This window comes from Toxorhynchites rutilus, chromosome 3, assembly GCF_029784135.1.
Source record: "Toxorhynchites rutilus septentrionalis strain SRP chromosome 3, ASM2978413v1, whole genome shotgun sequence".
NCBI classification, from domain to species: domain Eukaryota; kingdom Metazoa; phylum Arthropoda; class Insecta; order Diptera; family Culicidae; genus Toxorhynchites; species Toxorhynchites rutilus.
This window is the reverse complement of record NC_073746.1, coordinates 277,176,328-277,319,348: the sequence shown is the minus strand read 5'-3', so window position 1 is coordinate 277,319,348 and position 143,021 is coordinate 277,176,328. Positions and strand designations below refer to the sequence as shown.

General features: G+C 39.9%; 11 protein-coding genes, 2 long non-coding RNA genes and 1 pseudogene across 19 annotated transcripts; 6 read left to right on the top strand and 8 right to left on the bottom strand.

The window, feature by feature from the left end:
- Positions 1–32,385: 32,385 nt before the first annotated feature.
- On the bottom strand, positions 32,386–33,951 carry LOC129779092 (uncharacterized). The gene is made up of 3 exons (XR_008743564.1): positions 33,162–33,951; positions 32,702–33,018; positions 32,386–32,638 (listed from the first exon to the last, which is right to left on the bottom strand). It is a non-coding gene; the product is annotated as an uncharacterized LOC129779092 (long non-coding RNA).
- Positions 33,952–35,211: 1,260 nt separating this feature from the next.
- LOC129778611 (uncharacterized) lies at positions 35,212–42,588 on the bottom strand. Its single transcript, XM_055785626.1, has 2 exons — positions 40,017–42,588; positions 35,212–39,962 (listed from the first exon to the last, which is right to left on the bottom strand). The coding sequence occupies exon 2, from the start codon at positions 38,312–38,314 to the stop codon at positions 36,062–36,064; it is 2,253 nt and encodes a 750-aa protein (XP_055641601.1). The 5' UTR covers positions 38,315–39,962; positions 40,017–42,588; the 3' UTR covers positions 35,212–36,061.
- Positions 42,589–42,723: 135 nt separating this feature from the next.
- LOC129778612 (O-phosphoseryl-tRNA(Sec) selenium transferase) lies at positions 42,724–44,646 on the bottom strand. Of its 2 annotated transcripts, none has more exons than XM_055785629.1 (3): positions 44,284–44,646; positions 44,102–44,226; positions 42,724–44,043 (listed from the first exon to the last, which is right to left on the bottom strand). In XM_055785629.1, exons 2-3 carry the CDS (start codon positions 44,163–44,165, stop codon positions 42,881–42,883), a joined length of 1,227 nt encoding a protein of 408 aa, XP_055641604.1. In that variant the 5' UTR covers positions 44,166–44,226; positions 44,284–44,646; the 3' UTR covers positions 42,724–42,880. The 2 variants fall into 2 exon arrangements, with proteins under 2 accessions (XP_055641604.1, XP_055641602.1); XM_055785627.1 differs by having other exon boundaries at positions 44,102–44,231; positions 44,284–44,642.
- Positions 44,647–46,753: 2,107 nt separating this feature from the next.
- LOC129780403 (uncharacterized) lies at positions 46,754–47,950 on the top strand. Its single transcript, XR_008743911.1, has 3 exons — positions 46,754–47,220; positions 47,279–47,529; positions 47,585–47,950. It is a non-coding gene; the product is annotated as an uncharacterized LOC129780403 (long non-coding RNA).
- Positions 47,951–48,249: 299 nt separating this feature from the next.
- LOC129777315 (zinc finger protein ZFP2-like) lies at positions 48,250–63,170 on the top strand. Of its 2 annotated transcripts, none has more exons than XM_055783542.1 (17): positions 48,250–48,762; positions 49,003–49,526; positions 49,604–49,687; positions 49,745–49,828; positions 49,885–49,968; positions 50,027–50,110; positions 50,167–50,331; positions 50,400–50,483; positions 50,539–50,622; positions 50,678–50,761; positions 50,818–50,901; positions 61,200–61,367; positions 61,476–61,559; positions 61,614–61,697; positions 61,752–61,835; positions 62,804–62,887; positions 62,944–63,170. In XM_055783542.1, the coding sequence occupies exons 1-17, from the start codon at positions 48,740–48,742 to the stop codon at positions 63,105–63,107; spliced, it is 2,052 nt and encodes a 683-aa protein (XP_055639517.1). In that variant the 5' UTR covers positions 48,250–48,739; the 3' UTR covers positions 63,108–63,170. The 2 variants fall into 2 exon arrangements, with proteins under 2 accessions (XP_055639517.1, XP_055639516.1); XM_055783541.1 differs by having other exon boundaries at positions 48,251–48,762; positions 61,200–61,424.
- A 6,434-nt stretch (positions 63,171–69,604) lies between these two features.
- Positions 69,605–70,239, bottom strand: LOC129776093 (sex-regulated protein janus-A-like). Of its 2 annotated transcripts, none has more exons than XM_055781495.1 (2): positions 70,124–70,239; positions 69,605–70,054 (listed from the first exon to the last, which is right to left on the bottom strand). In XM_055781495.1, exons 1-2 carry the CDS (start codon positions 70,176–70,178, stop codon positions 69,663–69,665), a joined length of 447 nt encoding a protein of 148 aa, XP_055637470.1. In that variant the 5' UTR covers positions 70,179–70,239; the 3' UTR covers positions 69,605–69,662. The 2 variants fall into 2 exon arrangements, with proteins under 2 accessions (XP_055637470.1, XP_055637471.1); XM_055781496.1 differs by having other exon boundaries at positions 70,113–70,214.
- A 739-nt stretch (positions 70,240–70,978) lies between these two features.
- On the top strand, positions 70,979–72,090 carry LOC129774258 (DNA damage-binding protein 1-like; annotated as a pseudogene).
- Positions 72,091–77,351: 5,261 nt separating this feature from the next.
- On the top strand, positions 77,352–78,952 carry LOC129772826 (pseudouridylate synthase TRUB2, mitochondrial). Of its 2 annotated transcripts, none has more exons than XM_055776326.1 (5): positions 77,352–77,441; positions 77,518–77,669; positions 77,740–77,931; positions 77,985–78,338; positions 78,398–78,952. In XM_055776326.1, the coding sequence occupies exons 2-5, from the start codon at positions 77,540–77,542 to the stop codon at positions 78,661–78,663; spliced, it is 942 nt and encodes a 313-aa protein (XP_055632301.1). In that variant the 5' UTR covers positions 77,352–77,441; positions 77,518–77,539; the 3' UTR covers positions 78,664–78,952. The 2 variants fall into 2 exon arrangements, with proteins under 2 accessions (XP_055632301.1, XP_055632300.1); XM_055776325.1 differs by having other exon boundaries at positions 77,357–77,478; positions 77,534–77,669; positions 78,398–78,951.
- Positions 78,953–82,267: 3,315 nt separating this feature from the next.
- LOC129772824 (heat shock 70 kDa protein cognate 4) lies at positions 82,268–85,728 on the bottom strand. The gene is made up of 2 exons (XM_055776321.1): positions 85,541–85,728; positions 82,268–84,455 (listed from the first exon to the last, which is right to left on the bottom strand). Exon 2 carries the CDS (start codon positions 84,453–84,455, stop codon positions 82,491–82,493), a length of 1,965 nt encoding a protein of 654 aa, XP_055632296.1. The 5' UTR covers positions 85,541–85,728; the 3' UTR covers positions 82,268–82,490.
- A 9,483-nt stretch (positions 85,729–95,211) lies between these two features.
- Positions 95,212–97,288, top strand: LOC129772825 (transmembrane protein 185B). Of its 2 annotated transcripts, XM_055776324.1 has the most exons (7): positions 95,236–95,340; positions 95,460–95,473; positions 95,653–95,728; positions 95,785–95,890; positions 95,968–96,175; positions 96,237–96,621; positions 96,683–97,288. In XM_055776324.1, the coding sequence occupies exons 4-7, from the start codon at positions 95,841–95,843 to the stop codon at positions 96,919–96,921; spliced, it is 882 nt and encodes a 293-aa protein (XP_055632299.1). In that variant the 5' UTR covers positions 95,236–95,340; positions 95,460–95,473; positions 95,653–95,728; positions 95,785–95,840; the 3' UTR covers positions 96,922–97,288. The 2 variants fall into 2 exon arrangements, with proteins under 2 accessions (XP_055632298.1, XP_055632299.1); XM_055776323.1 differs by having other exon boundaries at positions 95,212–95,473; positions 95,653–95,723.
- Positions 97,289–107,346: 10,058 nt separating this feature from the next.
- Positions 107,347–110,396, top strand: LOC129776064 (pre-mRNA-splicing factor 38). Its single transcript, XM_055781447.1, has 2 exons — positions 107,347–108,217; positions 108,274–110,396. Exons 1-2 carry the CDS (start codon positions 107,418–107,420, stop codon positions 108,491–108,493), a joined length of 1,020 nt encoding a protein of 339 aa, XP_055637422.1. The 5' UTR covers positions 107,347–107,417; the 3' UTR covers positions 108,494–110,396.
- Positions 110,397–113,760: 3,364 nt separating this feature from the next.
- LOC129774257 (uncharacterized) lies at positions 113,761–114,732 on the bottom strand. The gene has a single exon (XM_055777976.1). The coding sequence runs from the start codon at positions 114,730–114,732 to the stop codon at positions 113,761–113,763; it is 972 nt and encodes a 323-aa protein (XP_055633951.1).
- Positions 114,733–125,869: 11,137 nt separating this feature from the next.
- LOC129775718 (WD repeat-containing protein 3) lies at positions 125,870–128,879 on the bottom strand. The gene is made up of 3 exons (XM_055780754.1): positions 128,686–128,879; positions 127,217–128,624; positions 125,870–127,161 (listed from the first exon to the last, which is right to left on the bottom strand). The coding sequence occupies exons 1-3, from the start codon at positions 128,841–128,843 to the stop codon at positions 125,968–125,970; spliced, it is 2,760 nt and encodes a 919-aa protein (XP_055636729.1). The 5' UTR covers positions 128,844–128,879; the 3' UTR covers positions 125,870–125,967.
- A 645-nt stretch (positions 128,880–129,524) lies between these two features.
- LOC129775719 (uncharacterized) lies at positions 129,525–130,344 on the bottom strand. 2 transcript variants are annotated; one of them, XM_055780755.1, is made up of 2 exons: positions 130,003–130,331; positions 129,525–129,948 (listed from the first exon to the last, which is right to left on the bottom strand). In XM_055780755.1, the coding sequence occupies exons 1-2, from the start codon at positions 130,043–130,045 to the stop codon at positions 129,671–129,673; spliced, it is 321 nt and encodes a 106-aa protein (XP_055636730.1). In that variant the 5' UTR covers positions 130,046–130,331; the 3' UTR covers positions 129,525–129,670. The 2 variants fall into 2 exon arrangements, with proteins under 2 accessions (XP_055636730.1, XP_055636732.1); XM_055780757.1 differs by having other exon boundaries at positions 129,661–129,945; positions 130,003–130,344.
- Positions 130,345–143,021: the final 12,677 nt, after the last annotated feature.

Here is a 143,021-nt window from a genome sequence, read left to right as displayed (position 1 = left end):
TTCCCTATGGCCAAACGCTCAATTCGGACCTGTACTGCCAACAACTGGACCGCTTGAAGGTAGCACTCATGAAGAAGAGGCCATCTTTGATAAACAGAGGCCGCATTGTCTTCCATCAGGACAACGCCAGGCCACACACTTCTTTGATGACGCGCCAGAAGCTCCGGGAGCTCGGATGGGAGGTTCTTTTGCATCCGCCATATAGTCCGGATCTTGCACCAAGTGACTACCACCTGTTTTTGTCCATGGCGAACGAGCTAGGTAGTCAGAAGTTAGCCACAAAAGAGGCCTATGAAAATTGGCTATCCGAGTTTTTTGCCAATAAGGAAGCGAGCTTCTATAACAGGGGTATTATGAAGTTGGCATCTCGTTGGAAACAAGGCATCGAACAAAACGGCGCATATTTGACTTAAAACAGATGATTGTAACTAATTTTATGAACAAATGAAAATTCAAAAAAAATACCGCAGGACTTTTTTGACAGCCTAATATATTGGAGTATATAAATACACTGTTATGTCAAAACGTTTCGATTCAATCGCAATCACGATCCTTATATTTGATGGTCATTGAACTCTGAGTGGTACCCCCCACTGGCGAAGTTCGCTGGAGTTTATATTTCAGCTTCTTGCATTAGTGATTACAGCGAAAGACTCTTCTCAGAAGGTTGTCTGGTGTACGAAGCAAAGCATAATTGCTTGCTCCCATCAACTGCTGATAAATTGATTATTTATTTATTATAATTTACTAATGGTCAGTTTTGAGTTATGTAATAAATTAATAATAAAAATAATACTGTTAATCAATTAATGTTACGAGTTAATATGAAAATAATTTTGAACCAAAATTCTTGCAGTATAATCAAACCTTATTCTGAATTAACGGGTGTTAAATAAAAAATGAGAATTTTTTCAATACCTTTCAGTAATTCAAATAAAGAGCGTAAAATTTTCTTTCTCCAAGAAAATTGCTCTTTGGGCTCCCTAGAAACAGTAGGCGTGTTTGGTTTTGCTAGTTTGAATTTAGTCAAAGCAAAGGCGTCGAAACTGCACGTGCTCCGCGAACGCATTGTACGGTTCTACGAAACGCATTTCCAGCAAGGAAAAAAGTTCACGGTGGCACATTTTAAGGAAGAAAATGTACCTGTCAGTACGGTATATCGTATCCTGGGTTCCCTGAACGTAGAGCGGAAGGTCGGAAGTGGTCGTCCGGTGACGTTAATGACGAAGCAGAGGAAGACATCGTTAAAGAAGCTGTTTGACAACAAGGACGCAACCAGCCTGCGTGACGCCGGTCTGAAATATGGCTGCTCCCACGTATTGATCCATCGGACCCTCAAGATGGAAGGAATCGTCTGCAGGAAGAAGACGAGGTCGCTGGAGTACACGGAGGAGCAGATTGAGACGGTTAAATCACAGTGTCGGTGAATGACCAAAAAATACCGCGGGACGTCTTTCGTTCTGGACGACGAAAGCTATTTTCCGCGGTCCAAAACGCATATTCCAGGAAATGATAATTACTACTCCAGCGACAAGTCATCCACACCGCCTGAAGTGAAATACAAGTTCAAGCACAAGTTTGAAAAAAGGTTATGTTGTACATCTCCATTTCCGACCGGGGCATTTCAAAGCCTTGGTTTAAGCCGAGCAGTCTGGCAATCAACCAACAAATCTATCGAGAAGATTGCCTCGATAAAATCCTGCTGCGGTTCCTGAACGAGCATCACGCGGATGGGAAGTACGTCTTCTGGCCGGACAAGGCGTCTTCCTATTACGCCAAGAAGACGCTGGCATATCTTGAGGAGAAAAAGATACGTAACCCAACAAACTTGCCCCAGTGCCGCCCAATAGAGGATTTCTTTGGCTCACTCAGTGCCCTAGTGTATAAAAACAATTGGAGGGCCAAGGACACGAAGCAACTGACTACAAGAATCCGGAATTGTATCCGGAAAATGGACGTAAGTGCCGTACAACGTTCTTGTGAGAGCATCGCGACAAAGTTGCGTCGACCAGCAGACCACGGCCCTTACTGTAATATCCAGTAGCCGGCCTGGTCACTAAGTTACCGGATATTCGATTCGTTTCTAATCTATAGTTTCTTAATCATTAATATATCATTAATCACATTAATCATAATAAATTTGAACGGGCTTTCACAAGACATTGATCAATGTAGATAACGATGTCCAAGACACCACCGCATTGTGGACGTAGGACAATAAAAAAATATCGTTCCGTTCGTTTGTTTATTACTGAGGATATTATTTTAGAATGATACAAAATTTGAAAACTAACTATTTAGTAACAAGCGCATGTCAAAATAAAGATTTGCGTCAACGAACACACATTCGCACATGTACATAGTATCGCGTTGTATATCGTGTCAAGTATGCCGTTAATTCATGCACAATGTACTTATAAAGCTTTGACGATAGTTTAGTCCAAATATTCGGGCGATAACACATAGTGCGTTGTGAATGAGTCAAGATACAAAGACAAAGATTCCATTGGAATGTTGAAACCATTTCTCGCGTAACTTTTGAAAAGGTCCTATGTAACAAATGTAAACAAATCGAGTTAATGGATGCACCCTATTAGTTTTCAATCATTGAATGCATTACAAAAACAATCGTTCACGTATCTATCTTCTTCATCTTTTAATCGCCGATGCAAAAAATATCCAATGTACAGATTCGGATTTTAAGCACTCGGCTGTTACTTCAGACGCCTCTTTCCTCCGACGCTCGAAACGTCCGATGTAACAAAGCAATCAAAACAACACGAAGTCGTACTTCGGTCGTTTTGTGTTTATGTTTCTTTCAGGGGTTGTTATATATATTAGTGCAATTCAACGAGTGATGACAATAATAATCTGTCTTTAGAATGAAATGCTGATGTTTCGATTGTTCTTCAGTAGTTAGTTTCAAATTCTTATCGTGAAACGTAATATGTCCAATGTGCAAACAGGGGCAGTCAAAACGTCCAATGTAACATTTTTCGCTCCGAGGCTTCAAATTTAAGCTGAAATCACGGAACAACTATTACGATTGGTTTTTCAGAGTTATTATTGACTGCTAGTGGTAAAAGTAGTGATAAAGATCGATACCTTTTAAGACAATTCGCGGAATAATGTTCGGGTCTTCAACTTCATTTTTCTCGAGTTGACGAAAATGTTACATTGGACCTTTTCAAAAGTTACGCGAGATTTGTTGAGAAGAAATGAAAAAAAATAGAAGAAGAATAATACTGTCTGAATTATTACAACAGACAGTGTGAGAACACCACCGGTTGCTGCCAGCTCTCACATTAAGCTTCAGGAGCTACATTCATGCCAACGCGCCGTAAAACAGAAGTCGTTTCCAAATAATACATTAATGATAGGGTGCGGTCGGACACTAGATGAGGAAGCGCTAGTTTAGTTTCAACAAGCACACGCGGTGTGATATGATTTTTATTACGTATTATGATCCGTTTTATATCTTTTCAATACAGAATGTCTATCCTACTCTGCTGCGCTGGTCCACATTCTGAGTTCGAGTGCATCCCGGGAATGGTATATGTATTAATATTGTTACAATTGAATGATTTTCGAAGTGTTTGCCTCTGGCGGGTAACGATTATGACGACTGAAATATAAGTAGTACTTTCCACCCTTCGGCGACACAGACGATTCCCGAATAGAGGGTGAGCTGTCACTTCCCTAAACGAATTAACAGAACAAACACACGAATCGTTCAAGGGTGGCACGAAATGCGTCGGCTGGATAAACTGAGCTGGTATTGTGATGAAAAGCCACGCGTGAAAATACAAATTTTATCGCTTCATCTCGGGTGACAGTTATTGGCCGGACACCACTGCTTCGGGGGAACAGAGTTTAATCCTGGATCAACCGAAAGCGCCGGCTGCAAATGAGGAGACCGAGCAATGATGCTCTATTCTACCTAAACGGGTGTTCTTACAGGCAATGCACAACCGTTACGATTTCGTTAAATTTGGATTTTTTTCATCCTAACATGGGAAACGAGTTTATTACCATTAATTGTGAGTAAGTGTAAATGTGGCCGAGAGTCAATGAAAAATGAGCTGCAATTTGTCTCGTAATAGCTACCATATGAAGGGAGAAAAAGGCTACTTTACTCAACTCTTTCGATGGAGAAGAAATTGAGTTGATAATAGAGTGTGACTTTCAATTTGTACAATCTATCAAAACTGATGTACAAGCTGCATGAATTTTATCGGCGGTGAGAGGAGCTAGAACATTATGGAGTGTATTAAATTTCATGTCGAGCGACCAATTTTATATTCGTTAATCATGCAGAGAAACTCCTCATATATTTTATAATTCACCTTCGCGTGATGTCTTTCGAAACAGTCCCCAACAGTCCCTGGTTTTCGACTACATATATCGCAAACATAATTAGTGTGGCGTTTTCCGCCTTATTTCATTCTGTTTGAACATACAGAACTTGCTTTTTACATGTACATAGTGCCGCAATACATGGAAATTTCTATTGAGTTTTTCCTCTAGCATGGGTGATAACTTTTGTTTATACTGATTACCATTATCTATTGTTTATAGCAGCACCGTTTTGATTCGTGGAAAGGTTCACTAGATATTAAGATTCGATTTAGAAGTGTGAACTGATACATTGTTGAATAAAGTGTAAGATTAGGAAAGTTCCTTGATGTGGTGGATGAGAGCAGTTAAACGGATGCAAAGCGTTAATATACTTTTTATCCGAACTACTTGATAATTTTTTTCTTTCCTCCTCTCCTAGCATGTGTGCACTACTTTTCAAGCAACCCCCTCCAACCCAACTCCAAGATTGCAACTAGCAGTCATTCGACAACAATTGCACAATGATCATTCCTCATTTAACACGTTCATCGCCCAAAGCGGCTTTTCTAAGTTTCTTGCGGAGCCCAACTTGCGGATAAATTATTAAATGAAGATCACACTTAATTTGTAGACAACTTTTAGATGATCTAGCAATATTTTATTTAATTTGAAGATGAATTGACAACAATAACATACGCCAAAGTCATATTATATGGGTTTTGCAAAAAGATGCCATACAAACCATCCGCACTATAAATTAATAAAAAGTTTAGTATAAATATTACAATAATATGGTTATAATTTTATTATTTTTCTACATATCCTATAGTTACACCTAGGTCTATCAAGTTCCTTTTAAAAATCCTATTCAATTTGAACGAGGAAAGTGTCACGCATATCTGGGTGACGGGGCGTCGAAAGTTTTAACTAATCACCACCAGATGAAAGACAAGTAAGAATTCAATGAGCTAGAAACAACAGAACATAAAGGGTGTGTCACATCAAATTGCATCACGGAAAAAACGCTGTAGAAATTCGCCCAGTAGACCGATCCTTTTGAAAATTTTAGACAGTAAAATAAAAACTATTAAACAACTTTTGGCATTTTCTTTTTATTCATACTTCGAGCCCAAGCCCGTATGCTCGCACCTTCCTCTTTACCCCGTCCATAAGGTTCTGTACAACGTCAGGTTGTAGTTTTTTTTGAACAGAAATCCATTTTCTCTTGAAGTCCGCCTCCGATTTGACAACTTTTTGGTTCTTCCGGAGGGCCTGCTTCATAATCGCCCAATATTTCTCTATTGGGCGAAGCTCCGGCGCGTTGGGCGGGTTCATTTCCTTTGGCACGAAGGTGACCCCGTTGGCTTCGTACCACTCCAACACGTCCTTTGAATAGTGGCACGAAGCGAGATCCGGCCAGAAGATGGTCGGGCCCTCGTGCTGCTTCAATAGTGGTAGTAAGCGCTTCTGTAGGCACTCCTTAAGGTAAACCTGCCCGTTTACCGTGCCGATCATCACGAAGGGGGCGCTCCGCTTTCCGCAAGAGCAGATCGCTTGCCACACCATGTACTTTTTGGCAAACTTGGATAGTTTCTGCTTGCGAATCTCCTCCGGAACGCTGAATTTGTCCTCTGCGGAGAAGAACAACAGGCCCTGCAGCTGACGAAAGTCCGCTTTGACGTAGGTTTCGTCGTCCATTACCAGGCAATGCGGCTTCGTCAGCATTTCGGTGTACAGCTTCCGGGCTCGCGTCTTCCCCACCATGTTTTGCCTTTCGTCGCGGTTAGGAGCCTTCTGAACCTTGTATGTACGCAGGCCCTTCCGCTGCTTGGTCCGCTGGACGAATGAACTTGACAAATTCAGCTTATTGGCGACATCCCGGACCGAACTTCTCGGATCACGTCTAAACTGCTTAACTACGCGCTTGTGATCTTTTTCACTGACGGAGCATCCATTTTTGCCGTTCTTCACCTTCCGGTCGATGGTTAGGTTCTCGAAGTATCGTTTTAGTACTCTGCTGACCGTGGATTGGACGATTCCCAGCATCTTACCGATGTCCCGATGTGACAACTCCGGATTCTCGAAATGAGTGCCCGATGTTTCTTGCATCAAGATCTTGCAGTTGTATGGATGAATCGTTCTTCATTCGACCGTGGATCGATCTCCATCGCTGATGATTGTTGCGTGGACGTAGTTATTCTATAACAACACAAAGGTGGTCAATTGAGAGCCCTGAGTTTTGAACGCACGATCGATCGCTTAGTAAGGGAATGCGCAAGCAAAATGGCTACGAAGACGAATACTCAACAGAGCGATAATTATGCTTCTCTTCAGTCGATCTTATTGCAATGGGATGCACGCGAAAGTTTGCTGTTCGTCTTCGTGAGAGAACTATTTACAGCTTTCCCTATCGTAAAAAATATTACACCGGCAGATGCACCTAGCAGAGTGCTTTGGCATTAACTACCCAATATAAATGATTGTAAAAGATAGTTCCCGCACCCCCATAGAATTGGTTAAAAGTACAAAATGTTTTGATATCAAAATGTATATAATTTATTGTTATATATACATATTATCCCGTACAGTGTTGATGAATTTCCGTACTTTTCTTCTGAAACCATTCACCAATGTTTGAACTCTCTGTTGGTGAACCTCAGCGACGATTTTATTTCACGATATCTTGATGTCTGCAGCATTCCGAGTCACTTTGGCACCCTTCTTCAATTTCAGCTTGAAAATTGCCCAATATTTTTCGATTGGGCGGAATTGGGGACAATTGGGAGGATTGAGGTATTTTTCAATGTAATCGAGCCTATTGCCACGGTACCACTGAAGCACCTTGAATCTAGCCAAAACTTCACAGGATTTTGTGAACTTTAATAAACGGAGATGTTTCTGTAGTCACTCTTCTCAATACATGTTCAAATCCATTGTCTTGTTTGTAACCTTGGTTTTCTGTTCATAGCTGCAAAACCCTTGCCAAATCAAAAACCTGGTAAATTTATTAGCGATAACGAAATTGAATTTGCTGGGGACACCTCCTCTGCCAGTGGGCTGAGAAAAAATTCAGGCCTGGGAGCTGTCCAAAATCCATCATCACTTTTCGTCAACCATCAGCATGCATCCTTCGTACTTCGTCAAATTATTGCTGTAAAACTTTCGAGAGCGCTGTTTGGTCACCAGATTTTGCTTCAGCGTCCTGTTTGATTGCTTGGAGGCACGGAAATTACCATAACCTTCTCGCAAACGGGTCCACTACGTCCTCAGATCCATCCGAACAACAGTTGTGGAAACGTTTCAGCACATCGATTTTCGCGATTTTAGTACCTGATCACATCGGATTTTTTATGTGGGTGTCCAAATTCAAATTTCTTCTCTCGGTTTCCATCCTGCATTACTTTTTCAAAACAGAATGGATCAACGTGAAAGTTTTATCATCGAAAGATAGAGGTTTTCCAAACAATTTTCTGTCAAATGATTTTATGTACGCCCACTACAACCGCTGCTATAAATTGAACAGTGATTCGAGATTTTAACTGAATCAAACCTTATGTGGGCTTTTCTGTGAGTTCGCAACGCAATCGTTTACATGGTATCTTCGATTTTACGGTACAGGAACGTTCCTTAGCAAATTTTCTCATGGAGCACGCCAGATTCGCCTGAATCTTTTTTTCGATAACAGCGACAATATTCAGATGCCAAGCTGTGCTCCAACTGTGATCCACCGGGTTGAAATGTCTTTTCGCGACATTTGGGTGAACACACAGCCACTGCCACATGACGCCACCCTCATACGAAGAAACCCCTTTTTTGTTGACATCCGACTGTGATATGAGTTGTGGCACACGTACATGCAACAACAATCGTACACGCTTTAAAAAAATTATGTTGCATGGCCGAGTTATGTGCGATTAACATAGAACGTTACGGAAAAGAACGTCCACGTCCCGTCACCGTCTCCACCAATTCACACATGCAGTCTACGCTCGCAGCAGCACCGTCACGTCAAAGGAATGATTTATTCAATATTATTCATGGTGTCGCCACCTACAACAGTATTAAATTGCACTGCCCTTTCTCGAATCAGCATGCCTAGAACCAGTTCTGAATGTAGAAAGATTAAATGAAAATCATTGAATTATGCGATTTAAATGCTTAAACCCCGTAGTCCCGTAGTCCCGACTGTTATTCAACAATAATAATATATAGACTATTTTCCTTAGCTAGTCGCAAATGATTTTGACTCCGAAATTTGGAACTAAGAGATATGTTGGCTTAAAAAATATAATCAAAATCAAAACAAAAGTCGAGACACAAAGCCCAGACAAAACCTCAACGAGCCTTCAGTCTCCGTCTATTATTCTTTTCTACAAATTCTGCCGGCCGTTTTCGTTGAACGTATGCTGACGGGTTGTTACGTTGCCGGTGTATGTGAATGTTTTCATAACAATTGCATGGTAGAATAATTGACGTAACGAGACGTGACGGGACGTGAACGTGACGTGGATGTTGAATGTGAATCGCACTTTAACCCTATTATCCATGGAACTGACATTCATTTTATCTTCTACCTCGTATCTCTCCCCGACTGATTGAAGCAGTCAACTTAATGAAGCAAATTAAACACAAATATTCAATTCAGTATCGAAAGATGATAACACCGGTAGCAGAGGTGAACCAATGAGAAAAAAAGATTCTATAACTTTCACACATTTGCATGGCAATGTAACGGTAATGCAATTCAGCTGGCTCATAATAAAAAAAAATATGATTGACCATATAAAAGGCCAGCTGTTATAAATTTTATTGATGAATTCCATATTTTCACTGTCATCCATTATAGACTTGGTCTATACATCAAGTCAAAAAGTACTATAGAGAAATGTGGAATTTTGTGGTAGTATGCATTTGTTATTTACACATTTTCATGCATCCAAACATATGGATTTTCCAAAAAAACAATAAATTTATTATTCGGTCTCTTCATGAAGTGGAAAGAATTGTCATAAATCAAACCACTTCACTTGCCCACATTAAAGCTTTGATCATAACTACTAGGATAGCTGCCTAGCGGGACAACGAATACCAGGTCACCGGGAAAAATATGACTATAGAGCATCGCAACTGCACTTCTGATAGTACCACAATGATAGAGATGGATTGGGGATCAAGTTCAAAATATATGTGCCGTGAGTTGATTCATACCCGCCCCTCAACTCAACAGAGCGATAATTATGCTTCTCTTCAGTCGATCTTATTGCAATGGGATGCACGCGGAAGTTTGCTGTTCGTCTTCGTGAGAGAGCTATTTACAGCTTTCCCTATTCTAAAAAATATTACACCGGCAGGTGCAGCTAGCAGAGTGCTTTGGCATTAACTACCCAATATAAATGATTGTAAAAGATAGTTCCCGCACGGCCCAAGCGGAAATGTTGAAACAGAATCGAATTTTGAAGCTTTTCACTGGATTAGAAATATGGAAATTTTAAAATTAGGTTTTGTTCCCACCGTATGCTTGATCACAATTTGATTATCAAATTTATTGAGGTATCATCATAAAGTGTAAAGTCCGTCAAATCAAGGTAAGTATTGTTATTGGTATCAGTAATCATTTGTTATTTAGAGTTAAGCCGAAAAAGTAGTCGAGAATTTTTTTAAAGGGAAGCCGATCACACCTAATGTGAATCTCCATCCATCAAAGGTTGGATGTAGTCATCGATATTCTACGTTGTATATGTACGATCGGGTGCGGTAAAATTTCGTACTAAACACAACTTTCAGACAATTTTGTGGTTGCTTGACTCTGTTCTGTTTGAGCGCGCGCTAAAGAGTGACACCAAAGCAAAGAAATGGTTTTTTCTATACGCAAACCAAGCAGTATGCAGAATGTAGAGTTTATGATCCGGTCATGCGTAATTTGGGTCTCTCCGATTAGGTTTCTGTAGTTTTATATCTTTAACCGTATTAAATTTAGATATGGGTGTCGTAGTGGTCGGAATTATTTTTACTTGAAAGAGCAGAAATACGTAACTTGCAAGATTATGAAGAATAAATAAGATTGATTTACTTTTTTGAGAACTTTAGCTATGTATTTACTGAACAATGTGTTTTAAAGTGCTCTTTATAAATGAAAATTATATTTTATGATTCTAGTTCGTGTGATATTTTTCGAAACAATCGCCATTTGCAGTCTTGGATTATTAAGGTCTACGATTATCCGCGGAATAGTCTGCCTATGTCACCTTGGATAACGAAAATCGCGAATAACGCAAAAGAGAGAAAAAAATTAAATTCATAAAAATAAAATGCCAACGCGAAAAAAGATATTTCAGCTTGTTCTATCAATACAGAAATCATTAAACTATCCTTCTGCATGGTCGTGTATACCAGAGGATAGACAATGTGAAAGCCATGACCAAAACAAAAGATCAAGAGCATATCACTCACTAACAAATAAAGGGAAGCCCTATAAAATTACTATAGATCTTGCTTCAGCGGATGATCCGCGGTGTGGATTATCCGCTGAAGTAAGATCTATAGTAATTTTATAGAGCTTTCCTTCATTTGTTAGTGAGTGATATGCTCTTGATCTTTTGTTTTGGTCATGGCTTTCACATTGTCTGTCCTCCCCGATAATCGGCGTTCTACTGTACATGTAACGTAAAAATTATAGAGTCCCGCACACTGCAGACTTTTTTCTGCCGATAGCTTGGTCGGATTGGATAACTAGTGCGCACACCGAGCCAAACAACAAATCAAATTGGTCAAGAGCAGTGCTGAAAAAAAACAATTCATTCTTTTTGGGAGTGTGATGCTAACACATGAGCAACGGGTATTAAAAAATGATCGAAATCATGGTTCAATGCGAAAAACCGAGGTTATGAGAATGAATTATTTGTTTTCGTTCGGCCAAATGCATTCATCGCATTCAAATGAGAAGGAGCGTTCGTTTGATGAACCCTTTTGGATCCCAGTTGACAAAGTTAGGCAAATTCAAGCGATCGAGCAATGCTTTCTTTGGTGACGAATGGTATTCTTTGTAATTTTCGTCGATTTCTTTCGGTTGAAACGGCTGAATATTCTTGAACGACTGTGTATTTCATTTGTGTTTGACAACGGAGAAGAGAACGGTGGAGGAAAATCAAAACAATTCAGAGAGCATTGTGTGCATTTCATTCTCATGGATTCGCACGGCACGTTTGTCGAATGCCAAAATTGAGAGCGAATTGAGTGCTATTGAGAGCGAATTGAGAGGAATTGAGAGCGAATTGAACTATCGGCCGATAAACAATCGTCGTGTGTGCGTAGGTCGATGCTAGCCAGTACTAGTGATCCCCGATAATCGTTCGATTAATAATTTAATCGAATACTTCCTAACGAAATCGATTACAAATCGAACGAATACTGCCAATTCGCGTTGACGGCGAAATGGTGTCGACATCTGGATACGAAATTAGTTTGTATGAGGCCAACTGTTCTCTATCAGAACAGTCGGCCCTAAGGCAGTTTTAAATCACTAAAATTTGCATGAATTTTTTTCTTGGCGTTATTTACCTACTAGAAGTACGTTATTCTGACTCTAATTTAAATTATGTTCTATGAATTTTTAGATATTCTCACCAAGACTTACCATTATAATATAAAATTATCTTTAGACACAATTTTTGTATGTTTTTTTTCACTACTTGCAAGCAAAAGTTATTTTCATTTACATAGAGTACTAATTTGATGTGGGAAAAATAATTTTTCATTTCATATTTTTTTTCATTCATAATTTTTATTTAAAAAGTGTGTTCATTTCTTCTGCTAACCTATATTGACATGCCTACTCCCCCATTTCATAATACGAAGCTCAATGCCGTCAACGCGGATAATCGAAGCAAATGAATAATTTACGTCGATTAATGCGAAGAACAAGCGATGTTCATTGTATCGTATCTACCCACAATGATATCGACGAACGAAATATCAACCAATCATCAACCGAACGCTACAAATGCTGCATGTACTGAGCGTTACGCATCATAGCAGCTGTTGCTTTTTGCATTTTTTTTTCTGAACTGTCATTCGAAACACAACAAAAAATGGATCGCGAATTAAATTGTGTGAGTATATATAATTCTTATTTATACTAATCTAAGATATTTCTACTCAATATCATTTCATAAACCAATTCAACCGTACGACGACAGAAGCCGTTGCATCCCAACTGTTTTTTTTTTTTTTTTTTATTTATATCGTTTATTTTTACAGGCTCAGTTACATAGGTTTAAAGGAGCCGAACTCCTTACTGTATTGTTACTAGTATATATACATTTTTCCTTAATTCTAATGTTAATAATATAGGAAACCGATTACTCGCGGTCAACTCGAGTTTAGAAGGGTGACATATTTTCTTCAGGAAAAGGAGGGGATATGAGGATATGTTGACATTGATCACACTCACACTCTCAATCACACTCATCACACTCAATTCTTAAACCTATCTTATATCTAATATGTATTTACATTTCATCTTATTCTTAAGAAGGGATCCGATCTCTCACAAAGGAAAAGGAAAAGGAAAAACTAAGGGTATAAGGACAATCACACACGAAGATCGATAGCTTTAAGGAATACATATATTTGGGACATGTAATCAAGGTCTAACCGAGCCAACACGTCTCTCACCGGCACATTGGGCTGCCTTCCTCGGGCCCGAAGGGTGACTACTAAATTCGATCTGGCGACAAGATACAGCTCGCACGACCAAACAACGTGCTCGATGTCGTGGTAACCTTGGCCACAAACACAAAGATTGTTGTCGGCAAGATTAATACGAAAGAGTAGCGCATCTAACGAACAGTGATTGGACATGAGTCGGGAGAAGGTGCGAATAAAGTCCCGACTCAAGTCCAGACTTTTGAACCATGGTTTGAGGCTAACCTTAGGGATAATCGAGTGAAACCACCGGCCCAATTCATCTTCGTTCCATTTGCGTTGCCAGTTAACTATGGTATTTTTGCGGACTAAAGAATAAAATTCATTGAAGGCGATTTGACGCTGATAAATATCGCCTTCAATTGCACCTACCTTTGCTAATGAGTCAGCCCTCTCATTACCCAGAATTGAGCAATGTGAAGGGACCCAGACAAAGGTAATGACATAACAGCGTCTGGATAAAGCACTCAAAATTTCTCGTATTCTCTCAAGGAAGTACGGCGAGTGCTTTTCCGGCCTCACTGAACGGATAGCTTCGACAGAGCTAAGACTATCCGTTACAATGTAATAGTGTTCAACAGGTCGTGAGGCGACGCTGTCCAGCGCCCAGTGTATCGCTGCCAATTCAGCAATATACACTGAGCATCCCAACTGTTGATGTCACCGGAAAAGGGTGCCGCTGTTGTCGCTGCTGTAGAGCGCATCCAGTTGAATTGAAATAGCATATATAAAATATTTTTATTCACAGAACAGAAGCAGCAGCAGCAATAGTGCGCAACTTTCTACGATTGGGGTTAAACATTTTAAATACCACCATTATATGGATCGAGCACCGCTGAACATAGGTCGATGTTTTGCAAATGTTGGCAAAAAAGTGGCGTCAAATTGTTCATCAAACACATACAAAAGGTCGATGAAACAATTGCAAAGTGGCACTATTTGGGGTCGATCGTTCGCATTATGTTCAACCCAATATTGACAGGCAAAACGGAATGTGGGTAGATAGAGACGTCGGTTGTAGGGAGACCATGTCCAAATAGCTCAATTTTTATTTATTTTTTTTTTTTTTATCTTCGCTTATTTTTCGTCGGCCTATTTCCGCCACTTTAGTGCCAATCACCGACATCAGGGAGGCGACTCCACCTGTTCCTACCTATCAGACTCAACAACTCATGAGCCGGGCCAACTTCTTTTACTTCCGCTCCGAAGGAAGACGTAACCAGAGATTTTTCGCCTCAGAAAATCCCAACGACGCCAGCTGGGATTGAACCCAGGCCGATCGGATTGTGAGGCTGTTACGCTAACCATACAACCACTGGCGCCGTCCCAATTTTTATTTATGCTTTTAGCTAAAATTTTTAAACAAAATAATTTTACAATTTTACAATAGAATAGGTGAAATGAATTTTAACCTACAAACTTGGTATTCTCCTTCAATTTAAATCTAGGTTAAGGTTCCTCTCCGTTATTGGCCACGAGTTTTCTAACACCACTCTAGAATTTTTCTTTTTTTTTCACAGGTTTTACAACTCTTTGCAGCAGCACGATGCAATCAGCGATCGGTGTGAAATCTACTTAAGTTTTAACGAAAATATAACAAAACTAAAACTTGCTCATCTCACTCAGCGTTTTCAATTGTGTGGTTTAATAAACACTATAACTATAACTATAACCCATTTCATTCAAAACCCATTATTCTGCACCATATTTATTTTAAAACTAGCTAACCCGGCAAACTTCGTCCCGCCCATTTACTTGATTAATTCTCGAGTAATGCAGAAATTTGTGTTTTATTTGTATGGCAGCCACCCCTAAGAGAGGGGGGAGGGGTATCTAACCACCATAGAAACATTCATTGCACCCTAAAGTTTCCATATGCCTAATTTGGTTTAATTTGCTTGATTAATTCTCGAGTAATGCAGAAATTTGTGTTTCATTTGTATGGCAGCCCCCCCTTTGAGTGGGGGAAGGACTGTCTAACCATCATAGAAACATTTATTGCACCCTAAAACTTTCACATGCCAACTTTGGTTTCGTTTGATTGATTAATTTCCGAGTAATGCAAAAAATTGTGTTTCATTTGTATGGCAGCCCCCTCTAAGAGAGGGGGAAGGAGTATCTTAACACCATAGAAACATTTATTGCATCCTAAAACCTCCACATGCCAAATTTGGTTTCATTTGCTTGATTAATTCTCGAGTAATGCAGAAATTTGTGTATCATTTGTATGGCAGCCCCCCCTTTGAGTGGGGGAAGGACTGTCTAACCATCATAGAAACATTTATTGCACCCTAAAACTTTCACATGCCAATTTTGGTTTCGTTTGCTTGGTTAATTTCCGAGTAATGCAGAAATTTGTGTTTCATTTGTATGGCATTTGAGAGGGGGGAGGGGTCTCAAAATATCACGAAAACCTTCCCCGGCCCCAAAAACCCCTACATACCAATTTTCATGTCGATCGGTTCAGTAGTTTCCGAGTCTATAAGAATCAGACAGACAGACAGACATCACTCCATTTTTATATATATAGATTATGTTTAATGTAACTTTTAAAATTATGACATCATAATATTTTTTATTTTAAATGCATGTTCACTTTGATTACAAGGAATAAATATTCGCTCGATTAATCGAATAATGAAAGACGATTATTCGAATGAATCGAATATTTAAAAATGGCCCCACGATCAGCGGCATAGTGAGTGTAGACAGCGCCAAGCCATTAGGCCGTATGAATAAAAACAAAATTCACCTTCACTTTACTTCATTCGAGCAGTCGAGCAGTGAGATTAAGTTTTTACTACGTTTGGTATGAATAAAAGAAACAACATTTACATTATTACTTTTTTTATTTACTTTTCGAAAATGGATGTTTAGCTGATTTCGTATGAATAAAATAGCATTCATCAAGTATTTACTTCGTTATTATCAAGTATGCTCATGAGCATACTTTGGATCTGAAAACACTATCATTCGTTTTGATGTCATATCCGATTTATGTTTAATGCTGCTATCTTGCGCTTGAAGTTAAACAAGTTAACGATCCGCATTGATGGCATTGAGCTTCGTTTACTAGTTTAGGGGAGCGTAAAAAAATTGATTGATTTTCAGGCGGAATGAACACGTTTTTAAAATTTAAATTATGAATGAAAAATAACCTTCCCGTACCAATTCGGCATTCTGTTTAAATGAAAAACACTTTTGTTTGCAGGTGGTGAAAAAATCTTGTACGATATTGTTTTTGAAGACAACTTTATATTATGTTAACTACGGCTTTAGCCGTACTGCCCAGCTTAGCTCACCTCGTGTTTTATATTTCTCTCAGGGTCGGCTTTGGCCCTCGGGAGGACTGTTTCGACCTCGGTTGGACCACCAGCAAAGCTGATTTGCGAAATGCGGACACAAGAAGCTGCCTATGCAAAATGGACTGGCATTGATTATTTAATAGAATAGAGCAGAGAAGTTAGTTTTTGATTTTCTATATTTTTTCGGTTTAAAGGGTTAGTATCGGTACCGTTTTCGTTGGGGCCCTTCGTTGTCCTTCGTGGTCGTCGTCGTCGCGCTGCGGTTCACCGGTGCGGATGGGAGGGGGGAGGCGTTCTGTCCGTGATGCTCTGGACCGTATAGCAAAAGAGCGTCGCTTGGAAACGTGGTGGTAGGTGGCCGGAGTTTCTCGGCAGGACACCCGAGGATGGTGTAGCGTGATTGAGGGTCCTATTCCGCAAGAGGTCTTCTCTCTCTACCTCTGTCACTTCACTCTACCACTCACTTTTTTTCTTTCACGACTCTTTTCTATCTTCTCAACTCACTGTCTTTCAACTCTCTTCTCCTCAAATTTCTGTTCCAACGATACCAAAATTCTTCACTTGCGTGTCGTTTCCTGACTCCGGACTAAGTGACCGACTCAATCCAACATCTCCTTCCAAGTCACCTCCTTTCCTATCATCCAGCTCCTTCCCTTCTCCTACTCCCTCCCATTTCCACCGGAAGGACATCTGTCAATCCTGACAGATGTCTCTTTTCGCCTGACACGCAACCTCGTCGGGGCGATGTTGGGTTAGTATGTTTACATAAATTAAATCAAGGTATGTACATTTAACAACATTTATACCAGTCGAAGCAAAACAAAAATTGACTTACACACTAGACAGAAAATATTTACACAAACAACCTTTTGTGACCGAAGAATTTTGAAATGATCGGTAACAATCCTCCCCGAGTTCGGGTAGAAAAATTGTGAATATAATTTTTCGTCAAACCGCTTTCTGATTGAAGTTCGCTTTGTCCAAGTGAGCTCGGTCCGAAAACTGGATTTGGTAATTACGAAGAACCGTCTGATGGCAACCTCGATCCACCATACCACATTAAAATTTCTTCCCGCGCCTCACCATTTCAAACCACTATGTGCCACGATCAATGAACGCCGTCATCCCACCATCATCAAATCAATCTCATCTCTCTATCCTGATTTCTAAATCAAGAACGAAATAATTTCCTACTTCTCAATCATTCATCTATCAATCCGACTCTTACATGCGCTGGACGCGTCCGTCCTCATTCATTCTACCTCACATGCGGATTCATTCATACCGTTCCCTATTTTCATTTCCTTCAACGTTCCTCATACAGAGACAAAATCTGTTACTATCGTCTGTATGATACTATCACTACTAGGCTATATAATGCTTCTGCCTAATCTATTTGGCTGAGGAACTGTGTAACTGATTCGGGGTCATAGGGCTTCATCGTCAAAATTCATCGACTCCGCGCTGTTTTTCAGGGTTATTTCCTTTTTGAAATAGCCTGCTACTGACCATCAACGTCGTAATGACTCCGGTCTCCAGCAAATTAGTCAATCATGTTCCAAACAAATTGCTCTAACGATATAATGAATTATCGTTGCATACACTTCCAACTCTTCGAATCACGAGTTCGAAAGTGGAGTGCATTTATATCAACGAAGTACTCACTTACCTTGAATAACGTTAAATTCAAAACACATCTACTGAACGCACTTCTCTATCACAATAGAAAGAGCGGAGATGTGAACCGCCATAAACAATGCAAATCATTGTTGTAACGGTTGAAGACTGTCAAATGACAGTTGTCATTCTAAGACATCCTAAACTAATTGAGAGACCAAATGTATTGTGTGGCTAAAGATGATCTAAAATGCGCTTGGGGTAAGTATCCTTCGCTAGTTGAATTTTATCTTGGATTTTCTTTCAGTTTCCCAAACGTTTTCTGAAGTTAATCCGAAATCATTGGTAGGATCTGACTTAAAATTCAGCATTTCGGACCAAACGATAGTTGGACCTGAAGGAACAAAATGCGGATGAACAGAAACGATGGGGAACAAAACAACCAATAACTCATAAACATAATGATCAAACTAATTCTAGAAACACATGCAATAGGTAACTGTATACATAATATTCAATTAAATAAATTATCCTGGTTTTAGGTGGGCTGCTGGCCACACTCCCAGGTCTTTGCCATCATCGTCCTCAAGTTTATAGGACGAAGCGCCTATTCTGGAAACTACAGTAGCGGGTAGATACATTGACCCGTACTTGGCATTATATCGTTCGGAAGCATTGGATAGCTTCATATTCCTTCGGTAGACCCTCTGTCCTACGTGGAAGGGTTCAGCATATCGTCGATGTCGAAGATTGTAACGAGATTTTCCTGCTTCGTGGGCATTTTTCAAATTTTTTTGGACTAAATCGTAAATGTCCTGGAATGATCCTCTACGCGATTCTATCAGTTGTTCAGGGGTTTGGTTTTGATTTTCGAGGAACCAACGATGGTCGGTTCCTTTAGTGAAAGCTTCATGACCATAAATCACGAAATAAGGCGTTACTCCTGTGGAAACGTGTGAGGATGTATTAAGAACAAATTCTACTTCCGACAGTTTACTGTCCCAGAGTCTCTGATCACTTTTAACATAGGTTCGAATCGCGGCATTGATTGTCCGATTCACCCTTTCCACGGGATTGGCTTGTGAATGGTACTTAGAATTCAACCAATGCCGAATTCCGAACCTATCTAAAAGAGCCTTGAACTCTCGAGACAGAAACACTGTCGCATTGTCTGATATGATTAATTCAGGAGTGGAAAATCTGAAGAACCAGTGATTTTTCAAAGTACTACATAGTGAATTACTATTGATGTTGCGCAACGGTGTAAGCATCACCCATTTACTGAACAGGTCAGCGATGACCAAGATATATTGGTTGCCTCTTTTACTTCTAGGAAGCGGCCCTATATAATCTGCCGCTATTATTTGTCCTGGATGGGAAGTGATCCGTTGCTCTCCCATAGAAGGAATTACGGGTACTGAAGCTGCCTTTACCTCTTTACACACGGCGCACTTCTGAACATATTCTCTAATGTCTTTGGCCATTTTTGGCCAGTAATACTTCAGTTTAATTCGGTTTAACGTTTTCTCAAATCCCATATGCATAGATTGATCGTGATTGTCTTCTAAAATTTTCTTTCGATTTGCTTGGGGGACAACGAGTTTCCACTCGAATCGAAAATCATGAGGTTCGTCCGGTGTAGAAACGAATTTATATAAAGCTCCATTTTTCACCTGAAAATCAACGAAATTATCTGGCTTATTTATAACTTTAATTTTCAGGTCCTCATACCACGTTTTCCCAGGGCCGTCGGAGACTACAGCAATACAGCGCGACAGTGCATCGGGGACAATGTTCTCTTTGCCCTTCCGATGAAGAATAGTCATGTGGTATTGCTGTAGGCTCAGACTCCACCTGCTGCAACGAGACGAGGTTTTCCACTTTGTATTCAGGATGTGAGTCAAAGCGGATGAATCGGTTATTAATGTGAAGTGAGACCCTTCTATGTACCCACGGAAAGCCTCAATGGAAAGGAGAGCTGCCAGTACTTCCTTCTCGCATGCGTGATAATTCCTTTGAGGTGTTGTCAATTTGTGCGAGAAGTAAGCTATGACTCTCTCGCTTCCATTCAGATTTTGCGTGAGAACTCCCGCTGCCGCGACATCACTAGCATCAGTTTGGATTGAGAATTCCTTCTGAAAATCTGGACTGACTAGAATGGGAGAACTTATTAACTTTTCTTTTATCAAACAGAAAGCTTTTTCAACTTCGTCATTCCATCCTAGGATCTTGCTTTTAGTTTTTAGCAAATCGCTCAAGGGTGCCGTTACACCACTGAAATCGTCAATGAAGCGGCGGTAATAATTTGCCATACCCAAAAACCTTCGCAACTTGGTTATGGTATTTGGCCTTTCATAGTCGATGATTGGTTGTATTTTTACTGGATCTGCTCTGAGGCCGTTGGTGGATAAGAGATACCCAAGGAATGGTAATTCATTCACACCGAATCGGGATTTCTCCAGGTTAATTGATAAGTTTGCTTCTGTTAGTCGCCGAGCAACTTCACGAAGCAGCTGTAAGTGACCCTCAAACGTTTCGCTTACCACAACGATGTCGTCGAGGTAAACAAAAACGTTTGGTTCCAATTCACCATGCCCCAAGACTTGGTCCATCAGCCTGGCCAAAGTCGCAGGGCTGTTAGCCAGGCCGAATGGCAGCCTAGTGAATTGGAACATCCCTTTGCCCTGTATGCTGAATGCGGTATATTTTCTCGAGCTTTTCGCCAGTGAAATCTGGAGAAATGCTTCCGAAAAATCAATTGTGCTCAAGTAGCTCGCTCTTGGGAGCTGTCCTAAAATCCGTCCAGGATGGGGCAAAGGGTAAGCGTCTCTCACAGTGCGTTCGTTTATTTTTCGAGCGTCTAAACAGAGTCGAACTTTTCCTGTGGGTTTAATGACAGGTACAACATTCAGAGACCAGTCAGAATGACATCGTTCAATTATTCCTAGACGAAGCATTCGGTCAAGTTCTATAGCAACTTTCTCTCGAATCTTTGGAGACATTGTGTAGGGGTATTGTCGAATGGGCGCCTTGGATTTCCACGCATCTGAAATTTCGATGGTGTGTTCCGTTAAATGAGTAGTGGATAATCTTCCTGGTTCGGCAGCTTTGAAAAGAAGCTTGACTTCGCTAATGGCAAGGTTTTCGTCAGAGGATAAAGTTGTTGATTCCAGGGTGGGTTCCAAAAGGTTATCAGTGTGATGTATAGTGGCACACTGTTGTACGCTAGGGTATATGCGAAATTTTGACCAAAAGTTCATTCCTAGCAGACAGTCTATTACAATTCCATTCACTACGAGTGTGGGTACAACCTTCAGTTCATTGTTAAATCTGAACGGAATGTACACTTCACCGATAATTTTCAAAAATTCTCCTCCAGCTGATCTTAGTTCTAAAGAATTAGCTGGTTGTTTCAATTTACAACGAGGTAAACGGCGGTATAATGAATCACTTATTATAGTGTGATTGCTACCAGAATCGAGCAAGCCTTTTATGTTCACGTCGTGAATACTGACCCAAGCATACGGTCGATTGTCGTTCACGTCAGGTAATGTTATCTGCAAAATTTGTGGTTTACTACAGTATTGATTCGAGGGAATACATTCCCAAGAATCTGGAATTGAGTTAGAAATATCTTGACTTACGCGGAGTTGTCTGACGATCGGCGTTTTTCGATCGCCTGAAATCCGTTTTTTCTGCAATATGGACAATGTTGTGAGTCAAATCCTTTGAATCCACATACGAAGCAAATCAATCCTTTCAATGAACGACATTGATCTAATTGATGATTTAATTGCCGACAATTCAAACACACATTTGGAGGTGGAGGTTTGAATCCAGCAACCAAAAACTCAAGCGTCCGGTGTTGTTTAGACGGACCTTCTCTAGGATCCTCAGTATCAACTGATTGTAAATTATTGGGTTTCCTTATTGGTTTAGGAAAAGATTGTAGCTTTTCACTGGACTCAGCACTTTCATTAGAAGACTTCCAGTTATTACTTTTGTTGTATTTCCCCTTTAGTGGGTTCGGTTGTATCGAATTTGTATTGGGTGGGTTCTTGTGGGTGATTACATTCGCCGATTTTTCATTACCGAAAACTTTATGGTACATGGAAAAATTAGATGCATCAATGAGATGACCAGACTCGATGAGTTGTGGAAGATCGTAAATGGGTTTCCACAGCAAGGCCTTTTTATAATCCGTTCGGAGGTTACGTTACAGTACATCTAGTTTTTCTTTATCGTGCATTGGGGTAATCATGGATCTGAATTTCTTATCCATATCAAAATAAAAATGTTTCATTCCTCTGCTGGCATCTTTGATAAATGCTAGATCGAACCAGTGTGTCTAATTCAGGATGAACGAAAGCTTTTCGAAGCTCTTGAATTAAGTGTTGCCAACTATGCAATCTCCCACTAGAGCGCAGGGACATGTACCAGTTTGATGCTGGTCCTGTGAACGGATGGAATGCAGAATTAAATAATTCTTCTTCAGAAACACGCTCCGAAAGCGACAACTGTTCTACCATAACTAGAAATTCGTTGAGTTTCATGCCTTGATCATTTCCAGAATACTTTTCGATGTTCCACTGTGAAACCGGTATCGTCTTGTGCAATATCGGGGTACGTCTCGAATCAGAGGTGCTGGAATTTGTAAAGAAGTTGTGACGATTCATATTGAGTTCATTTTGTGGAAAGTGTGGATTGTAATTGTTTGTAGCGTGGAGTGCGTTCTGTGGATAAGTCAGAATGGGGTTCGTGACTTTGTTCTGATGAGCGGAATTCATTCCGAAGGACCCAACATTCTGAGGATGTGTGATGTCTGAGAACTGAAGCGGATTATTTGCGGTAAAGGTATTGGTGAAATTTGAATATGGTAAGTTTGAAAAATGCTCGCGAGTATTGCGAGACTACTACAGTATTTAAGGTGGAAGGGTAAGTAGTTTTCGGAATCGTACCGGTGTATTTTGATACTGAAGTTGCAGTACACACAGATGGGTTAGTGGAGGCGATCTGGCGTAGTGGTAACATCCATGCCTCTCACGCTAAAGGTCACGAGTTCAATTCTCACTCCCGACATTCTTCCAAGAATGGAAGTAAAAAGTGACGAACCAGCCAAATGAGTTGAAAATCACTATAATAGATATAAAAAAAAAAAAAAAAAAAACAGATGGGTTAAATGAATGAAAATTTTGATCGTTTCGCAATGAGATCTGAATTGATGAAGCAATCGGTGAATCGTTATCGGAAGGTATTTGAGATTTTCTCAACATAAACAGTTCTTTTTCAAGAGATAATAATGCGTCCCGCAAATCGGTAACGTCTGTCGACTTCGAAGTATTAATCAAACCCATTCGTTGGAAACAATTCATCATATCTAGCTCAATGGAAAACAAATCTGCTTGAGATTGTCTTTGTATTGTATTTGAATCACTCACAACTGGATTACAGTCCACTGTCACTTCTTCATCCTCGCCCACGCTACCAGGATTTTCACGATAATTACCTTCATTTTCTCCATAATGACGATTAAGCAAATCTAAAACTTTCTTCAACAATTCATGCGCATTATCTTTCACGTTTTCGTTTGCATTCGCAATCAGCACTAGTAATCGATTTGCTATATGCAATAATGAGGTATAGCATTTTGGTGCCACATGATTCGCGGTTAATGAGTATTCGAGGTTATGCAACTTTTCTCTACAAATTTCTAATTCTTTTCCCTCTTCATGGGGTAAAATTCTTTCGATCACGATATTTTCCTTCTCCTGCTTTAGCACTTTGCGTAATGCTCGACGTCGTCGAGTCATTGTACGTTCTCCTGACAAGAATATGTTCCTCATGGCTAATTCATAGTCTAACTCTTCTGCGTCCAGAAAATCTACTCTCATATGCACACATTTTTCCTTCAAATTATCACTCGTAAATTTCTTTGATGAATCCATATCGAATCTACACTTCATCTACACTTTATCACTACGTAATTTATCTAGAGATCTGAAATAGAATGGCGATGATAAGGTAAGTACACGTGTTCACTTCCTGCGGACACAAGCAATCCTAGATGGGGGCTTGTTCCGATCTCCAAACGCAATATAATTTCACGTCGCTGTTATCAGTCAGCTCAAATCGATACTTTTTTTTTCGATACAAAGAATCAAACGGTTTCCTAAAACTTCACCCACTCTTCCAGTGCGAAAATCGAAGCAAAAAAAAACATCGAGACGAATGACTTTTTATCTAATTCGAGACGAATGTCTCGAGTCTCCCCGAGATGCCGTAAAAATATTCTAACTGAAGGTTAGAATATTTTTTGTTTTAGGAGGATCGCCAATTGTTAACTACGGCTTTAGCCGTACTGCCCAGCTTAGCTCACCTCGTGTTTTATATTTCTCTCAGGGTCGGCTTTGGCCCTCGGGAGGACTGTTTCGACCTCGGTTGGACCACCAGCAAAGCGGATTTGCGAAATGCGGACACAAGAAGCTGCCTATGCAAAATGGACTGGCATTGATTATTTAATAGAATAGAGCAGAGAAGTTAGTTTTTGATTTTCTATATTTTTTCGGTTTAAAGGGTTAGTATCGGTACCGTTTTCGTTGGGGCCCTTCGTTGTCCTTCGTGGTCGTCGTCGTCGCGCTGCGGTTCACCGGTGCGGATGGGAGGGGGGAGGCGTTCTGTCCGTGATGCTCTGGACCGTATAGCAAAAGAGCGTCGCTTGGAAACGTGGTGGTAGGTGGCCGGAGTTTCTCGGCAGGACACCCGAGGATGGTGTAGCGTGATTGAGGGTCCTATTCCGCAAGAGGTCTTCTCTCTCTACCTCTGTCACTTCACTCTACCACTCACTTTTTTTCTTTCACGACTCTTTTCTATCTTCTCAACTCACTGTCTTTCAACTCTCTTCTCCTCAAATTTCTGTTCCAACGATACCAAAATTCTTCACTTGCGTGTCGTTTCCTGACTCCGGACTAAGTGACCGACTCAATCCAACATCTCCTTCCAAGTCACCTCCTTTCCTATCATCCAGCTCCTTCCCTTCTCCTACTCCCTCCCATTTCCACCGGAAGGACATCTGTCAATCCTGACAGATGTCTCTTTTCGCCTGACACGCAACCTCGTCGGGGCGATGTTGGGTTAGTATGTTTACATAAATCAAATCAAGGTATGTACATTTAACAACATTTATACCAGTCGAAGCAAAACAAAAATTGACTTACACACTAGACAGAAAATATTTACACAAACAACCTTTTGTGACCGAAGAATTTTGAAATGATCGGTAACAATTATAATGAAAAGTATCAGTAATGATGTTGGAAAAATATAGACAAAGGGTTAAATGAAAGTCGGAAAAAAATGTTTTAAGTGATTAAATAACATGATGTGAACATTTTCATTCAAATTTTAACATTTAAAAACTGGCTTCGTGTCTTCTAATATGATAGGTATTACACTAACGAGATAGGGACCCAAACTATGGTCCCTAATTGAAAGTCGCCACCAGACGTCGACACTATTCCTTTTTCATCGCGAATTCACGCTTTGTCCAAAAAAAAAACGTTTTGAATCGAAATCTAAACAATCAGTTGATAGATGTTTGACAAAGTAAAAACTATGTTCGAATTCGAAAATCAAATTAGTAAAGTAAACTTTTATTCATACGGATTCAAGTAAATATTAGCAAAGTTTACTTTACTTGGAAACGGGCAGAATAAGTAAATACTTTTTTTATTCATACGACCTATTGAGTCGGCCTTGGCTTTCTTTAGAACGCAGATAATTTTCAATCAAATTAAGCTTGCTGAAACTGCGTTCGCACGATGTCTGGATGCGTCAGTAAAATTCGTAGCGCCGTTTCAATGTTAGGATAAAATGCTTCGAGAGAATATCTGAGAATTGAATTTCGGAAGTTTATCCGAAATAGTTAACAAACATGCAACACATTTCCTCGCAAACTGAAATCCAACAAGTACAGTAAATATATTTTTGAAATACTTTCGAAGTTAGTAATGAAGAACTTGAACGAGTAAATTTGTTAAAAATATTTCTTTATTAAACATATCCTGCAAACACATTCACACACATAACCACATAACCCCATAACCGTGCGGTATCAGTTCATTCGTCGAGATGTACTGTCAGCTTCTGTTCTACTTATAATTGTATTTCTTGATAGCGACTTTTTTTTAATCAAAGCAATTATTTCAGAGTCATTGTTAAAATTTTCAAACAATAATTCTCCTGATGCAACAAAACTCCTTTCGTCGTATTCAAAAGGCTTCTTATGCTTGATTAAAATTTCAATAAGTTCAAATGATGCAATTGTGGCTGTTTTCGACTTTGAAATTCGATCTCGAGAATACCCGAGAAAACAAACTCTGCAAAACACTCATTTGGAGCCAACGATACTTTCTTTTTATTATTTTAATATTTTTTTGGGAACGACACCTTTTGTACATGACGGATTTTAGTAACGTGTGAATATCAGACAGGCGGTCGATTAGGAAAAGCTACGCGGTCGACCAGTCGCCCGCGGTCTACGCTTTGGTCACTCCTGCGCTATAGCTTCTCCTCGCTGTTCCAACGGTATGTACAGTGTTCTTATAATGAGCCATTCTAGCGTGACGTGACAACGGTTTGACTCACTAAAAACAGTTTTTTCTCGTTTTCATGTATAAATAATACGATTTCCAAATGGTAAACGATTTCAAAGTGAAATTGAGAAAATTTCCTTCAAGAATCTTCAGTTGGAGAATATTTTGCAGTAGAATTCGCTTGTTGCCAACCCAATACTTTTGTGACATCACAACACCTGTCTTTTTGCGGGTTCCGACTTTTGAACATTAATGTTGTATTTTCAGTTCCTGTATACTCAGTTTTTCGAAAAACTCGTAAGAACATGCATTTTGACGGCATGCATTTTGTGACGTGACAACGCGCTCTGTGCTAATAAACAGTCTCCACGAAGTGTTGTCACATCACACAATCAATAAGTTGTATTAAATAAGAATCTCACCTTATTGTATCAAGATATATACTATTTTTCATGTTTTTATTACACTGAATACCTCTCAAATTCCTCTGAGATCTCCCCTTCCCCTTCCAAAGGTCCAGCCTATAGGGGAATGTGGTCCTAACGTGACCGGTGATCCTGAACCTACCCCTCTTTGTATCTCAGTAAAGGTACGTCCTATCGAACTATCAGTAGTATCAAATGAAAAGTGTCGCTGATAATTTGACAGCAAGGTGACCTTTTTCTGGCTCTCTTCATTTTAGCGTTTTAGCGCCATTTTGCGTTATAATTGCTTCAAAAACAGAGAAGAAATATATTTGACCTGTATGCAAAATGAGTTCAATGTTCTTTTAGATTGTGAAACATTGCGAAACGAAGCAATTGTAAATGCTTATGGTAGTATGTTCATCAAAATAAGCTATATAAATTGAATCTACATGTTACCTGTAATAACCCTGTTACCTGTAATACATTTGGGAAAAGTCGGGGTGGAGCTAAGCCGACCTCCAGTTTTTATATCGTGATTGTTTAACACGTTCACTCTGACGCTTGCCATCAATGGCTAGTACAATCCTGGTTCATCGAGTGGCACTCACTACAGGGGGAACGCAACTTTTAATAAACTTTTTGTATACATCCGCGCACATACTTGTGCAAGGGCGTTTATGTTTGCGTGTTGAAGATGACTTTGACTTTGACGTTGACTTTGATCGTTGATCGTTGATCGTTGATGTTTGCGTGTATATTTGTATGTGCACTTTCTTTGTATAACTCCACACACGTAGCTCCAAGGCCAAGTTCATGGATATATGACAACCGTACCATTCACGATCGTATTGTGGGATTTCATGCCATTCCCGATCTTTTATATCCGTTTTTAACGAACCGGAAGTCACCATCCTCTATTCCAAAATCGGAATACAGCAGCGGAATACGATATTCGACTTCCGCGGGTAAGCCCATTTCGTATGGGGTTTCCACATTTTTTTAGCATTCAATACTACCATCAGCAAACCGGGAGTTGAAATAAGATTATATAGTATATTATGGAATCTACGTTCATATATTGTTGATAGAACATAGGAGAAAGATGATTTGTATGTTTTGAAACGGAGCTGTATTTAATAAAATTAATCATTAATGTTCAACAGTCAGAAACAGCAAAAAGTCAGGTGTCGCCACGTCACAAAAGTATTTGACTGACAACAAGTCAATCTAACTATAAAATATTCTCCAACTGATGATTCTTGTTGGAAATTTTCTCAATTTTACTATAACGTCGTTTAATTTTGTGTGCTTTATTCATGAAAACGCAAAAAAGTGTTTGTAGTGAGTCAAAATGTTGTTACGTCACACTGGAATGGATCGTATACTTTTCGTGACGTGACAACAACTTCTGGAGACAGTTGATACTCCTCTGTTTGTGGTTCGATCTCAACCAAATGTTTTGGGTTGTTGACCCTCATTGTTTGCTCAGAGAAACCCAAGTATAAAAATGTTTGAACCTATGTTCATCTGATAAACTAAAAAAATGCTCTATTTTTGTGACGTGACAACGCTTCAGAACATCTGTTTTTCAAATGCTTATTTATCATAAATTACAAAATGAAACGTAGATCTACCCCAAGGCGCTTATATGAATGTATAACAGGTGAAGCAACGTCATCACTTCAACAAGAAGAGTATTACGGTTTGTGGAGCGGGGGTTGTTTGTTTTGTTATTGTTAGGATACGACATTTTTGCATTTTAACATGCGAGAGTAGTGGATGAACTGGATGAGAATGAAATTCTACGAAATCATCCCTTCTTTCCCACATAAATTCACGAAAGCCGAACATAGTAGGCATCGTTCGAATAAGCGTCGTAGCAGTTTGGAGAGAGCCGCCGGCAGCTTAAGGGTGTGTCACATCAAATTGCATCACGGAAAAAACGCTGTAGAAATTCGCCCAGTAGACCGATCCTTTTGAAAATTTTAGGCAGTAAAATAAAAACAATTAAACAACTTTTGGCATTTTCTTTTTATTCATACTTCGAGCCCAAGCCCGTATGCTCGCACCTTCCTCTTTACCCCGTCCATAAGGTTCTGTACAACGTCAGGTTGTAGTTTTTTTTGAACAGAAATCCATTTTCTCTTGAAGTCCGCCTCCGATTTGACAACTTTTGGGTTCTTGCGGAGGGCCTGCTTCATAATCGCCCAATATTTCTCTATCGGCTCTGGCGCGTTGGACGGGTTCATTTCCTTTGGCACGAAGGTGACCCCGTTGGCTTCGTACCACTCCAACACGTCCTTTGAATAGTGGCACGAAGCGAGATCCGGCCAGAAGATGGTCGGGCCCTTGTGCTGCTTCAATAGTGGTAGTAAGCGCTTCTGTAGGCACTCCTTAAGGTAAACCTGCCCGTTTACCGTGCCGGTCATCACGAAGGGGGCGCTCCGCTTTCCGCAAGAGCAGATCGCTTGCCACACCATGTACTTTTTGGCAAACTTGGATAGTTTCTACTTGCGAATCTCCTCCGGAACGCTGAATTTGTCCTCTGCGGAGAAGAACAACAGGCCCGGCAGCTGACGAAAGTCCGCTTTGACGTAGGTTTCGTCGTCCATTACCAGGCAATGCGGCTTCGTCAGCATTTCGGTGTACAGCTTCCGGGCTCGCGTCTTCCCCACCATGTTTTGCCTTTCGTCGCGGTTAGGAGCCTTCTGAACGTTGTATGTACGCAGGCCCTCCCGCTGCTTGGTCCGCTGGACGAATGAACTTGACAAATTCAGCTTATTGGCGACATCCCGGACCGAACTTCTTGGATCACGTCTAAACTGCTTAACTACGCGCTTGTGATCTTTTTCACTGACGGAGCATCCATTTTTGCCGTTCTTCACCTTCCGGTCGATGGTTAGGTTCTCGAAGTATCGTTTTAGTACTCTGCTGACCGTGGTTTGGACGATTGGCATTACCGATGTCCCGATGTGACAACTCCGGATTCTCGAAATGAGTGTACAAGATTAATTCACGACGCTCTTTTTCGTTCGACGACATTTTTCCAAATTTACGAAAAATTGACAGTGAAACATGGCCAACGTGATCTATACACTCTTATCTGATTATAAAACCAAAGCTGAAGATATAATTCTTAAAAATTAAATTTCTACAGCGTTTTTTCCGTGATGCAATTTGATGTGACACACCCTTTATTTATAAATAATACCGACAGCAATTCCAATATGGCTGAAAGTGAATTTCATATGATTGTTTCACCTGGTATATATAGAGGTGCCTTGGTCTACCCATGGCTCTTCAAACAAGCATTTAATCACCTATTCAATGGTATATAGACATTGAAGTTTGGTTAAGCATGTGCGGAGATATCTCAAGAAACATAAAAATAGTGAAAACATAAAATATTTCAAATATATTTATGTAATTTTGTAAACTCGTCTCTCTCAAAGTTTGGTGCATAAAAATTAAATTTGTTATAAAAAAGATATGATATAACTAGTGCTTACTCAAATAACGTTTTCAATTTTCTCCTAATACGAGATCTGAAATTTGGTTCTCTGATGCATAACCTCATGGAATGGGTCTAATGCAGCCTAATGGGGAACCTGGTCTAAAAAATCATTTTTTCTTGCATTTTTGGGAAGCTTATGCCCTCAGAAATGTTGTCCTAAGAGAATTTTTCGATATTTGATTTCGGTGGAAAGTTACAGCCAAAAGTATAAGGTCACCTCAAGGAATATAGTTTTGCTGTACAAATTTTTAATTGCGTTTTTCTCGAAACCATGTTTTTCAGCTGGCGTGTAAAAATAGATTATGGATTATCTAAAGCGTTACAAAGCCGTTTTTTAGATTTTTTCATGGAAAACAACTCATTTTTAACAAAAATGGCCGCCATTTTGGCATTTTTCCGGATTTTCAAAAACATCTATGTGACGCTTTAGGTATTGTCCTAAAGTTTAAACATATTTATTGAAATTCGTTCTGCGACACCCCATTGCTACCACCAGCAAGGTACCGATTTTCAGACAGCATCTACGCATCCAACCAAAATACCCGAATACAGTAGAACCCCGATTATCCGCGAAATAGGCGGATAACTAAAATCGCGGATAATGCGATATACGAGGTGTAAATACGAAATAAGGATATTTCAGCCTGAAAACTATGTTTTATCAATAAAGGAATCATTAAACTATCCATCTGTAAGGTCGTGTGCACCAGTGGGAAAATAATTTAAAAGCCATAACCAAAACAAAAGAGCAAGTCTTTGAGTCACACTGACAAATTTTGGGGAGCTCTATAGAATTACTATGGAACTCGCTTCCGTGGATAATCCGCACCGCGGATCATCCGCTCGCGGATAAACGGGGTTCTACTGTACTTCACTTTATTCCTAACATCCGAAAAAATATCACGAAAATTCATTATTTTTCGACCTTCCAGAAAGGCTTCCAACCTTATACCAGGGACAGACATACAGCTGTACTAGCGTTGTACGTGTACAGCGTTGTACAGGTACCATCGTAGCATGACATACTTTGGTTGTACATTGCACCGCATGTCACACTGACAATAAGAAATTCGACCAATTTTCACCACATTTTTCAATGAAAAAGTTCTTCTATCTGAACTATCAAACACAACAAACAAGTTTCCAATCTGAGTTATTAACTCAAGAGAAAGTCAATAAAAAGAATATTTACCAAGTGTTTTGATTCAGTTTGTTCATGCTACCTACCACTAACCGTTTGTGGCGCTGCGCACAGTACAACTGTAGTCATGTACAACGCTGACATAGGTTGGTACAGATACAGCGATTGTACCGAGATGCTTGCATGGTTCTAGCGCTGTACCAAGGCGCGTAGAAGTATATCCTAAGGTGGGCCAACTTGCTAAAACCACTCTTCAGCCATCTTGGAAGTCTACTGTGTTTTGTTTGTACACAAAACACAATACGCTTGTGCCCAAGCTCGCTCGTGATCAGTCTGTCTCTTTCACACTTCAAGGAAAAAAATCCCCTTCTGCTTTCTTCCGTACTGTTTTCATATACCGCTCCCCTAACCAACTTAGTGACGAAACGGCCTCACCTTGTACCATAGACCCGTCTTGCGCTGTACATGGTGACAGACATAAATTTTTCGAAGTACAACGCTACACTGAGAGGAAAATTTAGTAAATATGACGAATTTTTTGGTACATGTTACCAATTCTCTAGTCATTTTCTACCCTACTAATCATTGGTACATGTTACAAAAAAAATGGTAGGCACATATGTCAAACAAACTACAAATTGTTGGTCGAACATTGGGGCAATAACAGTGAAAATTTTGCTTCATATTTGTGAGAGGTAATCATCAGGGATAATGACAAAATTTTTAATAATTATTTTTAATTTAAAAAATTGTATTTGATTGCGTTTAATTCTACATACTTAGAATACATTATACTTATAACTTATTCTATAAACAACATCAATAATTCTCGTTGGAATCATTCTAACAACTGCGTACAAGAGGCAAATTTTAATCGCAGCCTCAACCACCTCAATTTGATGAGCATTTCCAAAGCAAGTTCCCGTTCCTCTTCCTGCTGCATCGCTCTGATTTGCATTAGCTGATTAGCAGACTGACGGTAGAATTAGCACGTTTCATCCGTATTTTGTTCTCTCGTGTCCCTATGAAGAAAGGAAATACATATGTTAATGATATTAAATATGCAATAAATTATGTATGTTCACCTTAAGTTTTTTACGGTCGATGATGTGTTGAAGAAAGATTCCAATCTTAGCGACAAACTCGCCGTTACCTTCAATCCCATAGCTTGGATGGTTTTTGGTAAACAAGTATTACGAGTCTGGGATCATGTCAGCTGTAAAGACAAGGAAAAAGGTCAATAGTGTTGTAATGTACAGAATATAACTGATGTTTATCCTTGGCGGGAATATGAAAATAGTTTCCCGACCGAGGTGACTGATGTAATGATGTAAAAAAAACGAATACTTATCTCCGATTTGTTTATGATGAATGATTGAACTGCATATAATTTCAAGGCCAACTAAAAAAGAAAAAAATTGTATTAGGTCAATTATGTTAAAATGGATCAAAATTTCTTGTGATATTTTCCCCGCCGAAAAGACGAAAACAAATTCTCGGGGGAGATGAATACATAATTGAATTCAATAAAAACAAAGTGCTTACCTCCGAATCGCTTCGTCTCCAGGTAGAATTTGGTTGGCTTTCAAAGTCGACACTTCATCTGCGTAAGCCTCTCTCTGCACCTGTTTTACAATCTCGACTTCCGCAGCTTCGAACTCTTGTTGAGTTATTCGACCTCCACGTTTTTGACTCGTTCTACCGGCGTTATTCGAAAATCGCATCACGTAAGTCATGCTGCGTAGCAATTTTTCCCACGCTCGTAGGCAATCATAGGTTCCCATGTGGTATGAAACAGAATTGACGGTCGCATTTCCTCAGTTGTGTCCAACATTTGATCCATAAAACTCGGCCATTCATCTTCTGGAGAGCGCAAAAACTCCGGACCATTGAACCACCGACTGTCATCGTTAAAGTACGGCCCACTGCCCCACTTCGTCGCCTCATCAGCCGGGTTGTATTCCGATGGAACGCATCTCCATTCGTCCACGGACGTAGTTTCCTGAATCTCGCCTACTCGATTTGCGACAAATGGTCGATAATTTCTCGGGTCCGCTCGAATCCACGCCAGTACTACTGAATTGTCCGTCCACAAGACTCTTCTTTTGACGTAGGACTACGTCTTTCATTTCTATACCGGGGTGTAAAATCAAAGTTTCGAAAACGAAAGCGTTACGCCGGAGACCGAGATTTTGAGTGTTAATAGCTCCTAAACAACTGAACGAAATGGTATGATAAATACTTCATCCGAAAGATAAAATGTCTACGCGTTCTATACTTGTTACTTTCTGATCCAAAAACTTGTTTCAATAGTCCTAAATTTGCTTTCAAAACAGGCTATTGAAATCACCAATCGGTATATAAGCGAGCGCCGCTCGGAAATCCACTCAGTTCTAATTGAACAGCGATTGGAGCATGTTGTCGCTGTTATGGTGAAGCTCTTCATTTATCATGAAAGCGCGGATGAACGGTGTCACCAAGAGCCTGTTTGTGCACCTTAGGTCAGAAGGGAATCCATCAGGAGGAGAGTGATGCCACAAATGGTTCCCCGGGAAGATCTCGAAGCAGCCGCTACACACACATACACACATACACGCGCGGAATTCTTTCCGTTTGGATGCCATTCAGCATCGAGAAAGATCCGGAAAATAATCTGCCAGTTCCTCTGGGAATTTAAAAATACATTCATGTGAAAGAGTTTATTTGAATGTTTTCTATCCATGTAACACTGTGACCTAATATGTTTCAATCAAGTGCTATTAACAGATGGTTATCGAGTTAGCATAAACCACTGGTGGGCTTCCAGTATCGAGGAAAATGTGGAAATATCTAATCGTTACTGAAAATAATCTGCCAGTTCCTCTGGGAATTTAAAATTACATTCATGTGAAAGAGTTTATTTGAATGTTTTCTATCCATGTAACACTGTGACCAAATACATTTGGTTTTGTGATTTTTCAATCAATCGCAATTAACAGGATAGGTTCTGAAGATTATTCTTCCCCATCAGTAGGATATTTCTGTATCCAATATTGTATGCGCCCGCAATCGATTATTGCTCAGTCGCCGAAAGTTCCGAGCTCAGAGAGTTCATTCCCCTCTAGTTTGCCTTCCAAATTTCCATCGTAAACCACACCTTCTCTCGATTCAATCACGCACAAAAAGCATACTTAAGCGATATTCTGGTGGTGAGACGCATTCATTTTTCGTGAGGACATCGACAAGACAACATCGTCGCTGAGGGTGCTGGACGGCGAAGGATCGAGATCTGCCCTGAAACGCAAGCAGTTTGTTTGAAACTGTGAGGGAGCACAGAGAAGCCGATCCTTCAGGAGAAGAGAAGGTGACCATCGAAGCAGCCGCTACACATACACATACACGCACGGAATTCTTTCCGTTTGGATGCCGTTCAGCATCGAGAAAGATCCGGAAAATAATCTGCAAGTTCCTCTAGGAATTAAAAAATACATTCATGTGAAAGAGTTTATTTTAATGTTTTCTATCCATGTAACACTGTGACCAAATACATTTGGTTTTGTGATTTTTCAATCAATCGCAATTAACAGGATATCTTCTGAAGATTATTCTTCCCCATCAGTAGGATATTTCCGTATCCAATATTGGATGCATAAAACCTTGTGCCTCCAACGTAACGCTCTCGTTTTCGAAGTTCTCCAAATATTCATTCATTTAGAATGAATTCAGATTCAACTTCAAACAAATGATCTCTAAATCAACGATAGTCCTACGTCACCTTTGCGGTTATACCATAGATATAACCCACTTTCTGTTTTTATAGGAATAGAGTGGCTAGTTAACACGAACTTCATCATTCTAGTCCCCAGGAGGCATCCTTGCAGTTCCAGCTTCGGAATAGTCATAGGTTTGAGCGGCGCCACTTTGGCCTTTGCAGCAACAAGAGTACATTGAGGCGAACCGTCAGCATTGGTCGTCCGCAATTACAACGCACAAGAATACGCAAACAAACTTGCATCTACGAAAACATGGAGTTCAGCTTCCTTGTAAGTTTGCGCCGATGCCTCCGGGAAATAGCAGCGGGAAATACGAATATTTGTTATGAACGATATCAACTTTATCCACCTGGACCAATCTTCGTATTGAATGTCACCGACATCTTCGTCCCAACCTGTTCCAGCGCGCCACAGGTCTTGCATTAGTATCTTCCCGTGGATCAAAAATGTAGACAAAATTCCCAAGGGGTCGAACAAAGTCATGACACATCTTAAAACTGAAGAGACTAAAACTGAAGAGACAAGTCGGTCTTTTGCCACTTTCCAACAGCGACTGAACCTCACCACTCATTTGAGTGTTAAAAGATAGATTGTCTGTCAGAGGATCCCACAACATTCCGAGTATACGTTCAGTGTTGTTAACTGTACTTATAATACTCTTACTGGAGGAGGATTGCGTTTCCCCAAGATGTTCTAGAACTTTTTGATTATTTGAAATCCAATTCTCAACTGAAATCCACCGTTACGGAAAATCTGGCGAACTTCATTGGAAACACGACACGCTTCTTCCTCCGACCCGAAACTGTCTAAGTAATCGTCTACGTATGTGCTCTGTAGAATGCCTTCAGCTGCTCTAGGAAACTGGTCACTGTGTTCGCGTGCGTTTTTATTCTTTACGAACTGAACCGATGCCGGTGAACATGTCGATCCAAACGTAGCAACATCCGCCAGGTAAATGTCTGGATCTCGAGTAGGAACTTCCCGCCACAAAATTCGCTGCGAGTGCTTGTCAGTCTCGCGCATTAAAATCTGCAGAAACATCTTCTTCACATCTGAGCATACAGCTATCTTAAATTGTCGAAAACGAAACAATACGCCTAGTAATGGTACCAACTGATCTGGCCCTTTCAGCAAAACGCTGTTCAGCGAAACTCCTTTAACTTTCGCCGCGGCATCCCAGACAATACGTGTCTTTCCAGGCTTTTTCGGATTAACCACAGTCCCCACAGGGAGATACCATATTCTCTGAGGATTCGCTGCCTTCAATTCTTTCTCCGTAGCTTTATGGATATAGCCTTTGTCCACAAACTCCCGAATTTGTTGATGAACGTTTTCCTTCAATACTGGATTACATGCCATTTTTCTTTCCAGGCATTCCAGCCTCCGCAATGCCATCGAGCAGCTATCTGGTAGTTTTGTATGGTCGTCCTTCCAGAGCAAGCCAGTTTCAAATTTTTCTCCTACTCGTACCGTCGTCTGTTCGAGCAAGTCTAGTGCTCGTTGCTCTTCTTTAGAACGCAATGTTACATTGCCCACTCCGACCTCTTCAAGCTCGTACAACTGCTTCACCGCATCCTGCAAGTCTTTATTTGAAGAACATTCGCAAACATGAAGATTATACTGATTTGCTACTCCTAGGGACTGTTTCCCGTAAACACACCAGCCAAGCCTTGTTTTCACAGCGACCGGTCCCTCCCCTTTGCCTTCTCTTGATTTCAACGGAACAGATAAATTAAGATTGTCGAGCCCTATCAACAACCTAGGTACGGCATTCTTGTAGCTTTTTATTGGGAGCTGCTTGAGACGGCCAAACTGCTTAACAGCTTCCTCCATTCGAAAAGTCTGACTGGGAAGATTAAGACTCGACACGGTACGAACGTTTATCATATTAAAGCGTTTTTCTGATCCGACTCCACCGACGGTAATGTTGATTATTTTTGATGTTTCCTCGATTCTTGAAGTATTACCCGTCCATCGAAGACACAAAGGTTGAATTGTTCCGCTCGCACCAATCTGCTCTGCAATATCACCTTCTATCAAGGTCAAGGATGAACCTTCGTCCAAGAAGGCATAAGTATTCACGACACCTGTTTGTCCATAGAGCGTTACAGGTACGATTCGAAATAGAACACTCGATCCAAGATATCGATGAGTATGACTCTCTGCTAACTGAGTTGGCAGACCTGCCCTCTGCCTTGTCGAATGTAGTAATGGGTGGTGCCGAAACTGGCAACCAGCAATATTGCAACGACTGCTACTCCTGCAGGATCGCCTACCATGATTGAAAAGACAGTTCTGGCACAGCGACATGGCTCTTATCTTTCGCCAGCGCTCGTCGACATTTAAATTTCTGAACCCCTGACATTCTCGTATACGATGTCCAACCTCTTTGCAAAAGCTGCACTCGATCTGCTTGTGTACTGCCAAAGGTTGATCATCAGCATCGTCCCCCGTATGTGAGTGAACGTACCCTCTCGACTTCGACCTTTCAGATTCAAATAACACCACGCTAGACGCATCACCGACGATACATTCCATGTAGTCACTGAATGTCTTTAAGTCAACTACACCAAGGCTCCGCTTGTACCCAGCCCACATTAGTTTTTGGTCAGCTGGTAATTTCCCAACGAGCTCCTGGAGAAGCATAGGGTTAGACAAATGCGCATGTTCGTTGGCCGCCACGATATGATCGCAAAAGGCTTGCACCGACAATCCATACTCGATAAGCCCTTCCAATTTGTCATGCTTCAGAGGCGGAATATTTCGTACTCTCTCCAACAAAGCATTTATTAATAATTCCGGGCGTCCGTATCGCATACGGAGTGTTTCAATGACTTGTGGCACAACTGCAGGTAGCACCAAGCGACTACGAACCGTTTCGAGTGCTGGCCCCTTGAGACACCTTTGTAGACGCAGCATATTCTCCCAATTCGTATACCCACACATCACCGTTGTGTGTTCGTAGCTGGAGATGAAAATGGGCCAATCCGCTGGGTTACCCGAGAACTGTGGAAGTTCACGAGCTAACGATTGTCGTGCAGCAAGCTGCTGCGGCGTGGGTCCATTCTGGTTATTTTCAGATCGACGCTGTGTGTCGTCTGGTAGATGAAATGGCGATGAATGTACGTTCCTAAGCGTCGAATGTGCAAAGGATTCACGCGGGTGCCCGCGATCAGTGTTGGAAGTGTGACGAGGATAACGATTATTCACAGTGGTTTGCTCAGATTCGCGAACATTAAAATTGCATATATTGTGCGCGGTTCTATCGTATATCGTCGTAGGAGTGATATTATCGCTTTGTTTTTTATTTCTATTGATTTCGGATTGATTTATTTCACCTGTGCCAGTAGTCGCACTAGCGACGAACTTTTTAATGGCGCCTAGATTTCTAGGCTGTATGTTACCTATTTGTGGATATCCTGATTGCTGCGACAAATCTTGCCCATGTTGGCTTACTTCTATATTTCTCCCGTGGAGCGGTGTAAGCCCTAGCTGTCTTTTGAACAGCTGTAGCTGACGCTCCAACTCTTCCACCTGTTGCAGATCAGAAGGGCCAAGTGCAGTGTAAACATATAAAAGTTTGAATGAAAATTTTTACTTAATATTGTTTGATTACCTAACACATGTAGTTCTGACACTCACTTAACCATTTGTCGATGCATTTCCTGTTTGTTCCACAAATAATTACTATTATAATATAAAACCATCATTAGACACAGTTTTCGTTCAATATTCTGCGATATCGGAAAAAAAACTTTTATTTAATCACATAAAATAAATATTCGATACGTTAAAGTAAATTTTCATTCATAATTTTGATTTTGAAATTTATTCCACCTGAATATCCATCATTATTTTCACCTCCCAATGAAAGCACACGTAGCTTAATGCCGTCTACTCTACTCTTCAAAATCAGAATCCGAATTGGATTACGATTCCAATAATACAAAAGCAAAAGCAGCAGGTTTTCCATTTTCATAGTCTTTATTTTTAGATTTTCCAAAACAATATTCGGAACTTGACAGTTCAGTATAATTGTATTGGTGAACCCGAGTGCCAACCCATGAAACATCTCAGTGCGAAACTAACAGCTTTCGGGGCGAACTAGTGCGACACTGAGTGCGAAACTGAGTGATTAAAAAAACGTTTTGACAGCAGTTAGTGCGGCACTGGGGTTGAAACTGAACAAAAACGAATTCGCTATTAGAAGATTTGTTTTTGTTTTGTTTCTGTCGCTGTCAGTTGTAATTCGAATCAGCCATGTAGGGTCCAAGACGGGTCTATGGTACTAGGTGAGGCCGTTTCGTCACTAAGTTGGTTAGGGGAGCGGTATATGAAAACAGCACGGAAGAAAGTAGAAGGGGAATTATTTGCTTGTAGCGTGAAAGAGACAGACTGATCACGAGCGAGCTTCGGCAATAGCGTATTGTGTTTTGTTTACAAACAAAACACAGTAGACTTCCAAGATGGCTGAAGAGTGGTTTTAGCAAGTTGGCCCACCTTAGTATATACTTCTAGGCGCCTTGGTAGGGTCTAGCGGGATACGGTTTGCGTTAGCTGGCAAGGTTGCCACTTCATTTGATCGATGCATCTGCTGTAACACTTATCATCATTTTCTTAGTTCAAAAACAAAATCCAGATGTCTCACCGATCGTTTACATTTTGCATTAGATCGCCAATAGTTCTCACATGCAGGAATCGTGCATTTTTCTACTTGTGTTTGATTGTGCTCTCGAATTTCCTTCTTTAATTCAACCATTGTCAACATTTTTATAGTTTTCACTACTGAAAGAGGTAAATAAATAACATGTTATATATAAAATTGCGCAGAATTAAATTTCTTACAAACTCATCGCAATCAAATATTCTTTTATGATTATAACATTGTAATTTGTGGAAAGAATTACAAACCTTCTATAAGCTCACATGGCAAAATTTAAAACCATCATCACTTTCACCACAGCGGCGCTCGTGGTCGTGATTATTTTTATTAATTTCTATTTACAATCATTTTAGCCATTAAATATCATCAATAAATGATAAGAAAATCATATTTTTGTCTATTTACAATGGTCGCAACACGCGATGTGACCAAAGTCATAGATAATCTTCGAAGTGTTTATGTTTGATTGTGAATATAGGTTATGAACTTCCGGACATTTTTCAGAAGCTCAAACTGTGAATAATGACGATGCAATCGATGTCATACCAAGTCGGTTGATACAATTGATTATGCAGGGGATTTTTTTCGACCGATACGAGAACGATCTGCAATATTTGAAGCGCAACAAATGCCACCCATAATTTACCTAGTAAAAAAAAAGTAAATTATAATACTTGTACCGAATCATTCATCATATGTTATGAATGAAACAATGTAAAATGATGATGTTTTGTTTTTCTGGTATGAAATTCGTTCAAATTTTCGAGAAAAATCAGAATTTATCTTCCAATTTTCCGGTTTCACGAATTCTTTCTGCGCTAAAAAGGTTAGAAAATCGTCATTTTACAATGTGGTATGTATATTTCGAAGAATTGCTTGGTATAAGTGTTGTAACTTTTACTTTTTCTCAATTAAATAAGCATGTGAGTAGCATGTGTTGCGTTGAAAATACTGCAAATCCTTCTCGTATCGACCCTTACATTATCAATGATATCATCTAATATATCTAATATGATATCGATTTCATCACCATTAAGGCCCATTTATACGTTGCTAGTAGCTGACTTGAGAATTAGTAGCTACTGACCCGGTGAACTCGCTTGACAATTGGTTGACTCGCCTTGTCCGTTCACACAGTGTGAGATGCTGACGCGAAACTAGATACTGCAGCATTGGCTTACCAGGGATGCCAGATGATTTTTGAAATGTCCATCAAATAGTCAGAAACAGCAATCAGGTCCGAATTTGACAGATGATTGATCTGAATTCGACTTCTCTATAGGCAGTATTCGTCTCAGGTTTTCAGATGAATATATTTTATTTAGTTGCACAATTTTATAATAAAAATACTTTGTGCTGAATTTCTTCGAACTGAAGGTACTATCCGAAAAAGCAGAAAGGCGAAATGATTTGGGCCAGGAATTGAATGCAAGGAAAAGGAGCAATAAAAAAAATATGGAAGGAACTCTTTGATGATGATCCTCTGGAGTACAGAGCAGTGTTGAGAAAAACACCTGAATTAGAGGAAACACTGTTGGATTCCATTGGTCCAAAAATACAACGCCAAGATACACTCATGAGGGATGCTATACCTGCAAGAGTGAAATTAAAAAACGACATTGATGTGCCTTGCTTCTGGAATATCGTTCAGATTGTTGTCGATATTTTTTAGAATCTCGAAAGCATTCATAGCTAAGATAATTCCGGAAGTATGTGATGCTATAAATGACAACCTAAAAGATTTTTTTTAAATTTTATTTAGTTTGCCTTGCCAGCAGCTTCGTGTACCAATTTTTGAAATAAAAATGATGGTAGATTTGCAGGTGGAATAAATACGCGTCAAAATTGAAATAATGAATGAAAATGTACTTTTTAAAATCGGATGTGTATTATGTTTTTAGAACAATACTTTCTTTGCAAGTTGTGAGTAAATTTTGAATTAAAATTATGCCTGATAATGATTCTATATTAGAGATTCTCAAGAAAGCTATCTCAAAAAGAAAGCGTGCCCAGCCAGCGTGCATATCAAAATAACAACGATTTCGTTTAGAAACTATGAGGGTTTTATTTGTTTTTCCAATAATTTTCAAGTCTATAAATATCTTCGCATATTTTCAAATACCTTAAAAATAGAGACATGTCTTTACATTTGGCATCCCTGATTCGGAGGCTAAATTCTGTTTTTGACGTTTTGAGAGTTGCGAGTGCGAGTGAATTCAAAAAACTTTGAAGTAGCTCGCACGCCGGATTACACATGACACTAACTGGCATGATGTGTTCACACGGTGTGAGTAGCTGCACTGCAGTAACTGACTAGACCTACTCGTATGCTTACTCGCACCGTCTGAACCCGGCTTTATGCACAGTATGCATAACCTGTATGCGTTATCAACCTCAAAATTGTCGAAGATTATCAATGATACTGGTTTAATCACGTGTTAAAACCATCTCAAATATACAAAGCCCTAACTTTCTTACCATATACTGACGATATTTAATGGTTGAAATGAATTTAAATAGAAATAAAATGAATAATCACGACCGAATCTTGCTTGTCCTAAAAAAAACAAACACCATCACTTTTGTGGTTCTGAGCTCTGATGTAGATGTCGCATGAGCTGATTTAGCTTTGCATAGATTCTTCAATATCTTTAGCCATATGATTTCCAAGGAATTTTTTTGTTATATTCCATTACGTTGGCTTCAAGTTGTATGTGCCGCTCTGTATTGAACAACACAATTTATTTATTTTCATAATTGACAAATAACCATGACTGTTCAAAACATGTTCGACATGTTCGATGATAACAAATCTACGACAATGCTAAATGTACAATAGTTTTTTTTCTCTATACAATAACTTGTGTATCTTTTTGGTGCACCTTGAGAACTTCTTTCAATTTCGCAATAAAAACATCGATCTCTTTTCGATCAATTCCAAGTGCGGCACTAGCCGTTAGATACGGACAACAGATGGCAAGATCTGAATGGGCACCCCATGCGTTAAACGTGCATGGTCCAATTGTTTTTACTTCTTTCCCGCTTATAACTCGACAACCGGATATACCCCTTCGCTGTAACATAGATCCAACCAGTACAGGATTCGCAGAGAAATTCTTCAACGTCATTGCAATTGAAATAGGATTTTTCCCAGCTATCACAGTTTCGTCAAAAATGTCAGCCACATTCTTCATCTGCTGTAGAAGATATTGATGATGACCCCTTCGTTCGCTCATCAGGTTCTTGTAGCCATCTCTCCCTATCGATAGCAATGTCATTAGAACATCCAAGGTTTGTGAACTGGAAGCTCTGCCAGGATAAAATTCCGATATCTGATCGATCATTTTCGAATCAAACCCAGCTATAATCGCACCTCCCACCGGAACTAGTAAATTTTTATCCGTACTCTGGATGAATGCATCCACTCTACCGACCCGCGCGGCCTGTTCTAACTGATGCGTGAGATATGTGCTCTGAAGTCCATACGCATTGTTGACTAAGTGAGGAATCGCCTTGTCTCGGCATATTCCGGACAAAGCTATAATATCATCGCACATCCTCGGCGCGAAACAACTGGTCGTCGAGAGAATGCAGCAGATGTTGTCCGATCCGAATTCTTCAATTTTCTCCTGAAATGCTGCTATATTTGTTCGATACGCGCCATTACATTCTTCGGTCGGAATTGTATCAATCACGATCGGAAGCAGTCCAGATGATAGAATGCTTTTGAAGCATGACTTCTGATCAATTCGAGACCAGAGGACGAACTTTGCATTTGGACGCTTCGCTTTCAATACAAGTAGTGTTAGCATTACGGACATACCCGTGGCCATTGGCACTAACAATGCTTTCCTGCAGCTACGCACACCAATTTCTCTAATCAAATCCAACAGAAGACTGTTTGTCAAATTATTCATTATTGTGGAACCAGCAGCTTTTGGTTGGGCTTCGGTTAGATTTCCAGATCTTCCTATTCCATGGGCGAAATTGTAATGTCGTTTGCGTACTAATTCTGCAAAGCAAATCCTTCAATTATCGAGTATTATAACTCCGTTCACGAGATGTTTTACCGCATACAATTCTAGCTTCTCTTTCCCCCATTCCACTGCGTTTGGAAAAGTTATTACTATCCATAAGGGATAGTTCATTTATAAAGTATTCGATCGAAGAATTATCCCATCCTGTGTCAGGAAGCCTTTTCTACAAAAAAAAATTAATCAGGCAATTATAAGAAAATTTCGCCGATACTCACTTTTTCTAACAAAACTTTTATGTGTTTATCACGGTAGATTCGTGCATCTTTGGCCACGGATATATAATTTGACGGCACCAAACTAGGATCGATTGTTTTCAATGTGAAGTCGTTCATGCTGTTTATATTTTTGTTGAAATTAAATTGAGAAAGATCGGGCCATATCCTGAGACTAGAGATGTGCCATCCGCTCATGAGCTGTTCATTCGAATCGCTTCATCATAGTGAGCGGATTCGGATCGGCTCGCAATAAAAAAAACGCAGCTCATCAGCTCATTACGGAGCTAGAGCTGATGAGCTATTGAGCTGATGAGCTGTTGAACTGTTGAGCTGAAGAGCTTTTGAGCTGTTGAGCTGCGGAGCTGTTGAGCGGCATAGCTGTAGAGCGCAAAAGCTGCAGAGAGTTTGAATTGTGAGACGCGAAAGGATTTTTCGTCTCCCGCGCTTCATGTCACGACGTCAGTTTGTTTTCGTGTATCTCTCTTCGTATTTTAGCTTTAGCAGTGATGCCAGATAGGAAAAAGGTTTTTGTTTTGAAGATATTCAATCGTTCGTTACTTCATTAATTTTTACTTATATCGCCAAACAAAATAATAAACATTATTATATGCTTGTAAATAAATTTGATATATTACATTGTTATTTAAACATGACTGTGGAAACACATACATTTATTTCCGCGTGCTGAATCAAAACAATTCAGAAAACCACCCGACATAAATGTTGATGATTGATACTGGTCCTTTTGTTACCTTTATGATCGCGAATAATTATTTCTCGTTGCACCTATTAGTGGATTTATTTTTATATCCTCGGATGCAAGAAAAAATCTCGGTAGTTTTATCAAAAAACGTTGTCTCGGCCAATATTCCTGAAGGCATTTTATTTGGCTACTGCTGGTTTTTTTGTTGTTTAAGTTCAGCATATCCTAAGCATCTTCTATGATGGATTTCAGCATCCAGTATTCGAAGTATATTATATTATTAGAATTCATATCAGTTCTAGTTTTTGTACAATTACAAATTGAATTCGTTTATTTTTTGTGTTCCGTCTATTAAGAAAATGCACACTATGCAATGTCCCATGGTGATTACGTTTCATATGCAATTGTGTGGACAACTGCAAAATTCAACTGAGCTGAGGAGCTATTCCAAATGAGCAGCTCACTTATATGATCTGAACGACTCTGAGCCGCTCACCATGATGAACTGATTTGCCCATCTCTACCTGAGACGTCGAACGCAAGCATCTACCAAAGTACGTATAATGGAAGGTAAGGGATATTCCCTGTGCATAGGGCTCTTGCCACACATACATGCAGATCATCTGTTGGGCAAACAACATTTGTTTACATTCGTAATTTCTATGCAGCAGAAGTGGATTTATTATCAATCGACGTTCTTGTAGATGATTTAAATATAGTTGCGATCTTTCTATTAGCGCGAAATATTTCACAGAACTAACATGAGCTTTGTGAAACAGTTAGGCAAGCTTTTTACCGACCAACAGCTTTTGTGTGACGCATATTGCTTAACTTATTAGCACCTATTTCGCGATGCTCATTGAGCGACTTTCCCACTATATTTGAATCGGAGAAATAACAGGAAAGGATTATCACCATGTTCGGACCAAGGAAAGTGAAGTGGAAGGTAAAACGTAATGTCAGAATTGCCGTTCGGACGTATCCCGTAAGTTTGAACTTATTTACATAGATGGTATCCAAACAACTAAACATTGACTACAGTTTCGCCGGCACGGTTGATTGTCGTTATGAACCAGCACAAAAAACAAAGCTGCAAATTATGCGCCAGTGGCGGTACCACGATCAAAGCTCTCCCTGAATCTCATTAGCCGAGCCAGCTGGCGGAAGCATATGCATAAGGTTACTAGGTTACTATTTTCAACGACAACTGTTTATTTATTATACTGCTTCAAATACCTTCGACGAAATCAAATGTAACCATACCAACGTAATAACATAAACAAATCCAAACTTTTCGTCTTGCCATTCCTCAAACGTCTTTTCTAAATAGTGTAAATTGCGAGCCACCTGTTAACTCCACCATCTTGGTTCGGACCTAGATTGAAGACACAGAAGCACGAGCAGACGTTCGAATGCTTTCTTGTATTTTTCATGAATTAGAGAATTGATGGATTTTCTTCGTTTCCGATCAATTTTCTTATAACCATATTTCACTTCTCCGCAAAGCATTCAGGCACCCGGAAATCATATCTGAGGGTTGGTTAATCTTTCTGGCTGAATATGTTCTTAATTTCAACATAATCATCTGCTTTTTTGGTGGTACTAACCACCGATTAAGGATATCTGCAAACGAATATTAATCATAGTTTACTTCATCACGAGACCAGCATTTCACGGCAAAAAACACAAAGCTTAAATGGGAGCACACATCACCTATTCCGGCTATACAATCGCAATGTGCAATTTGCATTGTTTCTGTGAAACTTTTTGAATAATCAATCTGCTTCCATTGATATGGATCATAGCCATTACAGAAATTTCTATTTTTCTCCGTGTATATGGCTTTGACGCTAACAGTAAATATTTTTATGCAAAGAGACATATATTCGCATGTTAATTATATAATGTATCGCGTAATTTCTATAACTATTTCACTAAAATAATTATTTAAACAAAGCTCAATCTTGTTGATCCATATAAATTCTATGCAGCGAACTCTTTTGCCTGCCCAACAGATCACTAATACATATGCACGCTGCAAGCACCCTATACACACGGAGCGCGCATGTGTTACACACACAAAGAAGTTAGTAATAAACAATCCTCAATTTGTTCGATGTTCGGGAGTTTTTCCAATATTTCTTGTATTTAAAAGTTAAAAAAATCGTAAGTTTGTCACTAATCGTAAGTCGAGCTGACGATAAACACGATAGAGTACCGCATTTTCACTGCAGGTAAGGTTTGGTGTGATTTTTTATCGATTTCATACTGAACAGTGTTTGTTAACTTCAGCAATATATCGAAGTGCCACGTTCCGCGTTACCGGAACAGAAAAAAATTAAAAAGTTTCGAAGAAAGTCGGATAACTTTCCACCGTTTTCCGACCAATAAATTGTTGAGACGGAAATGGTTAAACTTTTTCGGATACACAAGCTCGTTCGATACGCGAAAGATATTTGTTTGTTCGCTTCATTTTTCGCCGGATTCTTTTGGGGATACTGTTTTAACCTATATTCAGCAAAGAAAACATCTTCGTACTGGAGGTAAGTATGTTTTATATAAATTGTGATGAGATAAACTAATCGGAGATGTTTTCAGCTATTCCATGCATTCGCCTCTTGGATCTTTCAAAACGTTCCGTTCCAATGGTTTCACACGAAATTCCAAATTTATACATTCACTTCTTGCGAAAGTGCTAAATATTTATTTGCAATCACTTCGGAAGATGACCCGGGATGGAGGAAATGTTTTTCTCGTTTTCCAGAAACGCAAATTTATTCCCTCAAGCCTCACTACGGCTGAACACTCCAAACCGAAACCAATGGATGCGTCGCGATGATTCTTGATGGATGATTCAATAAAAGAGAAACAAACAGCAGTGTGGGTGTTAATCTTTCATCATATTATCAATTTGCGAGAATGACACTGCTTCGATATAACCTCTCCACACATTTGTTCATAGGTTTTTGCGTTATTTTTATAATACAGGTGCGATAATTTCACTGTTATCAATTTTGAAATGTTTAAGTAAATTACTATTTCATCATTTAGAAACATATTTTAAGACAGTTGTTTTGTTACAAAATAAAAAGAATTCAAAAATGTTCGAATCTATATGGATTCGATCGATGGTTTATTACAATTTTTTGCTTTATTCTTTGCCTACCACACTTGAACAAAGCAGGGTTGAGACAACCTTCTTTTCTACGTACTTTGGTACACAAACAAATTAATATTCGCGTTGACGGTGGAATGGTGTCGCCATCTGGATACGACATTAGTTTGTATGAGGCCAACTATTCCCTGTCAGATTAGTCGGCCCTAAGGCAATTTTAAAGCTAAAATTTGTATGAAAATTCTTCCTTGGCGTTATTTTTCTACTAGAAATACATTTTTCTGACCCTAATTTAAACTACTTTCTATGAATTTTCATATATTTTCACCAAAACTTACCATTATAATATAAAATTATCATTAGACACAATTTTTGTATGATATTTTTACACTACTTGTAAGCAAAAGTGATTTTCATTTAGATAAAGTACTAATTTGATTTGGGAAAAATAATTTTCATTCATAATTTTTATTCCAAAAGGGTGTTCATTTCTTCTGCAAACCCATATTGTCATGCCTACTCCCCCATTCTGTAATACAAAGCTCAATGCCGTCAACGCGGATTGCTTGCCCCTGAATAATTATGTATTTTTCAATGTGGTTTTATTCCAATAAATAACATTTCACTGGTGAAGTGAGATGGCGTTTGCTAGCAACATTCTGTAAGTATATCAGGCAGATGTTTAGGAACTGCACTATTGCAAATCTAAACCGTCTTACGGTTACGACGATATGGCCTATTTGTAATTCATTTCGATTGATAATAAAAATTAGAATGTGAAACTTCATTCATTAGCTGAGATTGATTTAATCTAATCGATTAAATAAATGCACATAATAATTGTAATTTATTAGTGATATCGTAAATGACACTGATGTTCGACCACATCCCATTTCAACAGTGAACAATGTAGCTTTTGCCCCGATATATGCAATGAGGAATTCCATCACGTTCTGGTCCCCTCCCACCATGAGCAAAATCTAACAACCATCCTGCAGAAGTTGAGCAATTGCACTTCCCAGTTGAGCAGTTATCCTACATGCGGAAAATGTCGCCAAGAATTCATAGCGGTCCACAACATTCCCGAAAGCTGCTTCCAAATGTTGCCCAGCACCAAGCCGACTGATGGCATCAAGATGGATCCAGAGTTAATGATCGAGGATCACGAACTGCCGGGTAATGGAAAGGTTTTTGAGAGGGACCCAACAGTGGGCTTTGAGCCGATTGAGTCGGGAAACGACATACAAATAAAAAAAGAAAACGAGGAGGTATTTTTCATCACCGAGATGGACGAAGCCGACAATATGTCAATAATTCAGGTTGCTGAAACAAGTACACAGAGGAAATCCGATTTAAATGCTTCACGGGAGAAAGTTCTTTCACCTTCAGTACACCATGAATGTAAGACGAGCCTCACGGAAAAAGGTTTGTGTAAAGATCACACACGGTTACACAGAGGTGAGGTGAGTATGTACTGATCTGACTCTATGAATCTATTTCAGGAAAAAACCCATTTAAATGTGAAATGTGTGAAAAATCCTTTGCATCAAATGTCAGACTAAAAGTGCACTTTCGAATCCATACGGGTTAGTTAAAAACATATTTCATTGAGGAAACCATTCCGTAGAATCATTTCTTTGTAGGTGAACGTCCCTATTCGTGTCCACATTGCCAGAAAGCTTTTAGGGATCCTTCAACGCTCCAAGTGCATATTCGGATCCATACGGGTTGGTAGGATAAGTTTCACTACAACGAACCATTCAGTAGATATATTATTTTGTAGGCGAACGACCCTATACTTGTCCACATTGCCCGGAAGCGTTTAAACAAACTACAGCACTCCGAGGCCACATTCGGACTCACACGGGTGGGTTAAAACAATACTATTCGATAAACCATTCAGCAGGATTATCATCCCTTTTCAGGTGAACGTCCCTATATTTGTCCACATTGTGCGAAGGCGTTTAAAAAGCCCACAGCGCTCCAAGAACACACTCGAACTCATACGGGTTGGTATTTTTTGTTTCACTACAATGAACCATTCAGCCAAGTCTTTCCTTTGCAGAGGAACGCCCCTTTTCTTGTCCACATTGTCCGAAAGCGTTTAAGTATACTTCAACACTCAAACATCATATGCGAAAAACTCATGCGGGTTGGTTGAAAATTAATAAACGGAGAGAAAGTGATTTGGATGATTCACAGAAGGAAGACCAAATGCGGTTACACACGGGTGAATATATGTCATATTATGTCATAATATGTCTTATTATGTGATCATTGACTTATAATCTATTGCAGAAGAATCCTCGTTTAAATGTGAAAAGTGTGAGAAAACATTTAGTTCAAAATATGGACTTAAAATCCACGATCGAATTCATACGGGTTTGTTAAAGAAGTTCTATTCAATAAACCTTTCAACAGAGTCATTTCTTTGCAGATGAACGTCCCTATTCGTGTCCATATTGTCAGAACGCATTTAGGTATTCTTCAACGCTCCGAGATCATGTTCGAGCTCATACGGGTTGCTAATTTTTTTTTTGTGCAACAAACCATTCAACAGAGCCTTTCTCTTGCAGGCGAGCGTCCCTATTCTTGTCCACATTGTCCGAAAGCGTTCAGTCGACCTAAAACGCTCACGCATCACATTCAAACGCATACGGGTTGGTATAAAATGTTTGGCTATAAGGAACCATTTAGCAGGACACTTCCTTTGCAGGTGATCGTCCCTATTCTTGTCCTCATTGTCCAAAGACGTTTATACAAAGCACAGCGTACAAACAGCACATTCGAAGTCACAAAGGTTGGTAAGGAATATTTTACTATGGAGCATTTCCACGCAAAATCAACCGATAACCAGCTGATTATGACGCGTTTTTCTGTCCGAGATTCTGGTGCAGGGAAAGATCCTTCCAGCCTAGTCGATTTTTTTTTTATTTTTTTTTAACTGTATTATAGTGAGTTTCAACACTTTTGGCTGGTTCGTCACTTTTTACTTCCATTTTTGGAGTGAGAATTGAACTCGTGATCTTCAGCGTGAGAGGTATGGATGTTACCACTACGCCAGATCGCCTCCTCGCCTAGTCGAGTTGACGGTTGAACTACTAATGAAAAATCTTTATTATTCCACAGTAGTTGCTACGTTAAATATATAGCAACGGAACGATGTTGTATATGCGCAGGTTGCCTTGATGCTTCAACACTCTTCCTCAACATCGTATGGTAGAATCCCAATGGCTTCCCGTAACTGCCGCAACTTCATTGCACCCAAGGGCTTGGTGAGAAGATCGGCTTGCATCTGCTCGGTTGGACAGTACCGAATGGACACGATGCCACTTGCTGTCAGATCCTTGATGAAACAGTACTTGGTGTCGATGTGTTTCGATTTTCGCGAGGTCCTGTCCACCGCCGCCAGTGCGATACAGCTCTGGTTGTCTTCGTTGACTACGATGGGTAACTCCAGACGCTCGCCCAAGTCTTCAACCAATCGACGCAGCCACTGCAGCTCTTGCAAACATTCGGGTAGCGCGATGTACTCCGCTTCAGTGCTGGATAGAGACATACACGTTTGCGTCCTGCTTCACCAGCCAACTAGTTCGCCACCGAACTTGAAGATGTTGCCAGTGTTCGACTTCCTGTTGTCGACTTCACCAGTCCAGTTCGCGTCTACGAAGCACTCCAGTTGAAGGTTGCTATCGCCACCTAGATGCAGCTCGAGGTCCGCCGTACCTTTGAGGTAACGAAGCACCCGCTTGGCCTCGTTCCAATTCGCCGTGGTTGGTTTGGTGACCCGCCGCCCGAGAATGGATGTGGAGATCCCTATGTCCGGGCGCGTATTGACATAAATGTACAACAAAGCACCAATTAGACTCTGGTACTGTTGTCCATCTGCCAACGAGTCACTGTCCTCCTCCTTTTGTTGCACGAATCCTGTCACCATCGGAACCCGGGAGGTTTTGCAGTTCCCCATGTTGAACCGCGCCAGAATCTTCGCCACGTATGATTTCTGGTTTAAGACGTATCGACCCGCTTGCTGTCGAACGTGGATTCCAAGAAAGAACGTCAGATCGCCCAGCTCCGTTATCTTGAAACTCTCCTTCAACGCTCCGACCAGTAACCGATAGTCCTGCTCCGTCTTGCACACAACCACGATATCGTCCACGTAAATCAGGATAAACGTAAACACACCGTCCGAATTCCGCAGGTAGAAACACGGATCATCTGCTGGGTAGAACCCCATTTCCTTCAGTACCGCATCGATTCGCTGATTCCACACTCGCGCCGCTTGCTTCAGACCGTAGAGACTTCGCTTTAAAGAGCACACCGTATCTGGATCACCGTTTGAGTACCCCGGGGGCTGCTTCATAAAAATCTCCTCCTGCAGGGCGCCATACAGGTACGCTGTGTTTATATCGATGTGTTTGACCAATAATCGCCGCTTGCTCGCTACTGTCTCGCCAGGAACGCTTTACAATTCCGCTTCCGATGCCCCGGCTTACCGCAATGATAGACAACACCTTTCTGCGCCGCGCCGGTTCCGCACATCCGCAGCGCTTGCTCGTCGAACCCGGAACGCCTCCGATGTTTATTCGCTTCGTCCAACAGTTTCATCTTGACGAGCTCTATCGTAAGCTCATCCTCGTTCCTCGCTTCCAGAGCCGTTGTGAGAGGATTGGACGACTCCGGAAGGCCCCGAAGTATTAGCGCAACTTTGAGGCACTCTTTCATTTCAAATCCGGAACTCTCCAGACGACCATACTGCTTCTCGATATCTGCCAAGTAGGTCTCCATGTTGTCCCCAATCTTGAAATTCTGGTTCGTGATCTGCCGGAGAAGGATCACCCGCTGTCCCAGCGTGGTCTTCTCGTGGTGCGCCTTCAGCGCCGCCCACGTGTCCTTCGCCGTCTTCTTGTCACGAATCGGTCCGAATTGGCTTTCGTCCAGCATTAGCTGAATCGTGGCCAACGTCTTTTCGTCGCCTTCCGTCCAAGCTGCCGTAATCAGTGCCGAAGGAGTACCTAGATCCACATGCTTCCAGAGCTGCTCCCTCCGCAACAACGCCTTCACAGAAAACGACCATGCTTGGTAGTTTGAATTGGTCAACTTGACAATCTTCGCCCACTCCATCACTTTGGAAAAAACAGCAACTCTTCATGCTTCAATTTTCCGACTTCAGGAGCTTCCGGACTGGGCCCATAACCTGTCTGAGATTCAGGTGCAGGGAAAGATTCTTCCAGAGGAAATAACGCCTAGTCGAGTTGACGGTTGAACTACTAATGAAAAATCTTTATTATTCTACAGTAGTTGCTACGATAAATATATAGCAACGGAACGATGTTGCATATACGCAGGTTGCCTTGATGCTTCAACATTTTCTTCGTTTTGGACGTAGGACTTCAAGTGTTCAAGTGTAAGTTCAAAGTTTCGAAAACGAGAGCGTTACATTGGAGAAACAAAATTTTAAGCGTTAATACCTCTTTGTCAGTTGAACGAAATAGTATGATAATCACTTCATTCGAAAGATAAAATGTTCACGAGTTCTATGCTTGTTAAATAAATGTTTCAATAGCTCAAAAATTACTTTTAAAGCAATCTATTGAAATCATAACAATCTAAATGGTGTATCGTTTAAAATCCGCACACACTCAAATTGTTCTAACATTTGATTAATTGAATTTTTGTGTAGACATTTCCACGCAAAATCAGCCGAAAAACAGCTGATTATGACGCGTTTTTCTTCGTTTTGGGCGTAGAACTACGTCTTTCAAGTGTAAGTTCAAAGTTTCGAAAACGAGAGCGTTACATTGGAGAAACATTTAATTTTAAGCGTTAATACCTCCTTGCCGGTTGATCGAAATAGTATGATAATCACTTCATTCGAAAGATAAAATGTCTACGAGTTCTATGCTTGTTACTTATTGATCCAAATAAATGTTTCAATAGCTCAAAAATTACTTTTCAGGCAAGCTATTGAAATCATAACAATCTAAATGGTGTATCGTTTAAAATCCACACACACTCGAATTGCTCTAACATTTGATTAATTGCATTTGGGTGTAGACAGGGCTCAATGTGTATTGTTTACACTCCGTGAGTTGATTCCATCAGGTGCACAAAAGTTTTCAAAATAACGGCGAAAGAACAGTGCGTGTGCGAAAAAGGTGTTTCACGAGTTCTTCGAAAATAAGGATCTATCACATCGGACCATTGAAAAAAAAAGTCCTCGGTGTCTGGTATCATAAATCATTTCGAAGAATCTCTGACTGTTAATCGGAGGCGAAGATCCGGGAAAAAGCCGTCAGATCAACGAGAACGATCACAAACGCTTGGTTGGATACTTTCAACGGAAACCGAACGCTTCATTTCGAGATGTGGCTTGAAAGTTGCATGTGAGCAACACTGCAGAATAAATAAAATCGAGCTGGACTACGTACGTTTAAGGCTCAGAAGTTCCCATAATGTGACGAGAAACAGAATACAGTAGCAAAAAGCCGTGCCCGGAAGATGTACGACCAGAAGTTAACGAGACCACATTACTGCGAAATGGATGACGAGACATATGTGAACTTCAACTAGATTCCAGGAAACCTGTATGTGACCAGCCAGCGCTCTGTACTTGCGGATAGCGGAGTACACCTTTGGTTACCGCAAGCACCATGAATGGACAGGTGTATTTGGAAGAGTGAAGGCTCACGGCGGTCCGACGGACTTCTGGCCGGATTTGGCATCATGTCACTACACGAGAGAGTGCTAGAATGGTATAAGGCGAATGATGTCGATTTCGTGCCGAAGGATCTGAACCCCCCAAACACCCGGAACAGCGCCCAATAGAAAAATACTAGACCATAATGAAGAGTCACCTTCTAAAACGACCTAAGGTGGTTAAGAGTGCAGGAGAATTGAAGAAAGTACAGGCAAACCTTTTTTTGTGCGGGGAATAGGGACCGCATAAAAAATCGTACAGAACTTCACCAGTAGCTTTAAAAAATCGTGTTCGGTACACAATCTGAAAAAAAACTTTTTTTGTGCGATAGGGACCGCATAAAAAAGCTTCGCTCAAGAAAATAACTCAAACCCACTCCGTTCACCGTTCGATTTCATTTTGCTTCCCTGCTTTGCGATGGGACGGTTTGCCTTCTGAGCGCGAGCTGTCTTGTACTTTTAGATGCATGTCGAAACTTGTTGCTGTTAGAAACCTTGTCATGCGCAACATAGAGCATGTGATGGAGGAATGGGAATGATTTGAGAAGTGGATAAATTAGACGCAAATATGTTTTTTTCGCACTGAAATGCATATAAACCATAAAAAAACCAAATGGACGAGAACTTCATCAAATATGCTTCTTTTCATATACCGCACAAAAAAAAACCGAGACACGACCGCTTAAAACGTAGGACTATGCAATCTTTTTCTTTAAATTTGTTGGTTTATCATTTCGGATATTATTTGATAATACGTCGAAATTTCATAAATAACTCTTTAGTAAAAAGTTCCAGGGACCCTGAAAGGGTTAATGGCTTGCGTGGTTTTTGTAGAATCATTTCGAGAAGAAACGATTCTTTCTTGCCTTTGCGAGAACAATACAATAATTGGTCATATGTCGCATTTTGTGTCTATATATCAATGCGCGCATTGCACTGAGTATTTAACGAGAGGCATCTTCCGTGCATCGCCATTTAACAAGCATCAAACATGCGTCTAACAGATGCACACAGTTGCAACGATAAAAATGAAACATCGCGAGAATGACCGTTTATGAAAAATCGTTTCTCCATTCTCGGTCAAAACCGTCAACAAAGCTAGCTTGCACTTGCACTCTTGTTTCTCCTGCTTTGCCATGGCTCGGATGGTTGGTATTAATTGTAATGCCAGATGTACTTGAAGTGAAATATTCGCTAGCGTTCACAGCACATAAAACACAAAACGAGCAGAATAAGCGACCTTTGTTGTTTCGAGCACAGAAAGATTCTGAGAATTTTCCTCAGAGGAGATGCAATACTTATACGCTAGCGACAGCTCACTTAGTATGCAAGTTTCTTACTCTTCGTTGTTTCTATTCTAGCGGCTGCATAAGTTGCCCGTTATTGACAGCTCTGTTCGGGAAACCACACAAGTGGACAGAACAAATGTATGGGGAAATAGGAATGCTTCCAATTTTCATCAATCTAAATCATATACAGACTATGGGATTCTAATGTATAGCATATCAAACAAACCTTAGAAAAATTCCGATTCGATTGATATGCAAATCGTTAAAATCCGTTAAATCCGTTCGCAGCAAAAATAGTTATTAACGTTAACTTTATTTCATAAAAACGTGACCTGTTTTCTAATTTGGCATCCTTAATGTAAGACGTAGTCCTACGTCAAAACCGTATAAAACAGAAAACGCACCAAAAAAATCGCGCAAAAAAGGTTTTCCTGTATGGGTTAATGTGCAAAAAAAATGTCGATTCGGAGGTCGCGCAGAACCCTTTGGCTGGGGTTTAGGCCAAGGTTCGCGTATTCTGATATAAAGGCGAAATAAATTAAATGAAGCCGAAACTAACTTTAATTGTTTTTTTTACTCCCTGAAAATTTGGTGATAATCGGATAATAACTAGTGTTGTGTCACATGGTGCACGAAATTTGTGTCGGTACAATTACTGAACCCACCATAGCTATGATTATTGTTGAATGTACGCTATAATCATTGTTGTAGTTTGTATTTTTAGTGTCTAGAAATAAAAGTTTCATTTGGAATTAAGTATCCAAGGTGTTAAGACGTCAGTTTCCTTTCGCATCAAATTTCCTTGTCGAAGATCATTCCGACACATGGTTTTGAGTCCTGCTACTGGTGGTTTGCTATTGCTGTTCCTACTGCTGGTTGATTCCTGTTGCTGTTCCTGCTGTCGGTGGATTGCTGTTGCTATTTCTGCTACTGTGTTATCGCTTTCTCTGATGCTGGGTTGAGAACGGTCACAACAACTGGAGTTTTGAGAATGAATTTTGTGTTTGGGGATTTTAAAAAATCAGGAAGAATGAAAATAAAAATCAGGATAAATCAGCATAGTTCATACTGGGTTGTCCGAAAAGTTAATGTCGATTTTTGGGAAACTAAAAACATCATTTTCAATCAAAGCATTATAATTTAATTTTATATCCATATTTCTGTTTCACAATCTTTCACACAGCTTAAATATTCTATCCTCCCAGAACATGTTTGCTTCCTCGTCGAAAACTGCTGCGAGCCATACATGTGAGAAACAGATTGCTTGGTAGTAGCTCATAATACAGAATCCATTTCAAATCCCACTAGAAACAGAGTATATCTTCATTCGGGCGAAGACCGGATATGTAAAAGAATTAAGAAGCATGGTATAAATCCTCGCATAAGCGAAAGGCTAGTGTTTCGCCTGACTTTTTAACCGTTTATATTTTTTCCGAAAAGTCTACAACATCACTACAGTCAATTGCAGAGAAATCAATATTCAAATTTTCACTGAATTCATCATCAATGCTTTGGAATTAATATTTACTCTACAAATGAGAAAGCATATCTGGAGTGAACGACTTGTTGAATTTTTCCTAATTTTTATAACATTTAGTACGGTTATAGATATATTTACCATAGCCCTAAGTTGATTCTACTTTGAATCAGATGAACAAATTACATATAAAATCTTTTTATATTGACTGTGTATTGAAAAATTTTCTCTTGAGTAATTTTACACTCCGAAACGTATTCCTACATTAATTAGCGTCTGTTAGCGTCCCACATTATCATGCCGGGGGTTCGAGTTCGAATCCCGTTCTGGCCGGGGGATTTTTCGTCAAAAAATGTCTTCCAACTTGCCTGTGGTCACGCGTATTCTAGAGCTTGCCACTCTAGAATAAATTCAAGGCGTGTTTTTCGACATAAAAATCTCAACTAAGTACTGCTAATAAAAATGACGCAAGTAATACTTACGTTGAGAAGGCCAAAGTTCCACTGGGAACGTCAGTGCCATCCAAGAGAAGAGATGTTTTTGTTTTGAGAAAAACAACAAACAGTTTTAAAATTGATCAATCGATACTCTTTTCTCAGTGCCAAAATATTTTTAAAAAAACATAACAAAAAGGAATAAGTTTCATATATCTTTTGGTCTCATTGATATTTTTCTTCGAGCATATGGTTTTATCACTCAGACGTTTTGTTATTATGGATTTATTGGGGGCAATGTTTGTTCACCTAATCAACGATTTATCAAGTTTTAAATCTATATATACGTATTTTCAATAAAGAAGTTGTTTTGAATTACTCATTCTCGTTCAATATGGGAAGACCCTTTTCGTGCCGTGTTCATATATTCAAAACAGTCTAGCATCTCTGCACATGAGTTCAATGTTTACATTTGGTTGTGTTGTTTGGGAGAGGTCCATTTGAAAATCTGTAAAATCTTGCAGTTACTGAATTGAATTTGTTGGTTGCAGTTGAAAACATACATTGCTTATGCAATACTAGTTCAGCCGTGAAACAATTTTTGAAGATAAAGGCGGAGCAGAAGAATACCGATGCTTTCAATCAACAAGGTGAACAAACACATCAAACAATTTAGACGATTCGACTGATTCATCGACGAGCGCGGCCAAATGGTCATCGAGCCAGACGAGCTACTCGTCTGGCTCGTTTTTAGTCGAGCTCGGCTTCTGGAATATGAAAACAAACGAGACGAGCGCTCGTCTGCTCGTCTCGTTTTCTGGAATAGGGCCCATAAATAAAGTTAAGTACAAAGTTTAACTTAATGCAAAATATATACAAGTGCGAACCGGAGAACTATCATAACAGAAGACTTTGGCATGAAAACCAGTATATTTTTTACGAATAGGGTAAAGAGTACAAAATTCAGGTTCATTTCAGAAAAATCAGGATAAATTGAGTATTCGTCAGGATATCAGGGAGCGTGCTAAAAAGTCTGAGAAATCCTGAAAATTCAGGAAGGTTGGCATCTCTGGGTACACCCTTTAACTCATTGACGATGCTTGCTGTTGTGGTGATCGGAATGTGTTCCCCAATACGAAGGTAAAATCAAGGCGCCTTGGGAAACCGTCATAGCAGAAACGTGCAAGCTGTGAGCACAATTGTACTCGTTTGCATTTGTACTGATCGGAATGTGTTCCCTAACACGGACGCAAAATCATCCTGGGAAGTCATTGTAGCAAATACATACAAGCTGCGAGTACTTTTGTACTCACTTGCATTTGTGGCGATCGTAATGAAGCAGTATAGAAGACCTAACCTGCCTAACATCCACCGATGAACGAGAGGATAGTGGCAGCAACCAAGACGCTGGAGGAACACAACGGTTTGTACAAACAAAGGGCATTGGTGCTTCGGGTTCGTTCAAGATTCCCTTCAAGCTGCTAAGGGCAGCTTTCAGCATAATCATTGAAACTTGAACAACACCTTGTTCAAAAGATACAGCCGATTTTATTTCCCTGGTGAGTGTGAACCACTGCGTCCATTATTTTGAACTATTGTGGTATAGCACATCTTTTCTACTACGCTTCAAGCTTATCTACTGCTTTTTGATGAAGGAGTAGACTGAAAGCTATAGCGAGATAGGTGCCTGTACTGAATTCCTGGCCATTGTGGTAGAGGGAAACTGACAAGCGATGAAATAATCAGGAATAATCTGTTATTACGTCTTATTAGAGCTCCGCAATTGCAGGGAAAATGTTTCGAGGTTTCGCTTTCGGCATTCCAAAAGCGACAACTATAATCTTGTACGGAACCTCTGTTCCGAAGATTGTTTTTGCTTGGACAGTGCCCTGTTATAGGTCCAGTAAATGTGCTGTGGTCTTTCTTATTAGACTCATCAATTGTCGAGTAAATTCAATGCTCGGCGTGATTATTTAGTTTTTTTACTGATTTAGTTGTACAGCCATCCAATTGACCATCACTTCCCGGTCTTCCCATTTCTTCAGCTCACTCTACAACACACAGTCAGAAATTCCACAAAATGGTTCTGGACCAGTGAAGGGGTGAGCTTGAGCCACTACTGGCAAGTACATCAGCTTGTCCATTCCCCTCTATACCGTAATGGCCAGGAATTCAGTACAGTTGTACCGAACTTATCTGACTTAGTTGCCGTTAAAACCAAATGCATTCCCAGACAATTTTTGAGGAGCGCATTAAGAGCTTCAAGTGCCGTTTGACTATCCGAGAATATGCAGATGTTAGCATGTTTTTTTTTTATTTTGAGGCAGACATTTATATCAGGGCGTTGCAAAAAATTTTACCCAACTGTGCGTTGGTGGTTCCATACGAACGGGAGCATGATGGGTGCAACCAATATAGGCACGGATGTTGGAAGCAAGGCGGAGCACAGTCTTGCAGCCTGCGTGAGAGGGGCATACGATAACGCGCATGATATGATACCGAGTGCCCTGCATAAGGCAGGTATAATAGCACGCATTAAGACCACATGCGATGCACTCACCGAATGGTGAAACGCAAGGCAGAGTCTCGTGAGGCTTACACAGTCTCGTAATACTGCATGACGGTCTCGTACATACGATAAGTCACCGAGTGGTTTGCGTATAATAGCGCATGATGGACGCAGTTGCTCCGTGTGAGCATATACAGTCTTTGCATCTTGGGGATAGAGGAAATACAATGCAGCACTTCAGTGAAATATCTAGACGTAATCCCAGATGCTAAAGTTAACTTCAATGCACACTTAGACTCAATCATCAGTAAGGTAAGTACAGCCCTATAGAATTTTTTAAAAATGATAGGCAGAACATGGGACTTTGAACCTAGAATGGTTATGTGGGTCTACACTGCCATTGCGCGTCCTAGGATATCTTATGCCTCATAAGTATGGTGGAGACAGTAGCTACAAAATACTGAGGATATTATAGCTACTAAAAAGCTAAACAAACTCCAAACCCTGTTCCATTAATCATTTTGTCGAGTGTATCTCAAAATAATGATTTTTACGCTTGGCTCGTTTTGGCAGAACCCCGGTGTTTTTGGGTAGCTGTCGTCATTAGTATCGAGACTTGAATAAAGGGTCGGCTTATTTGGCGTGGAATTACTCTATAATGAACCTTTCAGCAGAACCTTTCCTTCGCAGATGAACGTCCCTATGCTTGTACACATTGCCCAGCAGCGTTTAAGAATCGTAAAACGCTCCGAGTGCACAATCGGAGTCATACGGGTTGGCTGGAATCGAAAAAACAAAGAATAAGTGATTTGGATGCTTCGCAGAAGGAAGTTCACGCACCTTCGGTACATCATAAAGGTAAAAAAGGCTTCACAGACGAAAGTTTGATGAAAGATCACATCCAGTTACCCACGGGTGAGAATATTGTGTTATTTTCTGTAAACGTTGACTGATAATCTATTTCAGGAGAGAAACCTTTTCAATGCGAATTGTGCGAAAAAGCATATACCACAAAAAGCGCTCTAACCCTGCACCTTCGGACTCATACGGGTTGGTTCAAATGTTCTATTCAATAAACTGTTTAGCAGGGTCATTCCTTTGCAGATGAACGTCCCTTTCCTTGTCCACGTTGTCCGAAAGCGTTTAGACAAAGTACAGCGCTCGAAACGCACTATCGAACACATACAGGTTGGTAAAAAATGTTATATTACAATGAACTATACAGCAGTCTTTCTTTCGCAGATGAACGCCCCTATCGCTGTCCACATTGTCCCAAGGCGTTTAAGCAGTCCTCAACTCTGCAAGGGCACATTCGTACTCATTCGGGTAAGTGAAGAATGTTTTAGGCGGTTTCATATTATCCGCTACGACTCCTAGCGGAAGCGTTACCTTCCATTCAAGACAAATATTATTTACAAGTGCTTTCAGTGTGTATGCGTTAGGATTGGGCGATCTCGGATCGATTCTTAGAAGATCGATCTTTTCAATTCCGATTTCCGATTTTTTGGATCGATCTTTTGTACTCGATAAAATCGAGAAAATCGATTTTTTTGCTTTCGATCTTTTCGATCTTTTTGTAAATTTGTTTTTCAGTATACATCGATTTTTTATCTCACCAAATGTCACCTAACATTTTTTTGAACATAATGTCAACATTTGGAGTGCTTCTTCTACGATATACTTCTGTCCAAATGCTGACAGAGACGGAACTAGTGGCAGCTACTGAGGGGATGAACTGTAAACGATTGCGCATAGGATCACTGAACCTGATGTTGACATCAATTACAGGCGAAAGATTGTTTTCTGGATCTGGCGCCAATATCAAGAATCGGCTTCGACTAAATGACAGATGTATGGCACGATTGGCTCTTATTGTTAGCTGAGTTTTGGGCGGTTATTGAATTTCTAATTTTGCTTTTTCAACTAATTTATTTAATAAAACGACTACCTGGCAGCACAAGATGAATGCCCTGTGGCTATGGCCTTCATGCTGAGAAACAAAACAAAATGCTTGTGATATTCAAATACAAATATAAAATTTGTATTCCCTGTTCAACGAAAAGACGACTTTCATATAGAATCGATCGGAAATCGTTTGGAAAATTGATTCGATGAGATCGATCTTTCTATAAGGATCGCCCAATCCTAGTATGCGTATATACAGCGGATCCGTTCAGTCAAATACATCCGAAATTCTCGAACAAAATATTTCGTCGGTCACGAGCCGCTACGTGTCGTGTCAGACAGTATAAAATCGCCTTAATGAATCATTCAACAGAACCATTTCTTTGCAGACGAACGTGCCTATTCTTGTCTACAATGTGCGAAGACGTTTAAGCAATCTACAACACTCCAACGGCACATTCGAACTCATACAGGTTGGTAAAATATGTTTTACTATAATGAATCGTTCAGTTGGATCAATCCTTCGCAGAAAAAGTTTCGTATCCCTGTCCACATTGTTCCAAAACGTTTACTAAATCTGCAGCGTTACATACACACATTCGGATACACACCAAGGATCAGTTCGAAAAAGAAACAGATAGCTCGGGGCAGGAATCACAGGTAATCAAGAAAAAAGAGATAACTACTTGCTGAAGAATCTCTTTGTCACTGAAAGTTGACTGTATGTGCTCAATAAAGAAGAAGATTTTGAAGAATTTGCCAAAAAAAAATGAGTTTTTAATTAAAATATGTGTATTATGTATGCTATGATATGCGTTACAATATCATAGAACGTTTCTTTTCAGAAAAAATACTGATAAAAATATTCCGTTACAGTTTTGATGAATTTTCATACTTTTCTTCGGATACCCTCCATCAAAGTTTGGGCTCTCTGTTGGTTAACCTCAGCGGCCATTTTATTCCACGATCTCTTCATGTCGGCACTATCCCGAGTCACTTTGGTACCCTTTCCCAATTTACGCTTAACAATTGCCCAATATTTTTCGATTGAGCGGAATTGGGGGCAATTGGGAGAAGCTCAAAGACCTCAATTTCAATGTAATCTACCCCATTGTCACGGCACCTCTCGACTGTAATGGCAGCTTGCCAAATCTGGTCAGAATCTAACCGGACCTTTGTCAGCCTTAATAAACGGAAAGAGACGTTTCTGCAGGCACTCTTCCCTATATATTTTCGAGTCCATTGTTTTGTTCATGACTGGAACCTTGGTTTTCTGTCCACTGCTGCAAATCTCTTACCAAAACAAGGCTTCCTGGCAAATTTATCAGCGAAAAAAAACTTAGATTTTCTGGAAACATCTGCTCTGGTGATAACCTTAATGAATCTCAGACCTAGGAGCTGTCCAAAATCCATCTTCACGTACGTTCTGGCTACGTTCAGCAGAGTAGTGAATTTGCTTCGTTTTTTTTTTGAGAATTAAATTGTGAGTAATGGACAAAAATAACGAAAGTTTTGTCCATGCCCATGTAGAAAACTCAGTATCTGGTAGTACTGCGGAAGACAAAGTGAATCAAAGTAAAGTATGCTCCTTCTGCGGAAAAGCTGTTCATCGATTGAAAGATTGTACGAAATTCCAACACCTGCTGGTAAACGATCGATGGAAAAGTATTCTGTCGCTGAAGGCCTGTTGAACTTGTGTCGACTGGCACGGACGGGGGACATGTCACAATTCGAGTCAATGCGGAATCGGCAGTTGCCAATATCGGCATCATCGACTGCTGCACATCAAAATGGAAACAGCTGCCAAGAAGGCATCGGGAGCCACTTGGGTAGAAGATCATGCACATCACAATCATCAACATTCCATCCGCATAATTCCCATAACGATATATATATATATATATATATATATATATATATATATATATATATATATATATATATATATATATATATATATATATATATATATATATACCTAAAATTTCAAAAAGTTACTCAATACAAAATGTTCACCACCTCGTAAAAACACCCTATGCCGAATTTCAGCCCAATCGCACTTAAGGGAGAGTGGCGCAAAGCGGTCAAAGTTTGAGGCTTCAGCTCTATCTGTACTGTTGCCGGTGTTAGACACGCCGAGTGTTTCCGTTGTTGGAACTTCTTTCGAAAAGTTTCATTAAGAAGAAAAAAAATTATTGATGTGTTTCCTTTCAATCATAATAGTGATGAAATGAAGGGAAAAAGAATTTTTGTAGCAGTTGGAAAATGGCGCGCTGAAAGATGCAACATTGGTGCTCTGTTCCTAAACGATTCTCCAAGCAAGCTTCCCCTTCGTCAGTGCTTGAATATGAGAATGAGTGAGAGAAAATGTGTTTGTCTGGAGAAAGGCAGCTTTCCTGGAGTCAATATATGAAAGAGAAGCAGAGAACTATAGGGTTTCATACGAAGCTTTAACAATGTAAAATTTTAATTTAAAATCACAACTTATATGGTTCAATTTTACGGAATATATTACCGGTTCGATTGGTTTCGGAGGTTCTCTTGGTTGCCTTCTCGGGTTTCCCGTGGGTGGGTCTTAGAAAAAAAATAATCTCAAATTTCAAGAGAGAGCATCAAGAGATTATTGAGGCGGCATGGAGTTGTCTTTGCAGGGGCCTGGGGACGACCGAGAGGGCTCCTCTGGGACTAGTCGGACAGGCGATAGAGCGTACGTACTTGAATAACTGTATATATCGCCGGGACGGTTGTTTCTGGATAAAACCTATGTGATCTTTCCAGGTTTATATATAGTCGGTTTATTCTAAAGGTTTTCCTTTTTAACGGGTGTTAAATAAAAAATAAGAATTTTTTCAATCACATATAAAAAAAAATTGTTTTCATCGATTTCTGTATTTTTTATTAATAACATAATGTATTTTCTTCAAAAAAATGTCAGTGAATGTTTGAGTAAGGGTCTGCTGATCGGCGCAACTTTGTCGCGATGCTCTCACAAGAACGTTGTACGGCACTTACGTCTATTTTCCGGATACAATTCCGGATTCTTGTAATCAGTTGCTTCGTGTTCTTAGCCCTCCAATTGTTTTTATACACTAGGGCACTGAGTGAGCCAAAGAAATCCTCTATTGGGCGGCACTGGGGCAAGTTTGTTGGGTTACGATCTTTCGGCACGAACGGTATCTTTTTCTCTTCAAGATACGTCAACGTCTTCTTGGCGTAATGGGAAGACGCCTTGTCCGGCCAGAAGACGTACTTCCCATCCGCGTAATGCTCGTTCAGGAAAGGCAGTAGGATTTTATCGAGGCACTCTTCGCGATAGATTTGTTGGTTGATTGCCAGACCGCTCAACCAAGGCTTTGAAATGCCCCGGTCGGAAATGGCGATGTACAACATAACCTTTTTTTCAAACTTGTGCTTGAACTTGTATTTCACTTCAGGCAGTGTGGATGACTTGTCGCTGGAGTAGTAATTATCATTTCCTGGAATATGCGTTTTGGATAGCGGAAAATAGCTTTCGTCGTCCAGAACGAAAGACGTCCCGCGGTATTTTTTGGTCATCCACCGACACTGTGATTTAACCGTCTCAATCTGCTCCTCCGTGTACTCCAGCGACCTCGTCTTCTTCCTGCAGACGATTCCTTCCATCTTGAGGGTCCGATGGATCAATACGTGGGAGCAGCCATGTTTCCGACCGGCGTCACGCAGGCTGGTTACGTCCTTGTTGTCAAACAGCTTCTTTAACGATGTCTTCCTCTGCTTCGTCATTATCGTCACCGGACGACCACTTCCGACCTTCCGCTCTACGTTCAGGGAACCCAGGATACGATATACCGTACTGACAGGTACATTTTCTTCCTTAAAATGTGCCACCGTGAACTTTTTTCCTTGCTGGAAATGCGTTCCGTAGAACCGTACAACGCGTTCACGGAGAACGTGCTGTTTTGACGCCATCTTTGCTTTGACTAAATTCAAACTAGCAAAACCAAACACGCCTACTGTTTCTAGGGAACCCAAAGAGCAATTTTCTTGGAGAAAGAAAATTTTACGCTATTAATTTGAGTTACTGAAAGGTATTGAAAAAATTCTCATTTTTTATTTAACACCCGTTAGGATAATCTCTACCGCGTGTTGTGATTTTCGAATTTTCTTGTCGTCGAGTCCTCCATAGTTCGCGTTTACATAATCACATCACTTACCTCAGTGAATCCCAATTCTCACCTTTCCCACCTTCCCATGATAATCGCTAGGGAACCACGCTATAGAGGCTACCCTTCTGGCCTTCGGGCGACGATTATCATATGACCAGTCCTTTCCTTCCCCTGGACTGTAAGGACGTGGCCGGCGTCGTTATTGGCTATTTAAAGCTTGAATCATCGAAACTTGTACAATGAGAATGATTTGCTACTCCCAAGCGTCATTCGGTGTGTTGTGTAATTTCGCTGTTTCAGGTCAATCACGGAGAGCAACTACGAATTGTACAGTCTACCCAAGCTCAAGTGGTGCAAATCGGTCAAGGTTTGAGTTTTTTGAAAATCGAAAAATCACCCAAGGGGTACTCTCGACGAGTAATGCAATTTTAAAAGATTTAGCATCAATTTTTTTTTGTATGCCTTTATTTTCGGTGATTTTTCGTTCGTCAAAAAAACTCAAATCCAGTAAATGAAGTCCGAATGGGCTAATATTTTCCATAGTGTATATTATCGTGCAAATCAACATTTCGTAGCATGTTCCGAATGAAAAATCGAGATGACTATTTTTATTGCCACCCAAAACCATACTTTTCGTTTCGTACTCCGAAAAACAAATCCCAGAATGCCAATTTTTGAACAAAAATTTTTCGAGATGACACTAGATCTCGACGAATTTGAATAGAATAGGTTAACCCCTTGCCGTACGATTTAATTTTCAATAAAAGAGCCCAAACACGAGCACAGTGAGTCGTTTCGATACTCTGCTGAGTGTGTATCTTACTTACGATCGCACACGCCTGAAGCATGTATCCATTTCACATCGATAGACGACGAGTGAGGTTCGATATTGTACGTTCTGGTACAGTCTAATCGCCACGGGTGTGGTTCGACGTTATATGTGAAGGGGTTAAAGAATAAATGTTTTGAGTTCAGAAAATGATCTAGTTAATTTTGTGGAGATATTCTGATGTTTGGAGAAAACCTTTTTACGAGCTTCGCGTCGTTGTTCCGTCTGTAGAGTTTTTGGTTGTACTCCAAGTGTAGACTGCTTAAGAGTCTCAGTCTATCTCGACTTGTGCTTTCTGATGCAATTGGGCAGGGGGCACCAGTGGAAAACGCATTGGTGTGCGTATCTGTGCCCTTGGTAGAATCTGCGGACTTCTCCCAGTCACCGTGTTGGAAACAGAGCAGAGAAACGGGAACGGTGTAGGTGTCAGGAAGGGTCAGCTTTTCGCGCATTTTGGGATCAATTCATGAACCCACCATGAGGTCGGAATTCTTGCCGGGCAGACAGCGAGTAAGTGGCTGTCTTACGAGGTGGCACTTAAGCTGCTCGCTTTAATCCCGTGTGACGGAACTAGTAGCAGAACTTGAGGTGGAAGATCCCAATGTTCCACTTTGCCTCAAATGGACCGCTAATATGACAACAAGAAGACTGCTGATAAAACCGAAGAAGATGCTCGAGGTGTCCGGAATAGATCGGAACAATCGATTCCACCTAGTGCACGTTCACACAGTGAAAAGTTTGGATCTACCATCGCAAACGCTGTGCTTCGAGAAACTTCAAGACGAACATTCGCACCTGGAATGACTCTCGGTCCTTAGCTACGATAAATGTCACATCGAAGCTGCTGATCGAATTCCAAAACCTGCGTAGTCATGGCGGCCAAGACACGCTTAGGATGGTGTATCTATGACAGTCTGGATGACAAACCACAAAACAACGAAGCACTCTACTACCGCGTGTACAAATGCCAAGCCGAGGAAAAACTGCTGAAAGATTACTTCAATGCGGAGAACAGTGTAGTGGTCAGTGCGGAAATCGTGAATCCACCAAGGATGCAAGAGCACGACGAGTCATAGAGGACACGATGCGAAGAATAGACAACTGTTTCGAAACATACCTGCCATGGAGGACGGATTATGTAGAGCTCTTCGATAGCTTCCCAATGGCCCTACACCGTCTGCAGTGTTCTGAGAGACGCATGGATAAAGACCCCGTTCTCAAAGAAAGCATCCACTGTCAAGTACAGGAATATCAGGATAAGGGCTTCTAGCAACAGCAGATGAGTTAACCGACCCAGATCCCAGACGGATCTGGTATCTACCGTTAGGGGTGGTTTGCAATCCAAAGAAACCGGAAAAGGTACGGGTAACATGGGACGCCACGAGTTTGCAGACAGATTCCCGAGGGCAGTTTCGAGACCACCGAGGAGGATCCAGCGTGATGAAATGGGTTCATGCCCAAGGCGGATATGAAACCCGAAATTGGTCATCAAACCGAAAGGTAGTGCTGGACCACTCGGGACTATCTCCGGATCAAGAAATGAAAAAAAGAAAGACTTACACCCCTATTCTGTATTTCGATCGATTCGAAGTATTTCGATTTCGAACGAAATGGAATACAGAATAGGGCTGTTATTATTGAGGTCGGACTCGGGACGCGTGTTGGGGATGCTATGGCACACCGCAGAGAACAATGTACTCTTTTCTACGACCTTTAGAGACGAAATAGCGTTAACGAATCGAGGATTATGCAGTTGGATAAATTTGGAGGTTCATGTGTTCGTCGACTCAAGCGAAGCGGCGCACGCAGCGATGATGTACATAGTTCTGAGCTGCTTATTCTTATGGAACAGCTAAATGCGCTCTAGTGTCAATCAAAACGAAGATGGCTTCTCTAGCATTTGTGCTTTCTAATCATTCCATCCGAATCAACCGTGTCATCTACTTTCCAGACTCAGAGGTAACTCTGGCTTGGATCCGGTAGGAACATCGAAAATATAGTCCTTTCCTAGCCAATTATTTTTAGCTTCAAGCAGTTCCTAGTAAAGTTGCTCTAAAGAGTAGTGTTTGTTTGTCGACCGCAACACGTGGTATGTATCATCTTGAATCAATGTACAGTTTATATTGCCAGAGTAGCGAATATGGAATTCTAAACGGGTAATAATTATTTAATGTTACATAACATTGATAAAATAATTAAAATAAGTGAGACACTACTTTCAATGGGATAAAATAAATTATGTATTATAAAAATTGTAAATCAGCCAACGCAGTACTAATAACCTTCATCCGAGATTTCATACTGATATCCCATATATTTCGTCAATAAAATACGCTTAACTTCTTCATGGTCGGCTTTACCGTAGCCCTGCGAGTAGCCGTATACCTTAATCAGCTTCTGGTCCGGTCGGTGCTCGATACGTCCGCCACCGAGGCATTCCGTCTCCAATCCGAGCCCTGCTAAAGATGAGCTCACCTCGTCGTAGATATCAGAATGCCATTGCGCCCGAGCAAACCCGCGCACAATATTCTTGGCTGGCTCACTGCCATCTACCTTTTCCGTGCCGTAGACTTTGATCAGCACATACTTGAAGATCCCTTCATCGATTTCAACCAACGGAACGGCCTCCAGCTTTGCCTCGATCATTGTGCAATACCGGCTGTACGCTGTGCCAAGAACAAAAAGTGAACATATTACATCGATACACACAGCAAAGTTACTTGCATGATATTAACCAGGAAAATTAAACAAAGTTCTAAAAATATTTCGGACCAACGAATTCACAAGCATAACCGTAGCGGCTGCACCGGAGACTTCTCGAAGTGTCAACGAGAGACGAAGAAAAACAAAAGTAGAGCTGTGCCAATTGCGTGAAGTTTATTCTCCTGACCAGAGTTACCAGGTTTGAAGACAGGTCTTCATTTTGAAGAAGATATTTGAGTTACTGTGAAGACATTTGATTTTGTGAAGGCATTTTGAAGACGTTATAAAATACGTGAAGACATTTCAGTGCGATAGTATATGTTGATTTTTGGGAGATATTGTTTTCATAAAATATCTACTTTTGCTCGAAAATATAGTCAGATGAAGTGAGGCTTTTGGCTCAGTGTCATTCTATTGGCGTTTCAGAACCACTTCACCATTCGAAGGTTTTCAGGATACACACCGTTACAAAAATTAGTTTTATTGATATACACCCTTATTCTCATTTACGGCCGTATCCGTATATTGATTCGTCGGATACGATACGTCGTCAAAGAAAAGGCTATCCTCATTTACGGCCGTATTTCTGTGTACTAGATTCATTTTGGTAAACTGTTTTATCGACATCGATGAAAGATGTTTTTTAATTTTTCTCTTCTGTTCTGTTTTCATTTGAGATTCCTACATTGGGTACAGTTTTTGTCTGGAAAAAACGGAAATTCCCGGTTTTCTGAGAGATCCGCAGACATTTTACTGTGCGAATATCGATGGCCAAATTATTCAGGTTACTCCATAACAGCACGATTGATCCAATGTGACAACGAATCGATGATATGTGGATGGAATCCGCCGGAAGATAAGTGCATTAGTGTAGTCGCGTGAAATTCATGTCAGCTTGCGTGTGTAACTGCATGCGACATTCATTATATCGAAATTGAAGCAGGCAAGTCGGAGCACAAGTGGTATGAAACGGCCAATTGTACATGTTCACAATAATAACATTCTTTTCCCTCAGCACTGTCACATTCAGTCTTGAACGAAAGCTCCAGCCGTTCGGAACCATTCGGCAGCGGTTTTCTCAAATGTCAACCTGAAGGAAGTAAATCATATGTGCTCACTTAATGCCGGAGCGTATCAGGACAGTATGGCTCTTGCAACCGAATATTCAATTATTCTTGGTACAATTTATGAAATTCAAAAGTTACACATTCGAACGGTACAAATGGGACCAGGAAGCTTCTCAATAGTTTGGTGTTATAACGGGGCGAATGGATCTTCAGGACTCGAGTGGTCTGACTCCTTCGAAACAGAGCGCGTGAACTCAGACGACAAATGTAACTTACTCGAGCAACATGGCACTGCTTAAGCCAGGAGCCAGTAGTGCCGAGTTTGGTCAAGAAGTTGAAATTCACAATCTACTTACCATCGATCAGAATACGTTCGAGTTGCTACATGCACATCAATTCATGCAAACAGAGTATACTATGTCACTGATTCCGGCGAAGTTGGGTAACGACTCGAATACTTATTGCATCGTCGGAACAGCACTGGTACATCAAGCGGAACCGGAACCCAAAGTAGGAAGGATTATCATCTATCACTACGCGGATGGAGCCCTCACTCAAGTTAGCGAGAAGGGAATCAAGGGAGCGTGCTATTCTCTCATTGAGTTTAACCGTCGTGTATTAGCTAGCATCAATTCAACTGTATGATTGTATGAGTGGACTTATGATAAGAATTTGCGACTTGAATGTAACCATTTCAATAACGTGTTGGCATATAAAACCAAGGGTAAACAAGATTAATGCAATCACTTGGATTCCTCAGAGTAATGGTTTTTTTTTGCAGGCGACTTCATTTTGGTGGGTGATTTGATGCGATCTGTCACGCTGGAGGTATTTTTGAGGAGATCGCTCGCGACTATTAACCAAATTGGATGACAGTGATTTCCTCGGGCGGATAACAGAACAATCTATTTGTTTGCCTAAAAGATGGCTAAGTAGGATTTCCGTAGCTCTGTTTATAATACGAACAATTTTTGTTTTTATTTGAAGGGCCGCAGCAACGGACGACGAACGATAGCAAGTACCAAAGGTTGCTCAATGCGATCTCGGTGATATGGTGAATGTATTCCGCCACGGTTCGCTCGTGATGCAAAACTTTGGTGAGCGAACGACGGCGACAACGGGTTGTGTGCTATTTGGCATAGTCAGCGATGCAATTGGTCTGGTCACACAAATACCACCCGATTATTATGAATTATGAATTTTTTCGAATATTACAGGGAAATTTGACTGACACAATCAAATCTGTTGAAAATTGCAGATCGACGTGGATGGAACTAAGAAGGAAGCGGCCGTACATGATATAATCAAGATTATAGAAGACCTAACATGGATACATTAGGATGTCTAGTGTTGATCATTATTATTGAATGGATGCTATCAGTTGTTTTCTGGTTGACAAAACGAGAAGTTACAATTTTTTCTAAAAAAGTTGATTAATAAATCAACTCATTCAAAGAGAGATGTTCGAACTGGCTGCTGGACGAAGATCGAGCAAGCTCATGAATTTCAGCAATGGTCGCGAAAAATAATTTCATGTTTGTAGGGTAATAAAGAAATTTCAGTGAACGTATTGTTTACTACACATTATTTTAATTCGAATAGTCATGAATATTGTATTGGAGGAATATTAAAATATGTTATGGGATACAATTTATATTTCATTCAAAGTAATCAGGTATACCTATGAGGTTGGATATTTCCTAGCGTTCGTATTTTCTCATCGGACTTGACACTTTCAAGTGTCAAATCATATTCTGAAGAAATGTCGACCCTACGAATTAATAAATAAGTTAGTGATCTTGGAATTCGATCATATTACTTATTCTTATTCGACAGCTTCTTTCGCTCAAGCTGATCCTGCAGCGCGATGCCTTTCTTGAACTCTTCCTCAAGCGAACGTATTATGCCACCACCACCGTGGCTTTCATCACTGAGCAGAACTGAAAGACCAGTTGTACCCGCAGATGACAACAGGAAAATGTTGCTGCTGTTGGTGCAACTGAAGCTGGTGGTGGTTTTCCACTAAAGCATATGTGGATTGGAATGGGTGACCATTTGGGCGAATAGGTGCCACCACTATCGTCCGGACCCTCCTGAGACTAACGCTATCGAAAACTATCGAAACCTCCATCACTTGTGTTGTATCCAGAATCGAAGTGAGCACGTCTGTTCCGGGTACCGTCCAACAGGCTACCGGAGGAATTTTTCGTCGAGCGCCGACCTCCGTAAGGCAGTTTTTAGGCAATATACAAGATGCTAACGCTTGGTTTTGCAGAAAATATTTAGCGATTGTAGTGTCAAAAAATAACAAAGCGAAAAAAAAATTAACATTCGTTTCTATAATTTACAATCGTCTTATAATAATAAACTTGATGGGAAAACCTAACGACAAATCAATCGGTGCAATTTTGCAGAATATAAATTAGATAGTGAGAATTTGTATCGAAATTCCGCTTGCATAAAAAATATAACAATGATGGAACGAAGCACGTTATTAAGAAAAACCACAAACATATAAAAATACAATCATGAGGAACGGTAATATATAGTACAAAACATCATTAAATTTGAATGTTGCAAAATATAACCATTTCTGCACTGTTCCCACAGAATCCAGTTCTCTCGTAACATGTAAGAATTGATCTGTAGAATTCGATGTTTCCTAAGAAGTTCTAGCGCTCATGGGACCACGTTCCTGTTGACACAATTTTTGCGTGACGGAGAGTAGTTGCTCCTGCAGTCGGCTTTGCAGAGAAATATGTACCATTAGGATATTTGTCACCGGCCGGTTAGTAGTTTGACTAAGAACCAAAAAACTTCGTTGCATGTTTAGACGAATCGATTGTACGAATTGCTGCACAACTGTATTTGGTTCACCGTTGTTAATCACAGCGGTAGCGGCAGCAATTCGACTGTTCTGATCACAAAGCGCCTTGCGTTGATTCTGCAGTTTTTTACGGAGTAAAGCGTTCTGCATTATGGATTGGGTATGGAACTGAAGCTCACGTTGGGATGGATAACGCGGCTGTTGGGTTGATTTGTGCTGTTATTGCATTTGTTTTGTTATATTCTCAACATTGTTTTTCATGAGCATTCGGCGCAAAATATCAGTCTGTTGGTTTTTGGTGAGAATTTCATTAAAAATTGTTGCTGAGCAATTATTTTATTGTTGACTTGATTTTGTACTAGCATGTCGACGGATCGATTGGCGAGGCGTTTATTGAGGCATCTTCATCGAATCCACAAAGTTCGAGTGTGTCCAGGCGAAAGGTAGGTCCTGCCGACAGCCATTCTGGCTCTTCCTCGTTTCCTTTATCTTGGTGTCGTTGTTCACCTGCACTTATGTAGTTTTTCACAGTAACATGTTGGTTCCGGTGGCTGAACTCGTAATTGCGACGGAACCTGGCTGCAAATTTTTACACAATAAGGTTATCTACTGCTACCGGACGGCGGTTGCATAGCAGCGATTTTGTCAATGCCAAATACCGACTAGTCGTATAGCGAATAGGGCGAACACACACGCATTGCATGTCCGATAGTATGATAGCCGACAAACCGCAATTAGAATAGCCGGATCTTGTTCCTCTAGCGGAAGATTATCTGTGTTCAACAATTTCGAACAATCATGTTATTCAGAGTACAAATCGTCCGGACATGTTTTAAAAAATCTCACCAGCTTTATATCTTGTTTTTATTGAGCCGCACAAATAAAAACCGCAATAATAAACTCCAACGTTCAGATAACTTTGTATCATAAATTAAACACGTTCGATACGTAAACACCTCCTGATTGTCAACAATGTCGATAATGTAGTACACCAATAACTTGATCTAGTACGACTGTAAATTGAAAATACGACGAATGGCTCGTACGAAAACAAGGATGGGATTTGCGTACGTATCCTATTCGTTCGAAAACTATGATAAGGGTGATAATTTGAATTACAACCAAAACTTCAAAGCTGAAATGCACAAAATGAGTTATTTATGAAAATTGTTTGACAAATGAGAGTAATCCATTCTATTTTTTGACGTTTGAGCTCATCTTAATAGAATACTTATCATATTTCCGTTTTTGTGGAAGAATTGGGGCGATGTTCATTCAATCAACGGTTTAGCAAGTCAATTATGATTTCTAAACTCATGAAATTTAGTTCGCTGTTGCGCAATATGTTATTTGATCACATTTTTCGATATAAAGTTCAAAATTTCAAAGAATGTTTAATGACACGCACTATATAATAATATCAATCTGTTTCCTGTCCAGGAATGGCACTTGATTTTTTCAAATGTCTTCACATGGTGCGAAAAAATGTCTTCGAATGCCTTTACAATCGTATCGGAGGAAACTAAAATTCATAACTTACTTTTTAACTAAGTTTGATAGCTTATTCAATGTTTATTCTAATTGGTATTGTTATATAGCACATTTGATCGAACTTACCTTGAAGTTTTGAAGTTTATTTCAAAAAATGTGAACAGATGAGTTATGAGTTTAGAAATGATAATGGGCTTGATAAAGTGTTTATTTAATGAATATAGGCCCAGTTCTTCCACAAAAACTGAACTGTGATAACTCAATTTGTTTATTTCAGCTTTGAAGTTTTGGTTGTAACTATTTTCATAAAACAAATTATTGAAACAGTATGTAACCGGAAAACCTTCGTTTTGTAAAGTGGTTGTTTGAAAGATCTAGGTTAATCTATTGTACAGTATAGGCCCAAAATAATGAAAATACAATGTCACAATCATTCGAATTCTCGAGCGTGAATAAACTAATGTCTTCTAGAAACAATATGTATTCAGACCACAGGAAGTTCTCCAGAATTTGAAGTAAAAGTCGCTTCGAATTTCATGGAAATAATATCTCTCAAAAACCCACTTATGCTATCATCAGGGCTCGGCATAGTCATAGTCAACTGAGGATAGTCAGCTGTCTATCTGACTGACTATATCCGTATTCAGTCGGAAATGACTTTTGGCTGCTTCACGCAGTTTCTACGCCAAAACGACTAAATAGTTAGTCGGGCGTTTAATTGCTATCTCCCTCTACCAACTCGACTATATCATTTTATTCTTCCCGGTCAAATTGTCTTCATTGCATTTTGAAGTGACTTCCCAAATAACGAATTCGTTCCTCCCTCTACCATGTATCATTATGCATGCATCGATGTTTGAGTTCAACGTGGTTTGACATACGCTACAGGTAAGCTAGATTTATTTGTATCGCACTCGAAAACTGCTTACACGTATAAAATAGCGTGCAGTGTGTGTGTGTATGTGCGCTATTTACTAATACTAACGAGAGGACCTTTATAGCATACTTTATAAATGTCTAAGTTCGTTGGTTTGAGTTCACGATGGGTAGACAATAAACCGTCCATTGATGGGTTATCCATTTTTTTTAATTCTTTATTTTTTGAGACTTTCAGCCTCCTGGGCTGGTTTGTCTCAGATGGGTTAACTACTTTTTTGCATCAGAAATCAAGTTTTCGTTCCTCTTTATATGGACGTAAAATAAGATTGCGTACGCGGGTATAAAATTAATGTCAGGGATTGAAGTCAGTCGAATGAAGAGGCAGATTTGTATTTATTAGTCGCGTCAATAAAATAACCACTGACTGGACTAGTTCACCAGACATCCTCGCTAGTCAACGCTAGTCAATTCACCTTTTGTTGACGGCGATTGCCGAAGTAGTTCTAGTCGAAGCGAAGCTACTGAGAATAGAGTTGGTCTTCATTTTTCACCTTCGAATGTTTCGGGCCCTGGCTATCATACTGAAATGTCTTCACATATTTCATAATGTCTTCAAAATGTTTTCATAAAATCAAATGTCTTCACAGTAAGTCAAATGTTCTCAAAATAAAGATATGTATTCAAACCTAGCATCTCTGCTCTTGTCTCAGATTCTCCTTTTTGCTTTTTCTTCGACCAGATGCAAATAAAAGTGATGACGAACCAAAGATACCAAATGTTATAAATTTTTGGAAGATTATTTTCCTGTACTTGCAACATGTGTTTCTCGTGTCATATATTTTCTGAATAGTACAAGTAAATTACATATTTCTTAACAATCTTAACTCAAGAGTACGTTAAACCGGGAGTCATCCGAAGGAGAATTATTGGCAACCCTGTGAAATAGAGTGGAAAAGCATGTTCATTTGTTTATATTTTTTTTCTTTTTTACATCAACATTTGTAAACATCAACACATCGGATTTAGCAGGAAACTTGTTGGGAATCTTTGAAATCGACCCCTCTCTATTGGTAGGACTCATCAAAGGTGTGGATTTGTTTCCCTGCTTATATAATTCAAATTTGTGCGTGAGATGAGATACGTTAGCTTGTTGGTAAATTAGCTATTGTGATTTATAGTGCACCATGGCTCTAGCTAAAATTTGGGATGCGCCGACAGTTTGGAACTATTTGAATGGGATTGTCAACGTTTATAAACCAGCTGGTCTGACCGTGCAGCAAGTACGTCGAACTTTAATTGGAAACCTATGCAGAGGTGTATAATCGATATGCAACGTGATTGTAACAATATTATTTCCCCTACTCTGAAAACGTTGCTTTTTTAGATCTCAACCAGCTCAAAGTAAGACCTCCATTGGAAAGGATAGCAATCGAATGCGGGAATGATTCGAATTATATCGTTCGGAAGATGGAAGACGTATCGGACAACGTTTTGGTTGTGGGTCCCCGTTATCAAAACGATGACATCAACATTAGGATGAGCGCCAATCATGGTCGACTGACAAGTGGTGTGCTAGGTACTGATTGGTTGGGTTTATCGCAACTATTTTCATCCAATGCGAAATTTCAGTGGTTGGAATCAACAAGGGACTCGGTACTGCGTACCAAATCCAGAGAAATCGTCCTTTGCGTGTTTACCACATCACTGGTTTTCTCGGAAAAGCCACAGACAATCACTTTGGCGATTCACGCGTTATAGCCAAAGCCACAGTGGCGCACATCGGCACCGAGAAGATCAATCGACTGTTATCGTCAATGCAGGCCTCTCACCAAAAGAAGATGTTCGAGCTGTGCGGAGTGGATATGCAATCACAAGCGGCATACGATTTGGCGATTAAAGGGACGATACGTCCGATGGACAACAGTCAGCCTATGATCTACGGTATACGATTGACGGATTTTAGAAAACCATTTTTTACCATTGGTGAGTGATGTATTTTGTTTTAGTCTAGTTTGAAATTAAATACATTTTCTTTGTGATAGAAATGCATGCTATAAATGAAACGGAAGCATATATGGGACAGCTTATCCACGAAATAGGGTTGAATTTGAAGACAGTCGCCCACTGCGTCGGCATCCGGTGTATTCGACACGGACATTTTCAACTGGAGCACTCACTGCTGCGGAAAGACTGGAATCTACAGTGTATTCTCGACAGCATGGCTCACTCGAATAATCTGCTGAAACAATATCCGGAAATGATACGACAAAGTAGTTCTGAGCTAATCGTCCTTGAAAACCATCAATGAGTATATAAGCAATAAAGTAGAAACGAGACGACAATGAAGACGATAATCTTCCCTTTTTTGGTTCTCAGCGCTGTGTGATCACATCTCAATTCCTTTTCAAGCATGTCGGTAAATTCCGGAATCGCATTGCTTCGTTCGCTTCTAAATTTAATTATCAGTTTTATGAACGATTGGGCAAAATGCGTTCATGATGGCCATATATGTGAACGAAGGATGTCTAAGATAAATGAACGTTATTATCGGCCACTGCACAACATTGGGCCCTATTCCATATGACGAGCGCTCGTTTCGTTTGTTTTCATAATCCAGAAGCCGAACTCTACTATAAACAGACGAGTAGCTCGTCTGACTCGACCGTTCGGCTGCGGTCACTGATGAATCCGCGGTGATATACAGTGTCTACGTTTGGTGGCAACTTTCAAGTCCGGGACGATAATTGGGGTCCCAAATTGACGATTCACAGAAAGATGGCGCAGCGAGTAAAATGAGGATGTTTTGTTTTTTTTGGTATGAAATTCGTTCAAATTTTCTAGAAAAATCAAAATTTATCTTCAAATTTCCCGGTTTCATGTATTCTTTCCAAAAAAGGTCAATTGGCGATCTAACGCAAAACGTAAACGATCGGTGAGACATCTGGATTTTGTTTTTGAACTAAGAAAATGATGCTAATGTAACCTAAAACTCAAAAACAAATCACGTATATTTTACTTCCGGGCTTTCCGAGGTAGTTCTCACATGCCCGGAAGGTAGGTAGTTCTCAGGAATCGTGCATTTTTATACTAGTGTTTGATTGTGCTCTCGAATTTCCTTCTTTAATTCAACCATTGTCAACATTTTTATAGTTTTCACTACTGAAAGAGGTAAATAAATAACATGTTATATATAAAATTGCGCAGAATTAAATTTCTTAAAAACTCATCGCAATCAAATTTTATGATTATAACATTGTAATTTATGGAAAGAACTACAAACCTTCCATAAGCTCACATGGCAAAATTTAGAACCATCATCACTTTCACCGCAGCGCCGCCTAGGTGTAGATTTGTACGTTAAATCGCCAATTGACGAATTTACGTTGGATTTACACCCAGATGGCGCAGCGAGTAAAATAAGAATGTTTTGTTTTTTGGTATTCATACCAAAAATTCAAATTTTTGAGAAAAAACAGAATTTATCTTCAAATTTCCCGGTTTCATGTATTCTTTCCACGCTGAAAAGGTTAGAAAATCATCATTTTACAATGTGCTATGTATATTACAAGGAATGGCTTGTTATAAGTATTGTAACTTTATTTTTTTTCAACTAAGTGAACGATGAATAGGGGGCCTGATTCTCGAATACACTTCACGGTGGAAACGAAATAAACGGCACGCCATTGAACTACGTTTTACGAGTTAGTGAAGTGTCGATGATAATGATGAGTTTTTAGGCAGAATGAGCACCTTTCAAATAAAAAATCATTAATGAAAATTAACTTCTTCGTATCAAACTGGTATTCAATGTGAGTGGAAAACTTTGTTTTCTTCGTGTGATAAAATAATCTCATACAAAAATTTAATCTGAAGATAATTTAATTCTATAATGATAAATTTAGTGGGAAACTAATCTCGCATCCAGATGTCGACACTGTACCGTTGTCATCGCGAATGCGTTTCATACCGTTTCCACCGTGAAGTGTATTCGTAGTGTATTCGAGAATCAGGCCCTTATTCTTTCCATGTTCAGCAAGGTTAGAAAATCATCATTTTACAATGTGCTATGTATATTACGAGGAATGGCTTGTTATGTGTATTGTAACGTTATTTTTTTCAACTAAGTAAACGATGAATAAGGTGTTTTGCGCTAAAAATACTGCAAATCCTTCTCGTATCGACCCTTACATAATCAATGATATCCAATTTCATATGATTAATTATGTAGGGGCCGATACGAGATTATCTTCAGATTAAATTTTTGTATGAGATTATTATATCACATGAAGAAAACAAAGTTTTCCACTCACATTGAATACCAGTTTGATACGAAGAAGTTAATTTTCATTAATGATTTTTTATTTGAAAAGTGCTCATTCTGCCTGAAAACTCATCATTATCTTCGACACTTCACTAACTCGTAAAACGTAGTTCAATGGCGTGCCGTTATTTTGTGTATTCGTGTGTATTCGAGAATCAGATTTGTTTCCCACTAAACTTATCATTCCCCTTTATTCCGCGTGGCGAGTGACGTGAGATTGCAAAGTTTACTGCTTTATTCTGGGAGCCACCTAACGTTTTAGCTCCTATTTGACGCTCGAGTAGATAACAAATGAGGACACGACTTCAAATCTCACCTAGTGACGAACTATAGTCACGCTATTCGCATACGGGAATTCAGTCACTTGAGCCATCTCACGTTATTCGCCGCGTAGAATAAAGGGGATTATAACATCAAATTATCTTCAGATGAAATTTTTGTATGACATTATTATATCACATGAAGAAAACAAAGTTTTCCACTCACATTGAATACCAGTTTGATACGAAGAAGTTAATTTTCACTAATGATTTTTTATTTGAAAAGTGCTCATTCTGCCTGAAAACTCAATATTATACTTATGACAGACATACAGCTGTACTTGCGTTGTACTTCGAAAATTGTATGTCTGTCACCATGTACAGCGCTAGAACCATGCAAGCAACTCGGTACAATCGCTGTATCTGTACCGACCTGTTTTACCGCTGTACATGGCTACAGATGTACTGTGCGCAGCGCCATAGACGGTTAGTGGTGGGTAGCATAAACAAACCGAATCAAAACACTTGGTAAACGTTCTTTTTATGGACTTTCTCTTGAGGTCATAACTCAGATTGGAAACTTGTTTGTTGTTGTGATAGTTTAGACGCTAAATAAAAACCTTTTTCATTGAAATATGTAGTGAAAATTGGTCAAATTTCTGATTGTCAGTTTGACATACGGTACAATGTACAACCAAAGTATGTCTGTCATGGTACGATGGTACCTGTACAACGCTGTACACGTACAACGCTAGTACAGCTGTATGTCTGTCCATGATATTATCTTCGACATTTCACTAAAGGCTGATTTAGACGATGCCAGTCAGCGCTCTAGTTGAAGTATCCAGTGAATAGAGAACAGACACTCTGTTCAAGTTACTTGTACCAGTATCGAACAAGTAATTGGCCTCTAACTTGAACAGAGTGTCTGTTCTCTATTCACTGGATACTTCAACTAGAGCGCTGACTGGCATCGTCTAAATCAGCCTTAATTCATGAAACGTAGTTCAATGGCGTGCCATTTATTTCGTTTCCACCGTGAAGTGTATTCGAGAATCAGGCCCTTCGTTTCCACCGTGAAGTGTATTCGAGAATCAGGCCCTAAATAAAACCGGAAAATTTGAAGATAAATTCTGATTTTTCTAGAAAATTTGAACGAATTTCATACCAAAAAAACAAAACCAAAAAAAAATTTCATACCAAAAAAACAAACAAGGATGTCCTCAATAATAAACATCCGCGGAATAAAGGAGATTATTCAGGTATCCATGATTAAATATTTCTCTTAATAAAAAAACCCTTCGTATTAGGACTATAAATAAATACAACTATTTCATATTCTTAAATCGCTTTCGCTAGTTTATTTTATTCCATTTTTTGAAGGCCAATTGTTACCTTCTAGCAGTCATCTTTGTGGCACATGTTTGTAGTTTTCAAAGAGAGGAACAAATTAAACCAACAAAAACAAGAAAAGTGTTCTTCTCAAGCCACAACAGGGCTTTTTGGATTGCATGACGGCGGTAGCTCATGCGAGGGTCGGATTGACTGCAACATTTAATCAACTTCCTCGATGGTTGGTCCGGATCCGGAACCGGCGCCTGGAGCAGCACCGGCACCTGCGCCAGCTCCCGGGGCACCACCTGGGAAACCTGGCATACCACCCGGCACGCCACCAGCACCCTGATACAGCTTGGTGATGATCGGACTGCAGACGGATTCCAGCTCCTTCTGGCGGTGCTCGTACTCCTCCTTGTCGGCCAACTGGTTGGCATCGAGCCATTTGATGGTGTCATTGCATTTGTCCATGATTAGAGTCTTATCGCTGTCTGTGATTTTGTCCTTCAGCTTATCATCCTCCATGGTAGCCTTCATGTTGAAACAATAAGACTCCAGAGCATTCTTGGCAGAAATGGTCTCCTTCTGCTTCTCATCTTCCGAACGGTACTTCTCGGCTTCGTTAACCATGCGTTCAATGTCCTCCTTGCTGAGACGACCCTTGTCGTTGGTAATGGTGATCTTGTTCTCCTTGTTGGTGGACTTCTCCAGGGCAGTGACGTTCAGTATACCGTTGGCATCGATATCGAAGGTGACTTCGATCTGTGGAACACCACGTGGGGCCGGCGGGATTCCGGACAGTTCAAATTTTCCGAGAAGATTGTTATCCTTGGTCATGGCACGTTCACCTTCGAATACCTGGATCAACACACCGGGCTGGTTATCCGAGTATGTGGTGAAGGTTTGGGTCTGCTTTGTTGGGATAGTGGTGTTACGCTTGATCAACACGCTCATAACACCTCCGGCAGTTTCAATACCAAGCGACAGTGGAGTAACGTCGAGCAGCAGCAGATCCTGCACCTCTTCAGACTTATCTCCATGCAAAATGGCGGCCTGAACAGCAGCACCATAAGCAACAGCCTCATCAGGATTGATAGACTTGTTCAGTTCCTTGCCGTTGAAGAAGTCCTGCAGAAGCTTCTGCACCTTCGGAATACGTGTCGATCCTCCGACGAGAACAATATCGTGGATGCTAGCCTTATCCATCTTAGCATCACGGATGGCTTTCTCGACGGGGTCCATCGTAGAACGGAACAGATCAGCGTTCAGTTCCTCGAAACGGGCACGGGTGATCGAAGTATAGAAATCTGTACCCTCGAACAGCGAGTCGATTTCGATACTGGCCTGAGTAGACGAGGACAGGGTACGCTTCGCTCGTTCGCAAGCAGTGCGCAGACGACGAAGAGCGCGCTTGTTCGTCGACAAATCCTTCTTATGCTTGCGCTTGAACTCAGTAGCGAAGTGATTTACCAGACGGTTATCAAAATCTTCACCACCGAGATGGGTATCACCAGCGGTGGATTTGACCTCGAAAATACCGTCATCGATCGACAGAATAGAGACATCGAAAGTACCGCCGCCAAGATCGAAAATCAGCACGTTACGTTCGCCAGCGGTCTTTTTGTCCAAACCATAGGCAATGGCAGCGGCAGTGGGTTCGTTAATAATACGCAACACGTTCAAGCCGGCAATAGTACCGGCATCCTTGGTAGCCTGACGTTGCGAGTCGTTGAAATATGCAGGCACCGTGACCACGGCATTGGTAACCGTCTTGCCGAGATAGGCTTCGGCGGTTTCCTTCATCTTGGTCAGTACCATTGAACTGATTTCCTCTGGAAAGAAATTCTTTGTTTCGCCCTTGTATTCGACCTGGATCTTAGGTTTGCTCTCGACAGATATGACTGTGAATGGCCAGTGCTTCATGTCAGCTTGGATAGCTGGATCATCGAATTTACGACCAATCAAACGCTTAGCATCGAAAATGGTGTTGCATGGGTTCATGGCAACCTGATTCTTGGCGGCATCGCCGATCAAACGCTCAGTATCGGTGAACGCCACATATGATGGGGTCGTCCGGTTACCCTGATCGTTGGCAATGATTTCCACCTTGCCATGCTGGAACACTCCCACACAACTGTATGTGGTACCCAAATCAATACCGACTGCTGGTGCTTTGGCTGCCATCTGAAAAAGAAATAAAAAAAAAAACAAATGTGAATGTCTAATCTTTCAGCACGTACATTAACTGCGCTACCATGCCCTATCCCTGGAGGCAGTTATTCAAGAATGGAGGAATTAAGCCCGAAAAAATGCCTCTGCATCTACACTGCAATGCAGGCAAACGTGTAAGAATATTGACCAAAGCAGAACCATCGCAGTAGTGACCATGCAATAAAATTTTCGATACTCACACCATCACGTGGTTTTTGTGCTGAGCTTTCGAGTTTCGTCTCAGCTCTTACACCCATGAGGTACAGGCGTGGAATGTATAAGCAGCAACCGTATGTAACCGCATACTTCCTGTTTTTTTCTCAATTACGCGCAACGAAAAGAAAAAAAAAATCGTTGCACTCAAGCCCACAATGAATCTGAATTGCTTTAAAAAAAAACCACGCCATCAAATCAGTGAGTGATAGCCTTCTACGGGAACACGAGTCATTTTCTTCTTAAACAAGCTATGAATCATCGTAAAATGAAGCATGTAATTCGATACATCGTGAAACTAATGATTTCTGGGCTTTCACTGATATCAAGGGAATTAACCTTACTTCCACAATGAATCTGAATTGCTTTAAAAAATAACCACGCCATCAAATCATTGAGTGATAGCCTTCTACGGGAACACAAGTCATTTTTCTTCTTAAAAAAGCTATGAATCATCGTAAAATGAAGCATGTAATTCGATACATTGTGAAACTAATGATTTCTGGGTTTTCACTGATATTAAGGGAATTAATCTTACTTCCGAGTTCAAGCTGGCATTACGTCATAAAATTTCCGCCATCATTGAACGCCTATATTAGTATATTGCTGTCTGGAATTTTCCAGAACATTCTCAAACGAACAGTAAATATGAAAAAAAAAACTGCCAAAACAATTTAAATGCTTTCATTCGTTTTAACCTCAAGCATTTTTCTCTTTCAATGTGGGCCAATGAAAAAAGGAACTTACGCGATGAGTCATCAATTAAATTTTAATGAAAATGTACTGGATTTGAATAAATCTCACGTTCACTGTAAAAATCTATGATAATTGAATTTTGTACTCACCTCTGCTTTTTCAGATCAAATATTCGATTTTTCACCAAAAGAATTCGTTTTATTTCAACTTTGTTCACTCACTACTTCCTTCTTAAAACACGCGCTACAGGAATATGGATTCCTCGTTCTCCACAAACTAGTGGTAGTCTCTACTCAAATGCTGTTCAGTAAATGTGGGAGAGCGACGGCTAGAGCGATTATTTATAAACGCCGGTTGTTCGAGATTATTCTACACATGGTTGGGTGTGTATGCGTGTGTTTCCATGAATGAGCGCCAATTTCGCGAGCGAGGACGCTGGAAAGCCCGGTTGCTAGTTTTTCTGCAAAGCAAATACATTTTCACACTCTGAGCAAAAGCCTTGTCCGCACAGTGCAAAGTTACCATTCGAATTAGCGCAATCGAACTCGAATAACGTAAATGCAATCTAACTAAAACAATATAAAAAAATACAATCTAAAAATATCAAGACACTGTCGAATCTCTCGCGAATTATGGCAACACTGTCTTAGAAAAAATAAAAATTCCATTTCATAGCTAGTGTCTGGATAGGTGATACAGTTATCCCAATGAATGGCGATACCAAGAAAAATACAACAGAAAGTCTCATCGCTTCTTGAGTCAATAGCACACGGTTAAGAAGAAAATAAAATCGAAACAAATCATTCACGAAACCACCGGTAGTGTAAGTGCAAGTGTGGAATGTATGATGGAAAAACGAAAAATCACCAATACTCAATCAAGCACACTGGAAGAGAGTGAAATTTGATTGGAAAACACAGGGTGGTGAGAAATTATGGTGTTTACCAAGGCGCGTAGAAGTATATCCTAAGGTGGGCCAACTTGCTAAAACCACTCTTCAGCCATCTTGGAAATCTACTGTGTTTTGTTTGTAAACAAAACACAATACGCTTGTGCCGGAGCTCGCTCGTGATCAGTCTGTCTCTTTCACGCTTCAAGGAAATAATTCCCCTTCTGCTTTCTTCCGTACTGTTTTCATATACCGCTCCCCTAACCAACTTAGTGACGAAACGGCCTCACCTAGTACCATAGACCCGTCTTGGGTGTTTACCATGCCAAAAAGGGATGCCAGGTGTTTTTAATGTCTTCACGCGGTACAAAAAATGTCATCGAAATCATATCGGAGGAAACTTAAATTCATAACCTTCTTTTGAACTACGTTTGATAGCTTATTCAATGTTTAATATAATTAGTATTATTATATAGCGCATTTCATTAAACTTATCTTGAGGGTTTGAAGTTAAAGTTTATTTCAATAAATGTGAACAAAGAATATTTTGAACTACTTCGAACTAAATTTTATTAGTTTAGAAATGATAATTTGCTTGATAAACCATTGATTAAGCGAACATAGCCCCAGTTCTTCCACAAAAACGGTTCAGTGATAACTCAATTTGTTTATTTCAGCTTTGATGTTTTAGTTGTAACTCCAACCATATCCTTATCACTAATTATTGAAACGGTATGTAACCAGAAAGGCTTCGATTTGTGAAGTGGTCGTTTGAAAGACTATGTTAATCTGTTGTATAGTGTAGGCCCAAAATTATAAAAATACAATGTCACTATCACTCGAATTCTCGAGTGCAAATGAGACAATATGTATTCAGACCACTTGAAGTTCTCCAGAATTTGAAGTAAAAGTAGCTTTGTTGTTGAATTAATTCTATATGCCTGTGGATTTCCTGTTTGGGAAACTTTCAAAAAAGCAAGTGAATGACCCCGAGACAAAAATTCGAGGCGTTGTACCCGAGACACGACCGCTTCGGACGTAGGACTACGCAATCTTTTTTTTTTAATTTGTTGGTTTATCATTTCGGACATTATTTGCGGATGCGTCGAAATTTCATGAATAACTCTTTAGTTAAAAGTTCCGAGTACCCTGAGAAGGTTTAATGGATTGCGTGGTTTTATAGAATGATTTCGAGGAGCAACGACTCTTTCTTGCCTTTGCGAAAACAATACACTAATTGGTCATATGTCGCAATTTTTTTCTTTATATCAATGCACGCATTGCACTTAGTATTCAACGAGAGGCATCTTCCGTGCATCACCATTCAACAAGCATAAAACACGCGTCTAACAGATGCACACATTTGCAGCTATAAAAATAAAACATCGCGAGAATGACCGTTTATGAAAAATTTCTCGACTCTCGGTCAAAACCGTCAACAACGCTAGGAGCTTCTAGCGGCTGTATAAATTGCCCGCTATTGACAGTTCTATTCGGATAAGCACGCAAATAGACAGAACAAATGTATAGGGAAATGGGAATGCTTCCAATTTTTATCAATTTAAACCATATACAGACTATGGGATTGAAATGTACAGCATATAAATCATAGAAAAAATGAAATCTTAGAAAATTTCCGTATGCAAATTCTTAAAATCCGTTCGCAGCAAAAATAGTTATTAACGTTAACTTTATTTCATAAAAATATGACCTGTTTTCTGATTTAGCATCCTAAACGTTTTCAGTTTCACGAATGCGGTGGTTTGTTGGTGTGCGTTATATAGTCTGATTTTTTTTATGTTTGCGACGACAAATGTACATTGTCGACGTCTGGTGGCGATATTAGTGCTTGGGAGGTAAATTATTCTCTATCAGATCAGAAAGGCCAAGTGCAGTGTAAAAAATATAAAAGTTTGAATGAAATTTTTTACTTCATATTGTTTGATTATCTAACACATGAAGTCCTGACACTCACTCAACCATTTGTCGATGCATTTCCTGTTTGTTCCACAAATAATTACTATTATAATAGAAAATCATCATTAGACACAGTTTTCGTTCAATATGTTTCTGCGATATCGATAAAAACCGCTTATTTCATCACATAAAATAAATAATCGATAAGTTAAAGTAAATTTTCATTCATAATTTTGATTTTGAAAGCATGTTTATTCCACCTGAAGCTTAATGCCGTCTACGCGAATACACTCTTTAAAATCAAAATTCGAATTGGATTACGATTCCAATAATACAAAAGCAAAAGCAGCAGGTTTTGGCACGACTTCAGTTCTTTAGGAACCAACAATTTGGGTTTCGGCTGTACCGGCCATTATTCCATGGTCTCGTGTAAAAATGGTGGACTTTGGACAGAATTTCAGCAACTCGGTGTGCCACATACGAATATGGAATTCACAATGACTAAATAATAAACAATTTTATATGTGTTGAATCATATGCGTAATGTGATTTGTTCATGGAATTTATAATGATCACCTATAACGCTCTTAAAGATTCTCAACAAACTATACTGCCGTTCTACGCATAGTTGCTCCATGTTCCAAAATCAACAACTGAGAAAAATGCAATCAAAGTTTTGTACCATATTTGTCTACCAGAAGCTTCAACCATTTCAGTTTAGTAATACATCGGGTTTTATATTTATACCTATTATCTAATGAAATGTGAATCAAGCAAGTTTGATTACGGGCTTCAAAATTCATGGTGGGACAGTTATGCCTAGAATATCAACATGGGACAATTGAACTTGATGTTATTTTTCTAAATACTGGGAACAAACAATACGTTTTTGGTGTTTTCCCCACAGATTATGCACAAAAACATCGTTTTATGAAGAGTGTATGATCTGTAACACCTTTGCAGGATATAAAAACATTGTTATTAGGAATTCGCTAACAAGGTGTACACGTGTTCTGTTAAACTTTTTTTTATTTGTTTCTTCCAAACCAGAAATGAGTGCATTAGCCCTACTGGAGGCGTGTCGTAAAATTCTTGTACTTGAACCAATTCATTCATTATGGAGCAACAAAAAATACATGGTGGGAAAGTTATGCTTAGAATACAGAAACATGGCACAATTGAGCTAGATGTTATTTTTCCAATAGTTTGGAACAAAAAGTATCTTTTTTTGGAGTTTTCCGGAAGGTTAGGCATAAAAATATCGTTTTAAAAGAAAGAATGAAAATTGTCAAAAAGTAACATGGGACAACTATGCGTAGAACGGTAGTATATATGATAGTAGAGGATTTTTGTTTTCGTTATTGTTGAGAATGTTAACTTACGCAAATTCAATTGGATGTTAAACGGAATGGATGTGTCCGGGAAATTTGGTGTCTGAGGATGATTCGATTGTTATTTACAAATAAATTATATTAAACGCAAAGTACAGCTGTATGTTATAACCTAAGTAGTGCGGACTCAATCCACTTAATTTTCAAGCAAATTTATGGATTTTTTCAAAAGATTTCTTGCAATAAATTCTCAGACCACCAGAGTTGCCAGATTAACAGATATGTTTGCAAATTTACAGACATATCTGTAAAATACTTTTTATTTTTGTTGCAGACTTTTTGGATACAACAATATTTCACAGGTTTTTGAAAAATGGAAGGTTCTATTTATCACATCAAAGATATTCGACTCATCGTATTACATTTTTCCATAGTTTTAATACTTAAAAAGTTTTTATATTTAGTTTATTTCAATACACATGACGTTAGACATATTTTTTGAGTAATTCATTAACACTTTGTCGTCCGTAGTAACCACAGTGGTTGTGTGCGCAAAATAGGTCGCATTGCAGTGATGTCGTGAGCATAGTATCGCTCAGTGGCCGACGACAGTACTTCAGTATCTTTTGCATTCTGTTGGTGTTTTGTTTGGTAACATTAAATTGTATACGTCAACGTTTTTAATGATTTCATAAGTACTTTTGCCCTGAAATCATTGCAGGCGAAACAGACAATACGATTTTTCACGATGAATGAAAAATTGCATTAAATGTATCTATACTATACTTTAAAATTTCATGACAGCGAGGGAACAGAGTCGAGGACTTATGAGAACTATCGATGAGATTGGTAAAACTTAATAGATTGTAATTTCCCGAGAATATCAAGAACAGCCGACGACAAACCAAGTAAACCGAATTAGCGCTGCCGCCGCCAAGCGAATAATTTTTTAGCAAACGTACGGTGCAACATGTGCGTTGCGAATTTCCTTAAAAATTACTCTCCTAGAGGGGTATCTTTTGAGCGAACGGCAATGAGTTGATTTTCAAAGCCTTAACCCTTTCGTTACGAGTGTCGTCTCTAGACGATATGAAATTCATACTACTCTTCGATCTTTTCGGCGCAGTACTCCTTACAGGGGTAGCACTTCGGCGGAGCACACTTCTTCTTCTTAAATGACACTAACGTTCCTAGAGGAACTTCGCCGTCTCAACGTAGTATTACTTGCGTCAATTTTACTAGTACTTGGTTGAGATTTCTATGCCAAATAACACGCCTTGAGTGCATTCTGAGTGGCAAGCTCTAGAATACGCGTGACCACAGTGCAAGTCGGAGCAAATTTCTTTGACGAAAAATTCCCCCTACCAGAACGGGAATCGAACCCGAACCCCCGGCATGTTAGGTGTGACGCTAACCACTCGGCTACGGGAGCACTCCGGCGGAGCACACTGCCGTAATGAAAGGGTTAATTGAACATCTTTTAGTAATATTAAGATTAACCACATCTGAGCGAAAACGCAGACCGTTTCATCCCAGTCCTTGAGAATCCCTTCAACCTCGCACTGTTAGCCTATATCTATCTATATAAATGAAAATGGAAGGCCAAATATATTCGTAAGCGGGCCTCGAAGAAGGGATGATCCGATTTTAGCCTTCTTTATTTTTTTTTGTATTCGTCTCTTCTCGTAGATCAATATAGTGGAGAGCAAAATCGGAAATTTTCCGGAAAACTCAGAAGGAATGTCGAAAAATACGGAAAAATGAATTCCCATATGACCAAAAATTACATCATGATAAGCGTTTTTAGTCCATTCAATATTTGCGCTAGCGAAGTTGATCTTTGTTCGAAAGAGGAAATGGATTTTCAGGCTAAACAACGCATTCCTATATCTTTTATCTATCTATATAAATAAAAATGGAAGGCTAAATGTGTTGCTTATCCCAAAATCCGATGAAGGAAAGGTCCCTTTTGATATGTCTTCATTTTATTGTATTTGTGATATTCTGACCACAGAACAATGTTATGATGAGAAAAAGTTTAGAAATTCGTTCTATAAAATTCATATCAAAACAATAATGATATGACATATACTAATATACTAGCTGACCAAGGACGAAGTTCGCCATGTCAGCTAGTATATGTATATACAGTTATTCACATTTTATGCGACATGCCGAGGCACCACTAAGTGTCGCATTGGAGGCGATTTGGCTTGTAATTAGACATTGGCGATGAGAGTGCTACAGTGTCGACGCTTGGTTGGGACTTTCAATGTGGGACCATAATTTAGGCCCCGAACTTGATGTTTACAAAAATGTCCAATTAAACGTGTCGCATTACAGGTCTGTCCAATTTGCTAAATGTCGCATTAAATGTAAACTACTGTATAAACAGCCATTTCATGCCAATAAAGTGGTTCTCAAGGGGAAAAATGATTTTTCGGACCACCGGTTAACTTTAAAAAATCATATCTCGAAAACCAAAAAAATAGCATCTCTGAAATCGAGATTTGTTATGTATAACATCCGCAGCTTCAAAGAAAAGTATAAAAAATATATAGCGCCCTCTAGTCCAAAGCCATGAAAATAATAAAAAAAAACTACAATCGATATTTACGAAAACAAAATCCTTTTTTTCTTTGCAATTTCAATATATGATATTTTAATGAAAAGCTAGCTCATTGGCTTCAATTAGATATGTTGATAATCTAAATCGGTTCAGTGATTCAAAAGTTATGATTTTTTTTAAAAAAGTCAGTTTTGGAAAAAAAAACTGGGGAAAAATGATTTTTCGGACCACTCTAAAATGGAAATGGTCACCCTAACGGAACAATAAAAAAGGGTCTAATGTTTTGCGATAAAGAACAAAACTACCACTTTTCATCGAAATCTGAGAACCACTATATCGGTTTGGCATGGAATGGCTGTATATATAAAAGATGTACATATAAAAAATATACAATAATATACAAAAGACAATCTCACGTGCATCGCGATGTACAAAGTATCAATGAATCTGGAAAAATTAACGTTAAAAGACATTTCTACAGATCCGCACACTTTACAGACATTTCCACATTTTTAACAGACTTTCACATATTTTTACAGACCTTTTTTTCAAAATCATCTGGCAACACTTCGTTCCACTTTTCATCGAATGTTTTCAAATCGCCGGAGTAAACATTTACGTGACTGTGACTCCGTTTGTTTTTATTTCGTTCGAAGAAATATTATACCAGGGAAAGTGGACATTAAAAATACGTTGCTCAGTGAAACGCTACCCGAATACGAGTGAAAATATTCGCGTTAAGCCAGCGCTACACGATGCGACGAACACCCTTGAATGTTGGACGCTCGATGATTCGACGCATCGTGTAGTCGATTGACGAGCTACGAACCTCCAATGTCGAGTGTCGAATATTCGCGTTGGAAGGTAATCCGTTCGTTGTGGATTATCTTCCAACGCGAGTGGCACGAGTCAAAGGATTTTTGTCATTCGTTGATTCGACACTCGATGACATTCGATACACCGATACCACCGCTACACGATCCGTCCGAATCTATCTTTGACAGATTGGTTTGTTTACAAGTTTTAGATGAAGGAACTATGAAATTGATTCATAAAATTCAAAATGTTCGGCAAAATATTGCAGTTTAATAATGTTGATTTCTAGCATTTTTAATTTACAGCCTGATATCAATACAATTGCTACGGCAGCAATTTCAATACTTGCATCGTCATCCAGTTTCCTAACGTTTTTGATGGTAAATAAAAACAATAAACATTCGATCCAAATACTCGCCGATTGTTTGGATCGATTGCATTGGATCGAACATTCACTTCACCGTGTAGCAGCACATTCGTCACAACATTTGTCGATTCATCGAGTCAAATGTTTGAGTCCAACATTCGAGTGAAACGTTGGACGAATCGTGTAGCGCCTGCATTAGCTTTTATCGTATTACTTCGGAAACGTATTTACAGACGCGCTGGGTCGATTTTTGCTGGGACGACAAATTAGTTCCGAATAAGAATTCGCGTATCTGTGGAGTAAGTACGAATGTGAATTATTGAAAACCTAAAGTGTAGCAAACCTTTCATACACATTTTCAGGATTATTTTTATAGCATCTTAATGCAGTGGACTGTAAAATCTGCTTCCTAATCCCGCTCCGCGATACCAAAGCAGCCTTTATGCGGATTGCCCAGCGTGAGAAACCAAATTCCCCACGTGGGCGCGATGCAGACTGCCTTCATTGCAGTGATGCTACGGGGATTTTCCATTCGCATGGAACTTCACATCACTGTGGCAGATTGAGGGACTCGTTCCATCGGAGACGAAACACAACACACATTTAAACTATAACTACGTACATTGTATTTTACTTAATACTATAGAAATATTTATGAAATTATACAGAGTTATAAATTATACAAGCACGTAAATTTTTTCTTAAATTCTGCTTAAAAGTTGCTGCTGTTGCGTACACTCTGCTGTCTTAAATCGAACTGGTGTGCTGTCTTTGTACAGCAAAAATTATCATCCAATCCGTTGGCGGAGCATGTCCGATTCTTTTTGCAGGAGAGCTGTGGATTGCACTTTAGGATCTGGCATTGAGGGTTCTGTTCTCTCTTAAGTACCCTTGGGACTGTACAATTTTGATAGAAATACATCGTTACATTTGAACCGGAAAAGAAACCTCGTGCCTTCTCCACAATTAAGCCGGTAGTTGACTCAGAAGATTACGTCCATCATCAACACGAAGCGCAGATTGCTTTACCATTATATTCATGACCAGTACTAGCGGATCATAATTACGTGGATTTCATTCGGCCAGCTTCACTAGCAAAACTGTTTTCACTGACGATAGAAAAAAAACCTCCCCAAAACATTTCACTTTTGCTATGTATCAAAATTCGCTAATGTCGAATTTCGCTCCCACATTAAAATCTTGGAGTGAGCTAAGAGTTATTCATAGTTTGTTGATATTCGGTCAGGTTCTGATACCTTGCGATATGAGATTCTCTTTCAGAGATGCAATGGCCAATTAAACAATTGACGGAAAAATGAAGTTCGTTCATTTTATAAGTTTAATTATTTTTGATAATTTTGATTTTTGATATTTGATAATAATACCTTTTTTATAGTGTTGATTATCATAAGAAAAATAACACTCCTGATCGTTGGATATATTTTGACATTTCAATTGGATCTTTTTTAACAGCTGTTTTGATTCAGTCCGCACTACCTAGGTTATAACTAAGTTGCCGATGTTGTGTGAAAATGTGAAAAACATGGCTCGAGAACGACAATTCATAAGATAACAACCTCTATACAGATTGCAAAAAGAAAGTCATGCATCGTATTTTGGACAGACAGCTGGCACCAGTTTTCTAACGAAAGTTCAATGTTTGTAGATATGCCCTTAAAAAACAATCTAAAATTAAATATAGGCGCAATACAATTATTTCCTTGATATTTCAATGAAAAAAAATTGAAAATTGTCCACGTGGTTAACAGGAAGGGGGATATAACAATTGTCCACGCCTGTCCACGAAGTAGGAGTCGAAAACCGTGATTTTTCTGTCCACGTGGTATGTGGACGGTCCCTTATATTCGATTCAAGTTTGCTTGTTTTCCTTTCAGTGCATATTTTGATGTGTCAAGTATGGTGTGCAGTTCTTTTACTCTGGGGAAGAAAAGGAAAACAATGTCGGAAAGAAAACTTGATGGTCTTACGGCACCATCAACACTTTCTACTACAAGGCGATTATATTTTTCGTTGAATCTAGAAATTTGGTTTTAAGGAAAGTAAGTGATAAGTTTTTTAAATTGTTCATGAAGTATTAGATACGCATTGCATCTTACGACTACGCGGCTATGACCCATTTGGATCCAGCACTACAATGAATCTACAATCCTTATTTCAGGACTTCAATCCTAGGTAATTTTGTTATTTCCCTTTCGCTTTCCTATTGCCACCTGTTTTTGGAGCATTATGTTCAAGGTCCATATCGAATGGAACATCCCGCATTAAAGATGAGTGAAACATGTGGACGTATCCAGTTTATTTCTGCTATTTTATAGATGATTATAAAATGTTAAATTATGTTCGTTTTCCAGCAAATTTATTGTGCACTGCTGTTTGTTTACATTTACGATTCTGTTTTGTCTACGACTCGATGAGTACTTGGGTAAGGTAGCGGCGATGATGCTAGGGTATTAACAGCTTCAATCGCATTTGTTTTCCTTCAGATTGGCCGTACTGGGTAATATTCATCCCACTATGGATTTGGAAATCTATTGCCACGATGGGAGCGATTGTTGGGGCGGTGGTTTGGTGTCGCTATCCTCACTACAGGTATGGTTATTAGTTCAATACATTTTCAGATCAGCTTATACTAGAAATAATTCTGATTATTACTTCTGCCTTAATAGGGTCGAAGGAGATTCATACTCTCACTTCAAGGCAATGCTTATATCGCTCTCGTTACATCTGATCTTAGTGATGTTCGAACTGTTGGCCTGTGATCGGTTGACATCGGGAAGGCATCTGTGGGTGCTGGTATTTATTCCACTTATTTTTGGCAGCGTGGCCAGCGTGGGAGCCTGCGTTTGGGCTGTTAAACATGATCGATCTTTCGAGGTATGTGATTGTAAAAGTTTATATATCTTTCCGTTACGAGAGCCTTACTCTCATTCTACAGTTGGAACTGTTCTGTGCAGTGAATGCGCTTCAGTTTGTATTTCTGCCGCTCAAGCTGGACGGCTTCGTTTCGTGGAGCTGGGAAGTGGTGTTTGTTCCGCTGTGGATTGTCCTCTGTCTCAGTTTGGTGGCAGTGTTGTATAGCATAATTTTTTGTGGAATCCTACTGCGGACGCCAGAAGTTTCGACGCAACAAAAGAAATCAGCTATAAATTCGGCGATCGGAAATTGTGCCACCGTGCTTCCAATCCTAGTATTCCAAGTGCTACTGGCAGACAAATTGGATGGAGACCTGGATTGGCCTTTCATTGCCGTTACTGGGCCACTGTTATTGGCTCTTTTTGTGCTGATAATACTGAGCTTTAATGCTAAAGGAGGAAACAAGTGTAGGTTTATTTCGTAAATCTATTGTGTTGTAAAATCTCATCTTGTTTCTTCTCTTTTTAGGGTGGTTTGGCATACGAAAAAATTTCTGTCAGTTCCTACTGGGTGTATTGCCTTGTCTGCAAGAATATGGTAACATATCTTATCACACAGAAAGCGCCGGACAAAATGTTCCTCTGGACACAACCGTGCAAATGGATGAGTTCGAAAAATACGACAAGAAGAGCAGGAAAGCTCTCAGTAAAAAGAATGACCACCTTAAACCCGTAGTGCCCATCATCAGCATCGACTTGCCGGATTAAAACCGGCTACATCAAAAGGCAATCATCCTCCATTGTCCTGGCGTATCACAAACTAAACCACAAAAGAAAAAAAACAGCGTCTTATAATTGTTAAACTCATTTGAATTCAGACCTATCGTTCTTACCCAAGAGAAGATCCTCTGACGAACCTTTCTGCAATGAAGAATTCTCCTGGCTTTATCAAGGAATGTACGTGCATACAAAATAGGCTATTGATTATCTATTTATTCAACAGATTAATTGAAATTATTTGTATAGGTTTATATGAAAAATATAGGAAATTGTCGAATTCTTACCCGTAGTGAGTTGCTCTCGTAGATTTATTGTTGTTATTGCAGATGTCGCCAACTGCCAAAAACAAACAAAATTTAAATAAACGACGGTGCACTATACTCATATATTTGTTTCAGAAAACACGACTCCATAAGGTTGTCGCAATGGTATCCTCGAAATTAAACAACAGAAAATCTATCAGATCCGCCAACAATTGCTTCACATTTAAAGATGTTAGATTTGCACTAAATATAAAGGGTGATGTCCTAGACACGACCGTATTATTGACGTTGGACTGCAAAATTATTTCATTCGACTCGCTTGTTCATCATTTTGGGGGCCTGATTCACGGTGGAAACGGAATGAAACGTATTCGCGATGACAACGGTACGGTGTCGACATCTGGATACGAGATTAGTTTCCCACTAAACTTATCATTATAATATCAAATTATCTTCAGATTAAATTTTTGTATGAGATTATTATATCACATGAAGAAAACAAAGTTTTCCACTCACATTGAATACCAGTTTGATACGAAGAAGTTAATTTTCATTAATGATTTTTTATTTGAGAGCTGCTCATTCTGCCTAAAAACTCATCATTATCTTCGACACTTCACTAACTCGTAAAACGTAGTTCAATGGCGTGCCGTTTATTTCATTTCCACCGTGAAGTGTATTCGAGAATCAGGCCCATAAAAAAAGGATTTGCTTCGACACACACACACAAATACGAAACCAAGACGGTATAATAAGGTGGAACGTTATGTCAGAACTGCTGTTCAGCCATTACTTGAGTTCGAATTGACAGCGGCCAAACGAACGGCTAGAGTTTTCCGAGAACGAGGATAACAAATGGCATGCAATGAGGAGTGCATGCCGCTATGTGTTTGCTGCGCATAAATGTTGGTTTTGTTTACGCTGTTGGCTTCATTGTAGTGTTTCGGTGACTGCTGCAAGTTATTGTCTGCATTGCTGTTCTACGGGACGTGAGGGTTGTTGCCGTTGCTGCTGGGATTGGAAACTCAGCGATTGTGGGAGCTTTGCTAGTGGGTATATAAAAGAGGTGGCTCTTAATAACCGGTGGGCTTGTGCCGTACTGCTTTAGCTGGAGACTCGCCTGATCGTTCGGGTTGTGAGACACAACAGGTAGTTCGATTGAAACCAGCCCAGCGTAGGTATATGTTGGTGGGGACCGCTATGTAGCATAAAGATTTGATCTACTTTGTTTATAAACAAAAAAGCCGCTGTCATTTTTCATCCCCTCTCGCATCATCCATGCCTTATCATCATACTGTTGAAAACGAACCACCTGTCAATTCCAGCTCCTTGTAAGCGGACCTTACACGGTCAAATTTATTGACAATATGATGACATTTGAGAGCATAATGACAGCTGAACATGGCCGACAACGCAGAAATCCGGATTTTCTGATTTTCGGGCATCAATATCGTGACATTTCATATGGATGCATGATGTTGACGTTTTACGTCACGGACTTCCAGACTGAGTTGCCAGATTTGCAAGCGGACATTTAATGTTTGTTAGTCTTTTTTGCGATTGCAATTAAAATTTATAAACTTCTGAAATTGTAGGAATCATAAATGAAAGCTTTTGGTTTGGAAAACTGATATAGTAATTTACATTTAATGCTACATGCCGGAGAACCACTCAGTGTCGCATTGGAGGCGATTTGACCTGTAATTGGACATTGAAGATGAGAGTGGTACAGCGTCGACGTCTGGCGGCGAATGTCAATGTGGGCCATAATTTGGGCCCGAACTCGATGTTTACAAAAATGTCTAACTAAACGTGTCGCATACAGGTCTGTCCAATTAGAAAAATGTCGCATTAAATGTAAATTACTGTACCTAAAATAGCAAAATACAGTACTTTTCGCGATACAAATCAAAACCTCAAAGTAACTGACAATGTGATGGTGAGAGAGTGAATGAAAATTAACAACGTCTTAGGAATGTTTTTAACATTGAACTCGGTCATTCTTTGCGCTAGCGAGCGGGGCAGCCACTTTAGTCTAAGTTGTGTGTTTCTTCACACTCCGCTATACAATTTGGAGAATGAGAAGATCTGGGAAAATCACAGGTGAAAAAATATCACGTGTTAATTCAAGTTACAGTAGAATCCCGATTATCCGTGAATAGTCGGGATGATTTTTAAACATAGAAACTATGTTTTATCAATACAGAAATAGATACAGATACAGATAATCGGGGTACAGATACAGATACAGATAATCGGGGTTCTACTGTCATAGTCTTATTTATCGAATAAAAACATTTGCTTGCAGATAATATAATTTGCATATATTTTCACAATCTAAAATAATTTGGCATCCCTGAAACTGAAAGGATCAGTCTGTATTTGTGAAGCGAGTATTATGATGTGTTTTTGAGAAGGAAAAACGAGTTTTAAAGTGTAAATTATGAATGAAAATTAACTTTTCCAAATCAAATTAGTATTCTATGTGAATGCAAATTACTTTTTTTCTGCAAGTGGTGAGAAAATCCCATATAAAAATTGTATCTGAACTGACGTTATATAATAATAATAAATTTTAGTAGGAATATCTGAAAATTCATAGAAAATAGGTTAAGTTAGAGTTAGGACTACGCGCTTCAACTAATTAAATAATACCAAGTAGATATTTTCATTCAAATTTTACCAATTGAAAATTGCAATTTAGCCTTCTAATCTGATGGAGAATAGTTTGGATCCCAAACTCGAATGTCACCACTAGCCATCGCGGATATTTTCGTTGTCTCGGGTTGAGGGCGATATTGACCGTGTAAGGTGGCAAAATATTGATTGAGGTTAGATCGGATGTCGAAAGCCTAGCTGTCACGATATTGAAGACACTTATTGTCAATCAGTTTGATCGTGTAAAGCGGACCTTACACGGTCAAATTTATTGACAATATGATGACATTTGAGAGCATAATGACAGCTGAACATGGCCGACAACGCAGAAATCCGGATTTTCTGATTTTCGGGCATCAATATCGTGACATTTCATATGGATGCATGATGTTGACGTTTTACGTCACGGACTTCCAGACTGAGTTGCCAGATTTGCAAGCGGACATTTAATGTTTGTTAGTCTTTTTTGCGATTGCAATTAAAATTTATAAACTTCTGAAATTGTAGGAATCATAAATGAAAGCTTTTGGTTTGGAAAACTGATATAGTAATTTACATTTAATGCTACATGCCGGAGAACCACTCAGTGTCGCATTGGAGGCGATTTGACCTGTAATTGGACATTGAAGATGAGAGTGGTACAGCGTCGACGTCTGGCGGCGAATGTCAATGTGGGCCATAATTTGGGCCCGAACTCGATGTTTACAAAAATGTCTAACTAAACGTGTCGCATACAGGTCTGTCCAATTAGAAAAATGTCGCATTAAATGTAAATTACTGTACCTAAAATAGCAAAATACAGTACTTTTCGCGATACAAATCAAAACCTCAAAGTAACTGACAATGTGATGGTGAGAGAGTGAATGAAAATTAACAACGTCTTAGGAATGTTTTTAACATTGAACTCGGTCATTCTTTGCGCTAGCGAGCGGGGCAGCCACTTTAGTCTAAGTTGTGTGTTTCTTCACACTCCGCTATACAATTTGGAGAATGAGAAGATCTGGGAAAATCACAGGTGAAAAAACATCACGTGTTAATTCAAGTTACAGTAGAATCCCGATTATCCGTGAATAGTCGGGATGATTTTTAAACATAGAAACTATGTTTTATCAATACAGAAATAGATACAGATACAGATAATCGGGGTACAGATACAGATACAGATAATCGGGGTTCTACTGTCATAGTCTTATTTATCGAATAAAAACATTTGCTTGCAGATAATATAATTTGCATATATTTTCACAATCTAAAATAATTTGGCATCCCTGAAACTGAAAGGATCAGTCTGTATTTGTGAAGCGAGTATTATGATGTGTTTTTGAGAAGGAAAAACGAGTTTTAAAGTGTAAATTATGAATGAAAATTAACTTTTCCAAATCAAATTAGTATTCTATGTGAATGCAAATTACTTTTTTTCTGCAAGTGGTGAGAAAATCCCATACAAAAATTGTATCTGAAACTGACGTTATATAATAATAATAAATTTTAGTAGGAATATCTGAAAATTCATAGAAAATAGGTTAAGTTAGAGTTAGGACTACGCGCTTCAACTAATTAAATAATACCAAGTAGATATTTTCATTCAAATTTTACCAATTGAAAATTGCAATTTAGCCTTCTAATCTGATGGAGAATAGTTTGGATCCCAAACTCGAATGTCACCACTAGCCATCGCGGATATTTTCGTTGTCTCGGGTTGAGGGCGATATTGACCGTGTAAGGTGGCAAAATATTGATTGAGGTTAGATCGGATGTCGAAAGCCTAGCTGTCACGATATTGAAGACACTTATTGTCAATCAGTTTGATCGTGTAAGGTGCCCAGTACGAAACTAAGGCCCTGATTCTCGAATACACTTCACGGTGGAAACGAAATGAACGGCACGCCATTGAACTACGTTTTACGAGTTTGTGAAGTGTCGAAGATAATGATGAGTTTTCAGGCAGAATGAGCACTTTTCAAATAGAAAATCATTAATGAAAATTATCTTCTTCGTATCAAACTGGTATTCAATGTGAGTGGAAAACTTTGTTTTCTTCATGTGGTATAATAATCTCATACAAAAATCTCATCTGAAGATAATTTGATATTATAATGATAAATTTAGTGGGAAACTAATCTCGCATCCAGATGTCGACATCGTACCGTTGTCATCGCGAATGCGTTTCATACCGGTTCCACCGTGAAGTGTATTCGTAGTGTATTCGAGAATCAGGCCCTGAATAACAGTAATTTTCACCACACGCATTGCATGATGCCCGTATTGAATTCGGAAGTGTAAGTAACAGTGAGTTGACTGTTTAAGGGTGAGTTTAGACTAGTGATATATTCATGTGAAGAAATATGATGAGATTTATAGAAATCGCATCAACTGTTTACACTAACGTGAACTTCTATAATGAATATATTCATATTTTCGGTGAATTTATTCACCTGAATTAGAACTACATCCAACTTTAGCGATTTCTCACCAGTGAGAAATTCACAAGCGTTTACATATGCTGAATTTATTCAAGTTATATACACCTCGAATAAGTGTATCATATTTATTCTCACCCATTTACACCTATATTCACGTGAATAAATCCATCTATAGCTATAGATCTCCCAAATGTAAACCAGCCATAAGAAAAGAGAGATCGATCCAAGGTCGAGAGATCGATGCATTGTAGCGTTGGTGCTCTGCTAGGCGCAAACACATATTGTCCTGAACAACCTCTTCATCAAAATGGTCTTGGGACAACTTTTAGAGCTTATCACGACAAACATTTAGCGATGCAGAATTTGGCAATATTTTAAACCTACTCAAAGTTATTGATGTTTTTTACTTAAAACTCATGATTTCAAATTTAATTTACTCAAATACAAAAAAATAACATAGTTTTGAAAAGGTTACATTATGTAGAGTCACATATGCGCTTTCAAGTGCCGCCAATAAACTTTTTTATGTTTGCCTCAGAAACGCACCTTTGACCCTAACGCAATTTAGAAAAAAAAAGCTATGCAATATCAGTTATTTTAGGATATGGAAAAACACTTTGTTCTACAAAGTTGTTTAAAATAACTGGGACTACAACATGTTTATCTCTATAAGTTAGATTTTTTATTTCATTGAAAGTTTTAGTAATCCTATTTTTGGCAACATGAAAATGAGCGCTCTATTGAATCTAATAACTTTGTCGAAGACAGTTTTTGTCTGGAGAATAGTTATCGACCCCTAGATGCTAATTTCCACTCAAATGCACTCCCTGGACCACTGTGCAGTGGTCAGATAATGTAAAAGTCATGACCAACACGAAAAAAGCATGAGGCAAATTCCGGGAAGACATATATATTAACTATGGAACTCGCTTTCGTGAATAATCCGCAACGCGAATCATCCGCTCGTGGATAATCGGGGTTCTACTGTACAGTATATGTAGTGGTACTAGATTATCTATGGCTGAGGACATAGTGCACGCGGTACGGTGCGGTGCGATGCGATGTGGAGCGATGAATTGGAGCTCACCGTGTGCTATGACATACTGATCGCTTCAGATCGCGCGTTTTTTTATGTTTCATTCCACTCCATTCTGCATGTAAACAACCCAGCACAAGGATGCCAAATATGATAACATGTCTTCGTTTTGTAAACAGTTGAATTGTGAGATCGTTTTTATCTGTGAACATGGTAAATGGAAAGCCTTTAACGTAACGTTTTCATTATGTGCATTATGTAAATTAGAAAAAAGTTATATAATTCATCGAACAAAACAAAAATAATAATTTAACAACTCAATCTTTATTTCATTCGATGAGTTCGATTGTGAAGATGTTTATGAAAATCGTCTGGCAACCACCACTTGCGTTCACTCGCGGCAAAACACTCCACACACAGTTTCGCCGCATTGAAATTACGTTCGCATCGCGTTTACTATGGCTGATGTTACATTAGGAGGATTCGCCGCCGCGGATTCCGCGAGTAAAACCGCAGCAGATGATCTACAGTGTATTGTGAATGAGCCATGTCACACAGAGCGGGGCGGTTTTGGAAGCGATTTCAAATCGAGAAAAAAACCGTAGCGATATTCGCGGCGGCGAATCCGTCTAATGTGACATCAGCCTATTTCAGGGCCGGGCGGTTTGCATTTGATTTTCACAGTCGTAAACAAAAGAGCTTTCCCGCCATCGATCCCGCGTCCGCGCCCGCATCGCATCTCATTCACTATGTCTACGGCCTATCTGTAAGGTCGTGTACACCAGTGGTCAGATAATGGGCCTGATCACGAACGTCATTTCACGGTGAAAACGTAATGAAGTGCATATAACCTTCCATACAAATCATTTCGTTTTCACCGTGAAGTGACGTTCGTGATAAAGCCCAATGTGAAAGCCATGACCAAAACAAAAGAGCAAGTGCGTACCTCTCACTGAAAATTTTCGGGAATATCTATAGAATTACTATGGAACTTGTTTTCGTGGATAATCCACCCCGCGGATCATCCGCTCGCGGATTATCGGGGTTCTACTGTATATGCTAGTTAGGCGCATCATATACCATCCAAAATATGGAGAATATCAAGGGATTGTTAATATGGCCGCCTTTTAATAGCCAGCATAGAAAATCATGAGCATAGAAATTAAAAATTAAAAATGAAGTGCTCCGCTGTGGTTTTAATTGCAAATTGTCAAGAAAGCTTCCGGATGGGTATCCAAACATCGCTTGCCAAAAGAAACTATCCAACGTAATCAAATATTAACATATATGACTCCAAATATTAAACAATACGTGAGCCCCCTAAGCGCGAGCCCTGTTTTATGCTGATTTTTTTATTTCATTGAAAGTTTTAGTAATCCTATTTTTGGCAACATGAAAATGAGCGCTCTATTGAATCTAATAACTTTGTCGAAGACAGTTTTTGTCTGGAGAATAGTTATCGACCCCTAGATGCTAATTTCCACTCAAATGCACTCCCTGGACCACTGTGCAGTGGTCAGATAATGTAAAAGTCATGACCAACACGAAAAAAGCATGAGGCAAATTCCGGGAAGACATATATATTAACTATGGAACTCGCTTTCGTGAATAATCCGCAACGCGAATCATCCGCTCGTGGATAATCGGGGTTCTACTGTACAGTATATGTAGTGGTACTAGATTATCTATGGCTGAGGACATAGTGCACGCGGTACGGTGCGGTGCGATGCGATGTGGAGCGATGAATTGGAGCTCACCGTGTGCTATGACATACTGATCGCTTCAGATCGCGCGTTTTTTTATGTTTCATTCCACTCCATTCTGCATGTAAACAACCCAGCACAAGGATGCCAAATATGATAACATGTCTTCGTTTTGTAAACAGTTGAATTGTGAGACCGTTTTTATCTGTGAACATGGTAAATGGAAAGCCTTTAACGTAACGTTTTCATTATGTGCATTATGTAAATTAGAAAAAAGTTATATAATTCATCGAACAAAACAAAAATAATAATTTAACAACTCAATCTTTATTTCATTCGATGAGTTCGATTGTGAAGATGTTTATGAAAATCGTCTGGCAACCACCACTTGCGTTCACTCGCGGCAAAACACTCCACACACAGTTTCGCCGCATTGAAATTACGTTCGCATCGCGTTTACTATGGCTGATGTTACATTAGGAGGATTCGCCGCCGCGGATTCCGCGAGTAAAACCGCAGCAGATGATCTACAGTGTATTGTGAATGAGCCATGTCACACAGCGCGGGGCGGTTTTGGAAGCGATTTCAAATCGAGAAAAAAACCGTAGCGATATTCGCGGCGGCGAATCCGTCTAATGTGACATCAGCCTATTTCAGGGCCGGGCGGTTTGCATTTGATTTTCACAGTCGTAAACAAAAGAGCTTTCCCGCCATCGATCCCGCGTCCGCGCCCGCATCGCATCTCATTCACTATGTCTACGGCCTATCTGTAAGGTCGTGTACACCAGTGGTCAGATAATGGGCCTGATCACGAACGTCATTTCACGGTGAAAACGTAATGAAGTGCATATAACCTTCCATACAAATCATTTCGTTTTCACCGTGAAGTGACGTTCGTGATAAAGCCCAATGTGAAAGCCATGACCAAAACAAAAGAGCAAGTGCGTACCTCTCACTGAAAATTTTCGGGAATATCTATAGAATTACTATGGAACTTGTTTTCGTGGATAATCCACCCCGCGGATCATCCGTTCGCGGATTATCGGGGTTCTACTGTATATGCTAGTTAGGCGCATCATATACCATCCAAAATATGGAGAATATCAAGGGATTGTTAATATGGCCGCCTTTTAATAGCCAGCATAGAAAATCATGAGCATAGAAATTAAAAATTAAAAATGAAGTGCTCCGCTGTGGTTTTAATTGCAAATTGTCAAGAAAGCTTCCGGATGGGTATCCAAACATCGCTTGCCAAAAGAAACTATCCAACGTAATCAAATATTAACATATATGACTCCAAATATTAAACAATACGTGAGCCCCCTAAGCGCGAGCCCTGTTTTATGCTGCCTACGCTCAATTTGCATTGGATGGGATAGGGTTGCCAGAGCCCCAGAGTATATGGTGACGCATATGGGCAAGTTATACGATTCAATATTTGCTGGTTTGTCAATTCAAATTTTAAAATAGATTGAACAGAAATTTTCGAGTCGTTCCATCTATTTTGATTGTTGATTTACGGGTAGGAATAGAAGCATACCTATGGTTAGATAAACTCATATTCGTGTATCTTAGGCCGAGGACATAGTTCGGTGCGATGCGTTGCGGTGTGAAACGATCAATTGGAGCTCATCGTGTGATATGACATAGTGGTCGCTTCAGATCGCGCCTTTTTTGATGTTTCATTCCATTCCATTCTACATGTAAACAAGCCAGCATAGGAATGCCAAATATAATAACATGTCTTCATTTTGTAAACAGTTGATTTGTGAGATCGTTTTTATCTGTGAACACATGGTAAATGGAAAGCCCTTAATGTAACGTTTTCATTATATGCATTATGTAAATTAGAATAAAGTTATTTAATTAATCGAACAAAACGAAAATAATAATTTAACTACTCAATCTTTATTTCATTCGATGAGTTCGATTGTGAAGATGTTTATGAAAATCGTCTGGCAACCATCACTTGCGTTCACTCGCGGCAAAACACTCCACACCCAGTTTCGCCGCATTGAAATCGCGTTTACTATGTCAGGTCCAGGCGGTTTGCATTTGATTTCCGCTTTCGTGAACGAAAGAGCTTTCCCGCAAACAAGCCCGCATCGCATCGCTTTCACTTGTCATCGGCCCTACGATAACAAAGCGAAACTTTATAAATTCACTGGTGATTGGTAGAAAAAAATGTTGAAAATTGTTGGGGCATGAAGCAACTGATTGGAAACGCAATTAGTGTGTCTCAACTGGATTACTTTCTCGTGAACGATGCATCAATTCATAAGTCAGGACACCTTATTCACTCTAAAAACCTTATGAAAACACTACAATTTGACATTTGTATATCAACAAACTCTCAGTACAGTTTGCTTCGTAAAATTGCTGTAAATCGAGCTCTACGGCTATGGCCAATCGAACGGTTAAGGATGCCAGAAATGTGCACGGCACAAATCCTCAATACTTGATCGAAAAAATCATCCGTTCCCGAATCTACGATTCAAAGTACTGGAAAGAACAATGTTTCGCCTTGACGGCAGAGCTTCTGGTCGACAAAGCGATGGACATACGTTTTCTGGGCGGAGTTTTCGGTGGTAATATCAAACCGACGCCTTTCCTTTGTCTTACTCTCAAAATGCTGCAAATTCAGCCAGAGAAGGACATCGTAGTAGAGTTCATCAAGAATGAGGAGTTTAAGTATGTGCGAGCTCTGGGTGCATTCTATTTGCGGCTTACTGGATCGTCCCTGGACTGCTACAAGTATCTTGAACCGTTGTACAATGACAATCGCAAACTTCGGCGGCAAAATCGTATGGGATGTTATGAGCTAGTGCACATGGATGAGTTTATCGACGATCTGCTGCGTGAGGAGCGAGTGTGTGATATTATCCTGCCCCGCATTCAGAGGCGGATTATATTGGAGGAGAACAATGAGCTAGAACCGAAGGTGTCAGCGTTGGATGACGATCTAGACGAAGAAATGCCTAGTGACGATGATAATTTGGAAGAGATTGCAGAAGCCCTGAAGGTGAAGGAAAAAGAGAAGAAGCTGGAAACGATTAAAATCCGTGACAGTAAGCGGGAACGATCGGCATCGAGGGAGCGACAATCCGAGAAGGCGAAGGAATCGCACAAAGAGCGTGGGACGGAACGCTATCGGGATTACGATAGACCACGTGAAAGGGATCGAGACTACGAGCGAAGAGAGTGAGTTTGTATATTTTCCGTCTAATGATACGACACTAATTGTTTTGTTTTTACAGCCCACCAGCGGATCATCGTTACAAGGATAGGGAGATACGCGAGAAGGAACGAGATCGTCAACGACGATACGATAGAGAACGGGTAGACGATCGTGATCGAATTCGCAGATATGGTGACAGAGATAGAGACCGGGAACGTGAGCGTGACAGAGATCGTGATCGCCGGGATAGGGAATACGACCGAGATCGAGATCGAGACTACGATAGACGTCGGCGGTAGACATATGGCTCGTTATACCCTCCAAGTGTGTGCATAATAAAATATAATTTTATCGTTAGAATACAAGCGCTGTATGATAATAGATTCCCGGCTAAATCGAGAAGGAAACAAGAGGAACAGAAATAACCGGTCAGAAAAAAGCGTAATGTCACAAGTAGGCTAGAAATATTCTGACACGAAAAAAACATCATGGGTATAAGACGGTCCGTCATACCGGGCGCGAGTATACGAGTTATGATTTTGCGCGTGAGTACAGGAAGGCAGTTGTGGCAACAAACGATATACGAGGGTCGTTCAAAAAATAAGTTTCAGTGCCTCAGAAATCTGGGTCTGGGGAGTAAGGAGGATGCTCGAACACAGTCCATTTGAATTTTTTCAATTGCTCTTGAGTTACGCGAGCTGAATGGGGCCGCGCATTATCGTGGATGAGGAACACTCCTTTCGTCAATAAACCTGGCCTTTTGTTCTTAATCGGTCCAAAACTTCACAATAGTACGGTGATAAAACAGGCGTTCGGCGGTCAACGATTCGATATTACTGAATAAATTTGTGACGCAGTTACATCGTATTTAAAAAGGTTGGACGCTACGCACTTCGCACTCGGAATAGAAAAACTCGTGCCACGCTGTGAAAAATGCCTCGAACGTTACGGCGATTATGAAGAAACATAGAAAATAAAACGATTATGATTATGAAAATGATTATGAAAATCACCTTATTTTTTGTCCTTTATTCTCCGCGATTTCTGAGGCACTGGAACTTATTTTTTGAACGACCCTCGCATTTCCGGGCAAACGTATGCCGTCCGACACTTGCTAAAGCTCGGTCGGACCTTACTAAAGGATCGTGTCCTATGTTTCAAACTAACCGGGCAATTAGCCGGGACGTATGGTGGAAACTGGGATGGGTTGTTCGTTGAGCGCGAACTGTGTTGTCGTAGATTAAACGAGAAAGGAAGTTGTACTCCTCCAATGAAGGTGAACCATCTCTGAAATTGATGGCTAGAGCAATCGCGTCCGGATATTTTTTCCAGACAATGTGTATGGTGAAGTTGTATGCCATGTTTATAGATTTAGAACAGCGGTACTCAACTTTTTTTTCCATAGGGGCCACAAACACACGTTAATCATGGTGTCGCGGGCCGCAAAAAAAAGAAGGTAGGTGTTCAAGCTACGACGGCAATGTTAACGTAGAACTACTGTAGTATCGATGGAGGTGGTCAAGGTGAAGAAATACACGTGAATACTTGTTGCTGGTCAGAATAGGAATGTCGTTTATTATCGATTTACATTGGGTTACAGTGAGAGGGTTTCAAGGTATCTTTATAAAACAGGTGATGCTACTAAAGAACAAAGTAAACATATTGAAAGGTAATTTATGCGGTTACGATACTACATTCACTTCCCCTTTTTGAAAGTTTCTGTTCAAGTTTTTTTCTCATTTCAAACAACCAGATAGGGGGGTCTTCGTAGCCACTTGGTTACGCGTTCGCTTACCAAGCGATCGATCGTGAGTTCAAACTCAGGGCCCTCAATTGACCATCTTTGTGTTCTTATAGAATAACTACGTCCACGCAACCATCATCAGCGATGGAGAACGAAATAAGATCGAAATAAGATCGATTCATCCATACAACTGCTCTGCTCTGCAAGACACATCGGGCTGCTGTTCTATAAATAACTCAACAATGATCAATATCAACTGTCTCCGCTGTCCGGTCTGCTGAACAATGGATGAACAGAAAGAATACCCTTACGCCTAAATGGCTACTACTGTGTAATTTACCATAATGTAATGGAACTGAAAACTTAACGCCTAAATGGCTACTACTAACTACTGTGTAATTTACAATTTATAGAAACATAAACATATGTACATGTACACGATTAAAACCCGGCTCTGTTACAGCTAAAATGCTAATGAGCCTAATAAATAAATAAATGAGATAAAAAAAAACAACCAGATATTCATTGACAGTTTGTACGTAATCTCGCATGTAGGCTGACTTCTGGGTGGTACGCCTAGATCTTGATTCGCTGGACACATCAGTCTCATCCAGGCCTGTTGATCGTCTACTGTTTCCACTTGCTGCGTCGCTTTTGAGGGTATTCGATGGTGATGGTCCTTCTTCTGTGTTGAAGTCCGGTGTACAATCTGTTGCAGTGCTGGGAATTCGATGCAAATGGGATACATGTCTCCTATATTTGACGCCAGTGTTCTCCGAAGATACTATGACGTCTCCACCTTTCCTTTTCAATACTTTGAATACTTGAGGGTCGAAATTAGGCGCCAGCTTATTTGGTCGTACCATCGTCTTTACGAGAACCTTATCTCCTTCAGAAATCGGGCTTGGTTTAGTGTTTCGCCGTTCGTCAGCATACAATTTGCCTTTTTCTTTCATTAACTTATCTCGATCAGCCGTTTCCTCATCAACGTTTTTTGGTTGGTATATCGTTGGAAGTCGATCGCGAATGTTGTAACCAAACAACATCTCCGAAGGGGTCTTCTTCGTGGTCGAGTGCGGAGAAGAACGATACATTAACAGGTATTTGTTCAGTTCATCGATCCAGTTGCCGTTCGTCGCTTGGCAAATGGACAATCTTTTCAAGATAGATCGGTTCTGCCGCTCTACTTCATCGTTCTGCTGCGGCCAGTACGGTGTTGTGGTGATTAGCTCGATACCATGCCCATCACAATATTTCTGGAATTCCCCACTAGAAAACTGACGACCATTGTCTGAAGTTATCGAAAATGGGAAGCCAAATCGCGCAAAAATCGGGTCAAGCCGCTTGATTGTCTCGCTGGAATCCGCTGTCTTAGTAAAAATTTCAATCTCTATATAGCGGCTGAAATAGTCAACAATAATTAACAGATGATGGCCCGAGGGAAGTGGTCAAAGGAAGTCGATGGCTATGTGCTGCCATGGTCCTGATGGTAGTTCTCTACGCTTAATCGGCTCAGGTGCAGGAGGTGCAGCTACCAGCATGCATCCTCGGCAGTTTTTGACATATCGTTCGACTTGTGTGTCAAGCTTCGGCCACCATACCTTGGCGCGTAACCGCTGTTTCATTATTGTTATACCAGGATGACCCTCATGGGCCAGGTCCAATACCCGTAGTCTCAAGGCCTCTGGTATGACTATACGCGTTCCTCGTAGTAAGATGTTACCGGCAAAGCATAATTCCGTAGCGAAAATCTTATACGGGTTAGCATCTTCCGACCAAACATTTTGTTCCAATCCATCTTTTACAGATTGAATCGATTTGTCCGATTCCGAGGCTTGCTCAATTTCTGTGATCTTTAGAGCTACCGGCATTGCATTTGAGGCAATCCAATGTACATAGGATTCAGCGCATTCGTCGAATGTTTTACCCGAAACTTGATAGCCAATCGTGACAGTGGGTCAGCAATATTTGTTTTGCCGGGTCGATAGATCACTTTTGCTTTGTACGCCTGTAGACGAACCACCCACCTCTGAATCCTTGCGCAAGGTTTAGATTTTGGGCTGAAGATAGCCTCTAAAGGCTTATGATCCGTTATTAGTTCGAACGACCGACCATACAAATAAAAATGGAAGCGTTCGACCTCCCACACAAGAGCTAACGCTTTCTTCTCAATCTGCGCATATCGTTTCTCTACATCTGATAAGCTCTTACTAGCGTAAGCTATGATCCTAGCACCTTGTCTATTAATCTGTATTAGAACAGCCCCCAAGCCAACCGGGCTGGCATCGGCTACCAGTTGGGTTCTATCATCAACATCGAAATATCCCAACGTAGTCGGACAAATCATATAATCCTTCAATTTCACAAATGCCTCTTGTTGTGCACAGCCCCAAATAAAAGGTTGTTTCTGTTTTGTCAACTGCCGGAGCGGAAAAGTCAATGTCGCCAAATCCGGAATAAATTTTCCAAGGTAATTCACGAGGCCTAAGAAGCTTCTAACCTCTTCCCCTGTTTTTGGCTCCCGAAAATTGCGGATTCCTTCTAATTTGTCTGTATCTGGTTTAATTCCATCAACGGACAACACATGACCCAAAAACTTTATTTCCGGTACACCATAAACACATTTACCTTCATTTAGGGCGACATTCCGTTCCTGCAGCCTCTAACGAACCTTTTCCAATCGCAAATCGTGTTCCGCTTGATTAGCGCCGAATACCATAACGTCATCGATAAAAACTACGCAGCCGTCGCATCCGCTCAGAATCTGTTCCATGGTTTTTTGGAACAGTTCAGGAGCGCAGTTGATACCAAACATAAGCCGGGTATAGCGGAACAAACCTCTGTTTGTGATGAATGTCGTGATCTCACGGGACCTTTGGGATATCTCTATCTACAATAAAACACAATCCATCAGTTCTAACAGAATTATGAAATTCATTTATTCAGGCTTATAGACCCAAAATTCCATATTTTAGTCTTTTGGAGCATATTGATTCAAACTTGAAATGAATACATAAACTCAAAGCAATTCAACTATTGTGCCATTAGTTCACACATCTCATTGACCAAATCAAGGAATAATAATACAGTGTAGACATAAACGATCATCAATCTACCTGGTGGAAAGCACTTTCGACATCCAAACGAGAAAATACTTTAGCTTTCGCCAGGTGGGGCAGGAAATCTTCGATTGTCGGTAGAGGGTGATTTTCCCTCTCAACCGCCTCATTCGCCCGACGCATATCGACGCAAATGCGTACATCGCTGCCATCGCCCTTGGGTACTACGACCACAGGGGATACCCATTTCGCTGGTTCATTCACTTGCTCAATAATACCCTTATGTAGCAGCTCATCAATTTTCTTGTTGACCAATTTCTCCAGTGCCACTGGTATACGGTGGTACGGTTGAACAACCGGTGTTACATCAGTTCTGATCGGAATGTCTACAATAACGTCCTTGATGGTTCCCAGCTTACTGCATCTGTTGGCTTCAACTTTGTTGACAGGGGCACTGATCCTTAGAACTCCCATTGATGTTGCAGTATCGCGTCCGATCAATATTTTGCCGTTGCCTTTCACCACATAGAACTCGGCCATGGTATTCACGCTTCCCACTTTGAGAATCGCATTGAAAGCGCCAATCAAAGGAAGTGATTGCCCTCCATATGCTTTAAACTCCATGAGTGATTCACGTCGCTGGTTTGATACAACCACTTTATTGATTTTGAGTTGCTCCCAATTCGACTGGCTCAGCAAGTTATATTTCGAGCCCGAGTCGATCACAGCAAACACAGGTACTCCGCCAATTTCACACCGCATCTCACCGTTGCCTGCCGTCACAAGATGTCACATTAAAAACGTATTCCGCGATGCCGTCAACCGAATCCTCAGCGATGTGTTTCACCGTATCTTCGTCCTTACTGGTCCTTGGATTTGCCGTGAGAATCCTTCCTGTGCATTCGCTCTTGGGATAACTTTTCGGTTTAATCGGCTGTCTTGTACGACACTTCTTCGCAAAATGATTTTTGCCGAGACACTTGTTACAGGTTTTTCCTCTTGCCGGACATGAGTCGTCTTTAGTCACGAATCCACAACGATGACACTCGAATTGACTTGGATCAGCAAACCGCATCCTCTTGCCGAGGGAAGGTGTTAGATCGACCTTGTTGACATCATTAACTGGAGTTTTCATTCCATCTCCATTAGCGAAGGATTTCTCTTGCTGGGCGACGGTTTCGAAAATTTTAGCCGTACTTAGCATCTCTTCCAGACTTACATCACCTCGCTTCAGTAACTCGCGACGGAGAGCAGCTGATTGACAGTTCTGAATGATTTGGTCCTTGATATTTTCATCCAATCTGTCACCAAAACCGCAGCGTTCCGCTTGGACCCTGAGCCTGATAGTGAAAGCGTCGATGCTCTCACCCGCTTTTTGTTGCATCTGTCGAAGCAGATGACGCTCATATGTTGAATTTTCCTTGGGCAAGAACACCTCATTCAACTTGACTTTTGCCTCCTCGTAGCTGGTCATGTTTAGAATATAACGCTCCGCGTTGAACAATGGACCACGCATTTCCTTTTCTGGTAGCTCCGGTAAGGTGTCGAACAACAATTGAACACTGGGTCCCGCATAGTGCAGCAGTAAGTCCTTCTTCCAATCTTCGTCGTCTATACGGCTGGCTCGCATCATCGCTTCGAACGATCGTAGCCACTTTCGCCACTCGATACCGACATCATCGGTGAACGATCCATAATCGAACGCTTGCAGCTGCAGGCCCAAAGTGCGAATCATATCTGCAAGTAATCGAAATAAAACCACCATAACTATTCAATTTCTTTTCAGTTTCTTTTCCATTTTTTTTTTGCCGAAATTAAAATTTTCCACAAATTTCAAGAAACTAATCACCTTGAGCCACAATTCTTCAAATGTTTCAATTTTTCTTACAATCGTACAATCAAACTTGTTTCAGTAAAATCAAAACTAAACAAAACAACATGCTGCATTGCACTCTACTATCTGTCAATTTTCGTCACTCGCTGTCACATAACGGTACTTATTATGGCTGGCATTATAGCATCCACAGTTTAGCGGTCACACTTCTCCCAGTACAAAATATATGAGTAAATATTGCTGTTGTCGTTCTTTTTCGCCAACTATTCGGTCTATGACACACACACACGTACCGTTGTTTTTTTTTCTTTTTCATGTCGGAGTAAAAATTACCAAATTCAAATTTCCGCATTGAAGCGATGTTTCGAAACCTTTTTTCCTGCTCTGCCGCAGAATGGCATCAGACTTTTATTCACCGCATCAAAGCGACTGATCCATTACAAAATTCTTGACGTCTTTTTTTTCACCGCATCAAAGCGACTGATCGATTACAAAATTCTTCGCTTTCCTGCTATTTCGTTGAATTAAACCAGACCTACACCAGAAATTCCACATTCAAGCGACTGGTTTTTTCCGCATACAGATTAATTCAGAGATCAATCCGTTGCTTTACTTCTAATATTAATTTTCTGTTTCATTCCTTAAAAAAACAGGAAGTGGGTTATATCTATGGTATAACCGCAAGGGTTACGTAGGACTATCGTTGATTTAGAGATCATTTGTTTGAAATTGAATCTAAATCCATTCTGAATGAATGAATAAATGAATATTTGGGGGACTTCGAAAACGAGAGCGTTATGTTGGAGGCACAAGGTTTTATGCATCCAATGTAGGATACGAAAAACCTTGTTCTGAAGAATAATCTTCAGAAGCTTTCCTGCTAACTGTACTTGATTGACAAATCACAAACCCAAATGTATTATATGGATATTTTATGGATAGAAAACATTAAAATAAACTCTTCCGCTTGAATGTAATTTTCAATTCCAAGGGGAACTGGCAGATTATTTTCCAGTAACGATTAGATATTTCCACATTTTCCTCGATACTGGAAGCCCACCAGTAGTTAATACTAACTCGATAACCACCTGTTAATAGCACTTGATTGAAAAATATTTGGTCACAGTGTTACATGGATAGAAAACATTAAAATAAACTCTTTCACATGAATGTATTTTTAAATTCCCAGAGGAACTTGGAGATTATTTTCCAGCAATGATTAGATCTTTTCTGAACTTTCTCGATGCTGAATGACATCCAAACGGAAAGAATTCCGCGCGTGTATGTGTCGATCCTTCGCCGTCCATCTCGTCCAGCACGTTAGGCAACGATGTTGTCTTGTCGATGTCCTCACGAAAAATGAATGCGTCTCACCACCAGAATATCGCTTAAGTATGTTTTGTGTGTGTGATTGAGTCGAGAGGTGTGGTTTACGATGGCAATTTGGAAGGCAATCTAGAGGGGAATGAACTCTCTGAGCTCGAAACTTTCGGCGACAGAGCAATAATCGATTGCGTGCGCATACAATATTGGATACGGAAATATCCTACTGATGAGGAAGAATAATCTTTAGAAGCTTTCCTGCTAATTACACTTGGTTGAAAAATTACAAAATCAAATGTTTTTGGTCGCTGTGTTATTTGGTTAGAAACATTAAAATAAACTCTTTCACGTGAATGTATTTTTAAATTCCCAGAGGAACTGGCAGATTATATTCCAGAAATGATTAGATATTTTCGGAACTTTCTCGATGCTGAATGGCATCCAAACGGAAAGAATTCCGCGCGTGTATGTGTGTGTAGCGATGTCTTCCCGGGGAACCGTTTGTGGCATCACTCTCCTCCTGATGAATTCCCTTCTGGCCTAAGGTGCACAAACATGCTCTTGGTGACACCGTTCATCCGCGCTTTCATGATAAACGAAGAGCTCAGCGACAACATGCTCCAATCGCTGTTCAATTAGAACTGAGTGGATTTCCGAGCGGCGCTCGCTTATATACCGATTGGTGATTTCAATAGCCTGTTTTGAGAACAATTTTAAGGCTATTGAAACAAGCTTTTGGATCAAAAAGTAACAAGTATAGAACGCGTAGACATTTTATCTTTCGAATGAAGTGTTTATCATACCATTTCGTTCAGTTGTTTAGGAGCTATTAACGCTCAAAATCTCGGTCTCCGGCGTAACGCTTTCGGTTTCGAAACTTTGATTTTACACCCCGGTATAGAAATGAAAGACGTAGTCCTACGTCAAAAAAATACTCACCCAATGGATTAGCCATTTTTCTCGTCGCCAAAATGTAGTATCGATGGAGGTGGTCAAGGTGAAGAAATACACGTGAATACTTGTTGCTGGTCAGAATAGGAATGTCGTTTATTATTGATTTACATTGGGTTACAGTGAGAGGGTTTCAAGGTATCTTTATAAAACAGGTGATGCTACTAAAGAACAAAGTAAACATATTGAAAGGTAATTTATGCGGTTACGATACTACAACTACGAAATTAGTGTCGGCAAGAACAAACATTATAGAAATTTAATAACGATTTTTTTACTACAAACATTTGGTAGTATTGTATTTTGTAAAGAATACTCGATGATTTATTATAACGTATTTATTATCTTGTCTTTACTCTTCAAACGTACATATCAAACTGATGGCGGGCTCTCCTTGTTCTTCTATCGCACTCTACTGCTCTATTCATGCTAGCGCACACACACTACTAAACGATAGTTACGAGGGGTGCATACATATTGCAACAGGTAGCATTTACAAGGACTGATGAATGAATGCTTTGACTGGGTGAGAGCCATGATCGCTTCGTGAAGCAATAAAACGCAAATTTAAGCAGACAGTACTATTCTCATACACTCAGCATTAACATGTACTAATGAATTCTCGCTGTCTAGAGCGAAATTGAAACACTGAACTATATATCCAAGTAGTTTTTTAGTGTCTCTTAGCAAAATTACATTTCCAACGCTTCCAAAAACAACGCCCCAAAGAACACGCAAAACGGTAACGAATCGAACCGGTTGTGTAATGGCGGGAACGGCGACAGCAACCACTATGGAATAAATTTCACATTCTGTTGTCCAACGAAGAACAAAATACCTTCTTCACATCCGGCATGAGATGCGCTGCAATTTGATGCCAATTTCAACCTGGAAACCATGCTTGAATTTACAAAAAATTAATTATCGATCGAATAAAGGTCAACAATGAGTCATTCACGATGTATTAGTCGTCCAGGTAGTGGCAAATGAGGCTTTCCAGACGGCCTTCGACAAAGACGAGTGTTTAGTTTAATTTTCCAAATTGGCTTTTTTCAAGGCTAGAGGCGAATGAAATTTAAATTGAAAAAAGACGGGTGGGTAATGTCGGTGACATAACCGGAGTGACGTAGGACTATACAAAGGGGACAGCTTTTGTTAAATATATATTTTAAATATATTGTTTTATTTTCTTCTCCTACGTGAATACCTACCTATCTACCTGAAAAATGGATTAGTTTACTGTTTACTCTTTATGAATATGTTGATGGTTCTGAAAAGAATCTTTGGTGTTGTGTTTTTGTTATCACTCGATATTCCCATCTTGTTCGGTTAAACCTTCCTGTTTAGCTATTGCGTTTGCCACTCGCCACAGCTTTCACAGTTGGAAAATTTCTTCCCATCCAGCTTGTGACATGTTGTTCAGTAAATTACATTTAATGCGACGTGCCGGAGAAACACTTTGCCACTCACTGAAACTAATTGTTGCCTTGATGAGCGCCGAACCGAAGCTGCTCTGTTCTTGATGCGGGTTTTCTGATTGTCGTGAGCAGCTTTGCAAGCCAACTCGAGCACTCCGACGGCCGAAACTCTATAATCGCTGTTAGGTATACTGGTGCTCCGGCACCAATCCGTTCGGCCTAGTTACCCTTGCGGAGCAATCAGTGAATGCGACCAACAGGGAACTGGAGACCTGCACGGTTCGAGTGAGACTTTGCCTTTCCCTTAACTTGTCCTCCTTTGTTACGTCCACGATGCCGATGCCGTACAACCACACGGGTTTACGGTTTGAAAGAAAATAAGATATTTTTTTTGGGTCCGCGTGTTTTATACTCTAGCGGTACACACTCACAGGATAGAGACCAATCGGCAGACTCAGCCAAAGAGGCGAGTCCAACGAGACGAACGAATGAGCGTTAAAAGGGAGCGATGGCAAAAAAATACATTCATTATGATTTGTTCGCTCGTTGGATTCACATGCAGGCTAAAAAGGATCCTTTTCAGGATCACAAAATTATCTTCAATCTAAAGAGTTTATTGTTTTGTTATCACTCGATATCCCCATCTTGTTCGGCTAAACCTTCCTGTTTAGCGATTTGTTGCCACTCGCCACAGCTTTCACAGTTGGAAAATTTCTTCCCATCCAGCTTTGTGACATGTTGTACAGTAAATAACATTCAATGCGACGTGCCGAAGCGCCACTCAGTGTCGCATTGGAGGCGATTTTAACCTGTAATTGAACATTTGCGATGACAGTGGTACAGTGTCGACTTTCAATGTGAGGTCATAATTTGGATCTCTATGTTTACAAAAATGTCCAACTAAATAAGTCGCATTACATGTCCGTCCAATTAGCTAAATGTCGAACTAATTGTAAATTACTGTACTTTCAATCTGGAAACAATTTAAGAATTGGTGAAAATTGAATAATCTGGAAAGTTCCCAACTATCAATAAGCTCAGAACAAAATTCACCAATTTCACATACTCATCAGATCCTGGCAAACAAATTATGAAAAAATCAATTTGTGTTTTATTATTATTTTGGATAATGTTTTAGAAAGCATTGAACTGTATTTCCTAAACTCTTTTTTGGAAGGTTTAATGGCCCTGAAAAGCGCCTTGTTTTATGGAATGGTTCCAATTTAGAAAATTTTGTACTCGTGGTTTTGAAAAAAACCTATTCGAACGCCCTCGATGCCGCCTTGTTCTGGATTTGCCACCAAAGCAGTTTGTATAAAGAACAAACTTTTTTCTTCTGCTACCTGATGCCGTTTTGCGATTGCGTTTGCCACTCGCTGCAACTGCCTGTTGTCTTGATGTCCATCGAACCGAATGTGTTCTGTTCCGAATGCGAGTTTTCTTATCGTCGCGAGCAGCTTTGCCAGCTAACTCGTTCACTTCGGCGGCCGAAACTATATAACGCCGGCTAGGTGGACTGGTGCACTGGTACTAACGCGCTCGGCCTAGCTACCCTTGCGGGGAACTCCAGATCAACACGGTTCGAGCGGGATTTTGCCTTTCCCTTCACTTTTCCTCCTTTACCATGTCCAGACATGGCTGCTTGGGTTGGTTTGTTGATGTGTTGTGATGCGAACCGATGTGGTGTACGGTTTGGATGAGAATGATCCTTACGGCAGCGGAGCGGGAATTTTTAAGCTGACTCGAGAATTACGCATGTGTGAGACTGCGACCAATGTTTCGTTCATTTTTTTCTTTTTCCTTTCCAATCGTGCTTCATTCTATTTCGCTGCTGCTCTGGTTGCCCGTTTTGGTCGGTACGATTTGAGGAGCACAAAATGGACCAATCAAAAATGGGCACATAGTGCATTTTGACAATGCTTGATATTTCACAATTATTCAATTATTTATCTCAAGAAAAATGAAATGTTATTCGTTATGATAGATGCGTAGATATATTTCCTATCAATTGATGCAAAAACAGGAAGTGGGTTATATCTATGGTATAACCGCAAGGGTGACGTAGGACTTTCGTTGATTTAGAGATCATTTGTTTGAAGTTGAATCTGAATTCATTCTGAATGAATGAATATTTGGAGAACTTCGAAAACGAGAGCGTTACGTTGGAGGCACAAGGTTTTATGCATCCAATATTGGATACGGAAATATCCTACTGATGGGGAAGAATAATCTTCAGAAGCTATCCTGTTAATTGCGATTGATTGAAAAATCACAAAACCAAATGTATTTGGTCACAGTGTTACATGGATAGAAAACATTAAAATAAACTCTTTCACATGAATGTAATTTTAAATTCCCAGAGGAACTGGCAGATTATTTTCAGTAACGATTAGGTATTTCCACATTTTCCTCGATACTGGAAGCCCACCAGTGGTTAATGCTAACTCGATAACCATCTGTTAATAGCACATGATTGAAAAATATTTGGTCACAGTGTTACATGGATAGAAAACATCAAAATAAACTCTTTCACATGAATGTAATTTTAAATTCCCAGAGGAACTGGCAGATTATTTTCCGGATCTTTCTCGATGCTGAACGGCATCCAAACGGAAAGAATTCCGTGCGTGTATGTATGTGTGCAGCGGCTGCTTCGATGGTCACCTTCTCTTCTCCTGAAGGATCGGCTTCTCTGTGCTCCCTCACAGTTTCAAACAAACTGCTTGCGTTTCAGGGCAGATCTCGATCCTTCGCCGTCCAGCACCCTCAGCAACGATGTTGTCTTGTCGATGTCCTCACGAAAAATGAATGCGTCTCACCACCAGAATATCGCTTAAGTATGCTTTTTGTGCGTGATTGAATCGAGAGAAGGCGCGGTTTACGATGGCAATTTGGAAGGCAAACTGGGAATGAACTCTCTGAGCTCGGAACTTTCGGCGACTGAGCAATAATCGATTGCGGGCGCAAACAATATTGGATACGGAAATATCCTACTGATGGGGGAGAATAATCTTCAGAAGCTATCCTGTTAATTGCGATTGATTGAAAAATCACAAAACCAAATGTATTTGGTCACAGTGTTACATGGATAGAAACATTAAAATAAACTCTTTCACATGAATGTATTTTTAAATTCCCAGAGGAACTGGCAGATTATTTTCAGTAACGATTGGATATTTCCACATTTTCCTCGATACTGGAAGCCCACTAGTGGTTTATGCTAACTCGATAACCATCTGTTAATAGCACTTGATTGAAACATATTTGGTCACAGTGTTACATGGATAGAAAACATTCAAATAAACTCTTTCACATGAATGTATTTTTAAATTCCCAGAGAAACTGGCAGTTTATTTTTCGGATCTTTCTCGATGCTTATTGGCATCCAAACGGAAAGAATTCCGCGCGTGTATGTGTGTGTGTGTAGCGGCTGCTTCGAGATCTTCCCGGGGAACCGTTTGTGGCATCACTCTCCTCCTGATGGATTCCCTTCTGGCCTAAGGTGCACAAACAGGCTCTTGGTGACACCGCTTTCATGATAAATGAAGAGCTTCACCACAACAGCGACAACATGCTCCAATCGCTGTTCAATTAGAACTGAGTGGATTTCCGAGCGGCGCTCGCTTATATACCGATTGGTGATTTCAATAGCCTGTTTTGAAAGCAAATTTAAGACTATTGAAACAAGTTTTTGGATCAGAAAGTAACAAGTATAGAACGCGTAGACATTTTATCTTTCGAATGAAGTGTTCATCATACCATTTCGTTCAGTTGATTAGGAGCTATTAACACTCAAAATCTCGGTCTCCGGCGTAACGCTTTTGTTTTCGAAACTTTGATTTTACACCCCGGTATAGAAATGAAAGACGTAGTCCTACGTCGAAACTTTTGCGATCTATTGAGAAATGCTCGAGTTATAAGCGTTCCAAATCTTGCATTTTTTCCTACTTGTTCAGTGCCTAGATTTCCATTTCACCCCCTATATCTTCCGGTTAGACGTAGTCCTACGTCAAAAATTTTAATAGAACAATGAACTAAAGATATTTTGATGCCTCTACAATTCAGAAAATCATGATCATCATTACCAAGAAATTCGAACATATTCCTGAATTCACGCAAGCACTTTTCCAGTGGAAAAACTAAAAACATCAATCCTCTTTTTATTTCTAGGGATAAATTTTTAAAATAATTTTCCCGTCGAAGGTCGAAGTGTCGATGGATGGTTTTGTAGAAGCGAAGATAGTTGATTTATGCTTTATTAATACGGTTGCCAATACACGTACTGCACTCAGTGCCCAGCACCAGGCGATCATATATCTTTTTTTTTTTTTTTTTTATCTGTATTATAGTGACTTTCAACTCATTTGGCTGGTTCGTCACTTTTACTTCCATTTTTGGAAGAATGTCGGGAGTGAGAATTGAACTCGTGACCTTTAGCGTGAGAGGCATGGATGTTACCACTACGCCAGATCGGCTCCACACATCATATATCTGTCTCCCACCACCGTTATCTATTTGATAGTGTGATACAATCATACACAAATAATCTCCAACTGACGGTATAGAAACCAACGCGGTACGTTTTATTCAATACAGTAGAACCCCGATTATCCATGGAATAGTCGAGGAAGGTAACCGCGAATAAAGAAAATAGCGGATAACGCAATAATGGACCAAAAATGGAGTGCAACTACGGAAAAAAAACATTTCGGTTTGGAAACTATGCTTTATCAATATAGAAACCATCAAACTATCCGTCTATAAGGTCGTGTGCACCAGTTTTCAGATAATGTAAAAGCCACGATCAAAACAGAATGATCCTACCACTCACTGACAAATTCCAAGAAGGTCTATAGATTTACCATGAAACTAGCTGTCGTGAATTATGCACATCGCGGATCATCCGCTCGCAGGTAATCGGGGTTCTACTGTATTTCTTTGCACGTTTTTTGCAACACAATAGCAAAATGGGAACATAGTTTGGCCAGGACGAGTACAATATTTATAGTGCTTTCACCTCTAGCGGATGACAATTCTGAAACATGTTTCTGGGTCTATAAGTGACAAACATCACTCATAAACAATTTATCTTTTGAATTAATTGATTTTCATACTCCGTTCATCCGATAAAGATGTATTAACGTTCAAAACGTTGCACCCTAAACGTAACGCTCTCGTTTTTGAATCGTGACTGTTGTGATCTGAACTCGCAAAAATTGCGGGCAGAGCTTTGATTGCAATATTTTTTCTATCCACATCGTCCGTAGAGCGAACGCTGCATTCTCATTTGGATTCGCCGGTATATAAATAATGTTCCTTGCTGATACATCAGTTGCTCACAAATGTTATGCAAATGCGTATACAAATGTTATACAAATGCAAAAATAGTTATTAACATTAAAACTAATTCATGAAAACAGGGCCTGATTCTCCTGCGCGAATGGAATGTGACAGCGATGAACTCCTCAAAGTCATATGACCAGCCGGGTGCTATGATTGATGCTAAGATCGTTAGCAAAATCTCAAGCAGAACTGTCAGTGGGATACCCAATTCATAAGAAAACAAAGGGAAAATGTCAGTGGGATACCCGATATGTTGGCTCCTGTCAGTTCAATGGGGGTTCTCTAAAGACGTCACCCGGCTGCATATGACCGTATCGCCGAAGGCGATTGCCCTGACGTGAGAGGTTCATTTTGGAGTGAAATACCCACTGAATTACAAATGGTGCAGTTTTCATTGAAGTATATGTCAAAGCTTGTATTTTTTGCAAAGGCTCTATGCATTCAATGTGTTTTATGAATATATATTTTTTTGATTTTAAAAACTTTAAACTTTGCAGTTCATTCGCCTCTACTGATGTTCCTCCACTAGTGGATGGTGGATGACACCGATGATGCCTCACACAAGGAAGAAGTTGATTAAACATATACGGTTTTTAATTACTTAAGTAGCTTTTCGTATTTTTGAAAGCCTGGTTTGTGTTGTTGGAGGAAACGGTATGCTGAATTAAGTTTCTCGTATCAGTTAGGGTCAACTATTGTAAACTTAATTTTCACAAAGTAGATGATGAATTCACCTTTGAATCTGGAATATCAATTGCCCGTTTGGAACGACGAATTATTAGAGATCGTTCAAATCCTTTGGAAATGCCTAATCCTATTTTTGGCTACCATTTCTGCTACTAGTCGATAACAAATGAGGATACGACTTCAAAAGTCACAAAATGGCATGTTTTTCCACTGCAATCGCCCACGAGAATTGAGTGAGTGTTCATGAGAGTTCATTCATGGTAAAAATCTCACCACAGTCGCCTTCGGGAATTGAGTGAGGCAATTTTTCCGAGCTGTCACTTCTCATTCGCGCATCAGAATCAGCCCCACAGGCTCTGCTTTCTGATTTGACACCATTACTGAAAAACGTAATCCTACGTCATAAAATAGGAAATGATTCCTACGTTTTCGTGATTATTACACATACAAAATGGTGTAAAATAAAGTAAACCAGGTGGGCCAACCAGAAGAGCCCAGAGGGCCGCAGGTTGAGTATAGCTGATTTAGACGAATGCGACCCAGTGGTGATGGAAATTATGTTTGGAAAGAGATCACTATCGTTGGGATCTTGCATTACATTCGCTTGCAATCTAGCGATAGTGAATTCGAGCAAATCGTAAGGTGTTGTTACTTCAGTGTTCAAAACGGTTATATTGAAGCTGTTACAAAGGTCATATATGAACAATGAACGGATGTCGTCGTACTGTGGAAGTTGAAGTCTCCCAAGATCGACCATGGATTGGGAAGGAGTGAACACGTGTTAGTTGTTTCCGACTAACCGCAACTCTCGGAGGCTAATACAATCTGACAGCATAGAGGTATTTGCCTCTGATGTTTGTATGACAAGGAGCAACTTCAATCTCACCAATAGGCGGAAGGTTAATTTCAAAATATGAGTGGCGCTTTTGGATCCCCAGCAGCAACCACTCTGAGTTATCACGATCCAAGCGTATAGTATTAAAATTGTGGAATGAAAGAGCGAAGAAAGCTTCGGACAGAGCAAAAACATTGCAATTAATGTAATGAATTAAAAATTTGAACGTATCCATTTTAGGGATGAGACTACGACACTGTAAACTACTGTAAAATAGTGATATCTTCTATCTTTTCTTAGACATCGAGAAGAGAGAGAGAGAGAGAGAGAGAGAGAGAGAGAGAGAGAGAGAGAGAGAGATAACCATTGCAAGAAGGGGCCATTTGAAGAAGATCTCAGAATTTTTTTTTGCCACCGGTGGAGAATCGGATTGAAACAGCATCTTGTTTGATCGTTCCAGAGAACAAACAAACGTTTAATAATCATCAAACAATTTTTAATGGCTTATTTACATGTTAACCAGTTTTTAATATTATATTGATATCAACATCAAGACACGTCTCGAGTACAGGATGTTTCCTATGTGCTTATTTGAACGAACGTTCGTTTTGTCAGCTCTTTTCTTCTCCGCTTCTTGTCCTTCGCTCGTTTCGATTTCGTAGCATCGCGGAACAAATCGACGCCCTGGTTCGCTTCCACTTCTCGCTGCAGCATTTGCATCCCGTGATAATTGACCCCGATCATGTCCCTCAGTTCAACGATTGCTCTTTGCAGTTTACCGATGATGTCCTGAATTACCGGCAGTAGCATTTGATTGCTCACGATCGGCTTCTGGTGAATACGGAACAAAAATAAAACTACTTTGCAGATGATTTCCGTGTGATCCTGACGGGTTTGCGTTAGTTTCGGAATACGCTCTAATATCTCACAGACACTAGCAAAGGGAAGTAGCAAAAGAGCCTCCTCGAGATCACTGGCACGTATACGCATTAGAACGGCGAGCAGGAAGTCGTCCGTGTTGGTTGCCTCGTAGGCGCACATCAGCGGCGGAATGATGTTCTTGCTGTCTTCCTGTTCAAATTTCTTGCTCACCTCCAAACATTCAAGTATATTTTCGGCGGCTTTTTCCGATCCGATAGTCTTTTTAGAGGGCAATTTTAGTCCCGGGAGACCCGGAACACTGGAATCGTCCCCTGTAGCTAGTGTGACATTCTCCAACTCTTCCCGTTCTTCCTCTTGGACATCTTGCAAAACTAACGTTTCATCTGTTCGCTCGAACAATCGTAAAGTTCTATCCGATCCGCAGCTGACCACAAACTTTCCGTTGGGACTGATGGCCAAACTGTGGGCCTCACCCACATGTCCCGGCAGGGTAACAATTTTTTCGAAACTGTCGGCATCCCACTGCTTCAGCTTACCATCTTTGCCACAGGAGAAAAACATGTGTGTTTTGGGAATAAACTCCAGTCCGGTTACAGTGTTGTCGTGGGCTATCAACGACCGGTGGCAATCACCGAAATCCATGCCCCAAATTTTAATACTCCTATCGGCTGAACCGGTCACGATGAGGGTGGAATCGTACGAGATGTCCATACAAAGTACCGGTAGTTTGTGCCCGTAAAGCGAGAGATAAAATTTCAAAGAATCCAGGAAGAATATTTTCACCGTGGAGTCCAAAAGAGCGACGGCAATATATTTACCATTCCGAGAAATTCGTACACAGAGAACTGTTTCTTCCAATTTTAATACGTTCTTGTGGAGAAGAGAAAGAACCTGGAAGAAATCTCTGATAAGAATAGTTTTGACTTTACGATCGTCATCAAATTACCTTCACTTCACTGTTATCTTCTCGATTGGGATCAGCAATCAGCTCGAAACTCCAAAATTTGACGGTGGTGTCTCCTCCACCTGTAACGCATCCGCGCATATCAGGTGTGAGAACAATGCTCCATAGTTCTTTCTCGTGTGCTGCAATCTTTTCGATCACCTCCCCGGTCACTATGTCAATAATTAACAGCTCGCCAGTTTTCAATCCAACCAGCACATGTCTATCTCCTGGAACAAAACATGAACTCAACACGTAACCAGTTTCAATTGTTCGCAGACAAGACTGAGAAGCTCGATTCCATAATTTTAAAGACTCTCCACTAGCGGAGGCGATCGCTAGGTTGTCCGAACTAAATGTGACGCTACGAGCTTCGGAAAGATGACCCTGTTGACGAATACTTTGGATAACGCTCGCCTCAGCATGTTTTTCCCCTACGTTTATCATGTAAATTTGCACGAGGTTCCTCACGTATGTGACACAAACACGCAGATCATTTCGGTTGCCAAGAAGAAGATCAAACGATTTTATTTTATCCGATACCGATATTGCCGGCAACCGCTTGATCTCATCCGTTAGCGACAATTGACGTTCAGGGGCATTTGTCGTCGATGTAATAGAGTCTTGTACTTTGGATTTCAAGTCCAGCTTTTTCAGACGTTTTGTTAGGCGGGCAAGTGACTCTTCAGCGGTACAGAAGTAGAAAAGTTCAATCTTTCGATCCGTTCCGTGACAGCCGAGAATTTGTCCATTACTCTCCGCAATCAGATTAATTGTTCTACCGAAACCAGACCGTTGGATGTTCCCTATTTGTGTACAACGAAACGGAGCGCTGGCTTCCGACTCCAGCAATATCTCTTCCAATTCTCCTACGGGTTCCGTAATGTGTTCTTTATTATTCTCAACAATCTTATAAACCGTAAGCTGAGTGTCGCCTGATCCAGCGACAACAAAGTCGTCATGTCGCATCAAGGCAATGCCCCAAACCTCCGTCCTGTGATCTACGATGGTTTTAAAACAACTTTGAGTATCAATGTTCCAAAACTTTATTTGGGTGTCTTTGGAACAGGAAATCACCACATCGTGATACTTTTGCATAAAGCAAGCTCCCGTTATGGGTGCATTGTGTCCCACCAGGCGGCACTTGCCACTCTGAGCTACCACATCTGATACGACAATATCATTATCAAGCCCACCAGAAACTAATTTCAAACCGACGAGGTCGTAATTTAAAGAACTAATTGCCGATCGATGGGCCGCGAAGGTGCACACAGACTGTTGACTTTCCAAACTGAATATTTCAATCACACCGTCCGTATAACCAACTGCAAGATGTTTCTGATCCGGACTTGGTCGTAGATAAGTAACTTCCTGCTTGTCGCGTGTCATTTCCAAAACCCTCTTACCAAGTCTGAAATAATATTATTTGGTACTAACACGTTTTAGGATACACATGTAAAAACAATCAATACCTTGTGTTCCAAACGAGGACATTTTCAGCCCCGGCCACCGCTACATAACGGCCATCCACGCCTCCAATCGTAACAAACGAAATGTTCGCCCGGCCACTGGCGATTATGTTGAAAATTGACGTCGGCTTGAACGCCAAATATTGTTTAGTAAGACCCATTGTTTAAAACACTCCGTACGAGTACAAAATTAAACACTTTCAGCAAAAATAACAAATTCGTCTCATACCACCTTCTAAACAGACCACACCGCGACTAAAAAACACGCTGTCTGATATCGAGGGATTTTGACGTTTTCTGTGAGTGACCATTTATTTTGAATCGAAACCACACACACTCACTTACACGTTAATGTGCTTCACACATCGTACGACAATTACACTGGAATGCTACAAAGGTCCTTGCATTAGTATTGCTTGATAAGCAGCTAAGCATGATTTTGTATCAAGTTTATATTTCTTTTTTTTTAATTTAGTGGAGAATGGGAAAGTGATTGTTTTTATAAATTCGATGTATAAATATGGGTGTTCCAGAACGGATCGTACTTACAAATGGCCCCATCAGAAAATTAATACAAATCCCTAATCAACATTCTTCGAAGATTTTTTTCTGAATAGATATCCGGTAATATTTAGTACTTCTGAGTTCGTTTCTTCAATTAGTTCAGTTTCATACTAGAGAAAAAAAAACAAATATAAAGTATGTATAAGTAATTATGTGAGATAAAAAAACTAGAGCACACCTTAGGTGAATGTCACAGGACGTTGAGCGCTACAACTGTAGAAAAATGCAATAATTCACGGCGATATAAGCAAACAATTTGCATATTTTCAGGCTACTTTTTTATTCAATTTTGGGAGAGATGATAGTCGATAATGAGAATATACCATTTGTGAATAGTATAAAGTTAAACGCATAAAATTCACTACTTCTACAGGGGGTTCCCAAATATTTGGCACAAAGACAGTATCCGGCGAAAATTCTTCGTTCACAGCTCAGTGTGCTGCGAGGGGAATTTTTTTAGCACTGCGTGGTACAGGTTGTAGAACGCGTAGACCGAAACCGACAGTATCACTACCAGCGCTCCCCCGAAGGCCATGGAAAGAAAGTTGCCATCGATGATACCACTGCAACTAGATCGGGTTTGTGGCGACCAAAGATCCGATGCGCTGCCGCTGCTGTTTTGATTTTGCCGTTCCGCAATCAAGCGCTTCATTTGGTTCAGTCGTTCACGAAGAACTTCCACCGATTCCGAATTGAGATCTTCTGAAAATGTGTTAATGTGGATATGGAATATACCAAAAATAAGATGTAACTAACCATCTCTAGCACCGGATGTTGTTTTCTGTTTCGGCGAAGACATCTTCGTTGATTTCTAGTGTGTCTATGTTTCTTATGGTATCTTATCGGATGCTGCAAATATTGATTTTATGTCTTATAAATATTTGGCACTCTTCAGATTTTGCGCCGTCGCATTGGATATGGAAGACTCGCGTTTTTCGTCAACGTTTCATCTGCACTACATTCATTTGAAATGTTAACAAATACGTTATTTTTCGATTCCCGCAATGTTTTGAATTAGTTGAAAAACCAATAAGTTATAATCAATTTCTTTCATAAAAATTTATTTAGAATTTAATGATTTAACAGAAGTAGAATGTTTGTTTACATCCTATATACAGTAGAGCCCCGATTATCCGCGGAATAGTCTGGCAAGATGAAATCAAAAACAATGAAAAACACACAAACACGAAAAAAAGAATGAAAACTATGTTATATCAATACAGACATCATTAAACTAGCGGACTCGCTAGCTAAGGTGGGCGCATCAGAAGGCACACTTTTTGAAAGGCAAATTGCTTATAATGAATTTTCCCACATTCCTCGTCAACACACGCTCGTAAGCGTAAGAACACACTGGACGGCTTCCCCGCGCGGATTTTGCAATGACAGACCGCCGCGGGGCCTCGATAATGGAATGTGAATGAGATAAAACACACAAGGCGGAGCGGGTACGGCCGGTTCTAAAGTCACTGTTGTAAGGTTCCTCATTCTCTGCGGTGGCTCGATGGAGATGATGCGCCGCAACGGTTTTGTGATAGTATTAGTGTTTATGCGGTGCACATGAAGCAAGGTAATAGTTAATGTACTATCGGTGAGCCAATACGTGAAAATCACTCTGCGGTCATGTAGCTGCGGATTCTCGAATACTACCCAAATTATCGAGAAATGCAATATTTCAGACGTGTGCGATCAACTTCTTTCTCCCTCTCGCTCAGGTAAACATCCCTTTTCCGTTTTCCACCATTCTGTCTTTATCTACATCCCCTCTAATCCGCTTACTGTCCAAACAGTTGTACCTTGTACCATAGACTCGTCTTGCATCCGTCTATAAAAATATGATAATGGCCGCTAGTGAAGCCGTCGAAAGCCGCTGAATGTGTTTTTCATCGAGCTCCTGCTGCGACTTGTCATTGCGAGAATCGCGCGGGAGAGCCGTCTAGTGTGTTTCCACGCTAAGTAGAGATGTGCCATCCGCTCATGAGCTGTTCATTCGAATCGCTTCATCATAGTGAGCGGTTTCGGATCGGCTCGCAATCAAAAAAACGCAGCTCATCAGCTCATTACGGAGCTGGAGCTGATAAGCTGTTCAGCTGATGAGCTGCTGAGCTGAAGAGCTGTTGAGCTGTTGAGCTGATGAGCTGCTGAGCTGTTGAGCTGTTGAGCTGCATAGTTGTGGAGCGCAAAAGCTGCAGAGAGTGAATTGCGAGACGCGAAAGGATTTTTCGTCTCCCGCGCTTCATGGCATGACGTCAGTTTGTTTTCGTGTATCCCTCTTCGTACTTTAGCTTTAGCAGAGATGCCAGATAGGAAAAAAGGTTTTTGTTTTGAAGATATTCAATCGTTCGTTACTTCATTTAATTTTTCATATATGGCCAAACAAAATAATAAACATTATTATATGCTTGTAAATAAATTTGATATATTATATTGTTATTTAAACATTACTGTGGAAACACATACATTTATTTCCGCGTGCTGAATCAAAACAATTCAGAAAACCACCTGGCATAAATGTTGATGATTGATACTGGTCCTTTTGTTACATTTGTGATCGCGAATAATTATTTCTCGTTGCACCTATTTATTTTTATATCCTCGGATGCAAAAAAAATCTCGATGGTTTTTTCAAAAAACCTTGTCTCGGTCTATATTCCTGGAGGCATTATATTTGGCTACTGCTGGTTTTTCTGTTGTTTAAGTTCAGCATATCCTAAGCATCTCCTATGTTGGATTTCAGCATACAGTATTTGTTGTATATTATATTATTAGAATTCATATAAGTTCTAGTTTTTGTACAGTTACAAATTAAATACGTTTATTTTTTGCTTTCCGTCTATTAAGAAAATGCACACTATGCAATGTCCCATGGTGATTACGTGTCATACGCAATTGTGTGGACAACTGCAAAATTCAACTGAGCTGAAGAGCTGTTCCAAATGAACAGCTCACTTGTATGAGCTGAACGGCTCTGAGCCGCTCACCATGATGAGCTGATTTGCCCATCTCTACTCGTAAGTTGACAGCGCATGTGGAGTGAAGATGAGTTCGGTCGTTGGTTACAAGACGGGTCTATGGTACTAGGTGAGGCCGTTTCGTCACTAAGTTGGTTAGGGGAGCGGTATATGAAAACAGTACGGAAGAAAGCAGAAGGGGAATTATTTCCTTGAAGCGTGAAAGAGACAGACTGATCACGAGTGAGCTTGGGCACAAGCTGAGAGAGAGGAGCCAGCTGAATGACAGATAGTTTGTTTTCTTCTTATTCTTTTTACGCATTCTCATCAAGAAAATTCCAATCTGACAATTTCAATCAAGCAAGTTGTTGTCATTCATTTACGAGAAAAGTATTCAAACTTGACGTGAACCTTTGTTTGTGAGGACATTTGTGCGTTTTTATCCCCGATTTGATTTTTGACGTAGGACTGCGTCTAACAGAAATATATGAGGGGTAAAAAATTTGAACACTGATCATGTAGGAAATAATAAAAGATGTACCAGGTAAGCCCACATCATGGCTGCCAGCAACATCGGCCCATTCAAACAAGTTTTTTTTCACTTTGATAATTTCGATATAGTTGTCCTAACGAATTATTTCGATGATTTCTAAAACAATAAGAAAACAAATGAGAAGCAAACTGATTTTTATGATTTTTTTGTCGGTGGAGATCTTGTGTGAATTTATGGGTGTTTTTGGCTCATTTGTGACTTTTTCCGATCGTTCGTTCAGTTTTCGCGAATTCTTTCATTCTTTCATTCTTTTACTGGTTCCAGGTTGACCTATTGCTGTAAGCTCAATGAATCGATTTTTGCAATGTGGGCGATGATTGTATATGATGCAATTTGAATATGCAGCGTATGTGGAATATATTAAATAAGTGCTAATCTTCCAATGAAAGAGTTAACATTGATTTCTCTCTGGTGCATTTTGAGGGGATTTTGTTTGTGTCCGATGGAAATAATAATAGGTTGACTAAAACGGATGCTGTGTCTGCATTTTTAACAGGTAGTGATCACGATTCGGATGAAAATGAGAATTATCCTACCAGTCTCTCGTCATATTTACCATGCTATTCCTGCCCATCACTGATGGACCATTCATATACAAATTCTAAATTTGACATGCATGTAGCTTATCAAGGCAATAGTATCACTGAAGATCCAATTGAATTGACCGATAGTGAAGGTGAACCAATTAGTCTTGTCCAAAAAACTAAAAGGGTCAAGATTCTTTCTCCCTTTTATGTGTGATATAATTTGTATACAATTTCCCATAGACAACATATCTGTCGCTTCCAATCAGTCTACATAAATGTTGCGCTCACTCTGCCCTCCCTCACAACACCCACTTCCCGTTTGTGACATTGATGAGTAAACATTGTTTGTGCGAGTGTCGAGCAGGAATGAATTGTCTTTCTCAAGATACATTGTAATATTACGTTGATCGCGTTTATCGGAGAAAATACAAAAAAAAATGTATTTGACCGCAATATTTGATAAACTCTCTCTGAAAAGAACTGGATTTGATTTGCTGAAAACACTATCTGGTTTTCTCTCGTGTTGTGCGTTATGTGTGGCGATGGTATTTTTTTTCGAAGCTGCTGCAGATTTCTATGGCTTCGGCGTTTTCGGCTTGCATGCAGTGTTTTTTAAGGATTTGTTTGACTTTTTCTTCGGGCAGCCACACCAGCAGTAGCAGCAGCTTTCTTCTTACTGGTCGCCTCCTTCACAGCAGCAATTTTTTTTTTGCAGCTGTTACTAAATTATAATTGAGTGGATTTCCGAGCTGGCACCTGCTTATATACAGATTTTTGTGATTTCAATAGCTTGCTTTCGAAACAATTTTTGAGCTATTGAAACAAGTTTTTGGATCAATAAGTATCACACTTATAACGCGTAGACATTTTATATTTCGAATGAAGCGGTTATCATACCATTTCTTTCAATCGGCGAAGCGGTTTTATTGCTCAAAATCCTGTTTCTCCAATGTAACACTCTCGTTTTTGAAGCTTTGAACTTATATTTCAGTATACAAATGAAAGATGTAGTCCGACGTCAAAATTATTTTTACACAAAATGTCTTGCCAAAAAATTTCATGTTGAAATTTTCTACATATTTCAATACTTCCCCTTGGTTCATCGTGACTGGTTCGCGTTGACATAAGGGTGATCACAACAAACGTGAGCTGGCTCCTCTCTCTCAGGGCACAAGCGTATTGTGTTTTGTTTACAAACAAAACACAGTAGATTTCCAAGATGGCTGAAGAGTGGTTTTAGCCAAGACGGGTCTATGGTACTAGGTGAGGCCGTTTCGTCACTAAGTTTGTTAGGGGAGCGGTATATGAAAACAGCACGGAAGAAAGTAGAAGGGGAATTATTTGCTTGTAGCGTGAAAGAGACATACTGATCACGAGCGACCTTCGGCAATAGCGTATTGTGTTTTGTTTACAAACAAAACACAGTAGACTTCCAAGATGACTGAAGAGTGGTTTTAGCAAGTTGGCCCACCTTAGTATATACTTCTAGGCGCCTTGGTTTTAGCAAGTTGGCCCACCTTAGGATATACTTCTACGCGCCTTGGTTGGTTACACACGATTATCCCTACACTGAGAGGAAAATTTAGTATATATGACCATTTTTTTGGTAAATATTACCAATTCGCTAGTCATTTTCTACCCTACTAATCATTGGTACATCCTACGAAAAAAAAAATGGTAGACACAAATGTCAAACAAAACTATGGTTTGTAAGTCCAGTGTTGGCTCAATTTTGGCTTCAGTAATGGCTGATTTGTTGGCCCTCCATTGGTTCAATATAATTGAGTAATATAATTTTTATTTCCAATATTTTTATTCTTATTAATATTCTTATTCTATTCTTATTTTTATAAAATATTCAAAAGCTTTTCGAGCAGGCTTTTAACGAGCGAGTTGGGTATCACGGTACTTAAAAGTGTACTTTTTCGGACACTTGCGAAATTTTGCTGGATCGCAAATTGCATCAACTCGTTCTCATCTTCGAAGATTATTTGACGTCGGAAATCGGCACCACGTCGTACGTACTCGAACGGGACATCGAAACAGTAACCCGCGATAATGCTTCTCGTACGCTCCTCCCTTTCTTTGATGGAGCTCACGCTGGTCATGGGTGTATCTTATTCGAATAAGTTACCAAATATGACAACAACGTTCAACAGCGTTATTTCTAAAAAATAGAATGAATTGCGTAACACAGTGCCAAATATTTTAAAAATAATTGAGCGTTTACCTGTTTTTACTGGAAATCCCAATGGAAGCTGCATAGTGAAAAATCTCTCAGTTTAGTCACATGCTGATTGATCATTGTGGATCAATATTGATAGTACTTGTTCTTTAAATTTAATAAGAAATTCTCCACTCAGCCTCATGCCGAGCCGGAAGTCAGCAGCACCTGCTCGTCGTTTTAATCTTGTGACAGCGGAACATCAAATCTGCCGGAAAAAAAACCCTATTATTGATAATATTCCGAACATTTTTCACATATCTAACTACGAAATTTATCTAAAATAGCCAAGGTTCATAGCGCTGTCGACCGGTTTCGAAACCGGCACCAAATCGTCTTCATTATTGCCACTATTGACCGCCTTCACAAATGGATTTTTACCTTTGTGTACTTCCTCCCTTTGGCGGATTGCTTGATTGCCGATCGAATGCTCCAACCGCGCTTCTAATGATTGCTTCCGCGCTGACAATACGACCAGAATTAAAGATGTTACTGCTTAATATGACGCTCCAAGTTCGAGTGGAGGCAGCATGTACCAGCAACGAAGCGCCTTGGAGCAAATTGACCACGCAAACTGACTCTCCCCATCATTCTCAGACGCGAATTTTCTGTTGTTGAGCTCCGTGAAGTTGTGATTTGTGGAGGAAATTGTGTAGCAAATAGAACACACATCGCTCCGATTCTTCGATGGAAGGATTATTGGGCTCCCAAGTACTGCTGTAGAATTAATGTTGTCGTGAAGCTGTGTTTGAAATTGTGGAACTTTCGTCGTAGCATATCGTTCATCTGCTAGTGGAGTTTTTGCGGCATACAGTACATTATTGGAATAACACCGACAATCTGCGCTGTTGCTGCTGCTTCTCATCTGAGTCGATGTTGTCCGAATCGGTTCTGGTAGTCTTTTTAGCTGTTGATTGTGTTGTGTAAAACGGTTGTTGTTGGTTTTCTCGCTGCTGACGGTACGATTGGCCCAACTGATATCCATCGTTTCCTGGAACAACGAATCGATCGAGAGGCGGTCCATTGCTGCTGTTGGTTGCGATCTGCGGATAATAGAATAAAGGGAAAAAATCAAACAATAATCGGATCATCAATCAATTGCGTACGGCGACATCCGCCGTTTTTGGCCTCTAATGTTTAGTTTATCTAAACGCTTACGGCTGCATGAAACTTTTGTATGGATTCTACGATTTTAGGCTGAAAAAGGAAAATATTTAGGTAAAATGAATCATAATAACCAAATCGCTTCGCTTCCATTAGAGAAATGGCGGTTACGCACACACACAGTTGTTAGAAATGAAAATACTCTAGGTTACACATGCTATGAAGTAAAATGTACGAATCATTGGTAGGGATGTATATTGCATCTGACATCAGTTTTACAAAGTTTTGGTAATATTTACAAAAAATGTGTACATTTTACAAATGTTTCGACTACTAAAGATTTGGTAGCTGCATTTACAAAAAGTTTTTCTCCAGTGTAAGGTCTCGACGGGTGCATTGTTCAAGAGATTGAATGTAGGTCGTGATTTCATTCGCGTGATATCTCGGCTTATGTTCAATCACTACAACCTAAACGCGCATCTTTATCGCATTGGGCTCGCAGCAAACAATCTTTGTGATTGTGGCGATGGCTACCACGACATCGAGCATGTTGTCTGGTTGTGTATCCGGTTCCATGCTGATCGATCTCAGCTTTCCTGAGCATTGAGGGCACTAGGCAGACAATCGGATATCCCCGTCCGGAATATCTTAGGTAGTCGTGATCCTGATCTTCAGCTTCATCTATACCTGTTCCTCAGAAACGCCGATGTCAACGTTTGATGATGATTCCTCCGTTGTATCCCTGTATCATATCCCTCCTATCCAATCGATAAACTTTTACTTAGTCGCGGCAATGCATACACATACTCTTTACAGATACACAGGTCGAAGGTTGTGCAGGCCACTGATCATTCAACAAGAGCCAAAGGTTGTACCACTCATGGCCACTCTACACGAGCTGAAGATTGTACCGCCCAGTGACCATTCTACCCTGGATTCCTCGAGTCAAGAGAGACGCACCACGATTGATATGAGGTACAGACTAGGGGGGCGTCGCTGATCAATGGTCAGTTACACTCCAATAGGAAGTATCCCGTGTCGACCACACATACATAGTACTGGAGACTACAACATCCCAATTATGAGATCTTTGTAATACTAACCTCGAGCCAACCGCGAGTAATCGGTTACATATTACTAACATAGTTGTAAGACAAAAATTGTCAAAATATTGGACTCCCGGCCCCGTCAGGCTAACGCCACATGTACAGTTAGCAGTTGTATGGCAGCCCCCCATTAGAGAAGGGAGTGGAGTGTCTCACCGCCATAGAAACATTTATTGCACCCTAGAACCTCCATATGCTTGATTTTGTTTCATTTTCTTGATTAGTTTTCATGTAATGCAGAAATGTGTGTTTCATTTGTATGGCAGTTCCCCCTTAGAGAGGGGGGAGGAGTGTCTAACCACCGTAAAAACATTTATTGCACCCTAAAACCTCCATATGACTAATTTTGTTCCATTTTCTTAATTAATTCTCGAGTAATGCAGAAATTTGTGTTTTGTTTGTATGGTAGCCCCCCTGCGAGAGGGGGAAGAGTGTCTAATCACCATAGAAACATCTATTGCACCCTAAAACCTGCACGTGCCAAATTTGGTTTCATTTGCTTGATTAATTCTCGAGTAATGCAGAAATTTGTGTTTCATTTGTACAAACACAAACAAACAAAACACAGTATACTTCCAAGATGGCTGAAGAGTGCTTTTAGCGTGTTGGCCCACCTTAGGATATACTTCTACGCGCCTTGCTCTGAACGAAGCTAGAAATAAAAAGTTCATTTCATCAGTGAGAAAGAATTTAACAAGTGGTGACGAGGAAAGAGGACGCCGAGAAAAAAGAACGTCAAAAAATAAGGACGGCGAGGAATCATTTTCAATTGGTATTGTACATTTTTGTACAATTGAAAAATAATTTAAAAGCATCGCAGCCCATACACTGAGAGGAAAATTTAGTAAATATGACGAATTTTTTGGTACATGTTACCAATTCTCTAGTCATTTTCTACCCTACTAATCATTGGTACATGTTACAAAAAAAGAATGGTAGGCACATATGTCAAACAAACTACAAATTGTTGGTCCAACATTGGTGCAATAAAAGTGAAAATTTTGCTTCATATTTGTGAGAGGTAATCATCAGGGATAATGACAATATTTTTTAATAATTATTTTTAATTGAAAAAATTGTATTTGATTGCGTTTAATTCTACATACTTAGAATTCATTATACTAATAACTTATTCTATAAACAACATCAATAATTCTCGTTGAAATCATTCTATAAACTGCGTACAAGAGGCAAATTTTAATCGCAGCCTCAACCACCTCAATTTCATGAGCATTTCCAAAGCAAGTTCCCGTTCCTCTTCCTGCTGCATCGCTCTGATTTGCATTAGCTGATTAGCAGCTGATTAGCAGAGTGGCGGTAGAATTAGCACGTTTCATCCGTATTTTGTTCTCTCGTGTCCCTATGAAGAAAAGAAATACATATGTTAATGATATTAAATATGCAATAAATTATGTATGTTCACCTTAATTTTTTTTACGGTCGATGATGTGTTGAAGAAAGATTCCAACTCGCCGTTACCTTCAGTCCCATAGCTTGGATGGTTTTTGGTAAACAAGTATTACGAGTCTGGGATCATGCCAGCTGTAAAGACAAGGAAAAAGGTCAGTAGTGTTGTAATGTATAGAATATAACTGATGTTTATCCTTGGCGGGAATATAAAAACAGTTTCCCGACCGAGGTGACTGATGTAATGATGTAAAAAAAACGAATACTTATCTCCGATTTGTTTATGATGAATGATTGTACTGCATATAATTTTAAGGCCAACTAAAAAAAACAAAATATGGTATTAGGTCAATTATGTTAATATGGATAAAAATTTCTTGTGATATTTTCCCCGCCGAAAATATGAAAACAAATTCTCGGGGGAGATGAATACATAATTGAATTCAATAAAAACAAAGTGCTTACCTCCAAATCGCTTCGTCTCCAAAAGACAAATGGCGATTGCGAAGTGCGCACATCACAGTTGTTAGGTATGACAATAAAAACAAACTTACTAATGGTATGAAGTAAAATATACGAATTCCTGGTAGAAACATTCATTGCGTCTGACATCTTTTTTACGCAATTTTAGTAATATTTACAAAAAATGTGTATATTTTACCAATGTTTTTGCTACTAAAGATTTGGTAGCTGCTTTTACTAAACTATTTCTCCAGTGTAGACGCCAACGGACGCCATTACGCTGAAGGAATAATAGACTAGAGAATAGAATAGATAGAGAATTCCTTTGTTATCGGATTGAGGTGTCCTGTCGTTGATCTTAATCCGTCCGTTTCTGTCGGCTCGTCATTCTTGAGCAGTGTTGGATCGGGCTACACTGCAGCATCAATTGGCGGTTTCTGCGCTCGCCAAAGGGTGAAGTCCGCTAGCAGATACAACGATTTCAATCTGAGTCGGCAACAGCTGAGAGGCGTTTTTGATTCAAATTGGAAACGTGCTAACTATGACGCATCGCGGTCACTACGAATGAGTAAATGTGATGGTTCTCACTATACCCAATATTCGCTTGGTTCGGCAACAACGAATATCAGGTGTAGAAGGAAAATCAGGTATAGAAGGAGATCAGGTGTAGAAGAAAAAGAAAAATCATGGTTGAAAGTTCAACGCAGGATATCGATGAATTGCCGAATGGTTTTCCAAGGCGCTCGAAGAGACAAAGAAGAGCGAATGATAACGAAGATTATATCTATAATGTAGTTCACAGTTAGTGATATCGAATTATTGTATTAGCATTAGTGAAAATTCTCGAAATATTTAAAGTGGATTATAAATGTATATTTGAATTTTATGAAAGATGAAGGAAAAAGCCTTGAGAATAGTTTGAATTCTGAGCTTCCAAAAGGGAAGAGCTGAAGTGTTCGTAATATTTGTATATTTACCTTGATTGGTATAATGAGTAAATTATAATCTGAGTGTATATTCCTTTTAACGGTCACCAACACAGTTAAGTGCGCTACACATACAACGTCCCGTCACCGTGAAGTCAACGTGAAGGTATGAAATGTCAAATATTCTCCCATGAAAATCGTATGGTAGCATTCACATACACAATCACCGGCAATCTGACGTCGGCAAAGTAAATCCAAGAGAAGAGTTGACGGGACGGTGACGGTGACGACGAAGGTCTGAATGAAGCCAGAAATAAAAAGTAAAGGCATTCGTATTCGAGTGCTTACATCGAACAGTTGATTTACTTTCATTTTATCAGTGAGAAAGAATTTAACAGGAAGGAGTGTCTAACCACCATAGGAACATTTATCGCACCCTAAAATCTTCACATGCCAAATTTGGTTTCGTTTGCTTGATTAATTCTCGCGTAATGCAGAAATTGGTGTTTTATTTGTATGGCAGCAACCAGAATATCCAGAATTTCTTTGAATTCATCGTCCATACTTTGGAATGAATCTTTACTCATTTAACGAGGAAAGCAGATCGACAGTGGATGAATTGTTGATTTAAAAAAAAGTGATGCTATTCAATTCATTTGATTATATATATCTTTATTATGATAACACGCTTGAATTTGATTCTGCTTTAAATCTGATCTGACGAGCGAATGTTATAAAAAATCTTATTACACTTACTATGAATTCAATTCGTATCTACACATTATACAAAGTAATGTTGTTCCTCGAACATAATCTCATTATTATTTCTTAGATTTGTCAAATATTCTGGTTACATGAAATTATATAGCACTGTTTTGAAAAGCCTTGAAATGTATTTGCGTTGTGGAAATAATTCGGAACTTGCATTTTGAATAATCAGAAAATCGACTGAATTGATTTGCAACGATCATACATATTAATGAATAAGTTTAGTAGAGCTTTGTATTAGGAGAATTTAATTAAATGTAAGCAATATACATGTGCAGACCAGAGATCCATTATGGCAGTTCTCATTTTGAACCAGGAAAAATTTGGCAGCGATTTCAGTATGTTATTAATGGCTAATTTTTATTCTGATAAAGTAAAAAGTACAAAAAAATCAGGAGAAATCAGGCAAAATTTAGTGATTGTCAGGATATCAAGGAACGTGCCAAAACATTTGGAAAATCCTGAAAAATCAGGAAGGTTGGCATATCTGCTCACATCTGTTGGAGTTAGTGCTTTCCAAACATCTAGTGTTTAAATAGCTGAAGGAAACATGAGCTGGTATAAATTGATGTTGATTTAAACAAGAGTAACTAATCCTTCGTTCAATGCAGCAGTTCCTGACGTTACAATTCACTACTAGCAAAAGGTCTTGGGATGCCCTTACGTGACGATTAATATATTCTGTTTTGACGGGATATCTGTCGATTAATTCTGATTACTGGCTTGATTATCCCTTGATACCAATGAATCTCAAATCTAAAAATGAGCCTAAAAAATTAAAAAATGGTAGGTTATATCAAAGATATAACTGCAAGGTTGACGTGGGACTACCTTAGCTTAGCAATCATATATTTGTATTGATTAAATGTTTAATTGAATGAAACAATTTCCGAATTCAATTGAATCCAATATATTTGCTTTGTGAGTAAAAAGATTGTATGATGCCATGTAAGATCAATTCATGCATTGTGATAGATTATGTTCTTCGTTACAAGTAAATTAAGGACTGTCATCCTTTTGCGTTTGGTATGATGGCATCTTGGTTTTGAAGTCTTTGTTAGGCAAACACATTTCAGTCGGAACAAAAATGCCCCCGATTTTCATGAATTTGTAATGCCAATTTCCCCAGGCACCTTGGTTCTGAAGTCTGTGTTGGGAATGTTAGAGTGGGCAACCCCTCGCTACTTGTCATACCTTGATATAGAATACTGTGACAGCACCACTTGTGTGCTTACCTTTGTATCACATACCTTGATACTGTTCGTCATTCCAAATTATATATTCATCGAGAATAAACGTGTTTCCTTTCTTTGCTAATTCCCGCGTGTTAAATCTTTTTTCCAAGCCCATCCGAAATACCGTTTTTAGGTTATGGGCCCAGTGTCGTTATTGTTCGACGGGTTTAAGTGAAAAATCGGTTTCGTGTGATGGAAGAGGAAAAGTACGAGCGGCACTTTCTTCCGCTGTTCGACGGCTCGAACTATGCCGCATGGAAGTATCGGATGACGATTCTCCTGGAGGAGCAGGAGCTCTTGGAGTGTGTCTATACGGATGCGGACACAGTTGAGGCGCTGAAGGACGCGCCGGGTGATACTGCGGATGTGATAGAAGCAAAAGGGAAGCGTCGCGAAAAGCGTGCTAAGCAAGACCGGCGGTGTAAATCTTTACTCGTGTCGAGAATCCACGATTCTCAATTGGAGTACATTCACGATCAGAAGACTCCGAAGAATGTGTGGGACGCCCTCCA

What these genes read in the sequence shown, in the direction of transcription:
- LOC129778611 (XM_055785626.1), bottom strand. Translation starts at nt 38,314, where the DNA reads ATGTGTGGGTATACGAATTGGGAGAATATGCTGCGTCTACAAAGGTGT.
- LOC129778612 (XM_055785627.1), bottom strand. Translation starts at nt 44,478, where the DNA reads ATGAGCGGATGGCACATCTCTAGTCTCAGGATATGGCCCGATCTTTCT. An exon ending in TAAAAGTTTTGTTAGAAAAA is followed by an intron (nt 44,232 to 44,283) that starts GTGAGTATCGGC and finishes TTTTTTTTGTAG; the next exon opens with AAAAGGCTTCCTGACACAGG. An exon ending in AGAAGCTAGAATTGTATGCG is followed by an intron (nt 44,044 to 44,101) that starts GTAAAACATCTC and finishes TTTGCTTTGCAG; the next exon opens with AATTAGTACGCAAACGACAT.
- LOC129777315 (XM_055783541.1), top strand. Translation starts at nt 48,740, where the DNA reads ATGGCGTTTGCTAGCAACATTCT. An exon ending in GCATATTCGGATCCATACGG is followed by an intron (nt 49,829 to 49,884) that starts GTTGGTAGGATA and finishes ATTATTTTGTAG; the next exon opens with GCGAACGACCCTATACTTGT. An exon ending in TCATGTTCGAGCTCATACGG is followed by an intron (nt 50,623 to 50,677) that starts GTTGCTAATTTT and finishes TTTCTCTTGCAG; the next exon opens with GCGAGCGTCCCTATTCTTGT.
- LOC129776093 (XM_055781495.1), bottom strand. Translation starts at nt 70,178, where the DNA reads ATGCTTGTGAATTCGTTGGTCCGAAATATTTTTAGAACTTTGTTTAAT. An exon ending in AACTTTGTTTAATTTTCCTG is followed by an intron (nt 70,055 to 70,123) that starts GTTAATATCATG and finishes TTCTTGGCACAG; the next exon opens with CGTACAGCCGGTATTGCACA.
- LOC129772826 (XM_055776326.1), top strand. Translation starts at nt 77,540, where the DNA reads ATGGCTCTAGCTAAAATTTGGGATGCGCCGACAGTTTGGAACTATTTG. An exon ending in ACTGACAAGTGGTGTGCTAG is followed by an intron (nt 77,932 to 77,984) that starts GTACTGATTGGT and finishes GCGAAATTTCAG; the next exon opens with TGGTTGGAATCAACAAGGGA. An exon ending in AAAACCATTTTTTACCATTG is followed by an intron (nt 78,339 to 78,397) that starts GTGAGTGATGTA and finishes TCTTTGTGATAG; the next exon opens with AAATGCATGCTATAAATGAA.
- LOC129772824 (XM_055776321.1), bottom strand. Translation starts at nt 84,455, where the DNA reads ATGGCAGCCAAAGCACCAGCAGTCGGTATTGATTTGGGTACCACATAC.
- LOC129772825 (XM_055776323.1), top strand. Translation starts at nt 95,436, where the DNA reads ATGAATCTACAATCCTTATTTCAGGACTTCAATCCTAG. An exon ending in ACGACTCGATGAGTACTTGG is followed by an intron (nt 95,724 to 95,784) that starts GTAAGGTAGCGG and finishes GTTTTCCTTCAG; the next exon opens with ATTGGCCGTACTGGGTAATA. An exon ending in AACATGATCGATCTTTCGAG is followed by an intron (nt 96,176 to 96,236) that starts GTATGTGATTGT and finishes CTCATTCTACAG; the next exon opens with TTGGAACTGTTCTGTGCAGT.
- LOC129776064 (XM_055781447.1), top strand. Translation starts at nt 107,418, where the DNA reads ATGGCCAATCGAACGGTTAAGGATGCCAGAAATGTGCACGGCACAAAT. An exon ending in CGAGACTACGAGCGAAGAGA is followed by an intron (nt 108,218 to 108,273) that starts GTGAGTTTGTAT and finishes TTGTTTTTACAG; the next exon opens with CCCACCAGCGGATCATCGTT.
- LOC129774257 (XM_055777976.1), bottom strand. Translation starts at nt 114,732, where the DNA reads ATGATTCGCACTTTGGGCCTGCAGCTGCAAGCGTTCGATTATGGATCG.
- LOC129775718 (XM_055780754.1), bottom strand. Translation starts at nt 128,843, where the DNA reads ATGGGTCTTACTAAACAATATTTGGCGTTCAAGCCGACGTCAATTTTC. An exon ending in GTCCTCGTTTGGAACACAAG is followed by an intron (nt 128,625 to 128,685) that starts GTATTGATTGTT and finishes ATATTATTTCAG; the next exon opens with ACTTGGTAAGAGGGTTTTGG. An exon ending in AAGATAACAGTGAAGTGAAG is followed by an intron (nt 127,162 to 127,216) that starts GTAATTTGATGA and finishes GATTTCTTCCAG; the next exon opens with GTTCTTTCTCTTCTCCACAA.
- LOC129775719 (XM_055780755.1), bottom strand. Translation starts at nt 130,045, where the DNA reads ATGTCTTCGCCGAAACAGAAAACAACATCCGGTGCTAGAGATG. An exon ending in AACATCCGGTGCTAGAGATG is followed by an intron (nt 129,949 to 130,002) that starts GTTAGTTACATC and finishes ACACATTTTCAG; the next exon opens with AAGATCTCAATTCGGAATCG.